Source organism: Sceloporus undulatus, chromosome 7 (genome assembly GCF_019175285.1).
Source record: "Sceloporus undulatus isolate JIND9_A2432 ecotype Alabama chromosome 7, SceUnd_v1.1, whole genome shotgun sequence".
Lineage (NCBI taxonomy): Eukaryota > Metazoa > Chordata > Lepidosauria > Squamata > Phrynosomatidae > Sceloporus > Sceloporus undulatus.
The window spans coordinates 5,259,178-5,378,485 of record NC_056528.1 but is presented as its reverse complement, the minus strand read 5'-3'; the positions used below and the strand labels follow the sequence as shown (position 1 = coordinate 5,378,485).

The following is a 119,308-nucleotide window of genomic DNA, read 5'->3' as shown; positions in this document are numbered from 1 at the left end:
TTGAAATTATCTAAATGTTTGTGGATTCAGTGGCTTCCCTGTGCATCCTGGCATGGTAGTTGTTGGCACAGTCCAGAAGATAAGTATTTTCGAACAGTGTTTTATGCCCAGGATGGTTTGTGGCATGTTCAGACCATCCTGGGCATAAAATACCGTTTGACAACACTGAAGTTCTGGACCTTGCCAACCACTGCCATGTCATGATGTGCAGGGAAACCATTGAGATCCAGAAACGCCTGGACAGTTTCAACTGGAAAGAAGAAACCCTTAAATGAACAACGTTTGGCTCCCAGTCCTGAGGAATAGCAAAATAAGGATTTGGCAAATGCAAATGGGAAACTTTAGCGTCAGGGGCTTTCCCAGCAGATAATGATGACCTATTAGCATACATTAATCCTTAGCCTGTTACAGACTGCCAATATAAAGCTGCTTGGGGTCTCTTTGGAGGCATGCTCTTTAAATGATGCATGCATCTGAAGAATCCGGAAGCTGCACCAAAGCTGCACTCCAGTACTTAGGAATGGAGTGTAGCTGTGGCACAACCTCTGGACTCTGAGGACCCATGCGTAATTTAAATATCATACTTCCAAAGAGACCCGAAGAAACTTTATTTTGGCAGTCTGTAAAAGGCCTTTGTTTGCCTTATCCTCCCAGGCTGAGACCAGCCATCAACACAACAAGAGACATGCAAAGCACTCCTGCATTCCCAGGCTCTCACTGTATATATACACCCCATTTTTCCACTCTCTGAAGACGCCAGCCACAGATGCCAGAACATGGCCACATAGCCCCAAGAACCCACAAAAAACTATCGATGCCTCAATTTTGAATCTTTCTCCTCACAATGTGGGGAAACCATTCTCCCTGGATCTCCTGTCCCTAACATTACACTAGTGATGCTCCTTTGTGCTGTGGGAGCAGAGTTGTGTCCAGATCGATTCCCGGATTCTGCGGAGTTGAGTTGCCTTGTGAAGCCGTTCCAAGTGTTCAAAGATTGCTTCCCCCCCAAAAAAGAGAACCTTGAAAGTGCAAACTCTACAGCATTGCTTGGTGCTAACAGCAGTCCTTGGTTTTTCTTTTGCAATGGACCTGATAGCATTGTATAACACACACTTTTTTAAAAGGATACATGCCTATATTAGGCAGTCTTTTTTGTGAATATGTATCTGGTATTGGAACAATTAAGAGCAAGGGAAGGCCTTAACCCTGCAATAGTGCAAAACATGTTTCTTTAAATCTGAGGGATGTATGTATGTAACCCGCATATTGACTATTTAAAATTCCTCCACAATTTCTTCTCTCGCCCCCAATTTTTGTTTTCTTTCTGTTGAAGAATTCTGGAAATGTGAAAATTATTTAGATTCCTTGTGTTGGAAGTGGCCTATTTTTTAAGAACGGTGGAATGCCTGGTGCCGGCCACCAGCTCAGGACTTGTGACGCTTTTCGTATAATACAACGTTTTAAGATATAAATTCTCTACTCAGGATCTTTAAAAAAAATGCTGAAGAACTGATAGTTTGGTCCATCCCTTGCTTGCTTAAGAGAAAGTGTTTCTATTCAGAGAGAATTGTATGCGGCACCGGAATATCCGTTTTAGTGGTATATCTGAGCTGTCTTCCTGTTCCCTGGTTTCATTAAAGTATTTGATTTTGTATTTAAACATTCTGCCTCAGTTCTCAAGCTGTTTTAGTCGGAAAGTGTTGGGACAGGACAAATTTAGGCTTAACCAAAGGGTTTCTCTTTTTCTAACTCCAAACCTTAGCCTGGAAAGCCACTTTTCAGGGTTACAACTCCGATTACCAGCAGGATCAGTGGTCCTGTGGCTTTGGGATTCTCAACATCTCAAGGGCAGAAATAGCTTCTTAATACTATCCATAATTCAGGATTCTCAAAGATAGTGCTCTCCAGGCATATAGGCCTGTTACAGAGTACCAAAATAAAGCTTCTTCGGGTCTCTTTGGAGGTATGCTGTTTAAATGATGCATGCATCCAAAAATCTGGAAGCTGCACCAAAGCTGCACTCCAGTGCTTAGGAATGGAGTGTGGCTTTGGCGCGCCCTCCGGACTCTTAGGACCCATGCATCATTTAAATAGCATGCCTCCAAAGAGACCCAAAGCAGCTTTATTTTGGCAGTCTGTAACGCCTTTATTTTCCTGTTTTTTAAAAATACAGTAACGTGTGTATAGGATGTCACATAGCTGCATAGGCAAAGCACTCTTTAGTTGAAGTTGCAGCTCAATATCTTTGGTTTTATCACATTGAATGTGGATGTGTAAAGTTAAAATCTTGCTCAAAGCTAGTTCATAAGGAGGAAAATTCATAACGTTCTGCCAGACTTTGTCTTTACCCCATGAAATCACATCTTAAAGCTCGGCTAGAGTTGTGTAGTAATGATTTTTGGGATGAGCCAATGATTTTTGGGATGAGCCAAAGTTCATACACAAGGCAGTGGGGGAAGGTGTATCCTATGGGTATTTTGAGGTCCTCAGAGAAATTGGTACAAAATGGCTTCCATGCTCCCAGTGGGTTGAGGAGGGACAATTTGGCCATGTTGGGGGGGGGGCTGTTTTAACCCCAGGAGAAGTCCTTTTAAAAAACATGAAAATGGACCATTGTGAAGCTATGGGGAAATTCGGGGTCTGTGGGAACACAGCAAGGTGTGCAGACCTCCAAGGCGTCCTGGAAAGCCAGTGCAGTCCAAACCCATACCAAGTGCCTCCTTCTGTCATGCATAAAAGATTGCTTGGCTCAATTTTACAGGAAAGATATCCATAGTTCATAGAAGGCAACAGGAGATAGTAGGTTTCAACAAGCAGATAGGAGCGGGATGAAGGCTGAAGAGGCAAGGGTAAGGAGAAGATGCTTCAAGATGTGCTCTCAAGCAATGATGGCCACTTGTTTCTTTCCACCTCAGTTTGGGTCACCAGGAAAAACATGGACTAAAAGGAAAAGCATGAACCTGCTTCCAAGAATATAGTAATTCTTGTATACAGTAGAGTCTCGATTATCCAACATAAACAGGCGGACTCATAGTCAGATAGCCAAAAATGTTGGGTCCAAGAAAAGCCTTGACATCACTGTGAATTGCAAAGGTATTGATTTATTGCAGTAACAGTAAAAGTAATGTTGCAGTAACATTATAGTGACATCTTTATGACTTAGATGACAGAATTGGGGGCATACTTATCAAATTTGCAGATAGCACCAAATTGGGAGGAGTAGCTAACACACCAGAGGACAGGATCACAATTCAAAATGACCTAAATAGACTAGAAAGCTGGGCCAAACCTAACAAAACGATATTCAACATGGAGAAATGTAAGGTACTGCAGTTAGGGCTGAAAAATGAAATGCACAGATATACACCTGGCTTAAGGAGACAACATGTGAAAGGGATCTGGGAGTCCAAGTAGACCACAAGTTGAACATGAGTCAACAGTGCAATGCAGCAGATAACAAGGCCAATGCGATTTTAGGCTGCATTAATAGAAGTACTGTATAGTGTATAGAGATCAAGGGAGGTAATAGTGCCACTCTATTCTGCTCTGGTCAGGACTCACCTGGAACTTAAGTTCGACAGTGGAACACACTCTTTCCTCGGAGTGTAGTGGAGTCTCCTTCCCTGGAGGTCTTTAAACAGAGGCTGGATGGCCATCTGTCAATGGGGATGCTTTGATTTGGATTTCCTGCATGGCAGAATGGGGTTGGACTGGATGGCCCTTGCAGTCTCTTCCAACTCTAGGATTCTACGATTCATATAGGGAGATGCGGTCTCTCAAAGAATGCCATTATACCTCAGTTACTGGAGAAAGAAAGCAATTGCAAGTGACAACTGATTTATAACCTAGTCACCACCAATGCAGGACTGTAAGCGAAGCTAGCAGTCATGAGGTCTATATATTGGTACCTTTGGTATTGGAGGCAGACGGCTGTGGGGTATGAGAGAGGGAGAGGATTGGGCTCATGTCTTGCTGGTAGTGATAGTACCTAAGCAAATGACTTCCACAACGGGTTTGGTCCTGCTGTGGGGTTCTCCAAAGGGAAAAGACGTAAGGCCTTTGCGCACTACACTATTGCAGCACAATTATTCCAACGTCAGTGCCATGACCGCATCCTGTGGGATCCTGGGATTTGTATTTTGGCGAGGCATTGGAGCAGTCTGGTCAAGGATGGTAAGTATCCTCACAGTGGGATCGCTAAGGAAGGTTTGGACCACACCAGGTGACTTCCTAAAAGGAGGTGACCCCACTGTTCCCCTGCAGAAACGGCTATGGCTGTGATATGACAGCCCTTTTTAAGCATTTGAAGGAGTGGCACATTGAGGATGGAGCAAGCTTGTTTTCTGCTGCTAGAATAGGACATGGAGCAATGGATGCAAGCTACAGGAAAAGAGATCCTACCTAAACCTGTCGGTGGTTAAAACAGAATAGGAAATAGAAAACCAAGGTTTGCCATTTGGAATTTATGCTTTGATTGACTATTTTCAAGCTCTGGATGCTTGAATCTGTGGATAAATGTATCAGTGGATAAGGAGGGCTGACTGTAGTAGTGATTCTATGGGGAGAGGTCATTGGGCGTGGACAGCAACCCCAGTGACCCCACTGCTTCCCTAAACTGCAAACCCCAGGATTCCTTGGGTTAGAACCATCTCCATCAAAGTAGGGTTTTTTTGAGCTGCCTCAGTGGTTCCCAAACTCTGGCCTTCCAGGGCTGTTGGACTTCAGCTCCCAGAATCCCAGGCCATTAGCTAAGAGGGCTGAGGCTTCAGGAGTTGAAGTCCAAAAACAGCTCAGTCTCCGCGGGTGCTGCTATTCCACGAGCCGCCGCCAGAGGGAGGCATCGCTCAAAGAAAAGATCGGGGGAACTTCCTGTCGGCGGAACCAAAGGAGGGGCCTCTCGTTGTCCGGAGGGACGCTGAGGCGGCGGACCATTGTGCTGAACCGGAAGTTGCGTCTTACTCATCACTTTGGCCTTCAGAGGAATGGTAAGTGGCTGCGTAAAAGGTACTTAAGCCAAAGTGAGTGTGGCATTTTCAAGGCAGTTGGTCTGGACTTTTGACTCCATTGAATGTTTGAGTGGGTTGTGGGTCCCAGTGATGCCTAGTTCCCAATGCTATAGAGGGGGAAGCAGCTTGGAAGGACTGGGAGTGGAGCCTTACTACAGCCCCTGTGTTTTTACACCTCTTTCCATCCATGTCTCATAGATCGGTCCAATATGCTGATATCACGGCTGGCGCTTCAGATCGCACGAGTTGCACGAGGTACAGGTAAGTGCAGGAATACATGGGACACAGGACACTGGCTTAGGATCATAGAGATGGAAGAGATTGCAAGGGCCCTGATCCAGCCCAACGCCATTCTGCCATGCAGGAACTCTCAATCGTAGAACCAGAGAGTTGGAAGAGACCCCAAGAAGACCACTAATCCAGTCAGACCCCCTTCTGCCATGCAGGAACTCTCCATCAAAGCATCCCCATTTTGACAGATGGCCATCCAGCCTCGGTTTAAAGACCTCCAAGGAAGGAGACTCCCCTACTCTCTGAGGGAGGATTGTGTTCCACTGTTAAACAGCCCTTACTATCACGATGCTCCTCCTAATATTGAGCTGGAATCTCTTTTCCTGGAGCTTGCATCCATTGTTCCTGGTCCTGTTCTCTGGAGCAGCAGAAAACAAGTTTGCTCCCTCCTCAATATGACATCCCTTCAAATACTTAAACAGGGCTGTCATATCACCTCTTAACCTTCTCTTCTCTAGGCTAAACATCCCCAGCTCCCTAAGGCATGGTTTCCAGACCCTTCACCATGTTAGTCTCCTTCCTTTGGACACATGGCTCCAGTTTCTCCACATCCTTTTTGAATTGTGGTGCCCAGAACTGGACACAGTATTCCAGGTGGGGCCTGACCAGAGCAGAATAGAGTGGGACTATTACTTCCCTTGAGCGAGACACTATACTCCTCTTAATGCAGATGCAACAGCTAACAAGGCCAATGTGACTTATGGTAGCTTAGGTGTGCTCTGACTGGTAGCAGTTCTCCAGGGTCTCTGGTGCAAATCTTCCCCATCACTTACCACCCAGTTCTTTTAATTGGAGATGCCAGGGATTGAACATGGGACTTTCTGCATGCAGAGCGAGCCTTTTGTCAGTGAACTACATCCTTCCCTAAATCCCAGGTACTATGAGGTTACTACAGTAGAAACAACGGTGTGATTGTATGTATAATACAGATTTTAACTGGCCTCATAGATCTTTAATAACAACATGATGTGCGGACAACCGTTAGCATTCGTGCTTGTTTCCATGGTATGAAACCTGTCACTGCTAACTTCCTCAGTTCAGACACAGCAAGTTTTTGTGGGTGGCAAGGTGTGTATATGTATATGTATTGATATTTGTATATGTCCTTGTGTATATACAAGTGGATGTACATATGTGTGTTGTGTCTCTGCATAGGTATAGATGTAATGGAGTTTTGTGGATCTCTCTGTACCCTTAGAGAACTTGCCTGTCATAATAATAACCTCTTTTTTTCTGTCCATGTGCCCTAATGGTGGTACAAATACCACTGGTGAGTATCAATACTACCGGTTGCTGCTGAGGCCATAAGCGGTAGAGAAGGTAACAATCAGACGCCATAGAATCATGGAGTTGGAAGAGACGGCAAGGGCCATGATCCAGTCCAACCCCATTTTGCCATGCAGGAACTCTCAGTCGAAGCATCCCCATTGACAGATGGCCATCCAGCCTCTGCTTAAAGACCTCCAAGGAGGGAGACTCCACTAACCCTAACCCTTTCATGTCTGGCTGCATTCCAAGCTATATTCCAACTATCTACAACTGTCCCTCCGTTATGTTTCAGTCTAGATTTGTGACCGGCTGAGCTACTGCGTGTCATGGAAATGTGAAGGGCTTTGGGGACCAGGCAGTTTAAACCAGGAGTGTGGAACTCTTGGCACAGTAAGAGTTATCCAATTTTGACACACAGACCCCATAGCCATGCTAGATGAAGCTGATTGGAGTTAAAGTCCAAAACCTTTGGAGGGCTGAAGGCTCTCTCCTTTCCGGCCGAACCCTAGCCAGAAAAAGGAAGGCATTTCAAATGCCCCTAAATTCAACTCAGCAGACTTGGGATATTATGCTGTTTGGGAGACAGATGCAGAACATCTGGCCCTCCAGATGGTTTGCTTTCCAACTCCCATTAGCACCAACCATAATCCTTCAGTAAGGGATTGATCGAGTTAATTCAAAGGTATCTAGGAGGCCAAACATTCTGAAGCTGTGATGTGGGTCAATGCAGTAGACATTCTGCAGAAGGAATGCATAGACATCTGCGGTTACTCTTTGTACTTCTTACAGTTGCTATTATTGTGATGATTTATGGGAGCCAGTGTGGTGTAATGTGCCATGAAAGCTTATGTAGTGACCTTAATAAGTCATACTATTTCACCCTTGGAAGAAAGGAATGGTAAATCTCCTCAGAATCAATATTGCCAAGAAAACCTGTATGATAGGGTCACCAGTTGATTGGCTTCACATAATGACAGCAGTAACAACAGCAATTATTTGGTTGAGTGGGTTGTGGATCCCAGTGATATATAGTTGAGGATCCTAGTGGGTTGTGGATCCCAGTGATGTATGTATACATCCCAGTGATGTATATTTGGTTGAGTGGGGTTGTGGATCCCAGTGATGTATGATTGTGGATCCTAGTGGGTTGTGGATCCCAGTGATGTATGTATACATCCCAAAGTGTTATAGGGGAAACCACCCATCTTTAAGGTACAGCAAGACTCTCTTGCTCTATTTTTTTGCCGCAAATCGATAAAGCGCCATGAATTCACAGACTTTAATCTCGCTTCTTCACAGAACGTTTGGTATCAAGATCAGTTGCTTCCTTTCCGATTCCTCGACCAGCGGTTTCTGCACATTATAGCACACATCCCTCCAGTAAAAATGGAGCTCACTCCCCACAGTGGTACACACTGGATCCTGAACTGGAAGAAATGCTAGTGCCCCGCAAGATGTCCATCTCCCCCTTGGAAAGCTGGCTTACGGTCCGGTATATACTCCCAAACAATGTGGGCTTCGTCAACGTGCACGAGAGGCTCGGTTACGAACCTGCGCAAGAGTACATCCTCCCGCCGTGTTCTCGGGGGACAGAGGAGGATGAAGAGGTGGCGGAGATTGGGGACGATGCACTAAAGTGGCACACAATGGAATGCAAGAAGATCCTGAAGATCAGGAGACGGAAAATGAATAGGCACAAGTACAAGAAGCTAATGAAACGGACAAAGTTTTTGCGGAAGAAGATTAAGGAAGGCAGACGGAAGAGAAAACAGGTGAGTCAGAAACAAGGTACCTAGTAAAGACTGAAAACTTTGGTTCGGTTTCTCTTAGACGAGGCAAATAGCAGAGACCACCTAAATAGGAACAAAAGGAGATCTGTCTTCAAGTGTACAGTGAATGGCTGTTTTTATTTGGGGGGAAACCCAAGGCTTTTTTGCCTGTGCATTTATTTCCATGGTCTTCTCTGGGGGATATAGGAAAACAAATATAAATATAAATGTAAAATTAAATATTAAGACAGCCCATAGTTATATAACAATATCTATATAAAATATGATACATTTTAATTTTTGTCTATTGCATAAAGCCTATACATACGAATATGAAACCTAACTGCAGACATTCCTGGAGCTGAAATTCTCCTTCCATTTGTGGGACTGAAAATGTACAAGAGAACTAGGCTCAACGTTTTTTAAACTTAGCAGATGGTCAGGAAAAAGTAGGGTGATGGTGAAGAAAGGGGAGAGAGATAGCTTCGATGTTGATATTTGTGTTTCCTTCTCTTTTTATAGAAGAGGTTTGAACGTGACCTGGAACGGATCTGGAGGAGAGCTGGACTGAGGAAGCCCCCAGAAGGATGGGTAGTTCCCAAGATATATCTCAAGAATGTAAAGTCTGATTGACGTTGTTTTGGGGGGGATTTGGTTGTTTATAATTAAAGAATATTTAAACAGAAGAACGGTTTCTTCCACCTTCTCTCCCCTGGCAATGGTAAAACACTTACATAATCCCTTTAAAGTGAATCTTGTTTGCTTGACAATCTTATCAGCAGTATTATAGAATCATAGAGTTGGGAGAGACCGCAAGGGCCATCCAGTCCAACCCCATTCTGCCATGCAGGAAATCTCAAACAAAGCATACACAACAGATGGCCATCCAGCCTTTGTTTAAAGATCTCCAAAGGAAAGAGACTCCACTACACTCCAAGGGAGTGTGTTCCACTGTCGAACAGCCCTTACTCTCAGGAAGTTCTTCCTAATGTTGAGGTGGAATCTCTTTTCCTGGAGCTTGCATCCATTGCTGTGTTTCCTATTCTCTGGAGCAGCAGAAAACAAGCTTGCTCCCTCCTCAATATGACACCCCTTCCAAGTATTTAAACAGGGCTATCATATCACCTCTTAACCTTCTCTTCTCCAGGCTAAACATCCCCAGCTCTCTAAGTCTTCTGCCTGGGCAGCTCTTTCAGAATTCACTGCCGAGGCACATGGGATGGTGCTTCTTTCAGGATCTTTCTAAGCCCTCGAAGGACCTTATCACATGTAGGTCCTATGTGCTTCCATCCCCAAAATGGTTAAAGTGGTGGCATCCCAGAAAAGCAATCCCATTTGCTATTGGTTATCACACACAGAGCGCAACCAGGGGTTAAAAGCACATTAAAGTGGGCCTAAAGCGAATTTGGCTATCAAAAGGAAAGAAATCCTCATTACCTGCTTAGAAATACCTTTTCTGAGCATGCTCAAAACTGTCATTTCAATAAGTGGGCGCGCACACACACACACTCCAGGGAGGGGAGGGGAGGGGATATGGGAGGGGGGGAATCCTCTTTGCTACAGAAGCCCCAAAAGGTGTTTCAGAGGCAGAATGAGGCTGCCCTTTGCAAACTCCTAAAACCACACACAAACACACACACACACACAAGAGAGAGAGAAAAGAGGAGGTTGGGTCCATAAACCTGCCTGCTTCCATACCCTCCTTTTCCAAGACATGTCCTCCATCCCCCCCCACTCTCCAGGAGTCTCTCCCAGGGACAGCAAGGCAGCTTGAGAAAGCAGGAATCCGGATGCATTTGGACCCTTGGTTTTTCACACAGCAGCCATTACATGAAAGGAGTCAATTTGCAAGCAAACTGGAAATGTGAATCCAGTAGTTTTGCGAATTTGCTTATTTCCTAATTGACTTCACATTCACCCTGGATTCTCTTCTGATTGCCTGCAGCGTCATGTGGAAAGCAGCTGCGAATTCGTCCCTGAGCCCTGGATGAGCCTGCATTGGCCCCGCTTTAAACGTCCAAGTCTTCCCCGTGTGATAACATCCAAAGTGCATTGATCCATAAATAAGTTGACCCATGAGTTTAGGGTCGATTTCTGGATGTAAATTGTTGGACTTATAGTGGAGTATATATGGTACCTCTATTGAGGTTGACTGATGCCTCTATAGGGGTTCGTTGGCTGCCCACATCCATGTCTCCCATGTTCTTGGGGCATAGGAAGGATCCTTGGTCTTGTGCCACAGGTCTCACTCTCCCCTTCCCCTGGCATTGCTGGAGGCCCAGGCTATCCATGCCATCAGTGTGGCCAGCAGGGCACTCTTTAAACAGAGGCTGGGTGGCACCATCTTGGGGTTCTTTGATTGTGAATTCCTGCATGGCAGGGGTTGGACTAGATAGCCCTTGGGGTCTTTTCCAGCTCTAGGATTCAATGATTCTATGAAATCATGAGCTCTCTTCCTCTGACGCCAGATGTGCCAGCAGGTCCCTTGTGTGCCTAATTCTGTTCCCTGAGGTGACTGACCACATCTGTGGCATCTCTCCACTATCACTCCATCCTCTTTCAGAGGTCTGCCAGGCAGACTGCTAGGGGAAGGGTGGCAGTATAGGTCTGCAGGGGGGATTGTAAGCAAGGCAGGGTTAAGGGTACAGATTTCTCACTAAATCACACACCCCTCCATGCACTGTCCCTGTTGCCCCAAACACGTGCCATTTTACAAACTGCTGATGAACCAGCAGGGGATGCTCAGCTGTCAAGAATCAATGTTTAAACTTATGTTACCATGAAGAGATCCAGCTGAAACTGAACTTGGAAGAAATTAGTTGGCATGGTGCAGACAGCCCCAAAAGGGCAGCCTGCAGCCATCTGTGTTTGCACTGGATTGGGCCAGGGCAACCTCACTGGCAGCCCATGCGGCCCCAATCCAGTGTTTTTCCAGGCCAAAGTGGCAAAATGCCACTTCTCTTTGGCCTGGAAAAGGGGTGCCCTGGCGCCTTAGGCATCCAGTGCACCCCTGCTTCATGCCTGCTCCCTAAGTGAGAGTGGTGGAGTCTCCTTCTTTGGAGGTCTTTAAAGAGAGGCTGGGTGGCCATCTCTCAGGGTTCTTTTGATTGTGAATTCCTGCATGGCAGAATGGGGTTGGACTGGATGGTCCTTGTAGTCTCTTCCAGCTCTAGGATACTATGAAATCTATAAGAGAATGGTTTGTTGAAGAAACATAATATGGGAGGAGAACTGCTAAATTGTAGACTGGTGCACTGGGAATGGATCAGATGGGACCGCTGGACCATGATTTGCCCTATTTTATTTAGGGATTTCTTAGAGGAAAAAACTCTTGACATGAGAAGCTGACTGTTAACATTATGCATATTTAATCCGTTTTGAGATGCATACATTCCATCTGGCGATTAAAATGACTAGCCTAACCTTCCTTCTTTTGTCTCCTCCTAATCCAGTTTTGCTTTTGTGTCATGTCTTTTAGTTTGTAAGCCTGAGGGCAGTGAGTGTCTCAATACTGATCTATGTAAAATGTTTAGGGAGCCCTTGATTCAGCACGGCTCTGCATAGCATCATACTTCTACCATGTACATACTCTGACATGGGCATGCTGTGCCTCATGCGGAGCCAGCAGAATCGAAGTGCTTGGCTGTGTCCCCTTAGCCAAATGTTGAATGGTTGCAACCATGCTGAGACTTCCAGGGGACTCTGGTGAATCTCAGTACTGATGTATCATAATAATTTTGCATCTGGCTGCATGGACATTGCTAGTTGCTTCTTCATTCCTGCCTGCTCCCTAAGAAACAGAACGGTTGTATGTGGAAGCTACAGAAGCTGTGGCAGGTCTGGGGAAAGCTTTGAATATTGCAGAGAGAGGAAGGGCACTAAAAAAGACATATGCCTATGTAAAGGAAACTTAGGCATGTGTATGTCATCAACAAGATACCATCATGCATGCATGCATGCGTGTGTGTGTGTGTGTGTATAAATCAACAGATAAAATCAACCAATTTTAAATATCAAGGTTTAATAGAAACAAGGTCTATCCTATGTCACGTTGTGTCGGTTGCACTGCTCAAGTGATAAATCCCATTGAACAGGGCACCAAGAGCAGAGCACACAAGCCTGTCTGTCTGCTGTATGTATACCTTGGCCAGCTCTTTCACTTATGATCTCATATGTGTTTGGATAGCAGGTTATTCCTAAACTGGTAAACGGAGCTGGAATAAAAGGAGCGACTACCTCCAACTTCTCTGTGTTGGCAGGTTTGCAGGTCTGGAAAGTTTTAGCAGGGGATGGTGGGCCAAAAAGTCAGGTGGAAGGGGTTAACATTGGGCATGTGGAATATATTTGGCTTCCTCTTTGTTAATGCCAGGCCTGGCTAGAGAAATGGTTATGTAGTGGGGTACTTTTCCCATTGCTCTTACCTGCTCTGGGTTTTCCAGCTTCCCTCACTTTCTGTCCTGCCACCCTTTTTACAGGCATCTTTTGAACAAAGCAGCTTTTCAACCGAATCAGACAGGTTAGCCCTCTTTCCATAGATCAGCCAGACCCTGCCTGCAAACTTGTGAGCTCCCCAGGAGTTTCATCTGCTGCCCGGTAATCTGGATGGGAACAAAAGGGGCCTTTACATTTGATATCTGAAAGAATTTACTCTTAAAACACATACACACGCCACTGCTTACCTGTCAGCAACTCAAGGTTTAACAGTGGGGCAATGAGTTTCTCTTATTTGACGTCAGTACTGTGCGGACTTTGGCTTGGTAGCCAGGGTTCCCTACCAGTCAAGCAGTTAGACCAAATTTATACATGGGCCTAAACAGACCGGTGATAAACGCTGGCATCTGGGCAGAGTGGGGGTGTGGTGACCGCACACGTTTTGGTGCAGTGCTTACATGCGCTGTGCCAAAGAGTCACAGAATACTCACAGCTAATGCACCATTTCCGTGGTGCAAAAACAAGCTTCTTTTTGCAGCGTCTTTATATCTCTATAGCAGCATCTACATGGCAAATATGTCAAAGGAGGCCTAGAGAAACACACATTTTGACAACTATTCACTTCTACCGCATGAACAAAAGTTAGGGGAATTATTCTTTGTGGACTTTAGCTCCCAAAATGTCCCCAACCAAACTGGTCAGTGGAATTCTGGAAGGGGTTGTCCAAAAAGTAACTTTCTCAAACTTTAGAAAGGGCTTTGGGCATGAGTTCCCATCTTTGCCTTAGCCAGCCCTATGTCTTGAGCCAGTCCTGATGAAAAACAGGTTGTGTTTGCAACTCCAAACTTGTCTAATCCCCTCCAAATCTTTCCCATCTCTCCAAGCCTGTGAGACAACTCCTCCAAACTCTTAATAGATATCTTTGCAGGAATGGAATGACCCAGTAGAATAAACAGCTTTGAGATCTCAGCAAGAGATCTCAGGGATGGGAGTAGTTTTTTGTATGTTTCTTTTAACTTTGGCCCAACTTTTGGACCTGGACAGCAGCCTCTTTCCAGCAAAGAGAGCTGAATAAAGAGGAAATAATCAGTTCAGTATGTCCATGTATTTGAGGATAGGGGCTTGGTGTGCAACAAGTCAAAAGCCAGTACACTCACTGATGATACAGATGTGGTTTCAAGGCCTCTTGCTTGCAATTTCCTTGAGCATCTCTGAGTCAAATCCCTTTCCTTTCCTGCCTGTGTGATTTCATCGCAGCAAAGCTGCAAGATGTGCCAACTCAGTGCTCAAGTGGGAATTCTTTCTTCAGAGCTACTTAGGTTAAAAAATAGGCCCAGTTGTACTTGTGTCTCTCTAGGAGCAAGGCTAGAAGACGGCTCTGCTGAGTTGAGCTTTGCAAGAACTGAACCCCAGAGTATTCGGGGACATGACTCAAACTTCAGAGCTGTCAGAGGCAGGTCTAGAATCAAAGCCAAGCCAGAGTAAGAATGGGTGAGAATTTGCTATGCTCCAATTACAAATGGTTTATTTTAGTTAGCAACTAGAACAGACAGGCCAAAATAAAGCTGCTTCAGGTCACTTTGGAAGTGTGCTGTTTAAATGACACATGCATCTTAAGAGGCCAGAAGTTGCACCAAAGCTGCACTCCATTCCTTACGACATGGCTTCTGACCTCTTAGGACACATGCATCATTTAAAGAGCATGCCATTACTGGACTGGAGCATGGCTATGGCACGGCTTCTGGCCTCTTAGGATGTATGCGTCATTTCTTCCAAAGCGACCCGAAGCAGCTTTACTTTGGCCTGTCCGTTCGGGCCCAATGTGTAGCAATTATGGATTACAACATTCCCTAAAATCTTGCTCAGTTATTTCTTGTCATGGCTGTTCCTGAATTCAGATACACTCCAGTACCTGAGAAAGTGAACACACTCCATCCCCACTTGTCTAAATTTGGCACTGGGGTTGTTTGACTGACAGAAGTATAAATAGACCTTTTTTTTTCCTTTACTCCAAAATTATGTTTTGTCAGCTCTCCTTCTTTTTATAAAGCAAAGTGGTTTGGAAAGCCCTGGCAAGTGTTAAAAAATGACACGTCTGGGGACATGGTGTGTCTGTGATCAGGAGAGATAATAATATGCAAGCTCTCTGTCATTGTGGTGTTTTCTGCTCTACTGGATCTGTGGTTTGGGGCGGTGATTAGTAATTCGGGAAGGGGATAAATGCCCTCCTTTGAAGAAGGTGGCACCCCACTGTGGTTTGTAGTTAAACTGGGCCGAGATGTTCAAAGTGTGAGGGCCTTTCGTTAGCAATGGCATTTTCCTACCAGAACCATGTGGCTTTTGAGAAGATTTTTCCAACTTGGCACCCTATGGATTTGCTGGACAGGATAAAACCTGTGGCCCAACGTATCTAGCGAGCATGAGGTTGGAGTGCCCTCTTAAAAAACCCCAAATTGAAGCTATTTTGCCACTCTGGGTTGAAATCCACTCTGTCACTTGGTTTTCAAATGTGACATAGTTCTAGGAGAGTTTATTCAAATCAAGCCACTACTAAGGAGTTTATCAGACAAGGGGAATTGGAAGTATAATCCGATGGCAATCTGAATGCAATCATGGGGTTTAACATTATTGCATGATAGACTGCCACATGCAAATTGCATGCTATTTTCAGGCAATCGGAAGCCAGTTCGAATGCAATGCGCATACATGTAATTGCACTAAGCTAGTGACTTTAAGTGAATGCGTTCTGGCCCCACTTTCTTTTCATTCAGATTTAAGAGAAATTCCTCCCATTTGATAAACTCCTAAGGCTCCTATTAAATCCCTGGAGAGCCAGACTAAGCACCTGCCTTTGTGTAAGCCTCTATGTCTTCTTTAAACCAGTCTTATTTAAAAACGTGAGGACAAGAACTTTGTTTTATTTTGAATGAAAGGGCCATAGTTCGTTGGCATAATACGGCATAATGCGACAATTGTGTTTATACTCTTCCTATTAGTCTGATTTGGTATACAGTAACTTCTGATGCTGATAAACCTTTCAAGGGAAAAGTCATCTCTCCTCCTCAAAAAACTAGAAGGAAATAACAAAGAGATTGAATCAGCATCACACGATGCTTTAACCATCCAACTTGATCTCAAAAATCAATATGACAGCCAGCAAGTGACATTCCATACTTTATTACTCATCTCTGTTGGTCAGCGAGAGAAAGAACACTCTGGTAGTTGAGAGGATTGCATTGCGTTGATTTATTTTAAAGGCACCCACCTTTTCCAACAATTGGAGCCTAAGTAGCATATTTAGCAAATAAGGGCCTGTCTACACTGACCCAAAAAAAAAAGGTACCGACTTTGCAGTTGCCACAAGCTGGGCACACAATGTTCCTGACAATTTGCAAGGAAGTCACTATGAATTTGTAAGAAATGCAGTTAAGAGGGTTTTAATTTGATTTCTATAGGATGGGTGCAACTGGTTGGGTCTGGCAAGTCTGCTGGGTATCGACATGTTTCTCTGCATCAGTAGATGCCCCTTGTGGTCTCTTCCAACTCTATGATTCTATGATCAGTGTATAGTCAGATCGAGCTACTCCTTTCCTAAGTGTCATGCTTGTTTTGACTCTATTCTTCACCCTCTGATCCTCCCCCCATTAGCCTTAATAAATAATAATAATTTAATAATAATTTGTTTTATTTATATACCACTATTCCAAAGATCATAGCGGTGAACAGCAAGTAAGCTAATTATTTTTTCTTTAACAAATGGAGTATGCGCAATTCTTCCCCACCATCCTCTATCATTTGCTGGCTCAGTCAAAGCTAACAAAATGAATTTCAACACAGAGAAATGCAAGGTACTGCACTTAGGGCGGAAAAATGAAATGCACAGATATAGGATGGGAGACCTGGCTGAATGAAACTACATGTGAAAGGGATTTAGGTGTCCAAGGAGACCACAAGTTGAACATGAGTCAACAGTGCGATGTGGCAGCTAAATAGGCCAATGCGATTTTAGGCTGCATCAATAGAAGTATAGTGTCTAGATCAAGGGAAATCATAGTGCCACTCTATTCTGCTCTGGTCAGGCCCCACCTGGAATATTGTGCCCAGTTCTGGGCATCACAATTCAAAAAGGACACTGAGAAACTGGAGCCATGTGTCCAAAGGAGGGTAACTAAAATGGTGAAGGGTTTTGAAACCATGACCTATGAGGATGACTTAGGGAGCTGGGGATGTTTACTCTAGCTAAGAGAAGGTTAAGAGGTGATATGATAGCCCTGTTTCAATATTTGAAGGGAGGTCATATTGAGGAGGGAGCAAGCTTGTTTTCTGATGCTCCAGAGACTAGGACCAGGAACAATGGATGCAAGTTATAGGAAAAGAGATTCCACCTCAACATTAGGAGGAACGTTCTGACAGTAAGGGCTGTTCGACAGTGGAACACACTCCTTCCTTGGAGTCTAGTGGAGTCTCCTTCCTTAGAGGTCTTTAAACAGAGGCTGGATGGCCATCTGTTGGGGATGCTTTGAGTGAGAGTTCCTGCATGGCAGAATGGGGTTGGACTGGATGGCCCTTGGGGTCTCTTCCAACTCTAGGATTCAATGAATGGTGCAGCTGCTTTTGACTGAACAGTTGTGAGAGAACTTCCTTTGTTTTTCTAGAATTTCGTCATCTTTCCCCAATGCTTTTCTAATTCACTGTGTGTTGTCTGTAGATTCATTTTACTTCGCTGTACCTTTGAACCTGGTCTGGCTAGGACTTGAGTGGATCAGTCCTCCTGAGCAACAACACAGGAGATGATCACCAGGGGGAAAAGGAACAGGATGTACCACACTTTCCTTATCCGTCTGCCCTTTCTCTCTAGCTAGTTGTGTGGATTATTACCAGAAACCTAGCAAGTAGATGACAGCAAGGAAAAGGAAGGAAGGCCAATAGAAGGAATCTTACTCAGGTGGTCCCCAAAACTTGCACACACACCCCCACAAAAAAAAACCTCTGCATTTCCTTGCAATGAGTTGCAACAGGAATCTAAAGCAAATAAGACCTCTCTTGCAACTTTCCTCCCTTCCTTGCTGATAGCTTGGAAATATTTTCACCCAAGAGGCATTTTTCTCTGAATCTTTAATTTTGTACAGACACACACCAGGAAAAAAAATGAGGGGTATGTAGGGAGAGAACACTTTCATGAACTAATCTGGATAGGTGGTTTTTATTTTAAACTTGTTTTCCTAGGCAAACCATCTGTTTTTCTAACCGGTTCCTATTAATGGTCTTGTGACGAAATCCAAGAATTCAGAAAAGAAAACTTGCCAAATGGGTAAAGCTCAAGTTGCATTTTGAATGCGCTCTTCCATCTTACAATGTGAAAAACGACTGCAGCCATAATTCTTCAGATGGGGGATAACAACCATAAATTAATAGGAATTCAAACATTGCAAAATGACCTTGGTCCCTTGGGATAGCCAGCCGCATGGGATATGCTTACACTACAAGTTTCAAACCTTCATCAACTGACTGCTTGTTTATGTCCAACAACATGTATTATAATATCACCGTGGAGTTTTTAAATGATTTCAAATGATGTCTTAATAATATAATTAACTTGATTGCTATTTTCACATGTATCATTGATTGTGTATTTATTTGAACATGTTTGAATTACATCCTGTTCCGGGGACAAAGACAACATAGACGTCACATCAAATTGTGTCACTCCTTTGGTCCATCCTAAACCAGAAGCCCTGGGAACCATTGGTCACTCAAAAGATGAGAAATCTCAATAGATTCACAAAACTACCTTTCTCAGACATTCGTTGGATAAAGCTAGGCAGTTGTGGAGTCAGGTGTGAATCATATCCAGAGGGATATCAAAGACAGTGAATGCAATGGTAATCTGAATTCAATATATGCCGTATGCGGAAAGGTGCGCCAAAAAGTGTCACCATGGTGGCAAGGGCACCTTTTTACCAGTCTTAAAAGGAGTGGTATTTTGCCGTTTCTTTTAGAGCCAGCATAGCGATGGTTCAGGGCTGCAGCGTGTTGTTGCTGCAGTCCTGGTTTGGCACTCAAAGGGTTGGCGGCAAGCACACAATCCCTCAATGGAGATTGTGGTGGAGTCTCCCTCCTTGGAGGTCTTTAAACAGAGGCTGGATGGCCATCTATTGGGGATGCTTTGATTGAGAGTTCCTGCATGGCAGAATGGGGTTGGACTGGATGGCCCTTGGGGTCCCTTCCAACTCTATGACTCTATGAAAGTGCTGAATGGCAGGCTTCAGATGATGGGGACCCTAAGATCGTGTTGAGTTGATGTGCCACATTTGGGTACAGTTGTGGGCCCCACAGGGAGGCAACTCTGGCTGCACTAAATGCTTAAAGCAGCCTGCCATAGTTATGGGACTGGACTTGCAGGTGCAGGGGTTGCCAACCCCCATAAAATTCACCCAGATGGATGGCACTTCACCGGGTAGCCAGTACCCACAGAGCCAAATGAAGCCCATCAGGTGCCAGTCTGCTAGAACCTCCTGTTAGTATCACAAGCTATTGAGAACATATCTACATTGAAAACGTCTAGCACAGCTGACACACAATCCACAACAGGCTTCTTGAGCCGAGAAGGCAGAAATGTAACCATAGCCACAATTACAGGCTTGCGAGACGTAACCTCCTATTATTCTCATGACTTCAGCAGTACCAGCATCTCTGGAGGACACCATGTTACAGCAGACTATGTTTTAATTACCGTCTACTACAACTCTCCACAAATTAAAATCTCAGGGCTCCATCTGCATGGATGCTTCACTACATGGACACGTTTCATAACAGAACTGACCCCCCAGATGTTTGTACATAGGGCTTAGAAGGAAATCTAGACTCAAAATCCCAGGGTCTAGGATAGTCCCATGTTCCAACCTAGCATGTTTGGTTTGTAACATGTTGCCTGATGAAGAAGCCAATGGAGCTTCAAAAGCTTGCAACAAGTATATTGTGCATTTCGGTTGGCCAATAAAGATATGTTTGGTGGATTAGTGTTCCATTCAGCCATGTAAGTAGTCTTTGGCAACGCTGGCCAGTAAAGGAGATGACCACTGCCCCTTACAGTTGGACATGACTTGACAGTCATGTCAAAGGGGAAACCTTTACCTTTTTATATCTATAACTGCAATGTTGTTTCCAGTTTAATCTTTGATGCATTGAAAAAGAAGGCCCTTTTAACCTTGCCATGTATCTGAGACCCTTCCCGAATAAGATTGCAATCCATGTCTGGACTTAAATCCAAAATGGTAGCCCCAAAACATCCAACAGCAGTGAAACAGTGTGCGGATTGGGTTCACAATGGAGCACTTATGGATTCCAGAGCTAGGCCTGGTGTTAATTCCACTTCTTCCTTTTATTCTCCTCCAGAGCCTTCTGGAAACCATAAGTGCTTGGTGCTATATTTCATATACCAGCTGCCTTTTCCTGGCTCTGTTGGACCTCTTGGTATCCAGGGCAGAGAGATGGAAGGGATGTCTTAGTAGAGAAATACTCAGTATGGAGAATGCGTCCCAGATATGGAACTGTTAATAGTGGGTTTGCAAACTTATTTCCGCCCCCCTATAACTTTCCCAAACGAGAGAATGAAACATGGCCAAGATAACACTTTTTGTCTTATCTGTCACTATTTTGGCCTGGATCTGATGGTTGAGAACAGAGAACCAGATACAGAAGACGGAACTAAATTCTCCGGTCTCTTCAATAAGCAAAAGATTGCAGTCCTGTAATTGGGCTGAATTGATGGTGGAACTAAATTAGTGCAGTAGTGCATTTATTTCAGGATTATGCCTTGCTTATGTGTGCAAATTATTCCTTTTCTGCCAGTAAAGTGGATCCAAGATTGGCAGCTGGCAGTACAATGATTTAATCTGGCACCTCTGGATGTAGTTGTTGCCGTTGTGTGCCTTACAAGTTGTTTGCTTCCCGAGTTGTTTCCAACTTGTGGCAACCCTAAGGTGAACCTATCACGGGGTTTTCTTGGCAAGGTTTGTTCAGGGATGCCTTTTCCTCCGAGGCTGGGAGAATGTGACTTGTTCAAGATCGTCCAGTCATGGGTTTCTATGGCTGAGCCATAGGGATTCAAACCCTAGTTTCCAGTGTCATAGTCCAGCTCTCAGCTACATCACACTGGCTCTCTTTCTGAATGTGGTAGTTTGCCCTCATTCCCACCCAGCAGCATTGCTTCATGGAGCTTCGAAAGCTTGCAACAAGTATGTTGTGCATTTCAGTTGGCCAATAAAGGTATCATTGGCCCCATACAAACTGCCAAAATAAAGCTGCTTCGGGTCACTTTGGAGGTATGCTGTTTAAGTGATGCATGCGTCCTAAGTGTCTGGAAGCTGCGCCAAAGCTGCGCTCCAGTCCTTAGGACTGGATTGTGGCTTTGGCATGGCTTCCATACTCTAAGGATGCATGCATCATTTAAACAGCATAGCTCCAAAGTGACCCGAAGCAGTTTTATTTTGGCCTGTCTGTATTGGGCCATTGATGGATTCTTGTCTGTATTTGTTAAATGGCCAACACATGTTCTCTAGAAAAGACAATAACATATTTTGCAATGATAGGTAATAGAAGGCAGTAGGCATCTATCCAGATGCATGGCCCTGAGTCAGGAAGACCTGAGGAGAACACTTGAGAACAGGGGGACTTTGCTGTCTCCCATTCAAGGGGTTGCTATAAACTGAAGTTGATTTGATCACACCTAACAACAACAAAGCATAGGTCGTTGGACTGCAACTCCCAGCATTCCTCATACTGTCTTTGTCAGCTAAGACCTCCTGGTTGTTGTGGTTCAACAACATTTGGAGGGCCACAGATTGCCATTTGTGATTTAGGGCAGGAATTCTAATTCTAGAGTTGGACTTCGGGGAGGCAAACATCATTGCCGACCCACAGCAAACCATCAAGAGATCCACCTATAGATATCGACAATGTGCTTTCTGGCCAGCCATGTTCTAAGCTGGGGATGCAGAAGATTGCAGATGTTATGGCAAAGCAGAGTGCAGAAGTGGAGGAGGAAAGCATGAGTGTGGGAGAAAACGAGAGCAAACACAGAAGGGCCCAGAGACAGAAAAACAGAACCCAGGCCAACATCTGGTGAAATGTCAGCACAAGGCAAAAACAGCTGGATTTTGTCAATGCCCCAGAAAACGAATACCATCCCCAGGATGGAGGTGGGTGGGGCGGAGGTTGTTTTTGGAACTCAAAGCTTTAGGAGGCCAGCAAATCCGACTAGCTGAAAAACACCCCTTCGCCTTACATCAAAAGAAACTTTGGGAGTGAATGGTCAGATCGGATTTATGTCCTGTAGGAGTTGAGCTGTGTAAGGAAGAAGGAGAGGGAGAGTGTGCGAGGAGTTAACCACTTGTAGCTGGAGGCAGGGTTGCTGCATGGCCCTGTTTTTTGGGCTGTAAACTGATGAGATCATAAGTATTTTCTCAAGCAAGGAAGGCGAGCGGAGGAGAAAAAGGCCTAAAGACAAGTTAACGTTGCAGGAGAAAAGCAAAAGGAGAAGAGACTGCCCAGGAGCCATGGAGCAAGCCACCAAGAGCCTCTTGGCCCTGCTATTGTTTCTGCAAGGTACCGTATATACACTACTATAAGTCAACCTCACGGATAAGTCGAGGGCAGGTTTGGGGGCCAAAATTATTTTTGATATGACCTAAGGATAAGTCAAGGATAAAGCGTAGGGGATAAAGCAGTGATTCCCAACCTGGGGGTCGAGACCCCTTTGGGGTTCGAACGACCCTTTTACAGAGCATTGAAAAACACATATTTGCAAGTAGCAATGAAAATAACGTTATGGCTGGGGTCACCGCAACATGGGGGACTGTATTAAAGGGTTGCGGCATTAGGAAAGTTGAGCACTACTGATCTAAAGGATGAAGCAAAGGAAAACAATGCCAAAGAACTTGAACAGTAAGCTTTTCTGCAAGGTAAGCTTAAGTGGAGGCAGAGGGTTACCTTTTCTCTCCCTAGTCCCCCTTTTCTCCTGCTATTTGGAGCAAAAAGCGGATGGGGAGCATTTGGAAGGAGCTGCATCAAATATAAGGCTGGTTTTCAGTATTCGGTCTTGCTTGAAATGTGGGGAATTCTTTTAAGAACTTCGAAGGGGCATTTCATTGGAACAAGAGCATGTTATGTAAGGTTTCCACTAGCAGACATTTTACATTTTTTAACCAAAAGTATGCAGCTTTGCTTGGAGAGATTTCTTCCTTTTGAGAGTTGGAAGAACCGGGAACCAGGAAAATGTGATGGACTGGTTTAGGTTTTGAGCAGTAGAGTCCAAATAATGTATGGCTTTGTAATGCATGGTAAGGAGAGCTTCACCATTGCCTTTCCAGGCTCCAGCATGTTCTTCTGATGGAACATCTGTTCTTCATGAGGCTTCCCAGAGCAGAGGCATTTTGTCAGGGGCGACTGAGTATATTATCACTAGGGATGTAGTAGGGTTTTACCCGGATTCTCTTTATTGTTTCCACCTCTTTATTAGCTGTACTTCTGCACCTTTAACAAAAATAAGTGCCAAAACATCCTAGTAGATCTAGACTTTCCCAGCATTGTAATAAATGGGGGGAAACGTTTATTGTTATAGACCGATGGTGTGTCAGCTCACTGTTAGAGCAGAGGACCAAGAGCCGTAAAAAAGTTGGTAACTTAATTTAGGTCTGATACAGACAGGCCAAAATAAAGCTGCTTCAAGTAACTTTGGAGGTATGCTGTTCAAATGATACATGCATCCTAAGAGTCCAGAAGCCGCACCAAAGCCACACTCCAATCCTAAGGACTGAGGAGTGCAGCTTTGGTGCAGCTTCCAGACTCTTAGGACACATGCATTACTGAAACACCATACCTCCAAAGTGACCTGAAGCAGCTTTATTTTGGCCTGTCTGTATAGGGCCTTACATAATGTTTCTGCATGTTAGAGCAAGAAGGAGAGCCCTCCCTCCAGTCCATCTGCCTTGGTCCAGGCCTCAGTGGGAGAGAAGAACCACCGGACATGATCCCCTTCCCCACCACCATTCCCTTCTCCTTTTGTGTCGTGTCTTTTGAGATTGTAAGCCTGAAGGCAGGGCAATCTCTAAGCCGCTCTGAGAGCCAGTGTTGCCAACAAGCCTTGAAGATATTCCCTGGAACGTTTTACCAAAAATCCCCAGAATTCCCCACTATTTATTATTATTATTCAGTCAAAATCCCGGGAAAGAAATTAATTAAGTCCCCCAGATTCCGGGGAAAGGAAAATTTATATCATACTGCCTAAATTTTCTACTAGTGATTCAGTTTGTTGTTGTTGTTGTGTGCCTTCAAGTTGTTTCTGACTTATGGCACTCCTAAAGCAAATATTAACATGGTAGTTTCTTGGGTCCAGAACGGATGGGCCTTTCGTGATGCCCTCATCATGTGCTAGGGTTGCTTCATGACAAGGGCGTAAAAATGGCGGCACCCTATATACATGGGCGCCGCAATTGTTACGTAAGCGCTGTGTGGCGTCTGCACGGCGCCGTGTGGCGCTTATATAACAAGTGCACTAGTGGCACACTTATGCTGCCACCGCGGCATAAAAAGACCCCACGGCTGCGGCTTCCCGCTGGTGGAAAAGCAGGCGCTGGGAGGCCTCCCTTGGCATGTTTTTTCAAAGGGTTTGCCTTTGCTGTCCTCAGAGGCTGAGAGAGTGTGAGTTGCCTAAGGTCAGCCAGTGGGTTTCCATGGTCGAGCTAGGATTCGAACCTTAGTCTCCAAGAGTTGTAGTTCAACATACAAACCACTACACCAGGGTGGCTTCTTTTAGCGATTCAGTAGGGAACTGTAAAACCCTACTGAATGACTGCTAGGTCAAAGATTAAGAACCACTTGATCCTGCAGCCTGAAGACTGTAATCCAGGTTGTGCTATAGTTCAGGGAGGACTTGGAGAACAAAAGAATTTGAATACATTTTTTGTGGCATGTGGCACTCCAGGTCCCGGTGGAGTTAATGCAGCCCCCTAATCTGTGGCAGTTGCCCATCACTGCACCATGCAAATGCCATCCTGGTGCCTCAGGACAGGGCTAGCTGCGCTAACAAAAGCTCGGGCGACCTTAAGGTTTTGGCAATGGCTTGGGACTTCCTCTTAAGATGCTAGAGCATTAGCTACTAGAGCACTTGCAATTGGAGGTCTTTAAACAGAGGCTGGATGGGCATCTGTCAGGGATGCTATGATTGAGAGTTCCTGCATGGCAGAATGGGGTTGGACTGGATGGCCCTTGCAGTCTCTTCCAACTCTAGGATTCTATGATTCTAATTACCTAATAAAAGTCTACCTGACTACGCTTCAATTAGACACAAATGCTGGCAATTATTACTATTTTAAGCCAACGGCATTTGCCTTCCAGGCACCAGAAATGCCAAGAGTTTTCTGGCATTGTGCATGTGAAGGCATGTATGTCATTTTTGGCCGTTGCACTTAATATAAAGAACATGATTTCCCTTTCAGATTTTTCACATTCAATTTCTGACAAATCTATTAAATATATAGGCTTGGCCATCTTCCACGCAGCAGGAAACTCACCAGATGTGCTGTTTGCTCAGAACCTCATGTTCCATGAGCTATGAATAGCATGAAACACACCACATTCCTGGTGCTGGTTTTACCTGGTAGCGTGATAATTAATCCAGTTTGAGACTGCTTTAACTGCCCAATGCTAGGGGATTCTGGGGACTGTAGTTTTGTGAGACATTTAGCTTTCTTTGTCAGAGAGCTCTGGTTTGCCACAACAAACTACACTTCCTAGAATTCCCTAGCACTGAGTCAGGGCTCTTAAATCGGTCCCAAACTGGATTATTTCTGCAGTGAGTTTTGAACCTTGGACTTCCATCCAAGTTATTCCCTCAAGGCAGCCAAATACACAGGCAGCCCAAGGCCAGGGCAAACTATTTCAGGTGCAGCAACAGCTGCTGCTTCTGGGCTGGTGGATGTGGGTGCGGTGGACCTTCCCTTCTCATCTTCTTCTCCAGAGCATCTGCCCTCTCAGCCGCCAAGCCAAACTGGATCAAGCGCATGTCCTCAATGCACATCCAACTTGTCTAGACAGATCCATTGAACTTTCCAGCAGATGTCAGTACCCACTCATCCTATTCCAATTGCTCTTTATGCAACAGAAGCTCCATTTTCAGAAGCAATGTGCCTCTAAACATCTGTTGCTGGTAAAACTCAGTTGACAAGGGAGCACTGTTGATTCTGGACCTTCCGAAAGCATCTCTCACTGCCCCTTGTTGGGTACAGGATAATCGGCCCCATACAGACAGGCCAAAATAAAGCTGCTTTGGGTCACTTTGGAGGTATGCTGTTTAAATGATGCATGCGTCCTAAGGGTACAGAAGCTGTACCAAAGCGGCGCTCCAGTCCTTAGGACTGGACCATGGCTTTGACACGGCTTCCGAACTCTTAGGATGCATGCATCATTTAAGCAGCATACCTCCAAAGTGACCCAAAGCAGCTTTATTTTGGCCTGTCTGTATGGGGCCGGATGTTAGGCTAGATTGAACCTCAGCAAGATCAATGCTTAAGAAAGTTACTTATTGGACTACAGCTCCTGGAATCCTTCATCAGTATGGCCCCTACCCATGTTGGCTGAGGAAATCCGGGAGTTACAACCCTACTTACATTCCTGTGATATGTTTATTCTTATTTCTAATAAAATCACTTGTACAAAGATGGAGTGCATCCAGCCCTCAGATGTGGCTGGACTGCCTCTTTCATCACTCATCGTCATTGACTATGCTGGTCATACCCTAATGCAGATCCTCCCCTCCTAACCATTAAAACCGACCCAGATTCTTTAAGTTGGTGAACAGTGTGCAAATGTGTGCTTAATGCTATCCTCCAATACTTCACAGGTTATAAATTAGGAAGAACACTTAAGATAGGAAAGTGCAGCAGTTTACATCTGCCTGAATCTAGTCGCTTCTATACCTCCTCGCCTCCTCTTCCTCTTGCTGAGTTAGTTGAGTGCAAACTACGTTTGTTGAACTACTCAGTGTTAAGACGGAGGAAAGTGGAAGGAGGAGAGAGAAACCAGGGCATTATAAAAGCAGCAACTGAAAAAGTGGGATGACAGAGGATTAATGATTAGGACGGTTGGGATATGTCCTTTGTTTGAATCTTGCTGAGAAGAATTGGTGGGATAGTCAGTGGCCATCACCTTCACATAATTGGTGGCAGTGATGGGATCAAAAAGACCCATTGGGCTGCCATCTGAGAAAGTAGTCGGGTGGATGAGTCGCATAGTGAGATATTGGTGGCAGCGGTGGCACACCTTTAAAAGGGGTTAAAGGTTTAGAGACATTGTGACGATGGGAAGCAAGCAAATACTTTCTTTAAGCGGCTCATTATATTGACATTTCAGGTATCTGGGAAGGATAGAAACTAATATTTTTACTTTGCTTTTTCTCTTTCAGAGTCTGTTGTTCATCCTTATTCAGGTAATTCATTATAACAAAAATATACCACATTTTAAGCATTCAGGGCATGTCACCTGTAATCCTACCACAGCCCTAAGTAGCAGGCCACTATCATTATCTGTCTTTTACTGTGCTCTGCTATTGTCAGTGGTGGTTTTACTTGTAGTTCTCCCATCCAGATTTTCCACAGGTGCTATCATATCACCTCTTAACCTTCTCTTCTCCAGCCTAAACATCCCCAGCTCCTAAGCCATTCCTCATAAGGCTTCATGGTTTCCAGACCCTTCGCCCTTTTAGTCACCCTCCTTTGGACATGCTTCAGTCTCTCTCAGCATCCTCAGCACTCTTCTACAGCATAATGTCTCAAATGAATTGATTTTCTTCCTATTCGTTTTGAAACCATACATGGTAATAGCAAAAGCAATAGCTTGTACGATTCTAACTTTCATGCTCAGTTCTGGAGACCAGGATTCAAATCTCCACTCAAGAGCATGAGTTGCCACATTGGGCTGACACTAGCCCTAGTGCTAGGGTCACCTTAAGTGTGCTGCAAATCAGAAATGACATGAAGGCACACAGCAACAGCGGCCTTTAAGTCATTTCCAACTTACTGTGACCCTATAATGACTCTGTCACAGGGTTTTCATGCCAACTTGCTTCAAGGGACATTTGCCATTGTCTTGCTCTGAGGCTCAGAGTAGGTGAGTTGCTACAGGATTTCAGTCTGGGGCATGTTTTCCAATGTCGTTTTTCTTTCTCCGTTGCCTTTCCTGTTGTAGTTCCAGCAGATGCCTCTAATCCTGAGAGCGTAGTGGTGTCTGTTCTGAACATCACAGCCAAGGCGGGTTCTCGAACAGTGCTCTCTTGTAAGAGCTACCGGATGGTGTGGACGCAGGACCGGCTGAATGACCGCCAGCGCGTGGTCCACTGGGACCTCTACCGAAGCCAACTGGGCGCTGAGAGACTATGCGACATGTATTCTGCTGGGGACCAGCGAGTCTACAGTGGCTATAACCAAGGGCGGATATTCATGCCTGAAAACGCATTTGTGGATGGCAACTTCTCATTGGTGGTCAAAGGTACAAGGAACTAGAGCGATCTCAGGAGCCAAGGCTGGGAAAAGTTACTTGGTTGGATTAGAGCACTCAAAAAGTCTAGCTAACACGAATGGACTATTTACTGAACCCCATTGTAGAACTAGTAAAGTCCTCCCACCAATGACCATTCATGCTGTAGGAGGCATGACAGGAACATCTGGTTATGTCCCTATGGCCTGCCATGAAGTGACTAAAGCCTATTGGGATCCTCTGGAGGTTTCAGTGGCTGCGATAATTGCTTCTAACCTGGATACAGAGACATGGCTGGATGCTTCTTGCTCCCTCTTCAATATGACATCCCTTCAAATATTTAAACAGGGCTATCATATCACCCCTTAACCTTCTCTTTTCCAGGCTAAACATACCCAGCTCCCTAAGGCGTTCCTCATAGGGCATGGTTTCCAGACCCTTCACCATTTTAGTCTCCCTCCTTTGGACACGCTACAGTTTCTCCACATCCTTTTTAAATTGTGGTGCCCAGAACTGGACATAACATTCCAGGTGGGACCAGAATAGAGTGGCACTATAACTTCCCTGGATCTAGACACTATACTTCTATTGATGCAGCCTAAAATCGCATTGGCCTTTTTAACTGCCGCATCACACTGTTGACTCATGTTCAACTTGTGGTCTACTTGGACTCCTAGATCCCTTTCACACATAGTCTTCTTAATCCAAGTGTCCTCAATCCTATATCTATCATTTTTTCCACCCTAAGCGCAGTACCTTACATTTCTCCGTGTTGAATTTCATTTTGTTAGCATTGGCCCAGCTTTCTAGTCTATTCAGGTCATTTTGAATAACCTCACAAGGTCCTGTTCCATCTCCAAAATTCTGTGAATGTATTATCTTGATGCCAGTGTTCTCTTTTCCCCTCCTTTTCCCTCTCTTGCTTTATTTCATTTCAATCCAGACGTCGCCGAGAGTGACCAAGGCATTTATTCTTGCAATCTCCACCACCATTATTGTCATCTCTATGAAACAGTGCAAATCCAGCTTGAAGTCACCAAAAGAGGTAAGTAAATCTTTTTTCCCCCCTTTGTGCCAAAGAATTTGTGGCAGAACAGGGACAGAAAAGGGGGAGGCATGCATGCATGCTTACATGCGTAGTATTTTGCAGTGTTTTTGGTTGTTTGTTTTTGCTCCTTTACATGTTTCTCTTTTGTCGACTCATATGAAGCAACCTTTGATATGGGCCTTTTCGTGTGCAGAACAGAGCAAATGAATGGCTAGGGAACTGTAATTAAAATGCTTGTGGGCAGAGGAGCATTTCCTGCCTTGAGACTGTAGAAAAGACTTAAGAGGAACAGCAGCCATTCTTGCATGGAAAATGAATATTTGAACTCCAGGCTTTTGCAAGAGAGCCTTTAGCCTTGACCATGAGGATGGACAAAGAGTCCGGGAAAGGTTACTTTTAAAGACTCCAGTTCCCAGAGTCTTTAAAGACTACAGTTAGGAGGGTAGGAAAATATAAATCCCAGTGAAAACTGCTGGTTTTGCTTTATACATTATACAATGTGAGTTAGTGATGAGAATGTTGATCTGGCACTTAGGAGATCCAGTTTCTGGCCTGCCACTGCAGCATGCAAGTCACTGGATGATAGGGCTTCCGGAGTGAGAACTGGAGAGAACTTGCGCATATTTAATGGTTGTGCAAAAGAGGGAATTTCAGCAGGTGTTACTTGTTACCTGGTTGCGTGGCAAGCAACTTCTGAAATTCCCTCTTTGGTAGTTGTTGTTAGCTACCCCTGAATGGACCTCAACTCATGGTGACCCTGTGCATAAGGTTGCAGATTGGGCTCAGGGATGGGAGTAATGCTGGCAAAGGGGTGGCCCCACTTGGGGAGATGGCCCACGAAGGGACCCTTGCTGAGGAGGCCACAGCTCCATCAGGCCAAGCCCAGAGACTGAAGAAGGGCCCTCCTTCCGGTCCATCTGCCATTGCCTCGGCCTCAAAGGGAGAGAAGAACCATTGGACTTGAACCCCTTCTCCACCGCCATTCCCTTCTCCTTTTGTGTCATGTCTTTTGAGATTGTAAGCCTGAGGGCAGGAAACTGTAAGTAACCATTTGTTCTGAGAGCATTTGTGGCTGAAGAGCAAGGTAGAAATACTCCAAATAAACCTCTTCTCTCCCAAAAAGTGAAAATGCATCATCAGCCAGTGAAGAATAGGGGTTCAGCTCACCAACAGAAGCAGAAAATAGAGCAAAAGAGAGGATGCATGCAGAGATTTAAGCGGAAATTTAACCATGCCGTATGAGGAACCATGCCTTATGAGGAATGACTTAGGGAGCTGGGGATGTTTAGCCTGGAAAAGAGGTATTTAAATACTTAAAGGGATGTCATATTGAGGAAGGAGCAAGCTTGTTTTCTGCTGCTCCAGAGACTAGGAGCTGGAACAATGGATGCAAGCTCCAGGAAAAGAGATTCCACCTCAACATCCTGACAGTAAGGGCCGTTCGACAGTGGAACAAACTTCTTCCTTGGAGTGTAGTGGAGTCTCCCTCCTTGGAGGTCTTTAAGCAGAGGCTGGATGGCCATCTGTCAAAGATGCTTTGATTGTGAGTTCCTGCATGGCAGAAAGTGGTTGGACTGGATGACCCTTGCGGTCTCTTCCAACTCTATGTTTCTATGAAAGTGTTTGTTCTAAGCTTCACATTTTTAGTGAGAAAGAAAGTTTAAAACATGAGAGGCTCTTTAGTTTTGGAGTAAGGCAGTGGTGGGAAAATGTGTTTAGGGAAGCCTTGCATACTTCATCTGCACAGCAGCTCTATTAGGTAGCTTAGGGTGAAAGGTAGAGCCAAGTGATGATCAGCCAGTGAGTTGGATGGATGAGGGGATTTTTGAATTTCGCTCTTTCCAGTCCAAGTCTGTCTGACACCATGTCTGTCCATGACACCACAAAGCCCTTGTTTGTGACTCATTGTGATTTGCTGCGCCAGGAAAGCTTTGATACACTTGGTACAGTCATGCCATTCTTCTCCTTTAAAGTGAATAAACCCATATTTTTGCCCAGCTACTTTTAAAATATGCCTTCAAACTGTTTCAATTTGGCAAGAACAGCCACAATCAGTCCTCTGCCGTGCCAATTTTTCAGCTACTTTTAAAATGAGACATTTTAAAATGTCTCAGTTTCTCTCTCCTCCCACTTTCCTCTTTGTTCCTTGCTTATTCAGTTGCTGCAAACAGTCCAAAATGCAAAAGCAGTTTGCACTTAATTGACTTAGCAGAGAGTAGGGGAAGGTGGTGCTCCTGCCTTGCTCTTCCTAGGAGGATCAGGCAAAAGAAGCTTCTCCTAGTTTGTGTGTTTTTCCTTATTAATAATGTTTGTGACCTTGATCACAATCGGATGTGGCTTGGCCACATGTGCCACATCATCTGTGAAATGTTGGAAGGTGTGGCTGCTCTGGATCTGGTACTGCCTGTGTATTTCTTCTGCAGCTTTTCTAACCCCTATTCAGCTGATACGCAAAGGCATACTGAAGAAGCTGTCAGATGTAGGGTGACAAGGTACAGTGGACCCTTGTTATATGCTGGGGTTTGGTTCCAAGATCCACAGTGGATAACAAAATCCGTGGATGCTCAAGTCCCATTAAATATAATGGCATAGCAAAATGGTGTCCCTTATAAAAAGTGGAAAATCAAGGTTTGATATTTGAAATTTATACTTTTAAAAACATTTTCAAACCATGGATGCTTGAATCCGTGTATAAAAAAATCAGTGTATAAGAAGGGCTGACTATTCTCTTTTATAGGGAACAATCCTCTGTGGCTGTCAAAGGACAGTCCTCTTTTAAAAAGTGCTCTCAAGTTTAGGAGTCGGTAACTTGCAGAGGCAGCCATTTCTCCCTTGCGCAGCTCCTTTTGTCTCCATTGTGCACCATTTTGGCCAATTTTCATCTGTTGTTGTTGCTGTTGTTTATTCAGAGTTAGGTGGCTGAGGCTCTGGAGTTGTGGAAAAAGTGATGCATTTTACTATATTTTGTGCAAAAAAATTGCTTGAAATATTGATGTGAATTTTTGTTTAAATGTGGCAGGGTTTGGAGCATTGCGGGCCATACTTTGGGGGTCGAAGAGCCACATGCAGCCTATGAGCAGTACTTTGCCCATGCCTGCTCTAGTCAAAGGGTTGTCCAGCCGATGTCTAAGCTCTGTAAAGAAGCATAAGGAAGGAGATCAGGGACCTCATAGCTTCCCATTCGCAGCCAGCACCTGAACAGCAGCTTCAGCAGGTGCATAGGTCATAGGATCATAGAATAGATCTTCACAGTCTCCTATAGTGTGGTGAGGTGTGGTATAAACTCTATGATTCCATATGAATCAACATGTGCAGTTTTATAGAAAATAGTGTCTTATTCTGCATGATTTCTTGGTGTTGTGTGCTTTCAAGTCGTTTCAAACCTATGGCGACCCTATTGCTTTTTGTTGATAGTCACCCTGACAGCACAGCTTTAGCACTTTCCTATCTAAAGAAAGTGATCCAGGAAAGGTTTGTGTTGTATCTCACAGTTTGACTGGTGCATATTGTGTGAAATGCTACCTAGGTTCTCTTGTGTGTCTGTGAATATTTTTTACAGCCAGAGAAGTGCACAGTTATTGGGACGGAGAGAAGCCTGTGGTTGTGGCCCTGAAAGGGAGCACCGTAGTACTCCCCTGTATCAACCGGAACCAAGTTTGGACTGAGCGGCATGATGAGGAGGATCAGCAAGTGGTCCACTGGGACTGGCAGCCCCCAGGAGTGCCTCATGACCGGGCGGATCGTCTCATTGACCTCTATGCCTCTGGAGAAGGGCGCTCTTACGGGCCTCTCTTCATACGTCAAAAGATGAACATCACTGAGAAGGCCTTTGCCCTGGGTGACTTTTCTCTGAGGATAGCCAGTTTGGAGATGGCAGATGAAGGCATCTACTCTTGCCATCTTCACCATCACTACTGCGGCCTTCATGAACGTAGACTTTTCCATGTCTCTGTTGTGGAGCCAGAACCAGAGAGGAAGGTGGTGGTGAATCTCACCCGCTCCAATCCACCGGTTGCAGGTAGGTAATTCATTCAGTCATACAATCACAGGAACTCAAAGGTCAGTCCATGGTTACTCAGAATGGTAGCTGGGTTGGTCCATAAGTTATTGGCTACTGGTCCATGGAAAGTTTCCAGGAAAGAAAGGTACAGTTGGAATTAGGAGGCACAAATACGGTACTGGTCCATGGTACATTGGGAAGAAATACTGCCAGTCTCCCAGGCCAAATACCTTAGGAAACACTGGTCTAGTCTAACCCACGGGTCTAGTCTAACCCACTTCATCCATCCTGGTTTCTTGAGACACCTCCCATTTTTCTTCCTCATTGGAACGGTTTTAAATTGTGCCTTCAGTATCTCCCTTTTGAGAAACTCCCATCCATCCCGAACTCCCTTTTCTTTTAGTATTTCTGACCACCGGATCACTCCAAGTATTTCCCAAGTTTACTGAAATCAGCTTTCCTAGAGAATAGAATGCGTGTCTGACTATGCCTGGCTTCTCCTTTCCACTGTATAACAAACTCCAGGAGAACATGGTCACTTCCACCTAAGGATCCCACCACTTGGGCACCCCATTAACCAAGTCATCCTTGTTGGTTAGGATCAGATCTAAAATAGCTGACCCCCTTGTTGCCTCTTCCACGTTTTGGACAATGAAATTGTCTTCCAGGCAAGTGAGGAATTTGCTAGGTTTTGGCTGAAAGACATAGCTCTTCATTTATTAATATTTTAAAATATTTTTCAAGGTTTTATTATTTACTGGATGCTTAATATCAAACCTAAAATGTTCCAATTTTTAAATAAAGGGTTGGTTGTCCTTCTACATTTACAGAGAACAGCCTGTTTTATGTTGCTAATGGCAGAATGACAGGTCCTTTATGGCAGCGTTCCTTAACCTAATGCCCTCTTACCTTAGATGTGTTGGATTGCAACCCCCAGCATCCCAAGTCAGCAGTAGCTCTACTGGGCAGCCCAGTACATCTGGAAGGTGCCAGGTTCATGCTCCCAAACATTTCTTAATTGAAGACTGGCACACATGCACCCAAGCAACATCAGACTGTGGTCAAGATGGGGAAGAATGTGTAAACTAGGTGAGGCTGCAGCAGGTTGCATTTACCTGAGTCTACAAGGAAAGGAAGATACTGCCAGCCTCCTCCTGCTGACGTTTGAGGGCAAATGACTTTTCTATTTGAACCCAGTTTGCAGCAATGGAAGTAAACTGAGGACAAAGGAGGAAAGAGGGGAGAGAAACTGGGACAGCTTAAAAGCAGCTGTAAAAATAGAAAAGCAGGGGATTAATTGAGACTGTCCCTAAGAAACTGGGACGGTTTTGGGGTACGCAGGTTGGAGAGCCCAACCTGATGACAACTGCAGTCCTAATAGGAGCAAGTTAAGGCCTGTTACAGACTGCCAAAATAAAGCTGCTTGGGGTCTCTTTGGAGGTATGCTGTTTAAATGATGCATGCATCCTAAGAATCCGGAAGCTGCACTCTTAGGACCCATGCGTCATTTAAACAGCATACTTCCAAAGAGGCCCGAAGCAGCTTTATTTTGGCAGTCTGTAACAGGCATTTCACAATTCCATCCCTGACCTAAAAGCAGAGAAAACTAAAGAGAAAGAAGGGCACACATACAGGAATTCATTTCAGTGGTAACCAGGAAAATGGACCAAATTCTCAAGGGAATCTGTTTCAAAGCAATGAAAAATATGGGTGGGGTGTGGCTATGGATTGCTATATATTTCCCACTGTGAGCTAAGGATGGAATTTGCTGCGCTGCAGAAACCAGCCCAGGGAGAACTTGCTGAATCGTTGGAATATTATTTGATATGCTTTTATCTTTTCCATTTTGGGATGGGGGCGAACCTCTCACTGATCTATTCCCCCCATCTCCAGGTCCCTATACGAAGCGTAATGGGAAATGGTTCCTTGTTTACTCAGTGAGATGTCTCCTCAATCCTTGCGATTTGGTATAAATTCCTGCAGGCGTAGGACTTGGAAAGAAGAACTTAAAGAGACACGGAGCTAGAAAGCTTCTCCCTAGGATCCGCTTAACCCTGGGCACAGCTCCAAGGCTGGAATGGTTTTCTAGACAGGAAATTTTATTCCGCTTACAGTATCAACAGAACCTAATTCTATTTTTGTTCACCCTGCCATCAGATTTGGAGTTAACTCTCTGCTTTTCGGTAGGAGGTTCTTGACACTGACAGCTATAAGCCATCTGTTCCTGGTTATGAATTATTTGTATTTTGAGATCTCTCTTTCCTAAGACGTGGAAAGGAACATTTACTGCAGATAGACGGAGTTACTGGTGTCACTGTTGTTGTTGTTGTTATACTATCCAAAGCCTATGTGGCATTTTGCTGGCTGGGTTTGCCTTGGAGTTCTCAGAACCCCAGCATCTCTTGAAACATGTGGATAGCAGGACTGTGGGTTATGTCCCTCCCCATCCTCCTTGGACCAGACTGCTGGTATCTCAAAGATAACATCTGTAACTGCTTTGCCTTGAGTGAGGGCTGATGCATAAAGAACATAAGAAGTGCTCTCTTGGATCAAACTTTAGTCTGGCATCCTGTTTCCTACAGAGCTTGGGGGCAGGGGGGTTGCATATTTGTTAAAGATCACTCCTAGAATTGCAGAACCTTCCACACTACACAATAATCACCCTATGATTTCACTTTAACTGCCATGGCTACATCCTCTGGAACTTGAGGTTTTTAGTTTGGGAGCTCTCTGTCTAATTCTCAGTTCCCAAAGTGCAAATCCCAGGATTCTGTAGGATGCAGCCATGATGGTTAAACTGGAATCATAGTGTGAAAGAGCATAACCTCCAACATTTTGGAGATGAAACTTGGCCATCTTGACCACACTCTGATGTTGCTTGGCCACTTGTTTCCTGGTATCATCTGTGAAATATTGAAGGGTACTGAGAGCCTTGAGAGAAGGACTACGACTCTGGAGATCAGGGTTCGATTCCCCACTCGGCCATAGAAACCTGAGGTTTGCCCTTATTTGTTTCAGCACATTATCCTATGCGCAATGTAAGAGCCAAATAATTCTAGTATAGTATAAATGCAACCAGGACTCATTTCTTCCTCTCCCTTATCCTAAGAAGACCTGCTAAGCAATTGTCTTGTTTTCTTTTTCCCACTTCTCACAATGCAGACCCAAATGCAGGACGCAGCCACAATGTCATCAATGTCATTATTCCCGATAGCCGTGCTCATTTCTTCCATCAGCTGAGCTACATTCTGCCAACGCTGTTGCTCTTCATCCTACTCCTGATCCTTGTGATCCTCATCACTCACAAACACCGGAGGAGAGGTGGGTCTTTGGACCATTTTTGGTAGTCTATTTCTTCTCTCTGTCCCTGTTGATTTGGTGGAACAGTACTTGGAGGTGCCAGGCTTTGCAGCTATCGGGTCTTTAATGTTGCAAGTGCTGCAAGGCTATTGACAAAAGTACAGAGCTATAACGCAGACACTTTCCCTCTCCTGTAGTGTAAACATAACTGTGAACCATATCAAACTCTCAGTTCCAGACCTACATCACCTCTTCCCTTCACTTCTGGGACTTTTCCTGAACTTTCCTACTCAATCTTCATATTCCTTCCATAGCTCTGGCCACAGGACCACCTGCCTACTCCTCCTTCAGATGTACTCTCCCCTTTTTCTGGGAACTAGGGACTCCTGTGCCTCTTCTGTATGCCTTACTAGTCCTCCTGGGACTCTGCCTCCTTTTGTTGGTTCTGCAACCTTCCCAGTCTCTCTCCATCCTGACCAACTCCTCTTCTCCTCCACTTGCTTCAGTCTCGTTCTCCTCTTACTTATTTGCTCCTAAACCCCAAGCTTCTCCCTGCCCTGCTTGTCTTCCCTCCTTTCTCCTCTCACCAGTTTCCCACCATCCGTCTTGCTCTGCTGTTGGCTCCTGTGATGTCTCACTTCCTCAGCCCATGGCCACCATCCCTTCCCCTTTCTATGGCCACCATCACTCCTTCATTCCTCCTTCCTCTCCTTACCCCATTCTCCTCTCCCTTTGCTTTGTCCATTTCCCTTTCTCTGCTTCTCCTGCTCACTGTCTGGGATGCTTGCCATTTTTCAATCTAGCAACCTTACTCTGCAGACTAGTGTTTGAGCAAAAGCTATTATGAAGACTCTGGTTTGTTGCAGCAGCTTCTTAACTTGTGCAAAAACTCTCCATGGACACTGAAGTCCCTGTGTTGATGCAACTGTCTATACCCTTCTTTTCTCTCCTTTATAGGTTCGGAGTACAACGTGAAGAAGTATGATGAGTAAGTAGGAACTCTGCATGCGTTAGACATACCATAGAATGACTTGGAAGACATCCTAAGGGCCATCCAGTCCAACCCTTTGCCATGCAAATCCAGTCAAAGCATTCCTGACAGATGGATCTGTTTAAAAACCTCAACCTCCACACTGGAACAATATGAATATGAAAGGATGTTTGATTTGATATTAAAAGCTGGAAATGCATCACACTAAGCTGACCATTTATATATATATATATATAAGTAAAGTATCTCCTCTTTTGCTTTTCCAGGAAAGATATCAATCTTAGAGAGTTCCCAGTTGATACAACAGATTTGTCCAACTATAAAAATGAAGACATTAGGCTGGGTGAGTAAGTGATAGAGTCCAGTTTTGAGGGCAGGTAGACTGCTATCAGTTGGCATGGTCAGTGACTTGAGATGATAGATACACTTGTCCCTCTGTATTTGCTAGGGTTAGGGGCACAAGACCCCCATGAATATGGAAAAACTGCAAATAATGAAAACATTGAGAGGACACCTCTCTAGGAATCTCTCGGTCTTCCAGTGCAACTCTGTGGCCAATATCTGCCAGACATTGACCATAGAGTTGCACTGGAGGAGCTACAAATGCCTAGTGGAGTATCCTCCCTAGGAATCTCTAGGTCTTTCAGTGCAACCTTTAGTTAAAGTTGACCATAGAGTTGTACCGGGGGACCTAGATATTCCTAGAGAGAACATATTAATCAAATCCGTGAATAATCAAAGCCGCAAATATCAAAGCTGCAAATATGGAAGGATGAGTCTATTGTCCAACCTTCGGAGATCACTTATGGATCTCCAAATTGGAAGAGATGCTTAGCATATATTTTGCAGAGGCCCTCCTGTAAGTGGTAAAAGGTGTGTATATGTGTGTGTGATTTGTGTGCAATTTAGTGTGCTTTGTTTTGTGATCCTGCTTTGAAATTTAACCAGACTTCATTGGCAAGACTGATCTGGCTAAATGTAATTTGGGGAGATAAAATGGGTTGATCATAGGGAATGCAAATTCATTTTGATTTCTAATTGGGAGAATCTCCCAAATCTTCATTTTGGGAGAAAGGTGGGGTATAAATCCAACAAAGAAAGAAACAAACCAACATCATGGCAAGTCAGAGAGCAGGTTTCTGATCAGAGTACCTTGTCTGTTACAGATTACAAGAACAATATTCTGAAGGAGAAGGCTGAACAAAACAGGGTCCTCCCAGCCAAAAACATTGATCTAGATAAAGGTGAGAAGTTGTTGGGGATGGAGGGTTGTGAGACGGGAAAGGGTGCATTATACTTTGGTTTCAGCAAAACCGACCACAGATAGAGGAGGACAGTTCAGATAGTTTAAGGCAAAGCAACATGCCTGCGAAGCTGGTTCCATCTCTAGTCTCTCATCACCCCACCACAACGTATTTCCAAAGGGTTTATTATGAGCTAGGATAGATTTTAGCTAGCTCTTGAGTCACTCTTTCCCTCTGGGTGGAATTCAATCTGCAGATTCCAAGATGCCAACAAAACCTTCACTGGCCACTCCACTTTTCCAGCTTAGCTTTAGGAGTTCTGGGCAAATTTACATTGCAAACTTAAAAATGCATACACCTTCTAGTAAGCTGGGCCACTGCCAATAGGCAGATAGGCAGTTGAGTTGTTACGCTTTGAATCACATAATCATAGAGTTGGAAGAGAACTCAAGGGCCATCAAGTCCAACCCCTTGCCATACATCATGAGAACACCAAGGATTACCATTTATTTACACAGGACCTACTTCCAGTTCTGAATGCTTTTCGCCCTGGATGCTCAGGGCCTGGGGTAGTTCTGGCTTGGGATAGATTAACCCAGATCTGATCCATACCTGTAATTCTGATCAAGACTACGTACCCTCCAATGTTTCACAGATGGAAACTAGGACATGTGTGGCCAAACAACATCACAGTGTGGTCAAGGTGGCAAAAGTTACCAACTAGAAAGAACCCACAAAGGAAGGGCAAGACACTGCACCCTTTCCTCTTCTCTCCCCACTTCTAGTTAACTGACTCAGGCATCCCTTGACTGAGGCCTGTTATAGACTGCCAAAATAAAGCTGCTTGGGGTCTCTTTGGAGGTATGCTCTTTAAATGATGCATGGATCCTAAGAGTCTGGAGGTCGCATCAAAGCCACACTCCATTCCTAAGCACTGGAGTGCAGCTTTGATGCAGCTTCCGGATTCTTAGGATGCATGCATCATTTAAACAGCGTATCTCCAAAGAGACCCCAAGCAGCTTTATTTTGGCAGTCTGTAACAGGCCGTAGTTTGCTTTTCTTTTAATTGAAGACTGGCACAGTCTTGAAGCTGCACCAAAGCTGCACTCCGGTGCTTAGGAATGGAGTGTGGCTTTGGCGCGACCTCCGGACTCTTAGGACCCATGCATCATTTAAACAGCATGCCTCCAAAGAGACCCGAAGCAGCTTTATTTTGGCAGTCTGTAACAGGCATAACTGTCCAAACAAAGTCTTCCCTTGGCATATACACCACTAAGGATTCCCACCAAGCCCCCACAAGTCCTAAATCGGGCCTGGCTCTTCTTCTTTGGCGCAGCTTCAGGCCGCATTCAGGACGTGCATCATGTACTGTAGCCTGAAACCATGTCATTTTGCCTGTGCGTTTCGAGCCTTTTGTGTTGAGCGAGGAGGGCTGAGAACATGGCAACCCTATACTCACAATATCTAACGTGTGTGTGTGTGTGTACATGATTCAGTGGGAAGTAGTTCCATCACAAACACAACTTTTATTCCAATAAACCTTTTCTCTCCTTTTTTGCTTTCAGAGTTCAGGAAAGAATACTGTAAGTGAAAATGGCAATTGCAAGCGACTGGCTGGACCAGAAGCTCCAACTGGAATTGAAAGAACAAGAGAAGGCTTTGTTCTTCCTTTTTAAAATGTACTACCTTCAGTTACTGAACCTTCTCTGTAGGCTTCCTTCCTGTCTTGTTGGGAGAACCAAAGGCATAGATGATGATACCTGCAATCCTATACGCCAACTCTCCCCCCAGCCTTGTTCTTTCCAGATGTGCTGCACTACAACTCATATCATCCCTAGACACTGCAACACCTCTGGAGAACACCAGGTTGGAAAACAATTACACATTTACATGGGAGTAAGTCCCATTGAGGTTGATAGGCCTTTCATCTGAGTAGACAGGTACAGGGTTGCATTGTTATACTTCCTCTTTATTATCCTATATAATGCTATTTTAAGGAGGGGGGTATCTTTTTTGTTTCTTGATGGGTTTGCTAAATCTCTTCCCTATCCCCATCCTTTTTGATTTTACTTTCTTTGTTCAACTAATTATTTGAACAAGTTAGGAATTATATTTTGAAGGGTTTTTTTTAATTAAAGAAAAGCTTTTTTTGTGTAATAAGCTGAAAATGTAGAGGCTTGGATGTCTGTTAAACCTAGAACAGATCATGTACTATTCCTCATCACGGCAATATTTCTCTCCCCAAAAGACAATTGCCTTGACCTGACTGTGTATATATTGGATCTCCTTGGCTTTTGTGTTGCACAGACCTCTTTGTCACAACCTTTGGGCAAAGAACTTGACTTGGTTCATATTTTAGTCTGCTCCAATCCAAGGCCATCCAATAGCACCAATTTATTTAAATCCTCAAATAACACAATGAAGCAAAAAAGGACATGGCTGCAATTTATATAACATACATCAGTGGCTCTCAAACATTTTACCCTTGTTGACCCCCTTTACATCTAAATGCACCCCCCACACTTCGCATAGTATATGAATAAAAAGATTTTGTTTGTTTAGTGTGTGTATTTTCATTCACACATTCATGTATATTCATTTATTATAAGAAAATAGCTCTCCTCCGTCTCCTTCGGTGCAGAGGCTCCAAGTGCCTTCCTTGCCTTTCTCTGTGCCTCCAGGATAGGAAAGGTTTGGGGGTCAACAAATTTATTGATCAGTCGGCTGACCATATCAATAGAATACTAAATATGGTTAGAAAATTACAACATATAAAATACAAGATAAAAAAAATATCAAAATGGAAAGGTTTGGGGGAAGGAAGAGGAGGAGGAGTGGGGGAACAGGGCCTCCAAGTCTCGCACTCGCTCCAGGGTCCCACCATTGGAGGAACCATTGCTTTGATTGTGATTTCCTGCATGGCAGGGGGTTGGACTGGATGGCCCTTGTGGTCTCTTCCAACTCTATGATTCTATGATTCTATGAAAACCACTGACCGACACCAGTGTAATTGCAGAAAGATGGCTGTAGAAAGAAAACAGTGACCTGGAAAGCAAGAATCTAAATCTGAGAATCTATGGCCTGTTACAGACTGCCAAAATAAAGCTGCTTTGGGTCTCTTTGGAGGTATGCTATTTAAGTGATGCATGGGTCCTAAGAGTCCAGAGGTTGCGCCAAAGCCACACTTCATTCCTAAGCACTGGAGGGCAGCTTTGGTGCAGCTTCTGGATTCTTAGGATGCATGCATCATTTAAACAGCATGCCTCCAAAGAGACATGAAACAGCTTTAGTTTGGCAGTCTGTATATCAGGATTAATAATGGATGGATAGAAGGGTGGTAACATGAAATATGATACAGGCATAAGGATTAATAATCAATGACGACTTCAAATCTTTTACTCCCAAGTCTCAAGTCGAGTCTCAGCTCCTTGCAAGATACTTTCAAGCCAAGTCTCAAATTCAAGTCTAAAGCCTTTCCTAAGAGCAGCAGGGAGGCAAGATTAGCTGCCATAGCATGGGGCAACAGGGCACATTTTTTAAAGGGGAGCAGCAAATGTGTTAGGCAGTGGGCTTGTGGCAGAAGGATCCATTAAAGCTTTTCAAAAGCTTTAGAAGGTTCCTCTCATCTGCCGTGGGGACAAGCTGCTGAACAGACCTTAATTGCTTCTTCAAGCCCATTGCCTAATGCAGTGATGGTGAACCTTTTCGAGGCCGAGTACCCAAACTGCAACCCAAAACCCACTTATTTATTGCAAAGTGCCATGTCCCTCTGGCTTTCTAGTAACAAACTCTGGCAAATTCTGTGCTGGGACGATGGCACATGTGCCCACAGAGAGGGCTCTGAGTGTCACCTCTGGCACCTGTGCCATAGGTTCGCCATCACTGGCCTAATGTGTTCGTTGTTCATGGATGCAGTTAGGCCAGCAAGTCATGTTGAGTCAAGTCAGGGCATCATTTATTCCCAAGTCGAGTCACTGAAGTCTACAACTTGAGTCTACATCACTGGTATTATAATGTTGAACCATACATGGACAACAAAGTAAAATCACCAGAAATCATAGAATCATAGAGCTGGAAGGGACCTCAAAGGCCATCCACTCCAACCTCCTGCCATGCAGGAACTCTCAATTAAAGCATCCCTGACAGATGTCCATCCTGCCTCTGCTTAAAGACCTCTAAAGAAGGAGACTCCATCACTTTCCGAAGGAGTGTGTCCCACTGTTGAACAGCCCTTACTCTCAGGAAGTTTCTCCTAATGTTGAGCTGGAACCTCTTTTCCTGTAGCTTGCATCCTTTGTTCCGGGTCCTGTTCTCTGGAGCAGCAGAAAACAAGGCTGGAAGAGGTGGCCCCTTCCTCCAAGCGCTGATGGAGGGCAGAACGGTCCATGATCTGGGCAGCAGATGGGCTCTTGAGGATCTGGAGAGGGAGGGAAGCAGCAGTGTGAGTGCATGCATGTGCGATTATGTATGGGGCTGGGGGGGGGGCATCAAAAGGGCCATGTTCAGGCAAGTGAAAGGGGTGTCACCGGGTGCTCAGCAGGAAGCTGGGAGCATCAGCGGATGATCACCTCCCAGTAGGACCCCCACCTGAAAACCCACAGCAGGAAGCTGAATGGGGCAGTTATCCTTGCCCTCCAGGAACAGACAAACAGGGGACAGTTCCTCTGGGGCTGGGGGAGAAATCTGTGCGAGTGGATGTGGGTGTAATCTCTGTGCCCATAACTAATCTTGTCAATGGCTGGCCATGTGGAACCCTGGATGAGGCCATTTCCTGCTCTCAAGCAGGTCCCTGCAGCAGTGAATCCCACCGTCCGAAATCCCTTCCTTCCCTCTCTGCCAGATGTCCCACCAGTCAGCCTCATTGGTGCTCCATGTGGCTGGATATTGCGCAGGGGGGAAAGAATGACTCCCACCCCCACATTCCTCATAGCTGGCCTTAACAACCCCCAAGTGTTGTGCCTCCTCTTTATCCTGTTTTGAAATCTTTTTGGGTTTTTACCTGGGGTCGCCTGGCCTCTCCTCTCACTCCAGAGACCCTCCAGAGCGAGAAGGACCCCTGAAGTCCCCCTCAGGTCCCCCTTCTGTGAGGGCTGGCCTTTGCCCAAGAGGGAGGCCATGCCAACCGCAGCCAAAGGAGATCTGTGGGGGACTCAGGGTGGCTAAGGCATTCTCTGGGGCCCATGGCTGCCTCAGACCCCCGAAGGGGTTCTTACCTCAACCATGAGGGCAAGGGTAGGGTTGCCATTTCACGGCTTCTGGAGGGACAGTCCTGGATTTTTGACCTATCCTGCCTTTGTATTATGTCCCAGGGACAGCCGGACTCCTGATCGTTGCCTCATAGACTCATAGCATCCTAGTTCTCCATTCCAAGCAGATCGCTCTGGCCAAAAAGCCTCAGAATTGGGTCACTTCCTCATCCAAGTCCTGCCACGTTTGAACATTTCTTTCGGCTCAAGGGCTGCAGAATTTGCCTGAAAGGGGAAGAAAAACAAGGGAATGAAGCCTTTGCTCCCAATTGGTTCTGGAGGCCTGGATGGGCGCATGCCTTCTGTTTCAAAAGGTGCCACACAATTCTCGCTGTTCTAGCGCAAAGGCCCCATGCGACAACCACATACATGTCCTTTTCAAATGTGTGTGGGTTTTTTGTTTGTTGTTATTGTTTGTTTGCTATGGTGTGTCCTGGAATTAAAAACAAAACAGACACCAGGCGCTAGGTAGAATTAAAATACGGTGGGAAAAGCGCGTGCGCTCAAACCCCATTGGCTGCAATGGGGGAGCGCTCTACGTTCGGCGCGGCATGCGCCCTCCCCGTTCTTTTTTCCTCACAGTATGACTGACATTAGCATTTGTTTTGTTTGGACAATTATAGCTATTGCATCTCTCTCTCTAGATATATCTATATTATATATATATATATATATATATATATATACACATACACACACACACACAATCAAAACAAACAAACACACATACATTATATCTTTTGCTGCAATGCTTTTGCTTCCCCCTAGTGGCCAGTTGGTTCATTACAAGGTATCTGAACTGAGAGCAAGGCTGTGGCGTTAACATCCCGCTGTATGGCCAGGGGCCGCTGTGGCACCGCCCAGATTTTGTTCCCGGATGGGCGGTGGCGGAGGAGGAGCCACCGGGAGGGGGCGTGGCGGGGCAGGCATCCCTCCCTCTTCCTCCGTCCGCCGCTAGGGGCCGCTGTGGCGCTGCCGATTTTGATCCTGGATGGGAGGGGGAGGAGGAGGCGGAGCCACTGGGGGGCGTGGCGTGGCTGCATCCCTTCCTAGTCCTCCGTCCGAATGGGAGGGGGAGGTGAATGAGTCAATGGGGGCGTGGCTTGTCAGGCGTCCCTCCCTCCTCCTCCGCTGGGATGGGAGGGGAAGAAGAAGGAGGCGGAGCCAGCGGGGGCCGTGGCCTGGCCGTGCGTGGCTGCGTCCCTTCCTCTTTCCTGTTCCTCCTTCCGCCGCCAGGGTCCGCTGTGGCGCCGCCGGCTCCCTCCTTCCTTCTCCGCCTTCCTGCCTGGGGAGTCTTCCTCGGGAGAGGCGCTGGAGGAGGCCGCTGAAGCGCCCCGGGCCCCTGCTCCTCCTCCTCCCGGGCCTCCTCCTCCTCTCGGCCGTGGCGCCTTGGGAGCCCCTCGATGGCGGAGACGAAGATCATCTACCACATCGACGAGGAGGAGACGCCGTACCTGGTGAAGCTGCCGGGCGTCTCCCCGGAGAGAGTCACGCTGGGCGACTTCAAGAATGTCCTCAGCAACCGCCCCGTCCATTGCTACAAGTTCTTCTTCAAGTCCATGGACCAGGACTTCGGGTGAGGAAGAGGCCTCGGGAGAAGGCGGCACAAAGGCGGCAGGAGGAGGAAGGAAGGCAGAGCCCTGGCCCTTCCTTCTCTGTGGGCGAAGGCAACAATGCCACGCTTAACACACTGCAGGAATAACCCGCTTTGAGACCGCTTCAGCTTCCCTGGCTCAGTGCTGATGGCAGTCTGGGAAGTGTAGTCCATTGTGGCCCCAGAGCGCTCTCTGGCAGAGGAGGCTCAGTGCTTCACAGAACTACATTTCCCACAATTCCCTCGCATCCAGCCAAAGCGCTCTCAAAGCGGATTATTTCCGCGGTGTGTTTCCAGGGCCTTAGGACTTCGAGTCAGAGCCTCCTTTGGGCTTCAGGGCTTTTCGGAGAGGGCCTCCTTCGTTCTTTGTGGGGGTTTAATAGAGAGGCTGGGCGCTTTGATAGGGAGTTCCTGCATGGCACAATGAGGTTGGACTAGAAAGTGTCTTGTTGCCTCCAAGCGAAGAGTCAGCATGGACTGCATTGTGAGGCTTATTCTGCCCAGTTGCAAAGGCAAAGATTGGCTCATGCCCATAAGACAAAGGAGGATGCTACACTGTGGAAATAATGCACTTTGACACCACTTTTGACTGCCATGGTTCCTTCCTCCAGGACCCTGGGACTTGTAGTTTTGTGAAGCGCCAGCACTCTTTGCCAGAGAAGGCTAAAGGCCTTGCAAGACTCCAGATCCCAGGATTATAACAGATGGGACCACAGCTCTTAAAATGGTGTCAAAGTGAATCATTTCTGGAGCATAGATGCACCCTTCGTCTATGATGGATGCAAAAGAGGAAGGGCAGCTCTTAGCTGTCGGTGTCCAAGGATGTGTTCCTGGCTCCACCAGGTTTTGCGGCTTTGACTTTTGCGGCTTTGGTTATTTGCGGATTCGATTAATGCGTTCTCTCTAGGAATCATTTCATTCTCCAGCGCAACTCTGCCAGAAGTTGACCATAGAGTTGTGCTGGAGAACCTAGAAGCTGATAGAGAAAACGCTTCTCTAGGCATTTGTAGGTCCCCCAGCATGACTATGTTGAGCATAGAGATGCACTGGAGGACCTGGAGATTGCTAGAGAGGTGTTCTCTTACGTTCAAAGCATAGTATTTTATTTGTGGTTTTTCCAAATTCATGGGGGCGACTAAAATGGTGAAGGGTCTGGAAACCATGAAGCCCTATGAGGAACAACTCAGGGAGCTGGGGGTGTTTAACCTGGAGAAGAGGAGGTTAAGAGGTGATATGATGGCCCTGTTTAAATACTTGAAGGGATGCCATATTGAGGAGGGAGCAAGCTTGTTTTCTGCTGCTCCAGAGAACAGGACCCAGAGCAATGGATGCAAGCTCCAGGAAAAGGGATTCTACCTCAACATTAGGAGAAACTTCATGACAGTAAAAGCTATTCAACACTGCCTTGGAGTGTAGTGGAGTCTCCTTCCTTGGAGGTCTTTAAAGAGAGGCTGAATGGCCATCTGTCAATGGGGATGCTTTGATGGAGAGTTCCTGCATGGCAAGATGGGGCTGGACTGGATCATGGCCCTTGGGCTCCTTTACAACTCTACAATTCTATGATTCTATTACTATGTACCTTGATTATTATTATTATTACTATTATTTCTTACCCATCTCTTTCCATTGATCAAGCAACAATAGATCAACTCATAATGCATGACAACAAACAAAAACATAACACCACTTAAAAACACATAAACATAAAACGCCTAACATCAATTTAAAAGAACAAATAGGACCAGGTATATCAAAACAACCAATCCACAATTTAAAAGTCACTTGGAGAGGCCTGCCGGAAGAGACTGGTCTTAAACGCTGCTGCATATTCATCAAATCACTTCCGGCAGGTCATTCCACATTTTGGGGCGGCTGAAGAAGTGACCATTGCTGACCTAGCCCCGACTGACTGGACCCAATGTCCCCCAAAGGACCTGAGTGTATGGGGTAGATTATAAAGAAGAGGCAATCGCATAGGTAATCCATATCCAAACCATTTAGGGCTTTAAAGGTGACAACCAACAGTTTGTACCTTACCCAGAAACTAAGTGGCAACCAGTGGGGTGACTTTAATATTGATGTAATGTGATTACTCCTAGATCAGTGATGGCACACCTATGGCATGCGTGGCAGAGGTGCCACTCAGAGCCCTCTCTGAGAGTGAAAATAATCCAGGATGAATCTGGGTTGAATCTCTATTGTTCACATGCATCCCAGATGCACTGGATTAAGTTGGAGGGGGCTGTCAGAAAACCCTCTTAATCTGGGATAATCGATACCTTTCCTTGCTCTTTATGCTGCAGGAGAGGAATTTAAGGAGCCCTTTGGCTCAGGTGAAAGTAAATAAGGAGCAGAATGGTGCATGTTTGTGTTTGGTGTATGTATGCATGCTTTTTTGTGACAGGTGCTGCCTCTCAGCTATGTCAAGGGAAGGGCAGTTGACCTCAGCGATTCCAGGTTGCAGACCCAACTTCGCATGACTGCAAGCTTCATAGGAAGACCACCTAGTTCTCCTTGCGCTCTGTTCAGGGCTGTCCCACATCTGACTGAAGCTGACAGACCCTGAAAGCCTTTGCACTAGCAGTGGACAAAGCATAGACCAGTGGTTCCCAACCTGTGGGTTGGGACCCCTTTGGGGGTCAAACAATCCTTTCACAGGGGTCGCCTAAGATCATTGGAAAACACATATTTGCACGTAGCAGTGAAAATAATTGTATGGTTGGGGGTCACCACAACATGAGGAACTGTATTAAAGGGTCGTGGCATTAGAAAGGTTGGGAACCACTGGCGTAGACCTCAAGATATTGTTGCACTGCAGCTTCCATCAGCCACTAGTGAGGAGTGCTGGGGGTATCTATCCAAAGACATTTGGAGTATCTCACTTTGCCCACCTGTCTAGAAAACGGGGCTAGAATGCATATGGTTTGATGTTAAGGGAATTTCTCTCATGCTCACTCACTCTTTGTCGCATGGAGGAGATGTCAGTTGCGTGAGAATCCATTTTTGCATCTGTTGTGGTATAACTTGAATACAGGTTGACTACCTTGGCGCATGCTGGGTTTCTATTTGTTTCTTGGTGGGATATTTCCTCTTATCTTACACTTTTCAATCTGGTGTTTGTAGTGAATGTCTCGTATCCCACTTTTCCTGCTTTCAGTTGGGTATAAATGAGGAATAGAAAAATCTCTGGAGGGTGGGAGGATTTTCCCCGTATCTCTTGTTCCGCCTGAGAGGTAAGAAGAGGCTTTGTGTTCCCATATCCATCCATCCACCTCCTTAAGCTAAACAGGGGTTTATTCTGTTGGGAGGTGCCCCAAGGATGTGGGTGAAAGTCTGCACCCATGTTGTTTTAAAGTACAAATTAGCATACAATGGCATTGCACAGAATTTTCCAAGTTCTGGGCATAGCGTCTTGGATTCTTGGGCTTAACGTATAATTAAACCATGGAACGCACCACAGGATGCAGCTATGATGGCCACAGGCTTTTAATGGAGGAGGGAAGAGTTTGGATGCATTTTGCAGAGGACAGATCCACCCAGGGATAGCAAAGTTACTTGATTAAAAGGATTTAAACATTTGTAATACTGTACATTAATAACAGGAGATCTCCCGCAATCAGAGGTAGCATGCTACACATGAAACTTGGAACATTAACTTCTTTGGACTATAATTGTGAGTATCTTTCAGGAAGGTACAGGCCTGTTACAGACTGCCAAAATAAAGCTGCTTCAGGTCTCTTTAGAGGTATGCTGTTTAAATGATGCATGCATCCTAAGAATCCGGAAGCTGCACCAAAGCTGCCCTCCAGTGCTTAGGAACGGAGTGTGGCTTTGGCGCGACCTCCGGACTCTTAGGACCCATGCATCATTTAAACAGCATGCCTCCAAAGAGACCCGAAGCAGCTTTATTTTGGCTGTCTGTACCAGGCCTATGATTTGTTGGCTTTTATATAAACGAAACAAACAAACCCGCCGCCACCTCCGGTTCTTTTTTATGCTTCAGTGAATCAGCTTTTGAAATGTAATAATCTCTTGGTAATAACATCTCCCCTCCCTTCTGAGTCGGGTTGCTTGTACCTGCATCTATTTTTGACACGATCAGCTTGGTGTGGTGTATCACTAGCGAAAGGTCAGGCCAAGCAGAGCAGAAGAGAAAAATGGACATGTCTTTGGAATATGACTTATTGTGTGTCCTCCGTGAGCAGGTGTTAAGATTTGACATCCTGATAGCTCCCCCTCCATAAAGATTCAAAGATGTGTTTGCCAATGATGCCAGCAATTCTGCTAGTCCAGAGAAGGGACTCAGTGACACTGATGCTCTACATGCAAAAGGTGATAGGTTCACTTCTTGGCATTGCTGGTTTGAAAGACTTAAGAAACAGGTGATGCAGATGGGAAATCATTGCATGGCATTTTGAAAATCCTCTCTCGGTCAAAGTAGAAAATTCTGGTCTGGATGAGTAACTTGGTTCAGTATAAAGCAATTTCCTATTTGATCACTGCTGTACTTTTTCCTCTGTAACATGTGTAGGAGCAAAAAGTAAAGTCGAAGGCTTTACTACAGGAGCAAAACTTTATATTTTACTTACAGGTAGACCTAAATACTCCAAAGACACCAGATTCTGGCTTATCTTGGCAGCTAACCAGGTTCAGCCCTGGTTAGTACTTGGATGGGAGTCTGCTAATGAAGACTAGGTGTTGTAGGCTGAATTTCAGAGGAAGAAGATGGCAAACCCACCTCTGAGTATTCTTACCTATTCTTTCTTCTATTAAATTCATGGGATCTCCATAAGTCAGCAGGTTAGTTGAAGGCATGCATGTGTCTGTGTGCGCATGTGCATACACACACACAGCTCAGAGTACAAAGTAGACTTGTCCCTGGGTACTTTTTATTGAGATAGTGTGGTGCAGTGGTTTGAGCGTTGAACTACGTCTCTAGAGACCAGAGTCTGAATCCTGTCTTGGCTATTGAAACCCATTGGATGGCATTGGGCGAGTCACTCTCAGCCTCAGAGGATGGCAATGGCAACTTGCCTTTGAAGAAGCATGCCAAGAAAGCCCCATGTTAGGTTCACCTTGGGGGTCATCGTAAGTTGGAGATGACTTGAAGGCACGCGACATCAACAACGCGTTTCTTTTTTAACAGAAAGTTTGATACCGGAGGTGGAATAACATGGGGGTGAAAAGAGATAAGAGCAAAAAGATGAGCCGTTCAACATATTTCAGCAGCCGTTTGATTCAAAATAAACAGTCTGCTCATGGGAAAAGAAACAACTAGGTCAGGTAAGCCTTACATAAATAAGCAAAATCATTTTGATCCTTCTGGAGACCACCTGAAAGATGATTCCAGGATATACCCAGGGATGATTTTATTCCCTTTCAACTAGCTAACTTTCCTTATGATTTCCATTTTGGTAGCCAAAGATATATACTTTTTTAAACATGCTTAGAGGAGCTGTTGAGATAAGCTTCCCTGCTTTCTCCGTGTCTTTCTTTCTTGTTTTGCTATTCATGGGTGCTCAATAAGAACTTCTGAAGACAGCTGCTGTTTCCCTTGGTTCTTGTAGGCAGGGTTCCATGTTTGTATAGGATCAGCTACAGTTGAGTCCCATTCTTTCCCAGCTTAAGCTTTATTGAATGATTTATTTCACATAGGCTGCATCAATACAAATATAGTGTGCCACTGTATTCTGCTTTGGTCAGGCCTCACCTGGAATCCTGCATCCAGTTCTGGGCACCACAATTCAAACAAGATGTTGACAAACTGAAGCAAGTCCAGAGGAGCGGGGGGCAAAATGGTGAAGGGTCTGGAAACCATGCCCTATGAGGAACGACTCAGGGAGCTGGGTATGTTTAACCTGGAGAAGAGAAGGTTAAGAGATGATACGATAGCCCTATTTAAATATCTGAAAGGGGGCCATTAGTTTACAGTCGTAAACCGCTTAGACACTGCTAGTTCGGTATGAAGCGGTATATAAATGAGTATTCCTGCATAGCAGGGGGTTGGACTGGATGGCCCTTCTGGTCTCTTCCGACCCTATGATGCTATGATTTCTCCAGCTCTTCTTCACCATCCTCCTGGCGTTGATGGTGTGAAAGTACTTTCAGCTAGTCAGGGGACAAGGAGGAAATGTGGGACTGGGATATTGGGGGGAAACCCCACTTTGTAAAAAGTATCTTGTTTTTTAATTACAAGCATAGTCAAAACTCTACTCCATATAAAATCCCCCTTTTTTCAAGCTTAAAAGCTAAAACATATCCTAACTACTGTGAACAGCAGACACCAAAGGAATTACAAACCAAGAAAAGGAAATGTTGCTGCCATGATATATATGGGCTACAGGACTAGTATGTCCTTGGTGAAGATCTTTTCTTTGGAACAGGAGGTTCTTTGGGATGGAGATGAAGAATGCCCTATACTAAACAGTGTTTGCCAAGTGGTGTAGTGGGGCCCATGCTCATGGGAGGATAGTGAAGGAGGGCTAGAGAAACACAGGCTTTCACTGTCAGGATGCTGCTGTGTGTCTTCAGTAAACAGTGCAATAAAGCTTGAGCTGGGCAAGAATGGGATTCTACTCAGGCGTTCCTATTGTAGTTGTGTGTGCCTGTCTACAGCAGGCAAAGTAAGCAGCAGCTACTCCAGAATCTTACTCTATGAGTGAGCAGGAAAACAGGAAAGAAAAGGAAGCAAGCAGATATGCCTGCCTGACCATATATCTTCAGCGTATTTTAAAAACATAGACCTATAAGTCTGGCCACCAAAATAGAAATCATAAGAAAAAGGGAGGCTTATGAAAGCCGCTTTGGAACAAGCTTTCAAATGGTTTCCACAAAGGAGGCTCGGTATGTTTTTGTTTACTTCTACAAGGCTTATCTGACGTAGTGGTTTCATTCCGCATTGACATATTGCTCATTTTGAGTTTTCTGAAACACGTGGAGGGCATGCAGGAACCTATCCCTCTCCTTTCCATGCTATTTCGGCCTCTGGTACCAACGTGATATCCAGGTACACATCTATTTCTACTAACCTGAAGTATGCCTGTATATACTAGTGACCTATCTTGGTTGTAATGGTGTGGCTTACCCTGGAATGGGGAATCAGGATCCATTCACTATGCAAAAGACTTGATTCTAGTCAAGAAGAAAGCTATTGGTACTGGTTTGTTGCTTGTATTTTGATTTCTGTGGGTTGCAGCCCTTTCCAAGTTGAGCCGTTGATATCTCCTTGGATGCTTGTTTTAATTTTGGGGCTACTGCATCCAGAGGTGATAGGTAGCTCTTCAGTATTTGCCCAGAAGTGACTTGTCTTTATTTCACTCTTTGTCTTTAGCAGACTCTTTCATCCTGGCAACATGGGGCACCCCAGAGGTGTGTGCCATGGTGGGGAAGTTAGCCTGCAGCAAGGAAATGGTTGCCTTTTAGATCGTCTCATGAGACAGCTGGGGGGGGGGGGCTTTGCAGCTTGCTCTTTCACCCCATTTGGCTTAATATCTGCAATTTGAATGTGGGTTGATCAAAGTCACCCTGTGAGAGCTGGGAACTCACACATCTGAAGTGAGAATTGTACCTCTACATCACCTATCTCCAACTCCAGCACTCTCTGGGTATGTTGGGCTGCAGTTCTGATCCTTCCAGCCAACCTGACTGTAGTCCAGCACTTCTGAAGGGTGCAAGGCTGGGGACAGCAACCTTAGATACATAAAGTCCCATAAGATAAACCCGCTTTAACAAGATGGAAAGCTTGTGAGCACAGCTTGATCGGAGCTTGTCTTCTTGTACAGTGTGGCAGCTGTGCCACCTCCTCCCTCGCTCCCCTTCTCTTTATCTGCAAGTAGAAGCTTGGAAAGACAGATTCTCTTCAATTCCTAATTAGCTGCCAGATTATAGACTTGTATTTTACTACCAACTTGAGGGCTGCTGTAAAAAATTGGATTTGCTGTGGAGCAGACGCAGCCAGTAGTGCTGGGTTTGCTGATGACCTCCGACTGGCTGCACCAAGACAGAAGGGATGAGTAAGCAAAGCATCATTATCTTCTTGGAACAGGACTCTTGTTTTGTGTCTCCCTGATGGGATTTCGGGGGATAGCTCTGCCGCTGTTGGAAAGATATTCTGTGTTCCCGTTGGCCTCTGGCGATGGTTGCGAGTGTGGTGCCCTTGAATCTGGTTTGGGTTGTTCTTGGCCAGATTGACTGGTGTTTCTTCTTCTGCTAGCTCCTTACATCTTTAAGATTTAGCCGTGCATTACATTTACACAGTGTACCTCAGTTAACAAAGCTTCTGATAGTGAAGTCCCCCCACTTTTACTCCTTTGTCTGGCTTGAAGTTTTTTTTAAGCAGCAGTAGCATTGGAAAGATAGAGAGACAGACTTTTGGTGCTGGATTGCTGCAGTGTGTTAGCCAACAAATTGAATAGAATTAGTACTTTGCAAAAGAGTACAGCTACTGGCACCTTGTGCAAAGTCCCATGCTGCCATGTTTTGCTGCAGACCTATCTTGTTGTCTGAAACATTTTATGGCTTAAGACACCAAAAGAAAACAAATGAAGACATTGTGCTGTCAGGAATCGTGGCCGGAAAGTGAGGATCCATGTATCAAATCCGAGTGGGAACGAGTTTGGAGTGCTTTCAGTGACTGTGCGCTTGCAAACTCTTTTCAAGCAGCTCTCTTTTCCTCCTGAGCCACAGCAGAGCCACAGAAACAATTCGGAAGCACTCTGGGTGGGGCAAGTTTTTTATTACACGCCAGTGCTATGAAAACATAGCAAAGGGATGCAGAAGGCTAGGCCTTTTCCTGTGGCATGGCCTCTCAAAGGGAAGGCAACTTAGAAAAACAGATTAATGATGGTGCTTCAGTCTGTAATGCTACACCTCCAAATAAGGCTGCAACTAGCTTTTTGCAGAAGTGGAATCTAAGCAAATGATCTGGGCTAGCATAACTTCCAGCATTTCACAGAGTAACACTGGGACGTGTGGCCAAGCAACATCAGAGTGTGACCGTGGCAAAGGTTTTAATGAGGAAGAACACACACGTTGAATAATGGCTAATAATTAATACAGATATACTTTTGTTGTTGTTGTTGTTAGCTGCTCTTGAGTTGCTCCCAACTCATGGTGACCCTGTGGATGAGACTTCTCCAAGACCTTCTGTCCTCCACTACTTTGCTCATGTCCTGCAAATTCATGCCCGTGAATTCCCTGTTTGAGTCTATCCATCTAGTGCAGTGATTCCCAAACTTTGGTCCTCAAGGTGTTTTGGGCTTCAGCTCCCAGAAGTCCCAACCAGCTTGGCCAACAGTCAGGGATGCTGGGAGTTGAAGTCCAAAGCATTTGGAGGACCAACGTTTTGGGAACCACTGATCTAGTGTGTGGCCTTCCTCTCTTTCTCAGCCCATTGGGCGACTTTGGCCCAAGACAGTCACCATAAGTTAGAAATGACTTGAACCACAAATGATGACAACAATTTTTTTTATCATGGTTATTATTTTCCAAATGGCTTTTCAGTTAGTTTTTTAATATGGTTTTTTAATTGCTTTTTTAACTTTTGTACGGTCCGTTGGTTTAACTGGTATTTTGTTTTTACTCAGATTGTGAGCCCCATATTAGGAGAAGGATGAGGTATACATTAAATAAATAACAATAAAATAAATGTTATACCTGTTCATTGGCAATGCTAGCTGGGCCTTTTTGCAAATGTAGCCTAAAGATCTGGAGTTTAAAAGTTGCATTTTTGGACTGCAGCTTCCAGAATTGGCCATGCTACAGGCCATGCTGCCTTGGGGAATCTGGGAGTTGCAATCCACAAATATTTTTGAGCCCTGCCTTAGGAGAAGCAGAATGATCATAGAAGTGGACAACCTGTGGATGAACTCTTTCTCTAGCCTCCAGTGCGCTTCAGGCCAAGGGTGCGGATGGGACCACCTAGCAAGTTGGTCAGTTTTTGTTGTCTTTCACAACGTAATCTAGCACAAAGAAAAGGGGGAGAAGCATCTGTTTTGATTGTTCATGCTTGAAACATTTGCCTTTGGGGAACTGACAGATCTCCCTATAACTTGTCCATGAACAAAACTAGGAGGGGAAAAATCCCACCTTTTCCTTCTCCTTAGAGCTCTCCCTTATTACTTGGCCCTAGCACTTGTGGTCCCATTTGACGGAGAGGGCGGGAGGAGGAAGGGGTCAGGTAGACCAGAATCCACACCCTGCTCTCTCTGCATTGAGGTAATATCATTTCCCCCCAGTCACATCCTTTTTGAATTTCAGATGGAGTAGATGTTGGCAGTCTTCCAGTTGGTGCTTCTGAAGCTACCTGATGTTGGAGGACTGGCAGCCCACTGTGCCCACTGTCTACCACCCTTTCTTTCTAGGAAATTCTCTGCAAACTGACAGCAAAAGTCTTAGGGATGTGCACTTGTCCTTGGACCAACCCTTTGAGTAGTGCTCTTCTAATCCCCCTTCATCCCAGCTCAAAGTGAGATGTAGCTACAGATGCCCCACACGGGTCCTGGCGTTGGCCTGTGAAATGTGGGAGGGAAACAGGTGTTGATAGCTCTGTTCTCTTATCAACGCTACTCCAACAGATGCGCATTGTGCAGACAAACTTTGTAAAGGTATTTGTTTTAGCACCATCATTTTAGTAAGTTGGAGGAACGTCTTTCCAGACTTATCAAGCCAACGGATGCTGACTCTGTAGCATGTCTTGACAAGCACTGAGGACTGGCCAGCTTGCATGCTCTTGAACTTGGGAGCTTTCAAGAGGGTGAGAGGCAAATAAAAATGCTGGCTGTGCTGTGTAAACAAAGCTGGAAAGTTGTGTGTGTGTGTTTCTTTTTTAGAAAGAGTCTTGAAATCCCTGCATTCCCTGCTACTGCCTCCTTTCCTCTTGGGCAACAACCCTAGCATCTCACTATACCTAATTCGTCATATTAGATGTACTGTTCTGCAAATTTGAAGCAACAAACTCAGGCTCAGAAGTAAAAACAGAAGCCTTTATTAAGAAACTATAAGTCCAGTCTGGTGGCTTTTCATTGCCAGACCTGACCAGCAAACGTTACAACTACATAATTAAACTACACATAATTCACACTTTGGGTGGGCTTAATTCTTATTTGTTAAATAAAATTAATAAACTTGATAAATTATTAATACAATTAATAAATTGTCTCTCATTTCCCAGACTGCCCTTTGTCTTAGTTGTTACCGGCAGATGCTTTTTTACAAATGTGTTGGCCTCCTTTCCTGGCTTATTTCAGCACTTTCCTAAAACTTAGTATCACTACTACATATCCCATTATTACATTATGGGAAGACAAAAGCATATACAACTCCTGACACTTGTGTACTATCCAAGAACAGGGAAAGCTGACTTGGCAAAGCATGTAAACACATTACTAAGGATTCTGTACTGATATGCGAGGAAGTCCATGGGGCTGACGTTATGGGTTAACACACTCTGTGATACCAACCCTAGTCTGAAAATTTCAGCTGAAAGGAACTGCTTGGTTTGTCGATGAAGGCGAATATATTTGATGTCTTTAAATATTCATGTGGCACATGAATGCTTCTCTGGGCTCTTGGTCCCTGATTACACTGATCTGAGGCCTGCTGCAAGGTTTGTTATTGCAGCCCAGGTGCCTGGAGGTAGTTCTGTTGTGGAAATGATATGATGGAGGCTGGGTTTGCAATTAAAAGGCATTCTATAGGGCCTGCTTCCAAATCATTGCACCATAACAATGCAGGGCTTTCAATTAGGGCTTACTGCAGCTATGAATTTGAGGTGCCATTTGTCACCTTTTCTTTGTACTCCTTTTGACCTTTGGATTGCATCTTGTAAAGGAGAGGCAGGAATCTTGTAGCCCATAGAATCAGCACTGGAAGGTACCACAAGGGGTATCTAGTCCAACTCCTTACCTAAAGGAGGTCACACACCCTCTAAGCCAGTCTATGGTACTGTCAAAGCACTGCTTACCAAGGAATGGCATGTGCTTATCAAGAAATTCTTCCTGATGTTTACATGGGATCTTTTTTCTTGTAATTTGAATCCATCGGTTCATGTTCTAGCAAGCAGCAGAAAACATGCTCACTCCATCTTCTGCATGACACCCCTTCAGCTTTTTAAAGACAGTTGTCTTTAAAATTAATTCCTTGTGACATGCATAATACAGCCCTCTTACAACATACAAGTGTACCCCTGTTGAAAGATTTTGATTTGGGAATGGCCGGTCTAGAAGGGGATGGCCCAATATCAGAGCCAGATTTAAAGGCACGTCATGGATCAGATGGGGCACAGAAACTAATACATACTTTGCATTTAAAATAGGCTCATTTTGAAGGCCTGTTACCTCTGTAGCCATTCTTATATATCCCATTGTCGCATCTGCAGCAACATTTAATTCAAATACCAGTCCTTTGCCCTTCGGAAACATTCCCTCCCTGGGGGTCTTGCAGCTTTCAGATTTGCTTCCTATTACGCCTGCTGCTTGAAGAGCTAATAATGACCCTGTCCCTTCCGGCCCCTCACCCAAAATTGCTCTAGCTGCTTAACATGGATCTATGCATGCAAACACAACTCCAAAGATAGCATCCGGCTTCAGGCAAACCATGTTCCCATTCACCGTTTAGTATATTTGAATAATAACAATCACCATCATCATCATTAGACCTCCTGCTTATTAATTTTGCTTGGGACTGAAGATTGGCTTGAAGAGTTCTCTGTCTTCTGAGTGACTCTTTCAGATCCTTCTCCTGCTAACTGGACATGGAAGAAATGGGAATAAAACCGATAGAGAGGAGACGGCAGGAGTACTGTGCCTCTTTAGTATAGTGGGACCTCTGCATTTGCTGGGGTTAGTGGCACAGGACCCTTGTGAAAGTGAAAAACACACACAAAACCCTTGTCTTTTTACCCAAGAGAACACCTCTCTGGGAATCTCTAGGTCCTTCAGCACACCTCTAGTCAATATCTGCCAGATGTTGACCATAGAATCCCACTGAAAATGGCTAGAGAAGCATTCTTTATAGGCACCTCTACTCCTTCAGCATGACGTCTGGTGGATGCTGGAGGACTTAAAGATTCCTAGAGAGAACATATGAATCAAATCGGTGAACATTCAAAAGCCTAAACATGGTGGAAATGCCCTCCGCAAACCCTAAAGTGCATTTGGTGACGTCTTGGGGCATTTCCTAAATGTTCATTTGTATACAAAAATTTTAACCACCAAATCTGTGACTTTCATAAAAACAGTTCTCTGGGCAGCATGTAACCTGTCCCTGGGCTATGTTTAAGTCCAGCTTATCTGGAAGGCACCAGCTTGATGAAAATTGCAGTAAACACTATATAAGGCAATTTCATATGTCTTCCTTGAGAACTTCAGCTACATCTCAGCCTACTGACCGACCCATATGCAGCTGGACAGCCACATTTAGATTTTTCAGACTTTCAGCATGGCATAATGGTTAGAACAGGGTGAGCAATGGGATTTGAGGGCTACATAATGAGGGGTTTGTAATTTCAAAAGCCCATCTGTTCAGATGTATCATGTCATAGAATCATAGAATAATAGAGTTGGAAGAGACTCCAAGGGCCATTCAGTCCAACCCCATTCTGCCATGCAGGAACTCTCAATCACAGCATCCCCAACAGATGGCCATCAAGCCTCTGTTTAAAGACCTCCAAGGAAGGAGACTACACCACAATCTCAGAGGAAGGAGTGTGTTACACTGTCGAACTGCCCTTACTGTCAGGAAGTTCCTCCTAATGTTGAGGTGGAATCTTTTCCTGGAGCTTGCATCCATTGCTCTGGGTCCTGTTCTCTGGAGCAGCAGAAAACAAGCTTCCTCCCTTCTCAATATGGCATCCCTTTAAGTATTTAAACAGGGCTATCATATCACCTCTTAACCTTCTCTTCTCCAGGCTAAACACCCCCAGCTTCCTCAGTCGTTCCTCATAGGACATGGTTTTCAGACCCTTCACCAATAGTCGCCCTCCTTTGGACATGCTCCAGTTTCTCAACATCCTTTTAAAATTGTGGTGCCCAGAACTGGACACAGTGTTCCAGGTGGGGCCTGACCAGAGTAGAATAGAGTAGCACTATTACTTCCCTTCCCATATCATGGGGACCTTGTCAAAAGCCTTACTGAAATCAAAATATGCTACATAGATACATGTCTATTTAAACCTCTCTCTCTCTGAATCTGAGGAAGTGAATTGTATTCCGTGAATGTTCATGCTACAATCAGTCTGTTAGTCTTAAAGGTGATACATACACCTCTTTTGTTGTTTTGCAGCTGCAGGAGATTAGCAGGGTTGCTACTCCTTTGAGAACAGCCTGTATTATACATTTTCAGAGCGATGAAAATCCATTGAACAATTCAGAAAATGATGGAGTTGCATTTTGATGAACCTTGTAAAACCTGAATTGTGGCTGAGGACAACTGGGAGCAATTAGCAGTTTCCTTCAAGCTGTGTGTTTGGGACAAATCCTCAGTGAGACAGCCTCTGGATCCGCAAAAGAATTACAGATGTCAACTTCTCAGGGATGGTCTTAGACACGGGTTGTTTTTACAGCTGCTAGCTGTAGGCTGTGGAAAGTTGCTGCTGCTTACATCATATGTGAATATTTTGTTGAAAGGCGCTTGATCGTTTCAAACTCACTTGCTTTCACAAAACCTATCCAGCTTTTAAAAGATCAGAGCTCCTATAGTGTTATTTATTACATTAATGACCTGCTTTCTTCCCTATGGGTTTATCACAGGATACCTGGCTGTCTTCGGGGCAGTACAGATGGCCGGCTGGAAGCTGCCCCTTCCTTCCCTGGATTGGTGCCACAGCAGCCACATTCTGTGGCAACAACCCACTCCCTAAAAGAAGCTGCTCTGAGCAGCTTTCTGGAAGGGCCGTCATAGGTGTGCTTGGCCAGTACAGTTTGGGCACTGCACAACACGGACGTCACAACGATGTGCGCTGTGTGAACGGGCATGCAATATGATGGAGGCGGGGTGGCGAAACAAGTGCTTAGAACATGTGGATGCTCCGTCCTAGTTCAGCCCTGGTACATGGTCAGGCCAGCACAAAGTGCCAGTCTGTATTACCTCTTCCTTACTCTGTCCTCACAACAACCCTTTGAAGTAGGGCAGAATAAAAAAGTGTGACTGCCCCAAGATGAGCCAGTGTGTTTCATGGCTCCCATGTTCCAGTCCACCACTCTAGCTGCTTTTTCTCCTTTGGCCATCTGTCAGGGATGCTTTGATTGTGCGTATGGTGAAAGCCGCATATGGTGCATCCGTGTATGACGCGGGCGCACAGTATCTGCAAATTTGATAAGCAAATAGGTGAGAACACCAATAACCTGCATCAAATGTTTGTGCTTTTGATCTGTTTTATCTACTGTACTTAAATTTCCTATAGTTGATACAAATTCCTGATGTGTTCCCCTTCTTCTTCCCTCCCAGGGTGGTAAAGGAAGAGATCTCCGATGACAATGCAAAGCTGCCATGCTTCAATGGACGTGTTGTGTCCTGGGTATGTTGCATCATTTCTTTTCATTTGGGCTGCATATAGTCAGAGATGCTCTGAGGCTGGGCACAAGATGTTGCCTGGCATCATATGGTTCAGTGTCTTGTTTTGATCCCTGAGCAGTTCAGTCAATGTAACCTCTCCTACCACTGGCTTCAGCTGCCTCCCTGCTTCTCACACACAGTGAGATATAGCTTTCTTTTCCATATTTAGTGAACACCCATTGAAATGAAGAGCTCAAGTTTGCATTAGAAATTTTATTCCTAGCGTTCAGCTTCTGAAACCTAAAGCTTTAATCTAGACATTTCCATAGTAGACTACATGCCTTGCATGTGAATGGTTCATTCCTTGATATCTCTAGGTACAACTGAGGAAGACATTTGTATGACATTTTAAAAATCACCTAGTAGATGAGTAGAATGGGGAATCTTTCCTAGGGTTAAGTTTGAACCTCCAATGATTTACTCAAGGTGCCGAACTTATTTTGGAGATAAGGATCAGACCCAAAAAGACACAAAAAGAGAAGGGAATGGCAGTGGGGAAGGGGACCAACTGCAGCACATACTGCTGGTTCTTCTCTTGTCTCCAAGATCATGATGGAATGGAGGGAACACCTTTCGTATGTTTCTGGGGCTGGGCATGGTGCAGCAGTGCCTACCTATCCCTCTGTCTCTAAGCCCAGGATGGTAGCAGCCAAGATGCAGGCAGTGCTTAGATGCAGTGCTTAGATGCAGTGCTACCATACCAAAGTCCTGTCTCTGCATGTTTCAAATCTGATCAGATACTTTGCAGCCTGCTGATGTTCACACATGCACACTTGTATGTTTATCTGTGGTGGATGGTAGGGATGAGGGTGCGGAAGGTAATTGAAGACAGAGAGGATTCAGGCCTTGGGAAAGTCTAGGCTCTAGAACTTGGAATCAGTACTTGTAAAGACTGCAACCTGCCAGAAACATCAAGCCAGTATAACCAGTGACTGGTTGGGGAATTGTGGGAGCTGCCACCCCAAAAAGTAACTTTTCCAAATGTTGCTAGGCCCAAGCATGATCCCTGAGATCCTCCCCCTCCTGTCTTCTACCTCGGGCTCCCTTTGGAACGCTCCCAAGAGGTTTGTAGAAACACCATGCAAGATTTTATGGTGCTTGGGGATGACTCACCAAGTAAGGTTCCTAAGCCAAGCGGGGCTGTATTTATGGTGGTTTAAACTCTTTCTCTCTCTCTCAGTAACCTCTATGTGTGTGTGCGCACATGTGTGTGCCACTTTCATAAATGATCCTTTTAGTTCAGGTATGGGAATCATGTGACTTTCCAGGTGTTGTTGGATTCCAAGTCCCAATCCACCTAGGCACCATATTCAACTATGAGGAATGCTTGGAATTGCAATCCAGCAATGCTCAAAAGGCTGTATGATTCCTGTCCCGTTTTAGTTGGCAGGGCCAACTCGGGATTTTTGCATGCAAAGTAGGTGCTCTAACCACTGATGTATGCACCTTCCTGCCATTTATATCAAACATTTCTTTGCAATGCTTAGGGTCACACTGTAGTGCAGGAGGGAAGGACCTGTGACCCTTCAGATTTTCAACTCTTAACTCCCATCAGCTTCAGTCAGTATGGCCAACAGTCAGGAATGGGGAGATGTATTTCAGCAACAGATCAAGAGCTACCAGTCTCACATTCTGGCTCTGGTGTGGACATAAAGCAGACTATCTTTGAGAGACAGCTGGGAGTCAGGAAGGACAGGTGGGAGCCTGGAGAAGCCGGCATGGGCCGTTTCTCTGCCCCTCCTCACGGTTCCAGACCCATAGCTGTGTAGCCAGGTGTCTGGGAGGGCGAAATGGCATCATGTGCCACTTCCGGCACGTGTGCCATAGGCTTGCCATCATGGCACTACGCCATGCTCACTTGGCATACTGGTTAATCCAGTCACTAGCTTAGCTACTCTGGAACCCACAGTCCAAGCCAGAATTCCTCATGTGTATGAAGGGTCAGCATCATTTTTCGTGACTCATCAGTTGTGCAATTAAAAGTCCTGTTGGTTTTGGAGTTTTGCCTTAGGCAAGAAACTGTGGACGACATTTGCTAAATCATTTTGCAAATTGAACTCTCTGCCTTCAGTTGACTTTCCTTCTGTGTCTATTTTGGCAACCAAGATGTTTGCCAGAGGTTGGACAGAGGGTCATAGTGTGTGTGTGTATTTTAAAAGGAAAATGAGGAAATTAAAGCACATAGGACCTTTAAAAAGGCTGGACAAATTGCTACAAGGCTTCTTAAAAAGTGGAGGCTGGCCTCTGAAGAGATGCAATTATATGTTAGGATCAGCATGCCTTAAACTGTTACTAAAATGCTGGGCGATTAATTGATCAAGCAAATTTTCTTTGCTGAACAGAGGTTGGAAAAGTAACTCGTTCCTATTATTTTTTTCTTTTTTCTTTTGCAGTAACAACTATCTTAATATTTTGGCATCATATAAAGATATAATAAATCAAATAAGAAATTGTGGAAGAATACACAAAGCTGAGAAATGACCAAGCAAAGGTGGCATGTGAGATCCAGAAGCATTGCTCTTACTCCTAATGGATCACATTAGCTACACGATATTGTAATATCAACACATTTAAGTAGCAATTCTTCCAAATGCTAAGGATTACCTACATGGCCATTCCTTACAGAGTGCATATACTATAAAATAAGATTTTTTTAAAGAAAGAAAAGGCTGAAATGGCTATTCTTATGTTAAATAGTTGAAATGCTTCTACGAAGGCTTAGTTACTGGCACAAAAAGGTTTATGCCATGGTAGGCATCTGCATGTGTTCTAGGGGCAATTTCCCCATTTTCCGCCTTCCATAGGCCTGCACCTCACTTGACAATGCTCTCAAACACATCTGCCTTTGTTGCAGTCCTTCCCAAAATGGCAACCAAAAGTGATGTTGTGTCACTTCCCGTTGCCATTGTGAGAAAACACCCTATGAAAATAGAAGTATTTGGGGGGAGGTAACTACTGGGTGGGGTTCATGGGGGCTTTTGCATGGGGCTGGCAAAGGGCATCAGGGATTGCAAAAGTGGGGTCTCTGAATCATGCGTTGCACTTTGCTTACCCCTGGTTTGTTGATATATTTGGTTCCACCTTGTAACAGCCTTTTGCATTATAACAACCTCCTCCCAGTGACTTTGACTCCCATAAAAATGTCTCTGAAACTGAATCTGGTCCTTGTGCTAGAAAAGAGGGTCCCTAGCTTTGTTACGGTCTGTCTCTGGTGTATTTAAGAAATAACTGGGATAGCTGGGTCACCTCTCCTTTGAATTCTCTTTAACCTTAAAGTTGGCTGTTCTGCACCTTTTCCTTCACTTGGTGCTGCATATGTGTGCGCATGTCTGTGTGTGCACACGGGTGCATTCGCTCACAAAGGATGCTCCGGAGTCTGATTGCTCTTCCATGCTCTGATAAGACTCCCTCATTTTCCTCCGATAATCCAGCTTCAGCCACCCTGCTGAGGTCAGCTTTTTTGCTGAAAGAATAAACTCGCAGTACATGCTGGTTTTCAAACTAGCCGAGTACTGACTGGTGACAGGTTGCGCACAGTGGGTTGGCCATTGTCTCTTTCTTTCTTTCTTTCTTTCTTTCTTTCTTTCTTTCTTTCTTTCTGTCCAATAGGTGGGTTGCAATAATGGAAGCTCTTTTTTATTTCTATTTCTTAAAATCCAACTTGTCGCTTTGGGACTGGCGCGGTTTCCCGGTTGGCTCATGGTGATGTCATGCTTCTTTTATCCAACCACAATGTCTCAGTATCGGGGCGGAGAAAAAGCGGCCATGATATCTACTTATTCTCCTTTTGTGTGTTTGCGTGTATGTGCTTTCCTGGCACAGTGTTTTCCACTTTCCATATTTTGATCAAGACCTATTCATCCCTGCCCCAGATTGAGAGGCACCACATGGGGACAAAAGGCACCACTGATGGTAGGGGCCATTGTGGAATCCCTTCTCCCCACCATTTATATGAAAGGGATCAGATTATGGAATTGCCAAATATGGACTCAAATCATTGGTCTGTCCAGCCCCTTCCTCACTGCCATTCCCTTATCCTTTTCTGTCACGTCTTTTTAGATTGTAAGAGGGCTGAGATGTGAGTCCATCACATAGTCTTTCCTGCACCCTCTAAATGAGCCTGCTGCCCTCAAGCGCATTGTGCATGGAGATGAAAGCTTGTTTTCCCTGTATATTGCCAAAGACCTGTGCAACCCTAGTGAAGGATGCTATTCTAGTACCATCTTTTGAGCAAGATTTAGCTGCCAGCCCAGCTGGTTTCTGTTCCTCAAATGGGGGCAAAGAATTGTTCTTTGCTTTGAACAGTGAAAAAGAGGATGTTATGCTAGATCAGTGATGGTGAACCTTTTCGAGGCTGAGTGCCCAAACTGCAACCCAGAACCCACTTATTTATTGCAAAGTGCCATGTCCCTCTGGCTTTCTAGTAGCAAATACTGGCAAACTCTGTGCTGGGACAATGGCACATGTGCCCACAGAGAGAGCTCTGAGTGCCACTTCTGACACGCGTACCATAGATTCGCCATCACTGTGCTAGATGGACCTTCAGTCTCATTGAGCTGGATTCTTCTTATATTTATACTACTTCTATGCTGAGGTCAAAAGCCAGCATACTAACTACCATCTACTCAGGCAAAACCCATGCTGTCTGACCTGGAATTCTTTATAGTCTTTTCAGGTCAGATGGAGACAATGAGTGTTTTTTTACTCCAAATCTTTGCTGGAAACACAGGCCCCATACAGACAGGTCAAAATAAAACTGCTTCGAGTCACTTAGGGGCTATGCTGTTTAAATGATGCATGCATTATTTGAACAGCATACCTCCAAAGTGACCTGAAGCAGCTTTATTTTGGCTTGTCTGTATTGGGACCACAGTCACCTATTTATTTCTATTTTAGCTCTCTTCCTGACCATTTTTGTAGGATTTCAGCACACTACAAGCTGGCATTCTATTAGTGAATTAGGCATGCATCACTTGTGCTCTGCATGGAGGTGTGAATTATTTGCAGTAATGCAACAAATGTAGTCCGCCAATAATGGTGGAAGTTGAGTTGCTCATAAAGCATGCTGCACATTGCAGTTTTGCACTGTGCATTGTATATTGTGGTTGTTCAGTGCAGTTGTGCCTTGAGGTTGGGCACTGGGGATTGCCTATCATCCAGTCATTGGCATGTGTTGCACAGTGTTGCTGTCCTGCATGGGGGTTGTGCAGTGCTGGCGCAACGTATTTCCATGTGCAGATATTTTGGCTATGCTGAGAAGATGTTACTTTGCAGCTGCAGAGAGCTTGGATATTCCCAATTCTGATATCAGTGGGTGCGGTAAATACACTCCAAGTTTCAATTCAGACTTTAAAGGAGCTATCCAGGCTGATGAACTATCCCTCAAATAGGTTCTATAGCTTCAACCATTCCTTTAAAGCTCAGGCTAAATTCTGGAGCAGATTCATGGTGCTGCTGGCATGGATGCCACCTCCTACCACTCGTTCGGGAACTGAAGAAGATATCAGGCTTGAGAGAATTAATGTCATGGAGTTTTGGTGAATCCAAATCATGGATCTAGAGAACCAGCAACAGTCTGCTTTATTCAACGTTAAGCAAAATGCTTTTTTCCAGTATTAAATAAGTTTGATGCTAGTCACAAGATGTGCTACTTTTAACCTATGCCTTGTACCTCTGGTAGGATGAAAGCTGCCAACGACCGCATCACCTTGACTGAGCTGAGAAATAACACTGATTTCTTTCTTCACAACTAGAAAGAAGTCTGTTTATTTCTGATCCAATCTGATCCAAATTCCATTATTAAAATCAAAATGAGAAAGAGATTGGTGGCTCTGTTGATTTCAACCTAGAAATATGCTCTCTCTTTAACGGTTTGATTGGCAATGTTGTCAGCCATGCCATTTTTCCAATTACAAGTCCTATTTGGCTGGTTTCTGACATGTTGAGCAAGGCATTCTCACTTGCATTTGAACTGTCTTCATGGCAGCAAGGACTTATTAAAAAATCCCGAAAATGTCAGATGGCTGTATGACAAACTCCTGCCATGCAAGCATCTCAGATCCAAGTTAAGAAATGAGTTTGACATCTAGAGGTCAGAAGAGAATGTCCTCGTCTGAAAACTCTTGTCACCATTGCTACTTTTCTCTCTCTTTCCTATCTCATCAGCCTGTGCTTAATGCAGGCAGGTGCTGCTGTCAGCAGAAACAGCATGCCTCAATCTCTCTCTGAAAAAACACCACTCACTGTTTTCCAACAGAAGCCTAACAAGGAGGAGAACATACAAAATGCTTGTATCCTTTCCTCAATTTCTCCTTCCTCAATACCCTTGCACTAATAGTCATAGACCCCATACAGACAGGCCAAAATAAAACTGCTTTGAGTCACTTTGGAGGTATGCTGTTTAAATGATGCATGAGTACTAAGAGTCCGGAAGCCGCACCAAAGCCACGATCCAGTCCTGAGGAGTGGTGCGCAGCTTTGGCGCACCTTCCAGATTCTTAGTATGCATGCATCATTTAAACAGCATACCTCCAAATTGACCCGAAGCAGCTTTATTTTGGCCTGTCTGTATGGGGCCATAGTCTTTCTCTTTTGGTCTCTTTGCCTGTGATGTTTTCCCAGACACACAACACACATATACCCACCTACAGTATTTTGCTGCAGCTCTTACACTTTGGAAAAGTTCCTGTTGCAGCTCCCAAGAGTAACTTTTCCAAATGCTGCTACAGCCTCCTACCTTTTACAGTCTGCATTGGTAATCCAGCTGGCTGACGTTTGAAGAAATTGAAATTGCAGTGTGTGAGCATCACACTCTCCACTTTGTTCTGGTGCAGAGGAGAGGCGTCTTTGTTAAAAGAGCTCTTAATTATACAGTATTGTCTTAAAAACAAGGGTGACAAACAGCACTGGGGGCACTGGGTGCACTGGGCCGATTCCTCCTGCTGTACTTCTGCCAGGAGGCAACCATTGTTTGAGCCTTTTTGTTCTGTTGTGTTTCGCTTTGCTTTTGAAGTGTTGGGGGAGTAAATTGTTGTGGCACCCTTTTGGAGTGAAAGATAATCCAAACAATTTGGGGGAGCCTGGGTGCTTGAGAGCCAGCTTGGTCTGACAGTTTGGGTGCTGGGTTAGAATACTAGGAGACCAGGGTTTGAATACATCCTCAGTTATAGAAGCCCAGTAGGTAAGGACAAGTCACATTCTCACATCCTTAAAAGGAAGACAAGGGCAAGCCCACTGCCAAGAAATCTCTGTGATAGGTTCACCTTAGTTTCATCATAAGTCAGAAAAGAACTGAAGAGCCACTGATTATTATAATCAGAGATCTTCTTCTCTGAAGATCCATCTTCAGAGAAGATGCCAGCCACAGACGCTGGTGAAACGTCAAGAAGAAACTCTTCTAGAACATGGCCACAGAGCCCGAAAAACCCACAAAAAACTATGGATGCCGGCCATGAAAGCCTTCGACTTCACACTTCGAGTGAGTTAGTGTAACTGTGAGGTGGGCAATTTTCAGATGCACATTCACTCCATCAGTATTTCAGAGAACCCCTAGATGCACCTCTTTTGTTCCTGATATCTTCTCCCAAATTGGGTTCTGGGTGGCTACAAATAGTTGGCCATGCTATTGAGACAGAACGGTTGGCTACTACCCTATTTCAACACATCCATGAAGCACCTGATGTGGCCACAGGTCCCCTGAGGTAGGATGCAGTAGCTGTCCTCATAGCTGATGGAAGAGGGTACATCAAGGAACAGTGTTTCTGCGGCTGTGCGATTGTGCACATGTGTCAGAGAGGTGTCAATAACAAAATGAATGGAGCATTGCAGCTCTAAGCTACATTCACTCTGAGAGGTACAGTTGCCCTTGTTCAGCCTTCCTTGGCAGCGGGTTGATTCAGCACTGAGCTCAGAGGACCAGGTCTTGGTGCTACCGAGGAGTGCATTTGCACAGTTAAAGCTAGTGTGCCTGCTGCCTCTGTTCCTGAAGATGTGAGATCTGGCTACAGTAGCACATGTCTTGATTCAATGCTATTTTAATTACTCTAATGCCTCTACTACATGGGTCTGCCTTTGGAAACTTTTTGGAAACTGCAACTGACCCAAAATACTGCAACCAAAATGCTCACTGGGATTGCTTATAGAAAATGTAAAGCTCCTAAAGCGAAACAGCTTCACTGGATACGGGTCCATTTTTGGGCCCAATTCAAAGTGTTGCTTGTGACCTACAAAGCCTCATGTGACTTAGGACAAGCCTATCTGAAAAACTGAGCCTACCTGAGTTATAAGATCCTTTGTATTTATTTAGGCCTTTGACTGTTAACTGGCCATTGTGGAAGGTGTTTTAATTGGGGTGTGCAATATTTTTTTATCATTATTGTGATGTTTTAGCTGCCTTTTTAACTGATTTAAATTAAAGTTTTCAGTGTGGTTATTGAATTGCTGCTGCCTGTCTTCTGTGTCTAACTCCCTACCTGCTTTGACTCTTGCAGTTGGTCCTGGCGGAGAGCTCTCATTCGGACACCGGTTCCCAGTGCACTGAAAGCCACACAGACCTTCCTCCTCCCCTCGAGAGAACTGGAGGCATTGGAGACTCCCGGCCCCCCTCCTTTCAGTAATGCTCTTTTAAATCTATAACTAAACAAGTTATTGTATGCTATTAGGAGATCCTAAGCAGCTTATGATTGGTGATCCCCCAAGTGCCTAACCACAAGCTTTCTGTGAAATGTTTTTCCTGTTGCCCCAAGAAGCACATAGGAGCAGGTACTGTTTCTTTCACTTACTCCCAACTTTTTAATTTAATCAAGAGATGGCACACATTTCCCAGATCTAAAACTACATCTGCCCTTTGCCTTCCTATCCAAGGAGGCTAACTGTTAGAGAAGGGATGGATGGGGAATTTGTGGCTCTCCAGGTGTCCCAGTCAGCATGAGAAGTGATCAGGGATGATGAGGGCTGGAGTTCTCCGACATCGCCAGACCCTTGTGTTGGCACATGTACATGCAAGAACCTCTTTCTGCTAGAGAGACGCTAACACCCTGGAGGTGTTGTATTATTACAAGGTGTATGGCAGTGATGGAGAACCTATGGCACGCGTGCCAGAGGTGGCACTCAAAGCCCTCTCCGTGGGCACATGTGCCATCGCCCCAGCACAGTTTGCCAGAGTTTGTTACTAGAAAGCCAGAGGGACACGGCACTTTGCAATAAATAAGTGGTTTTTGGGTTGCAGTTTGGGCACTCGGCCTCAAAAAGGTTCGCCATCACTGGTGTATGGTTTTTAAGTGCTTTTATCTTTTTAAATTGTATTCTGTTTTAAACAACTGATCTGTTTTAATATTGTAATAGTTTAATTCCATTTTAATTGGCACTTCTATAAGTTTTTAATTGCACTGTGTTTTTAGACTGCAAGGCTCTTTGAGTCCCAATCCAGTGTAGAAACTATTATTATTATTGAGCCATAAGCACCTCCTTGTTGCTTGCTTGACTGTATCTCCCAGTTTGTCATTCATTGTATATATTTTCCACCTGGGGAGGAAAAAAAGCCAGGGAGAACTTGCGCTTTCAGGGCCTTGCCTCTGGACTCTAATTTCTGGCCAAGGTTCTGCTGCCCTCTTGCGGTTCTTCCATTGCAGAAGTGCATGAGGACTGCTGTCACATCCCTGTGAGGCTAACGCATTCTTTGTCTCTTATGTGCTTAGAAAGTCACATAACCTGCCTAGCTCTGCTTTCTTTATCCTTACTGACAGTGACTCTTCTGGGTCATGGGCAGAGCAAAAAACCTTTTCCATCACATGTTTACTTATTTCTCTCTCCTCTCCTTTGTCAGTCTGCCCATCCATCTTTTGTCTTTGTGATATTTGAATGACTTGTGAATCACGTGGGAAACATTTATATTCCGTCCTCTTGACAAGCTCCTTTAAATAAATATTTAATGCACTTTAGGGTTTTAAATCTTAACTTAAGCCTTGATGCAGCAACAAAAGATATTTAAAGGGGCTCCATGGTAGAGAAATAGCTAAGAACCACTGCCCTAAGTTTTTTTGAGGGATCCTAGTCTTTCTGGATCTGCAGTTTGAAGCTAGATGCATTGAAGATGCAGGATAGCTTTGGGGATTTCTACCTAAGCAGTTCAAGTGTGTTTGGAATGCTAACTCCCTGTCTCTTTTCCCGACAGCCCAAATGCTGCAAGCAGTCGAGATGGACTGGATAATGAAACGGGAACAGAGTCAGTTGTCAGCCATAGGCGGGACAGACATCGGCGAAGGAATCGGGAAGGGCATGAAGATGGTAAGCTGACTTCTATTGCTTTGCTTCCCTTCCAAGGACCTTCTGTGTTATTGTTTTTTTCCTGCACAGAAATTAGCCTCAGAAATTGGTCTGAGGTTTATGTCAAATGCAATAATGGTATCCAGTGTTCATGAGTCCTTTTAGAGAGCACTTCAGTGCTTATATTTTGTGGTTTGTCTGTCTGCAAGATGTGGTTATGCGCCTTTTGTGGAAACTTCATCTGTTTTCAGCTACTTTGGGTTTTTGGTCCTTCATTGGTCCACAACATCTGGTAGGCACTATGATGGAGGTTGGAAAAAATTACGTTCTTGGACTGCATCTCCCAGAATCACCCAGCCAGTGTGGTCATACTTGCTTTTGGGAATTGTAGTTCAAAAAAGTGATTTTTCCAGTTTCTCAAGTTGTGTAAATCTGAACTAGAATCTCTTTGCCCAAATCTTCCACAGCTAGTCTTGTCTTATCCTTAGAGAAACACCATGTGGGTCTGAAGGTTCCCAAACTGAATCCAGTCGTGGCATTACACCAAGGCAGTGGAGCCATTTCCCTTTGTGTAAATGTCGAGAATAGCTTGCAAAAATAGTGTGTGTGGCTGTGACTTCACCATTCTGCTGTCTTCCAAAATTTACCTAGGCCAGTCAAGTTATCAAAAGCACCACAACTTTCTCGCTGGACTAACACTCAGTTCAGAAAATCAGGCTTCAGTAGTAAAACCTCAGAACAAGCTTCATTCAGCAACCTGAAGTGTGTTGCTCCCTGGTGGAAGCACAAGATAGGCCTTCTTGGTGGCTGTCCCCAGACTCTGCAGTTCCCTTCCTAGAGAGGTTAGACTGCCACCTTCTTTGCTATCTGTCCATAGGCAGGTGAAGACCTTTTTGTTTTGGTAGGCCTTATGAGCTAACTACTTGTGGGAAAAAGCATCTTTCATGCACTGTGTTTTGTGTGTGTGTGTGTGTATCTGTTTTTACTGCTTTTAATTTTATTAATACTGTAGATTTTGTTTAATTAAGGGCCATCCAGTCCACTCCCCTGCCATGCAGGAACACACAGTCAAAGCATTGTGTGTTTTCACTTTTGTATGATGAACACTTTCAGCTGTATCTGCTAAAACTTTTGTAAGCTACCTTGAGTCCAGATTGGGCGGAAAGTGAGATATAAACATAATGACAGTGATGTCCGTGCCATCCTTTTCTATTTGTTCCAACCACCCATCCCCAGTGCGTGAGACCCAGCAACTGTTAAGCTGTTAGCCAAAAAAGGAATTTTGTAAGGTTGGTCTGAAAGGAATTCTCTTGCGCTGCCGAATTCTCAAACGGTGCAGGTGGGCTGAGACTTGTGCAGATGACAAGTAATGACACAGCGTGAAGGGGAGCGACGGAAGCAAGCAAGCGAGCTTTTTGTGGTGTCTGTGTGTGTGTTTCAATAAACCTTAAAATCTGCCCTTCTCCCTTTATCTGATCAGACCTTGGGTCTAACTAGACGATGTTCTGTCTGTGGGTCTGGCAGTTTCTGAAACGGTGAATAAGATGCACATTGTCACAGTCAATAGGGATAAGAGGATCTGCCTCCTTCCTCCCTTTGAAAACAACAGATCATTGTGATGGTTGGGAAAGTTGATCAGGCCCCATTAAAAGGAAAACCGCAGTATGACAGTGAATTAGGACCATGGGAATTCTGTTCCCAGGACCCCTTAACACAGTGATGGTGAACCTTTTAGAGACCGGGTGCCCAAACTACAATCCAAAACCCACTTATTTATTGCAAAGTGCCGTGTCCCTCTGGCGTTCTAGTGACAAAATCTAGTGAACTCTGTGTTGGGACAATGGTGCATGTGCCTACAGAGAGGGCTCCAAGTGCCACCTCTGGCACACGTGCCATAGGTTCGCCACCACTGCCTTAACAGCTAGGTTTTTAAAGTCACTTCCACCTCCCTTCTGTTTCCCAAGGATGAGAAAAGAAAAGAAGGTTCTAATTAGGAAGGTCATTAAGAGATAAGTGTGTATTATTGGCTCGGTTGGACAGTTGTTGCTTTTATTCCTACAGATGTCGAGTGTCAACAATAATTGTTTTGTTGGTTAGTTTTAAGGAGGGAGAGGATAGTAGGATTTATTTTATTGTACTGTATGGATTTTACTGTTGTAAGCCGCCTCGATCTTATTATTAATTGTTTCTCTACTTGTGAAAGGAACTATTCTGTTGCTTATACAAAATCTGGGGAGAGGGCAGGGCGCGAGTGAGCAAAGAAGGGGAACTGAATTTACAGTCCAGAAAAGAAAGCCAGGGGTGTTTAGTTCTCTGCTGGCTTGTGACCATGCCAGGCTAAAGGTGGCTATTCAATGTTTTCTCTAGCAGCAAACTAGGAAAGCATAGGGGACATGGCCACTTGAATAATATTTGCATAGCTCCTCTCTCATTGGTTTAGCCCCAGGGTGGGTGTGCCAGAGGCAAACCCGCTGATGCTGGCATGGGTAGTTTAAGGAGCAGAATGAGTCTGGCCGGGCGTCTGGTTCAACAGGACAACCCCCTCCCCAAATCCAGGAAGATCGAAGTTGGACTGCAGCTTTGAGGAGCAGGTATGCTTGACCAGGAGGGTATGGGGTAAGTCCCCATCCTCTGCACAGACCACTGCTTCTGTGTCTGTGTGAGTTACAAATGTAGTACTGATGGGGAAATTTGGGATGTGTGGCTAGAAGATGCTCTTTGGGTGGATTGAGAAACCTTGGGGACTTCTCGGGAGTTGTTCAGTTAGGAATATGCTCATTCTTTGTTGTTCTGCAAATATGCAAGATCCTTGAGAGCTAAAATCCTCAGATTTAACCCTGCCTAATCCCACAGAAGCTTACAGAGTGATATTTACTTAAAGCCAAGCGATTTAGCTTGAATTGGGGCTGTGGATTAAGCCATTCTGTTCGGATTTTAAAAACAAAACAAAACAGTTCACACAAATCTTTAGGTTTTTTTTTAAAGTCTGCTTTTGTTCATTGGCATACACTTATAAATTACATTTGAAAACAGTTTCCTGTTAAAGAGATACAACATGGGCAGCTCAAACACTGTGCTGCTTTTTGCTGAGAATCATAGACTCATAATTTGGAAGGGATCACAAGTCCAGACCCCTGCCATGCAGGAATACAACTGCAGCACTCCTCAGAGATGGCCATTCAACCTCCGTTTGAGGATCTCCGAAGAGGTCTACCACTTACTCTTGCAGGACAAGATGCTCCACATCCCAGCTGAATTATTGGCGATGAAATAATATCTTTGTATTATCCTTGAGGCCAGGAGGCTAGTGCAAGGAAAGCTAGTGTAAGGAAGACTGTGTGGCACACAGAGAGATCTGCTCCCTGAGAGAGGAGAATAGACAAGGGACTAGTAACAAAGTCCAGAGATGGCCTTTCCTGCCCCATCAGCAGCTGCCACCTGAAGTAGTTGCCTAGCATTTCTTAATGGCAGGGCTGACCTAAACCATGCATCATGAAGAGGAGATTACATTTGTATGCAGAGGACTTCAAAGTGTGGGCTGGATGGATATTCAGAGACGGAGCAGCACTGCTAATAGTGGCCACACGTGCTGGTGTGTGCTACCAAATGTACATGGCCTCCATTACCATGCACACAAAAGCGCACTTGAAGCCTACTGACGTGGTTCGCACGTATGTGAAAAGGACTAAAGTGACCAGCCCCTTCCAAAGACCAAAGTTTCAAATCATTTCTCTGCCAGTGGGAGCCCACTATCTGGTTACCAACCTCAGTTTCTTCCTCTGAAAAATGGGAAGAAAACAGTGTGAAGAGCCCTAATTTAGCATTTGGCATGCCCCCCAAATTGGAAAGCTGTTATAAAACAGTGAAATGGGCCGGTCTGTTATGTGGGAATAGCAAAAGCAGAAATCCCCACACCTTTTTAAAGAGGGGCTATCTCACCACCTTTTGAACGTATGGAATTTGGTCCATCTCACTCATTGCTGTCTATGTGGTTATGCAGCAGAACTCTATTGGTTGAGAGAGATTATCTACTTTAGCTCTTACTAAACCAGCCCTACCATTAGAGCACAGCTGCCATCTTCAGCAGCTGCTATAGCAGGGTGGGCAATGGCTGATTTTAAGGCACATCTAAGCATTAGTCTGGGCTCTTTTATCCCGCAATTAATGGTGAGAATATGCACATTTAACTAAATTCTCTCCACTGCTTTCCTTGATCCCCTCCCATCCCTATAAGCTACTACTGTGGCCAAAAGTAATCATGTAAATTTGAAATGGCTTATGGGTGAAGAGGGTTTATCTTGTACATTCAAGGATCCCACTTCTCCCCCCTCTTTAAGTCTTTAAAAGGATTTAGGGGTTCTTAAATACTATTTTGAAATAAAAAGTGATTTTTTTTTCTTTCTTAATGCTATCTTCATGAACTGGGTGCAAAATGTTAGCAGAATAGATCTGTCCATGTTTGGGGCGAGGGAGAGGTGGTTACCACAAACAGCATGCCAATTATTCCTGTTTTATATTCTGCAGCTTTGTTTTATTTTATTTTGCAAGGTCCAATGCTTCATTGTAGACTTTATCCCTCAAGGAAAACAACTTCATAGGATTCTGCCGTGGAGGAAGCTGCCTACCATCCTCTCCGTCTACTTTACACAATTCCCAAGCATTCAGGCATGGGGCTTTGCTCAGCGCCACATCCAGAGAGATGAATTTTTTGCATCGTGGTTTCTTTTCTTCTTCTTTCCTTGTCCCGCCAATTGCATCTTGTCAGACTCCTGTGTGGGTATCTGCATTTTCTCTTTTGAAAACTCACATGGCCATGAAGTGAGAGGGTGACACCTGGCCCGCTGCCTGCCATAGCTTTGACGGTTTGCCTTTGCCTCAGCCTGGCGAGGGTGGCTTACGCAAAATGGCTGCCTCTTCCCTGCTGGCATGTTTGGGTCGCGGACGGCTGCAGTCGGGGGGAGAACGCGGGGAGTCCCAGCGGCTGCCCACATGCTCCCCATGGATAGCTGGCAGCACCAGGAAGCCCTGCAGATCCTGGAGGCGTCATCTTTTGAGGCCGCTGGAACCAGTCAAGTGCTACCCAGAAGCTCCGCCTCCTGTGTATCTCTGTGGGTTTGTTGTTGTCGACATTGTTGTGGTTGTGCATTCAAGTCATTTCCGACTTATGGCAACCCTATGGCAAACCTATCTGTGTGTAGAGAGATCTTGTAGCACCTTTGAGACTAACTGCAAGAAAGAAGTTGACAGCAAGGTCTCTCTACATACTGATTCTAACACGGCTATATCTTTGAATTCTATCTCTGTATGTACTGGGTATCATTTGCATTAGGATTTTTTAAAAAGTATTTTAGATTGTATCTGTAATTTCACCTTGTTTTCATCTTTGATTTTGTTGTGTATTTTAATTGTGTTTTTTGTTCAATATTACTGAATCCCATTTGGGGAGAAAGGATAGGCTATAAAGCCTTGGATGGTACTGAAGTGGCAGTGCTGGAGTGAAGGGCTCCTGGTTGCGGGGTGGGTTGGGGGGGCTGTGGAGGAATGGGGCACTCAACTGGACTGATGTACATTATCCTCATATATGCAGCTGTTCAGCAACTCATCCACAGAGACAAGGAGAACTACTATAATCATCAGTGCATAGAAATAGACAGTGGCAACGATGTACTTCAAAAAGGTCCTTTGTGCGCTCCTTTGTGCGCCGCTGCCAAGGTGCCATTAATGCCCTGGAGCAATGCTGCTCTGTCCCTCATACGTCACGCTGTTCAGAGGTGGCGCACAAGTTGTATCATGTGTGCCGTCTAAATACATGTGCACCAAAAATGGCGCCGGGAGACTGTAGTGCGTGTGAACACTCCGGGCTCCCCAGCCCTAATTTCAGCCCCAGGACAGCGCTTTATGTCCTTCTGTATCAGGCCATAGTGTCTAGATCAAAGGAAGTGATAGTACTACTCTGTTTTGCTTTGGTCAGGCCTCACTTGGAATACTGTATCCAGTTCTGGGCATCACAGTTCAAATAGGATGTTGAGAAGCTGGAGCGTGACCAGAGGAAGAAATGGGGAAGGGTCTGGAAACCATGCCTTATGAGGAGAGGCTTAGGAAAGTGGGAATGTTTAGCCCGGAGAAGAGAAGGTTAAGAGGTGATATAATAGCCCTGTTTAAATATTTGAAGGGATGTCATATTGAGGAGGGAGCAAGCTTGTTTTCTCCAGCTCCAGAGACTGGGACACGGAATAGTAGATGTAAGCTACAGGAAAACAGATTCCATTTAAACATTAGGAAGAACTTCCTGAGAGTAAGAGCTGTTTGACAGTGGAACACACTCCCATGGAGAGTGGTGGAGTCTCCTTCCTTGGAGGTTTTTAAATAGAGGCTGGATGGCCATCTGTCGAGGGTGCTTTCCTGCATGGTAGGAGTTGGACTGGATGGCCTTTGCAGTCTCTTCCAACTCTATATTTCCCAAATCTGGTGCCCACCAGATGTATTGACCACAATTCCCAGCATAGTTGACCTTTTGTGAAGCTTGCATGAACTGATCTAAAACATCTGAGCAGCATGAGGTTAGGAGGATTGCTCTATCCAGTATACCACACTGCCTCTCAGTTTAGGAGCTTAGCCAGTAAATAATCAGAGGGAAGCTTTGGGAGAACCTCCACTCCATCCCTTTGTATGGTCTGTCCACTAGCCCCTTTGACATAGCTACTTCTCTTCCAGAAGATCCACCTCATTTGACAGCAACAAGAGGAAGCCAATTTCTTCTTTCTGCGTTGCCGTTTGTGATGCTAGAGGACAGTGTGGGACAAGCAGGAACCACACTGAATTCAGGTTGTAGATTGGAAGGGGTGGCTAAAAGAGGACATTGCGCCACCTTACACTCCAAGCGTCTTCTGTTGCCACAATACAGCTGGCATCTTTTTTATTATTTCCAACTAGAGATGACCCATTCATTCACTTGGTGAGTGGTGAGTCATCACATAGGTAAATACCATTGATTCAGTGGGTCTACTCTAGTCAGGAGTAACAGTGGGATTTAAGCCTAAGTGTGTTTCCCTCACCAAGGTCTAGGCACTCTACCAGTATGCTGGCATCCTGTCTCTCTTGGCACATTATAGTTTAACCACCACAGCCCTATAAGGTATTTTAGGCTGAGAAATAGTATCAGTCCAAGATCATCAAGTTGGCTTCAGGGCAGTCTCTCTCTGGCCAGAGTCCTGCAATGAAACCACAAAACCAGTTTGGCTCCCAGTTGTCCAGTTTGCAGCCTCTGGGCTATCACTCCATTTAATCCTCAAGTTTTCCCTTTCTCCCTGCAGTCTCCCGCATCAATGGACATTCAAAGCTTGATAGACACCGAGAGCATCCGCCTGGCTTTGACAGCTCCTCTACGGTGATGAGCAGCGAGCTGGAGTCCAGCAGCTTTGTCGACTCCGATGATGATGAAAACACAAGCAGGTATGGGGAAACTGCTGGGCAATTCATAAGGTGGGGCTTGGCTGTGGTTGTGAGTGTGGGCCATTTGTAAGGTGTGGGCTTGGGTCTGCAAATGAAGGCTTGCCTTATCCAACCCAGCACTTTCCCGAGGCGTTAATTCATAGTTCTTGTTATTCTCAGCCAACACAACCAGTGGAAGAGTTGGGGATGATGGTGTTTGCAGGTCAGCACGTCTGGGAGCTATTGTTTTTGCAAAGGCTTTTGCAGGGATGAGCAGTGCATAGCCTAAGAGAATGCATACAAGTCAACAACTAATTTTGCAGCCCCTGAAGCACCTAGGAACCCCCTCAAATAATTATTCATGTTATAGAAAGGAGAATTGGACCCCTGGTGCCTCCAGGAATTATGATTCTTCTTCAGAACAAAGCACAACCCCTTTGGTCTTGTTTTACGAAATAGGGAGACATTTTAGGAAACTATGGAAAGCTTTCTTGCCACTTCCTAATTTTATTATGGAGTCCATATGTGGATCCCAGCAGTGGCAGGAAGCAATGGGTTTCCAATTGGCTGCAATTTGGTAACCTCTGCAATAGGGATAAATCCATGACTGACAGACAAGTGGTGATCCAGGGACTGGTACCAGTCCATGGCCCATCAGCTGCTGGTTCCTAGAGAGTTTCCAGCAAAGAAAGGAATAATTGCAGCCAGTGGGTACAAAGATTGTACCAGTCCTTGAAAGACTGGAAATGTTTAAATGCTGGTTCCCACATCAGCTAGATTAAGAAGAGCTGATTTAAAGAACCCATTATGTTCAGGAAAGTTGTTCTAGATAAGGACCAAGGGGCCAAAATTGTTGGACTCAGCCCATCAGCAGTGGCATTGAGGTTAAACCCAGCTTTATAATACCAAAAGTGGACTGCTTTTTGGGGGGAGACTTTCCATGCAATCTCTGGGGGAGCTGTCCAAGGAGCAGAAAATTAGCCCCAGATCTGCTACAGTTTACTACCTGTTCAGAAAGAACTGTCTGTGCATGGACCACATAAAAACCACCTCTACTCAACGTTCATCTTCCCTCCCCAACTCTCATTCATTCATTCATTCATTCAATCAGTCAAACATTCATTCAATCCATTGTTTCATGGCCGGCATCCATAGTTTTTTGTGGGGTTTTTGGGCTATGTGGCCATGTTCTAGAAGAGTTTATTCCTGACGTTTCGCTGGCATCTGTGGCTGGCATCTTCAATCCATTGTTCACTCCGTCAGTGCAGACTGTGCTTTTTTTCCAGCGTGGGTCTCAAAATATAATAATAATATATAAATAATAAAAAATGTATTTATATCCCGCCCCTTTGAGGTCAATCGGGGCGGCTAACAATAATAAAATACAATACAATATATACAAAAACTTCCCTCTCCCCCCCCCCTTAAAAAGTTATTAAATCACTTATAATTAAAACCAACAAATTAAACAACGTAACACATACACACCATTACAAAACAGACAAAAACAAAACAGCAAACTGTGGCAGCAATCCACTCAAATTTCCAGAGAGGACCTTAGGGACTCTCATGAGAAGAGGGTTCTTGAGGGTGGGATTATCTATCCAGGAAAGGCCTGCCGGAAGAGATCCATCTTGACAGCCTTTTTAAAGCTGTCTAAAGATGTCAATTGACGGATCTCGTCTGGCAGGTCGTTCCACAATCTGGGGGCAACAACAGAAAATGCCCCTGGGAGGTAGCCGAAAGCCTAGATCTTTGAGGCTGCAGCAAATTCCTCCCAGAGGACCGGAGTGTGCAGGGAGGATTATATGGGAGGAGGCGGTCCCTGAGATAGTTTGGACCCAAGCCATTTGGTATCAAATGCATGATTAAAAAACAGTTTAAAATACATTTAAAACTTAATTGAAAAGATAAAAAGATGACAGCACAGCATTCCACATTCAAAACATCCTTCTGCCCCATAATGTAAGCATCAAAGGTGTGCCTAAGTAGAAAGGCCCTTTGCCGGTCAGTGGAAAAAGAGCAAGGAGGGGGCTAAGCAGACTTTCCGTGGGAGGGAGGTCCATGGCCTGCATGCAGCCACCAAGAAGGCTCTCTTCTGTGTCCTCACCAAATGTGAACGTGGTGGTGATAGGATGGAGATTCTCCTGAAGATCTTAAAACTCAAACTGGCTCATATTTCCCATCCTCTCTTGCCTTCCATAAAGAACTGAACATCTCTGTTCCTCCCATTCCTTTTCTTTTCCCCTCTACATTTTGGGGGTAAATACCAGTAAGTGAAATATGTCCATAGCAGCAAGATATGTATTCAGGTTGGATTAGAAGCAGCCAGAGTGGTTTACTAGAGTCAGAACAAGGGGGCCCACTAAATCCTGGTGAATGTCTTAATAAGACTACTGCCTCCCCCCTGTGCCTGATCTTATCCCTCCCACTAGAGAAAATGAATCAAATGCAAGCCCCTTAGAGGCAGCAGGGGCTGCCCCCACCTTCCTTCTGATCTGGGTCAGGCTCTCTTGGCACAAGGAGTGACTGGCTGGTGGGGCAGCTGGCCAGAGCAACAGAGAGGAATGTGCCAAGGTATGTTGTTTAATATTACAAAGATGATGTTCATAAGCGGATGAGACATTCCATCGGCAGGGGGCTTGCTAGTGAGGGGGGAGGGAGATGGTAGATGGAGAAATGGAAGGGGCTGGGTTTCTGCACAAACAGCAAATAGCAAGCGAGAGAAGAAGCAAAATAACAAAGCGGTTGTCTGGCCCTGCAGAAAGTGGGACCCAAAGCCAGGACTTGTATTTGGAAATCAGGATAAGGGGTTCTGGTGGAAGGAAGGCAGAGCCCAACTGGGAACTTTCAAAGTGTGCAAAAAAAAAGACACCATTCCATGCGCCGCATGTATGTGAGTACTCATGTTTTTGTTTCTTGAGAGAGAGAGATTGATTTCATTGTGAGTGCATATATTACACAGGGAGGACCAGTGTGGTGTAATGGTGTAAGTGTTGAACAAGAACTGTGGCAGACCAGGGTTCGAATCCCTGCTCAGCTGTAGAGATCCACACTGGGTGACCTTGTGAGAAACTCACACCCAGAGGAAGGCAATGGAAACCCTCTGGGAAGGAATCTTGCCAAGAAAACACTAGGATAGGGCTCCTATATGTTAGAGCTGATTTAAAGGCAGAGGCAAATAGTTATAAGGAACAGTTGGTTTGGAACTGCTGCTGCGGTGTTGCAAAAAGGGGGAGCGATCTTCATTTACACACACACACACACACACACACACAACATCAGGCATGCACAGAGTGCCACCGAGAAGTCATAAGCAGCCTTCCTTCCTTCTGGTTTTAGGCTACTCAGATCAGAGAAGGCTTCCTCTGGGGAAAAGTATCCTCTTTCTTCTCTCATAGTAATAGAATGCAGTGATGGTGGAGGAAGGGAGAGTCATTGAATGAATGCATCATTAGCTAGGGATTCAGTAGATAGTTAGAGCAGGGCATGATTAGTCTGTGGAACTCACTGCCACAAGTTGTAGTAATGGCTGTTTGCTTAGATGTCTTTCAAAGGAAATTCAATACATTTATGGAAGAGGAGAGGAATAACAGAACTGCTTAGTTGCAAAGCGTGGGAATGTTACTTTTCAGACTCAGATTCCCAGAATATCCCAGTCAGCATTTGTCACAGAAAGGTAATTTGGTTGAACATCTTGACAGTAAGACTGGCTTGGCAATGGAATCAATTGCCTAGAGATGTGGGAGCAGGGCCTCCTTCTCTCGACTTTCCATTGTGTATCTGTTTTGTCTATTATTTTAAGTTACGTTTTAAACTGTAAGCTGTTTAATCGTATTTTAGGGGGCGTGGAATTGTGGGATATGGGAATGTATGTTTTAATCTTGTAAGCCGCCCCAGTTGTGATGCACAGAGGGGCAGGATAAAATTATTATTATTATTATTATTATTATTAAAAAGATGCCGGACAGGTACCTGCTGCAGATGCCTTAGCTGGACAGTCTGGACTAGAGGGCCCATGATTCTATGAACTCTATGATTCTATGTGACTAGGACATTTTTACTCCAGAGATGGAACTAGATATGTTTAGCCCCTTAAGCGATGCTTCCAAATGTGGTGAGGGAATGCTTGTTTGCTAGAACACATGGTATTCCCATGCCTACATGTGTTACATGAAGCATGCTTTGTTTTGTGGGTTGGCTGTGGCTCACTAGAAGGCTTTATTTCCAAATCTGATTATTGGTAACATGTATCTCAAAGGAAATCCCATGTTGGAATATTGTTGTTGTTAACTGCTCTTGAGTTGACTCTTTAGAATCATGCCTAGTTCTTTCATAGCTGCTCTTCCCATCCCTAGTCTTCTTTGTCTTATTGAAGCTTCCATCTTGCTTTTTAGAATTTGAATTCATGTGCATATAGTGACATTCACTTTTTCATCTCTTTTGTATAACTTTTCTGTATATTGCATCCAGCGTCTTTTTATTTCTTCATGATCTTGTAGTATGTTCTTCTTTCTTTCATAGAGCAACCCGGCCCTTGATTTGAACTTCCCTTTGAGTTCCCAGATCTTGTGGAAGAGGTCTCACGTTCTACCTTTTTTATTGTTGTCTTCTGTTTCTTTGCATCAGTAGTTGTAATAGTTCTCTTTCTCCTTGCGCACTAGTTGTATTAATGTCTAGCTTGACCAGTTGAATATCATGGAGGGTGGGGAACTGAGTTTAAAGGCAGCAAAGTGCATGCTCATTTTGCTGTCACTTGGCATTTGCTGCCTAAAGCAAGAAGCTCAGATAGCCTTGTGGTAGAGCTGGCCCTGGAAGGAGGAGGTAATAAGTTTGCTTGGATTCTGTTTGAAACAACCGAAGGCCAGGTGCTCATGTATTCAAACACCCCTCTTTCATCCCCAGAGGAGGCTGCTTCATGGTTTTGAAAGGCAATAGGCACGACAGTTCTGAAAAAAATTGTTGCTTTCCTTTACAGGCTGAGTAGCTCCACGGAACAAAGCACTTCCTCCCGTCTCATCCGGAAGCACAAACGGCGGAGGAGAAAACAGAAGATGCGACAGATTGACAGGGTGAGCCTCTGTAGTGCTGAATTTGAGATCTTATTTTAGAATCGTTGCCGGTCCTATATAATGCTAAAGAAGGGAGAGCACATTCCTTCTGCTCACAATGGCCTGTTACAGACTGCCAAAATAAAGCTGCTTGGGGTCTCTTTGGAGGTATGCTGTTTAAATGATGCATGCATCCTAAGAATCCGGAAGCTGCACCAAAGCTGCACTCCGGTGCTTAGGAATGGAGTGTGGCTTTGGCGCAACCTCCAGACTCTTAGAACCCATGCGTCATTTAAATAGCATACCTCCAAACAGACCCGAAGCAGCTTTATTTTGGCAGTCTGTAACAGGCCAATTTTATGCAAGCTAACCTGTTACGAACCTACCTGAACCCATACCCGAATGAGATTGCAGTTTCCTTCCTATATGTGTACTGCCCAACATTTTGTGATGCAGCTATTTTAAAATAATGTAGAGAAAAATGTGTATTAGGGGAGTGTGGTCCTCAAAATGTGTGTATCGTTGAAAATAAAGTGCAAAAAGGCATTTGGGTAAATTGATTGCAGTATATATAACAGGTTAGGCAACAAAATTTCATTCAGTTTGATTTATATTCCTCTTTTTTCCTAAACGATATGATTCCTGTATTAGAAGAAACATGCCCCCAGACATGGAATATTGTGGGTTTTTTTCTGTGTGTGTTTGAAAATGCAAACTGATGCTAAAATGGAATGGAACTTTAAACTTCAAAAAGAAGAAGCTGAAATTGATAGTTTTTTCCAACCAAAGGTCAGGATAATATCTGCATATTCAATTCACACTGCAGAGATAATCCAGTTTGACACCACCTTAACTGCCTTGGCTCAGTAGTAGGAAACCTGGGAATTGTGATTTATTGTGGCACCAGAACTCTCTGTCACAGAAGGCTAAATGTCTCACAAAACTACAGTTCCCAAAATTCCAAAGCATTGAACCAGGGCAGTTAAAGCGGTCTCAGACTGGGTTATTTCTGCAGTGTGGATTGGACCATAGACAGGCAATATAGAACATGTTGTTCCACTAGATATTGTTGTGCTCCAGCTCCCATCATCTACACCATTGGCTGTGCTACCTAAGGCTGATGGGAAGTGAAGTCCAACAACCTCTGCAGGGCTACAAGTATGTGTAGGCTAGCAACTGAATATGTATTACGGGCTTCTCAGTGAAATTGCTAAAAATGTGCTGTAGCCCATCTCTTTTTTTCTTTCAACAAGGTTGACAGTTTGACTCTTCCAACAGTGGTGTCCTGAACCATTGCACCTGTGGAGTCTTAAAGGCCTCTCCTTTTCTGTTTGTGTTTTGCAGTCATCCTCCTTCAGCAGTATCACAGACTCTACTATGTCCCTAAACATCATCACTGTCACCCTCAACATGGGTAAGTAAGCTCCACTGGCTGAGTAGCTGTTGTGTCATGGCATGTTTATGACCATTCTGAACATTGGAGGGGGCATGGGAAGTGGAAAGGTTTTTAGAGGGGGAAGCTGTTATGTGTGGGATGGGAGATAACCAGTACACTGGTTTTTGGAAGGGGAGGACACTTGAGATTTGAACAGTGGCTAGGAAAAGAGGAAGGAAGCAAGGAAGGAAGGAAGGAAGGAAAGAGGCAGACAGACAGACAGACAGGTACTCAAGCACAGTATATTCAGAGGTGGGGAACCTCAGGCTTTGGTGTTGAATCAGGCCACCCTGGGATCCCAGTCTGGCCCTGTAGTTCCCTAGGGTTAATACTCCCTTTCCCATGACACCTTCATTTGATGATTTCTTAGCTTTTGTGCTGGGTTTTCTCCCCTTCTAAAAAACTGAAATGTCTCCACTAAATCCAGTTCAAGGCCAGGGCTAAGGCAGCATCAGTTGGGCATTAGGCATCAACTGTGGCCTAATTGTTGGAACATGGACATACACCCTAAACAGAATTTGGAATCCATGCCTTTCCTGGGGATCAAGTCCTTTAGGGAGTGATTGCAACCTATCTGTCAGAATGAGTAATTTAGACCCAGGACAATCAATCAGTCAGACTTGTTGAAAGGAACAGAACTTTATTGATAGATTGTGATGATCCCTGGGGTCCAAGCGGCCACACAGCCACCCTGTTCTTGGCCCTTGGCCCAGGGGATCCCTTTTGATTCCCTTTAGAGTCTCCTAGGTCTCCATTCCCACTCCCAGTTGAGCTGAATGAGACCCCTTGAGATCCTCTAGTCACGCTGCTACCAGCCAGTGAATCTCCAATGAACTCCCCTTTAGCACACACTGGGACTTGCTAAGGACTCCTAGTTTCCTTTCCTTGCTAACTTAAGCAATCGGTAACTGAGCCAAGGCCCATGTACAGGAGCAGAGACAGCAGATACTGTAAAGAAAGGTATTTAGTCTAAATAGACAGAATAGAGTAAAAAGATATCACTCATGCAAGGTCTCCTTGCCTTGCAGGTACAGAATGCATAGTTCCAAGATGTTCATTTCAGGCAAGCTGTCAGATAACATAACAAAAGCCTAAAAGCACTTGCTAACACATTTCCTAAGCTACTCACACAGTGATGGGATTTGCAGTCCTTGTTGAGTTTCGGATGCAAGGAGCTGGCCCTCCGCGCCTAGCTCAACTTGCATCCTTTAAGCCTGCCCTCCACAGGCTCACAGCTGGTTCCCAAAACAAAGGCAAAGATGGAGACCAAAGAACACATGGCTCCCCAAAAGATGGAGAAGGGAGAGAAAGGACCACATGGTCCCCAAGGGCCTTTTAAAGGTTTTGCATGGAATGTTCTTGAAACTCGCGGTTCTGCTCTCTGATTGGCCAGTTGGGCCTTACATCAGCTATGATGTAGCTGCTCATTAGCATGTGATGTAAGCTCTCATTAGCATGTACCTCCCCCCAGATTAACCCTTTGTGGTTTGAGAGGAATTCCCAAATGACTGGCGGCCCAGTCATTACATAGATCCAAAGTCAGCAATTCTCCATTTCAGCGTTTAAGCTGAGACTGGCAAACCCAGTAAAAATCAGTATATTAAAACCCCATCATCCACTGTCCCGCTCCTAGCAAAGCATGCAAACTATATTCTTCACTTCTTTCCCACAGACTGATCTCCCCCTTTGCCCCCCTTATCTTCTTCTACCAGTCTTCACCTCTCTGTTTTCCAAGCCGCTGAAGACAGCAGCTGCCTCAGATCATCTAAACCTATCTCAGCATTTGCAAATCATACTAATACCCAATATCCCCACCATATACATATATATATTTCTGATAGAATCACTAGATTCTAACACTATCCTAGTAGAGAAGAAGGGTGAGAAAAAGGCACTAGTCCCTGGTAGGAAGAGGAAAGACAAGAGGCATAATAGGCAGGGTCACTCTTCCTTTTGTCCTCCCAGACTTCATTTCACCCTTGCTTTCAGTTCCACCTTTCAGTCCAGAGACCAGGGGTTTCAGGGCATAATGGGGCAAATCTAGCTTCCATCCCAAGCACCACTCTTCCCCAGCAGCTGGCCACCCCAAAGAGCAACGGAATGGCCAGCTGTCCTGATGCCATTCCCCAGAAGGGGCAGACTGGGAGTTTCTATGGGAGACATCCACCACAGATCGCTGGGTAATGGACATCCTAAGGAAGGGATACAAAATATATCTTCCTGATGAAGTGGTTCATCCCTCTGAGGTTCAGGATGGCTTTCCATTTGCCATTTTTCTTGGGCACTAGAAAGAATATGGAGTAGCAGCTTCTGCACCTCTGAAAAGGCGACTGAGAAGGCTCTATTGCCCCAATATAGCAGTGGTTATCAACCTGTTCATTTCCATGTTAATCTGTGTAGATTAACTGAAGATGCCAGCCACAGATGCTGTGAAATGTCAGAAGCAAATTCTTCTAGAACATGGCCACATAGCCCCCCCCCCCCCAAAAAAAACCATGGATGCCAGCCATGAAACACTTTGACTTCACACTCAAGAAGAGTCTTCTCACCCTATCACAGACGATCCACCATATCAGGGTTACCAGCACCATGTCAGGGATGGTCTCTCTCTCTTTCCCTCCAGACAGGATCCGGGCCATTGAAAGGTCTATGACCAGGGTTAGGAACAATGATTTTTTGAACATCTCCATCTTGTCATATCTTTGGGGATTGATGATTTCTGCAATAGACTACGTCCTCTGGGTGTACTTCCATGCTAGGCTTCTGCTGTGGCTTCTACTGTTGCACCAGGGTGCTGTCTTATGAAGCGCATGATCATGGTCCTTCAATCAGTGCACTTTTCCCTTGCCTGGTGGACATTCTTGCCTGGTGGACATCCATATACACTACAAGGGCAAGCCCATCTGGGAAAATAATAATAATAATAATAGTAATAATAATAATAATTTATTTCTACCCCACCTCTCCAATAAGATCAAGAGGAGTAGATGCAGATAACCATGGATGGATTGGGGAGACCATTGCGGCCCACACCTACCACAGGGCAAATGGGATCAGGAAAAAGTGAGCCACGGCATCAATTGGTTTGTGAGACCTTTAGCTTTCTCTGTCAGAGAACTCTGGTACCACAAACTACAATTCCCAGAATTTCATATCATTGAGTCGTGGTAGTTAAAGTAGTGTCAAACTGCATTATTTAATCAGTGTGAGTTCACCCTGTATGAGCATGCCCACACTCTGAGGTCCTCAAGAAATGCTTTTACTCTCAGGCCAACATCTTCACAGGCTGGTGGAGATGTGAGACAGGGCCTTCTTGGTGGCTGCTCCTAGGTTCTCAAACTCCCTGAATGTCCTTCCTTTTGCTGTCCTTCTATCAACAGGCAAAGAAAGTGATGTGTTGTTTTAAACTGGACTGTTTTAGTTGGTTTTATATTTTAACATCGATGTTTCAAATTATTTCAATATGCAAATAATTTAATCTGATTTAATGTTCATCCTTTATATGCTTTTGCTTAATTGTATTTCTTTTAAATTATAAACTGGATTGAGTTCAAAATGTGGGGGGGGGGAAGGTGGGATATGTGTGTGTGTGTGTGTGTGTGTGTGTGTAATAATAGCCACTGTGTATTACTATCCGTTCTTTCTTCCTTCTTCTCCTTATTTCAGAAAAATACAATTTCCTGGGAATCAGCATCGTAGGCCAGAGCAACGACAGAGGAGATGGAGGTATTTACATTGGCTCCATCATGAAAGGTGGTGCTGTGGCAGCTGATGGACGGATTGAACCAGGGGACATGCTGTTACAGGTCAGTAAGTAGTTACTTGCTTTTAGTCCAGAAAAAACAGCAACTGTTATGGGCTCTGGCTTCTTAATGGCAAATGCACAGCCCTTCACAGCAGGCCATACAGCAGGTGATTTTGAGAAGCAATCCTGGATCTCCAGGATCCAAGACACTTCTCACCCTATCACAGAGGATCCATCATATCAGGAGTGTTACCCAGCACCATATTAGGGATGGTCTCTCCCTCCAGACAGGATCCAGTCCATTGAAAGGTCCATGACCAGGGTTAGGAACAATGATTCTTCGAACATCTCCATCCTGTCATATCTTATCATATCAAATATCTTATCATAGCATATCTTACCATATCTTATCAAAACTCTTATATGCTACATTCCAGGTGAATGAGGTCAACTTCGAGAACATGAGCAACGATGATGCAGTGCGGGTGTTGCGAGAAATTGTTTCGAAGCCGGGGTGAGTGATTGCTTCAGAGGGCTTGCTTTTGTGGTTGGAGAGTTACTAGTGCTGAAAAACACATTCTGATTTTGACTTTGGTTAAGACTGGGAGAATGCACAGGCCCACCCTACTGTTAAGGCATGTGAGAAAGCTGTTTTGGGTGGCAGTGTATTAAACAATATATTAAAACCATGATTAAAATGGTTAAAAATGCATTTAATAAGCAGAAGTAACAGATGAAATATAAAATAAAATACAAAACACCACTCCACCTATATAGCTGTTGTATAATATACAACTCAAAGCCCTGTCCCAATAAAAAGAACTTCATCTGCTGATGGAAAGAGAATAAGGAGGGGGCCAACCAAGCTTCCCGTGGAAGCCTGAAAGCAGCCATGGAGAAGGCTGGCTCCTAAGTCATCACCAGATGTGCCTGAGAACCTTCTGAAAGAAGGTGAGACTTAAAGAAAACCCTTCCCTATAGTTCTTAAAGCTTGTATAAGGAGATATGGTCTCTCAGATAGTCTGGACCTAAACAGCATTTTCCACTGTGCCTGGAGATGAACTGGTAACCAGTTAAGTTGTTTCAACAGGGCGGGGGGCACATGATAACCAAATCCAGCCCAACCATAGCATTTTGGACCAACCGACATTTTCAGACAGTTTCCAAAGGCAGCTCCACACAGAGCGCATTGCAGTATTTCAAATGGGATGTAATCGGCATGTATCACTGCAGCCAAGTGTGACCTCTCAAATAATGGGCACAGCTTGCGTACTAGTTTAAAGTATGCAAACATACTCCTGGCCATTACTGAAACCTGGGCATCCAGGCTCATTTCTAAAGTCCAGGAGCACACCCAAACTGTGAAGCTGAGATTTCAAGGGGAGTGTAACCCGTTCAGCACAGGCTCAATCCTTATTCCCTCATCTGCTTTACGACTGACCAGAAGTACTTCTTTCTTGTCTTGAAAAAGTTTCAGTGTGTTCAGCCTCATCCAGTCCATTACTGACAGCAGACACTAGTCTAGTGAAGAAATAGCTTTCGTGGAGTCAGATGGAAAGGAGAGATGGGGTTGTGTGTCATCAGCCTATTGATGAGACTGAACCCCTAAATTTCAGATTACCTCTCCCAGTGGTTTCAGACCAGTGGCCAGAGTAACCAATAGGCATCCCTCAGCACCATTTTCTGAGTCTGCCCCTCCAGGAAGGACTGGAATCAAGGTAAATGCTGCTGAGAGGTCCAGCAGAACCAACAGGACCACACTCCCTTGCTTAGTTCCTTGCATAGGTCATCCATCAAGGTGACCAGAGCCAACTGTATCCCATAACCATGCATGAAACCAGATTGACCTAGATCTCGATAATCCATCTCTTCCAGGAACCCCTGGAGCTGGGAAGCCACAGCACATTTCAGAACTTTGCCCCAAAAATGGGTCTGGCTGATATTTCTCCAGTATGATGGGGTCACGGGAAGATTTTTCCATAATGGCCTCACCACAGCTTCTTTTAGACAAGGTGGCAACCTGCATTGCTGTAGTGAGGCTTTCACTGCTCCCCTAACACATTCACCCAGACCTCCTTAGGCTGCTTTTATGAGACAAGAGGCATAAGACACACATGGTGGCTCTTGCCTCTCCAAGGATCCTTATGTTCTCTCCATTCACTAACCAGGTAACCATGGCCATTCCTCCCTGTGAGCAGGTGTAGTAGGTTTGCAAGTGGATAGCTATGGCAGAATTCTGTTCCCACTTAAATTTTCCTTCAGTCCCTAAATTTCTGTCATTGCAATAACTTACAACTTCAACAGCATTCAGAAATCCGGTTTAGGGCTCCAAAGAAAAGGGGCAGGCAAAGGGACCAAGCAAATGTAAACACAGCAAGTTCTAGGTGTGAATTGGTTTCAGTGTCTCACTCTTTGCAATGCTAGAAATTTGGGTCTAAAGGACAATTTTATTTGGAGAAAGAATTCTTATTTAGGGGCTCATTGCCCTCATTCCCCATATCCTCAGTAGCTACAAGACTGGAGATTTTCTTCCTGAAGGAGACAGAGTGGACTTTTGAGACAGGGATGGGCTTTGGAGAGAAACCTTCTGGGGCCTCTGCCTTATTTGAGCTATTTACAAACTGGATTAGGCCCATGGAGTAAAGCTTCCCTGCTCTTATTTTATATGCTTGGTTTCATGTGGTTTGAAGTGTGGCGCGTGGCAGCCATGTAAAAGGTTTATTATTTTTCCCCCTTCCTTTTTTCTCCCAGCCCCATCAGTCTAACAGTGGCCAAATGTTGGGACCCGACACCCAGGAGTTATTTCACCATCCCCAGGGGTGAGTGATCAGCCACTATAATTGCTTTTGGCATTAAAGAACACCAAACTCACAGCATCAGCCGTCACAAGGCTTCAAACAGGAGGACGTGGGGAAACGGAACTAGCGCTAATGGAGCCAGGATTGTGAGCGAAACAAACACTCATTCAACTTAATTCACTTCTGCAATATGTGATCGTTTTCAACACAGAATAAGATAAAATTGGGAAGTGAATTATGGAACACCTGCAGAGTGTGTACTCTTTATATATATGTATATGTAAGATACAAATAATGTGTAGCTTGGCCCTTAGATAACCTTGTCAAAGCTGTATGTTAATAATGATGGACAATGAGAGTGAAACGAATCATAGAATTATAGAATCATAGAGTTGGAAAAGAGCACAAGGGCCCTGATCCAGTCCAACCCCATTCTGCCATGCAGGAAATCACAATCAAAGCATCCCCGACAGACGGCCATCCAGCTTCTGTTTAAAAGCCTCCAAAGAAGGAGAGTCCACCATCCTCTGAGGGAGTGTATTCCACTGTCAAACAGCTCTCACTGTATGGAAGTTCTTTACCAGTTTTGGTCACCATCCTCTGAAAACCTTCTTGAATTATGGTGACCAGAGCTGGACATAATATTCCAAGTGAGGTCTGACCAAAGCAGAATAGAGTGTTACTATTACTTCCCTCACTCTAGACACTGTACTACTATTGATGCAGCCCAGAAATGCACTGGCTTTCTTCACTGCTGCATCACGCTGTTGACTCATGTCTTGAATCAGTCTTAGGCCCCATACAGACAGGCCAAAATAAAGCTGCTTCGGGTCACTTTGGAGGTATGCTGTTTAAATAATGCATGTGTCCTAAGAGTCCAGAAGCTGCGCTAAATCTGCGCTCCAGTTCTTAGGACAGGACTGTGGATTTGGTGAGGTTTCCAGACGCTTAGGACACATGCATCATTTAAACAGCATTCCTCCAAAGTGACCTGAAGCAGCTTTATTTTGGCCTGTCTGTATGGAGCGTTTGTTACCAAATGTAAGAGCCTGAAGCTAAAACATGTCAATATATTTTGGTCCCAGCCCCTTTGCCTTTGACATGTCACCCTCAAGATCTTCTCTGAAAGTGGGCTGAAGGAAAGTTCCTCACTCCTGCATTCCAGGCTAGTAGACATTATTGCAGGCTAGTAAGGTGTGTGGCTCTTTGCTTTTGTAAGGCTGAAATAAACTCCCAATGTTTGGCTAACACTGTTCTGTTTTTTCTCCCTCTTTTCTCTCTCTCTGTCTCTTTCTCCCTCTCCTCTCATGATTCAGCTGAACCCGTGCGACCGATCGACCCCGCAGCTTGGATCTCTCATACCACGGCCCTGACGGGAGCATACCCCCGTTACGGTATGAGCCCCTCCATGAGCACCATCACCTCTACCAGCTCCTCACTAACAAGCTCAATTCCTGATTTGGAAAGTAAGTCACACTGCCACCAGGACCAGGCAGGTTTTCCTCCTGCACAGGGCTGGCAGTGTAGAGCTAAACAATCAAACAAAAATACACAACCAAAACCAAAAACAATTCAATTTTTTAAAAATAACAGCAACAAAATGGTTGTTTTCTTACTTTGTGGGGAGCATAAAACTTGTTCGTTCCTCTGCTGCCTCTCCTCCGTCTCCCTTTCTACCAAAGATGATGCAAAAATTCTAAAAGAACCCCACATACCTCCTATCCCTTTAAGCTGAGCCACCACTCAGTCTTATTGAACAGCCATGTCGCCCGTTAATAAGGAGCCAATAATCATTTTTCATACTCTTGAGTATCTTTCAAACCCAGGACATTTTGTTTGCTCATCATGTACTCTGCCATTGAGTAATGGCCCCTCTGTCCAAGGGTCTTAAATATGAGGCCAAGATCCTATTGTTTAATTGCAATGGTGAAAGTATGTCCACATAGGCAGCAGCAGCAGGAGAGGAAAGATTGGAGGGAAAGCAGCCAAAATCACTGTTGTCAGCAGGGAAAATTTCTCCAATGCCTGTCTTAGATGGAAGGGAATTTTGAACATTAGGTGTTTGGGCAAAGATGTATTGGACAACTGTCTCTCCCATTGGAACATATGATTGTCAAGCCAGCCTTTTCAGAGCACTAAGCTTCAGGGGGATTCATTTCTCCCAGAAGGCAGGCACTGAAGAAACTGTTTGGAGCTGTCTGTCACCAACCTTCCCCTTTCATTGGTGATGGGTTTGCCTGCTTTCCTTCACTGTCATTGTACACTCCTAGAAAAAATGCAGTTAACATAACAAACTGTTATGCTCATGTGGTATACCAACAAGATCTAGCCAAAATTAGGGTCTCACCATACAGTGGGCAGGATTACAACCATACTCACCCAACTGTGTGTATTCCCAGATAAGAGCCCCTGAAGTCAGGTGTCAAAGCTGAAGGTTTGAACCTGGAACACAGGCTAGGGCAGTGATGGCGAATCTATGGCATGCGTGCCAGAGGTGGCACTCGGAGCCTTCTCTGTGGGCACATGTGCCGTCGCCCCAGCACAGAGTTTGCCAGAGTTTATTACTAGAAAGCCAGAGGGACATGGCATTATGAAATTAATAAGTGGGTTTTGGGTTGCAGTTTGGGCACTCGGCCTCTAAAAGGTTCACCATCACTGGGCAAGGGCTTTGGCTGGACCTTGAAGAACAGTGGGCAAAAGAGGCTGCTGTGTTGTCCAGACCAGACTCTTAGTCTATGGCCTGTTACAGACTGCCAAAATAAAGCTGCTTCGGGTCTCTTTGGAGGTACTGTATGTTGTTTAAACGATGCATGGGTCCTAAGAGTCCAGAGGTCGTGCCAAAGCCACACTCCATTCCTAAGCACTGGAGTGCAGCTTTGATGCAGCTTCCGGATTCTTAGGATGCATGCATCATTTAAACAGCATACCTCCAAAGAGACCCAAAGCAGCTTTATTTTGGCAATCTGTAACAGGCCTATGTGTGCCAAGGACTACCACACAATCCAAAAAGTTCATAGTTCCTAACAATCGTAAAGATCTCTGTTCCCTTCAGCGCATGGGTTCATACGTTCCAGCTTTGCCCAGAAAGTTAAGACATGATTTTGAGTAATGGACAGCATTCTCAAAACATCTGCTAAGCCCTACATTCCGCTAGGGATCCTATTCTAACACCTGAGTGTTGCTGCAACCTGTTACCAGCCGAGGAAGAAAGGAGGCACAGGAGCAGTAATTTGAGGATGCTAATCTCTTAGCATTGCCAAGCAAATGGGCATCGGTGAGGAGCTGAGTGTACTTAGGAAGAAGAGGATACTGAGGCTCTCTTCCATCCCCTTAACAGGAAAACCTGGAATTGGCATTTCTTGAATCCTTAGAATCCAGCATTGATATACTTCTGTATCAGTTCTGTGCAAGGAGAGAAGTTTTTTCCCTTACTAAATTCTGCCATTATGATCTCGATCCTCTGTTGGTGGTCATTAGTCTTCTCATAGCCCTACCTTGGAAATCTGAAAAGAAGGAGCGATTGCATCTCATTATTCCGTCCATTTTCTTTTGCAGACTTGATCAGGTTCATCATTATCTTTAATATGAGTGACACAGCCTCTAGTATTGATTTTAGCAAGAAAACCTTTGTTGCTGACTTCATTTTATCTAAACAATCCATCCTAGAACCACAATATAGTTTTGTGCAGACTTGGAGATTACTATAATCTAATGCTGTCTGGCAATTTTGCTGTTGGCAGTAACTGTGACATTGTTTGAATTCCTTTGAAGATGCCCAGCCTGTTACCTATCTTGATGCATGAGCTGGGAATGCAACACAGAGGCCCCTTCTTAATCATGCTGCTGAAATTAAAACTACCTGGGAAAATACAAATAAAGAAATATGTGTAGCAGAAATGACAGCTGATCAGATTTCATAAAGGGAAACTAGTAAAATGTCTGAGCAAAGGGAGATGTTTTATATCAAGCCAATGTTGCTTAGACTTTATATTTGAGACACAGAGGTCTGTGGTCCCTTTTTAATACATTAAAATTGGAAGGGCACCATACTCTTGTGGGCCTTTCCCCCCAGTTTGCTCTGAAGCAAGTGGGCAAAATAGTCTTGCACATACATGTGGGTGTAGCCCATGGGCTGCACTTTACTCACCCCTGCTCCAAGCAAAGCAAGTCAAAACAACTCTGATCCCTTGATCCATCTCTGGTAGTGCTCATATCTTACCCTGTGGGAAACGACGACAAGCTTTCCAGTTTATTGCTCCCCACATCTTCAAATTAGAACATTGTTTGAACCAAAACCACATGTTGCTTTTCTTACTACTAACCAAACTAACTTCCAGCCAGTGCCATACATTTGTTGCAGAGCGCTGATGGCGATAAATTGGTTGCATATGGAACCCAGGAGCCTTTGTGGGTAAATGGCATGCGGTGGATGAGGATGGTTCTGGTGTGTGTGGAGTTGCATGGCCTGAATATGAATGCTATCGAATCTGTTTTTGCCTCACGCATATTCCTTTTCGACAGATGACATAGCACTGAAAAGGTTTTTTTTTTAATTCTGAGGTTTTCATGAGTAGTGGGGTGGGTTTTTTAGTCTGCATTGTTTCTTTGACTTCAAAGACAGAGTGTTCCCTTTGGTGAAGGAATGTATAACATACAACATGTTTTTATTTGCTAGTATCAAATCAGTTGCCACATAATGGTAAAACCTCAGTAGATTCCTTTAAATCAAGGTGTGTGGAGGACATTTGCCTTGTTTTTTAAACCAAATTGCTTTCCCAGAAGCTCCCTGGAAAGCTCCTAAACATGGTAGAAAAACAAGACCCTTGCTCCCTGCGGATGAAATTGGGAGAGGAGGGTTTGGCAGACTTAGAGGCCCAGCAATTGAGGTTTGGGCATACCTCTCTGCACAGCTCATCCCTTAGAACCAGGAGCAATGTGTCCTGTTCCAACATAAAGAACCAAAGAGTTTCAGTTTGCAGACTTGCCAAGGCTGGGATGTGATGCTGTCCTGGTTTCTAGATCCACCCAGGCAGCTCCTGGTTTCTCCCTGGCCTTGCTTCCTTAGCTGCTGTCTTTGAGACATTTCCCCGTGGCTTGCCTGCTTCTCCTGTCCCAGTTTCTTTGTGCCAAAACAAAACTAAAAGATTAAAATTCCATTCTTATGGCAGGGGAGAAAATTTCTGAGACTTAACAGGATGCTCAGGTTATGATTTCTCTCTCATAGGCCATTTTGAAATGAACAGAAGCAGCATGAAGTTTCCACCACCTTTCCCCCCCCAAGTTAGCCTAAGGCATTTTGCTGTTTGAGATGGAAAATCAAAATGGGACAGCTGCTTATCTACATGGCTCACTGTCAGGCTGGGATGAAATCCTCCCATTGAAACCTTCAGCTGGAATTTTGGGAGGTTGTAGGGATAGGGTTGTGTCATTTTGACGGGGTTTCTCGGAGAAGACAATGGGTTTTGAAAGCCATTGTTTCCCCCTCAAAATTCCTTCAGACAAATATTACATCCTGAGAGCAACACTATATCATGGTGATGATTGTGTGGAGGAAAGATGCCAGTAGCCTCAAGAGTTGCAGTGCTGGCACAGTTGCTGCCAACAATATATAAGCAAACTGTAGCTGCCTTAGTTTTTGCCACCTCCATGAGGAGTAGGTATTCTTACAGTCCTCTTGTGCAGGTCACTTTCATTTTAACTTGGGTTTTACAGGGGAACCTACTGGCAGGATTTTACGTCACAGGCCAGCTAAAATTGTCTACCACACTGCTACCCTTGAAGATACCTACAATCTGAAGTGTTTGCCTAGCTTTCCTCCCAATATTGCTACCTCTGTGTGAAGCGCTTATCTGCCTGTCTCTCTCTCATTCTCGCTCAATCTCTCTTTCTCTCTTTCCATCTGTTTTCATTCACTGTGTCATTGAAAGCGGTATCTCCAACCTTTTGTACTTTTTCAGAGCTAGATGAATCCCCCTTGACGGTTAAAAGTGACATGGCTACCATTGTCAAGGTTATGCAGTTAGCAGATTCAGGGCTTGAAATTCGAGACAGGATGTGGTTAAAAATTACTATCTCCAGTGCAGTAATAGGTGAGTATTTCACACCTCTGCAAAGAGTTGCCCCATAGGCATGATTTGTTGTTGTTGTTGTTGTTGTTGTTTTTTCTTGCATTTGTTTGCTATGAATAGAAGCATCCTTGCTACAACAGTAGAATGCCATCTAGACATTAGGACGAACTCAACATTAGGAGGGTTACAAACAGGAAGTGTTCTTCTGACATATCCAATGAACGTATTAATTTCAGTTAACGAACCCATGTATTTAAGCAGAGGCTGGATGCCCATCTGTCGGGGATGCTTTGATTGAGAGTTCCTGCATGACAGAATGGGGTTGGACTGGATGGTCCTTGCAGTCTCTTCCAGCTCTATAATTCTATGATTCTATTATTGTAAGAGCTTCCTGACACTAAGAGCTGTTCTATAGTGGAATATGGTTCCTTGGAGAGTGATGGAGTCTCCCTCTCTGCAGACTTTTAAATAAGAGGCTGGATGGATATCTGTCGGGGGTACTTTGATTGTGTATTCCTGCATGGCAGGGGGTTAGGCTGGAAGGCCTATGATTGAGGTCTATGATTCTAGTCAACTCCCAGAATCCCCAGACTCAAGAATTGGTACGGCTTATTTTATCTGCATCTTTGACCTCGGCGTCCCTTGACCATTTTAGATGCAGACTGGATGAATAAAGACATTGTGAAGTCGAAGGCTTTCCTAGTTTTTTGTGGGGTTATGTTCTAGAAGAGTTTATTCCTGGTGTTTTGCCAGCAGCTGATCCATTAAGGATCCGTTCTAGATTCTACCCCCAATGAATAAGTAAATAAATTATGCATTCAGATGTTACCTTCTTCCCATTTGCAGGAGCAGATGTGGTTGACTGGCTTTATACACACGTGGAGGGCTTTAAAGACCGAAGGGAGGCTCGGAAGTATGCCAGCAGCATGTTAAAACATGGATACCTCAGGCACACAGTGAACAAAATCACTTTCTCAGAGCAGTGCTACTACGTCTTTGGCGATCTTTGTGGCAGTAAGCCCCACTTATTTTATGCTGTTCATGCTTCCTAGCCCTGAAACGGAAACCCTGGGAACCTTTTGCATGCATCTTCGTGGTGGTAGTTTTGCCTGTGCCAATCTGAAAGTTCTTTCCCTCTTTTCTCCAGATCTGGCTGCACTAAACCTTAACAACGGTTCCAGTGGGGCTTCGGACCAAGACACCCTGGGTCCACTCCCACACACAGCTGCACCGTGGCCCCTGGGGCAAGGCTACCCATACCAGTATCCTCTTGCCCCTTCGTGTTTTCCACCGGCTTACCAGGACCCAGGCTTCAGCTATGGGAGCGGCAGTGCAGGGAGCCAGCAGAGTGAAGGTAGGTCTTGGGCATGAGCCTATGTCTTCCCGTTCTTTCCATTTGCAATGGCTATTGGCTTAGTTCTGTTCCATCCACCATTTTTTGTTTGCCTTTTCTCTTCTTGTGGGTCCTTGTGTGCCTCATGCATGGAACTGATTTGTTTCTTCTGCAAAATGAAGGCTAGTTATTGATTATTTTAACAGAGTTGCCTGCATGGGTTGACTGTAGTGTCTCAGCTCTCCTGGAAGAAGGTGTAGGGCCATGCCTTTAATCCAGAGTTTTGCAAAGTTACTGTTTGGACTATGCCTGGGGAATTCTCTGAGTTATAGTCCAAAAAGTAACTTATCTAAATAGCCGTTTACTGTACGTTTTTCTGCGTTTTTAAAAAATTAAATCTAATGTATGGATGGTGTCAAGAAGTTCTGCAATCTGCTGCCTGTTCATCTGCACTGTGAGATCCTGGTTGTTGTTGTTTTACCAAACATGCCTCTACTGCAGCATGATCAGTTTTTTACCCAGTGCAGCGATTAAAATAATTAGCAAGTTTGTTGGCTGGGTGAATCAGGTATGCATTGTGTGCAATAGGACAAAAAAAGTAACCCCACACCCATCATCACACTCCTCAATCTACAGTACAAGTTTGCTGTACCACCACCACTACTACTGTTACTACTAATATTAATATCCTATCTTTTTCCCAGTCTGCAACCCACATATTTTACAAAAGTTAAAATCAATGCAGGTTTTTAGAAAATCACCAGAGTCCCCTCATCCAATCTTCTATTGGTATTTTGGTTGGTTTCAGCCAAAATTGGCTCAGTCTTATTCCCACTAAAATCAGTGGAAATCAAAGACCCCCTCTGGTTTTAATGAGACTTAAATTCAGTTTCCTTGATCCTGCGTGTGCTGATCCATAAGCAACATTAGTGCACTTTACTACCTGAAACCACAAGGTGTGCTGATGACACCCAGCTCTGCCTCTCCTTTTCAGAGGAGGGTTTGGGCATCCTAAAGCTTTGTCTGCATAAAGACTATGTAGGATATGAACTAACAAGATGAGACTCAGCCCTAATGAGACAGTTAATCAATGATCACGTCCAAGATTAGGAGTACATCCTGTTCTAGACAAGGCTACACTCATATTGAACTATCAGGCCCACATCTTCTGCTTTTGCTCCTTTGTGCTCAGGCTGTGGCTATAGCCAGGGTCACCTTTGCCCAGCTTCAGCTGTACCTTTCCTGGAAAAAACAGACTTGGACATATGCCTGGCAATTTTACCATATACATTACCACAACAGACTTTAGTGTGTGACTTCTCATGGAGAGTGTTCAGAAAGTGTAGCTGTTGCCAAATGTTCACATAGGCCTGTTACAGTCTGCCAAAACAAAGCTGCTTCGGGTCTCTTTGGAGGTATGCTGTTTAGATGATGCATGGGTCCTAAGAATCTGGAAGCTGCACCAAAGCTGCACTCCAGTGCTTAGGAATGGAGTGTGGCTTTGGCGCGACCTCCGGACTCAAAGGACCCATGCATCCTTTCAATAGCATACCTCCAAAGAGACCCGAAGCAGCTTTATTTTGGCAGTCTGTAACAGGCCTTAGGTTGCTTTCTGGGGTGTTCTTTACAAATTACAGCACCAGTTTTATAGCTGATTTCAGTTCAGGAGGATAGTTCTTTCTTTGAGATGACTAAAGGGCTTTATTCCATTTGAAAAACCTGTTGCGTTCCATCTGCCCATCATTTACAATATTTATCAGAGGCCCGGAATAAGTTACATTAGAGGGAACGTGGAACAGGGCCTTTTCTGGAGTAGCACCCCAATTCTGCTTCACCCATCTTATGGAAGATAGATTTAAATAGAGCAGTGCCAGGAATACAGTGTAATGAATCCCCAACACATACGAACTGTAAGCACCAGGTAGGGGCATGTCTGGGAATCATGAGGCTAACAGCATGATGCATTGTTTTGCCCTTCACCTCTTACTGGCTCAAGTGTTGCTGCTGTGGTTGCTGCTACTGCTGCTGCGTTGTCGTTTCTCTTTAGGGGGAGCTTTATGTAACTGTTGTTATTCCCTTGTTTTGTCCTGAGCAAGCCCTAGACTGAAGGAGTCATAAAGGAATGGCTGGGATTGGTAAGCGTTTCACATCTCCATTCAAATTTAGCATTACTGGTCCATAGCATGATCATCTAGATTCAAGACTTCCTTTCGCCTCAACACCCATATGTCTAGCTTGTTTCTCTCCATGTTTATATCCATTTATTTTGATTTGAATTATTGTGGGTACCGTAGTGTCTGGACAAGCTGCCAAGGAAGGCTTGGTTGCGTCTCAGCTGGCGCTGGTCTTGCCTACCACCAGCTGGCAGGTAATAGTCACCAACCTTCAGCTCTCATAGGGCCAGATTCAGAAGGAAACACTCATGCTTTGTTCTCATTGGGCACCTTCTGGAAGTAGTTTTTGTCTTCTCTTTATGGGAGATCTGTAGATAGCCAATTCTTCTGTTGAGGAATCCAAACTCATCCTCCCATGATAGAAATATAAGGCTGCCGTATACCAAGCTTCTGAGTTCTAACCTGGTAAAGTCTATTGCAGGCAGCAGTTTCTGGAGCATTGCTAGCTAATGGGAGGTGCAACAAACTGAACAATCAACAGAGCATTTCCTTTAACGCAGGAACTTATATTGCCACATTTTGTTAAAATTAAATTAGCACAATGTCTCCGGGGTCTTTAGGGTAAAATGTGAAGCACTTTTTCTGTAGTTGGATTTTGAGAGTGTTGCTTTTGACCTTTGCTTTCATGCTTTATCAATCTTGCCAAATTTCAGGCATGGGGGGAGCTGTTTGCTTTGTTTGTGTGTTTGTTTGAGCTGCTACATTGCTGCTATATTGCTTCTCCAAGCCTTCTGAGTTGGTTCCAAGCATCCATGCATGATAGAACCTCATCCATGTTTGTCCCAGTATTTATGCACACACAGATCCCGTAGCCATTCATAGCATGCAAATGTCAGCATTGAGTAGGAGAACCATGCCATTGCCGTTCTGTACGAAGGAAACACAAGTGAACGAACCCACTTCTTTTTAACAGACGACTATATTCCCTTTCCCTCTCTTCCCAACCCCACTCCCCCATGCAGGAAGCAAAAGCAGTGGTTCTAACCGAAGCAACAGCGAGAACAGCCGGAGGGCTCTGAACTGGGAGAAGGATCGCAAGTCAGCCGGGAGTGGCAGTGAATCGGATCATGCCACCCGGAGCACGGGAGGGGGCAGCCTTGCGCGGCGGGAGCGGCCTGCCAGCCAGCTCAGCCATCGCAGCCACGTCTCTGCCGCCACCACCACCAGCGAGAGGAGCCCTCACAGCCACCACTCCTACGGGCCTCCAGGCGTGCCCCCGCTCTATAACTTCCCGAAACTGGGCTCCAAAGTCTACGGGACCAGCGGCCCCCCCGGGGGACCCCCCGTGCGAGAACTCGGCTCCATCCCTCCTGAGCTGACGGGGAGCCGCCAGTCGTTCCAGAAGGCCATGGGCAACCCTTGCGAGTTCTTCGTCGACATTATGTGAACAGAAGTGCCTTCAGATAGTCGTCTGTGCCGTTTTGTCGGGGTTCCTTTTTCAATTGTGAATCAACATTTGGACAATTTCAAAAGAAAATTAGGGGCAAAAGAGTGTGTGCTTTTTTAAACAAAAATTGTGAGAGAATAACTGCATCGACTGCCCTTTGCATGTCACACCTTCCTGACTCTCGAATTATGTTTTTGCAAGCAAACAGTGAAAAGAAAATCTGGGATGTTCGATATCTGCAAATCACAGAATCACTCCTCTACCCTTTCCTTCCTTCCTTTTTGCCTGCCTCCCCCCTTCCCAAATTCCCTTTATTTTCTGAATGTGATCGGTTGGTGTTCTCTTCACAAACCTTATTGTGCTTCGTTATATGTGGCACCTTTTCCCAGTGCAATGATACTGTGTCCTCCTTGGTTTATTCAAGGGATGGTTTTCTATGTAGTACTTTAAAAAGAGTGTGTGTAAGAGAGAAGAAAAACAGAAAAGAAAAGAAAAAAGCAACAACACACAATTCTCCAGTCCTGCATATTTGCACCTTTAAAAATATTCTGGTTTGTATCTTTCTGGCCAGGGAAAAACGTGTTTTTGCTTTGAGTTGTTTCTCCTCCTCCTCATCTATGATAAGGACAATGCTGTCTAGCAGCTGTAAAAATCGAATGGCATATCTTTGCAGGTGCATTTTGGGAGCCCCTTCCTCACCATCTAGTTTGCTCCCTTTTCTTGCTTTTACTATCAAGCTCCTGGTTGCATAAGCCAAGCGTGTCTCTTATGTGTTGTGCTGCATATTTTCCATGGTTCCCTCTCTTCCATGACTCTGGCCCCATACAGACAGGCCAAAATAAAGCTGCTTCGGGACACTTTGGAGGTATGTTGTTTAAATGATGCATGCATCCTAAGAATCCAGAAGCCACACCAAAGCCACAATCCAGTTCTAAGGACTGGAGCACAGCTTTGGCGCAGCTACCAGACTTTAGGACGCATGCAACATTTAAACAGCATACCTCCAAAGTGTCCCGAAGCAGCTTTATTTTGGCAGTCTGTATGGGGCCAATCTTTCATTTCTGTTCAGCATATCCTTGTACATTAAGCTGGTGCTCACAAATTATTGGCTTATTTGCCTATCAGCTGTGCTTTAGCTCTCTGTACATAATGTATAGCTGAGCTACACAATCTGGAGTATGATTGTTATGCACATTAATAATTGTGCAATTTTAGGTGTTAGTTTTTCTGGGACTTGGCCGTTTTTGTAAAGTTTCCAGATGGTGGACTTTAAAACAAAGACATGAGATTGATAGGAGGAGAGAGATATGAGTTGTTTTTTAGCACTTCAGACAAAGGAGTCATTTAATTATTGAATCTAGGAGAAAATCACTGCATTATTGAAACCAGAGGTTGACACTATTACACTAAAGTTTGCACAAACCTGTATAGCCAGTGGTCAGGGATGATGGGAATTGTACTCCAGCATCTAAAGATGCACAGTTTCAACACACATCACTTAAACCATGTAATTGCTACCCCCTCGGGCAGAAATATTAAAGCGTAGCTATAAGTAATTCAGTATGAACATCTAAACAAGTGAATTCCCCCTCCCAATTTGGCATCCTTTCAAAGGGAGGGTTTCTTTCTGCCATGCAGGTTTGCTTATAGTTGTGTGTCCCTGGGGTATGATTCCCAATTCCTTGCCAAGGCAAAATGCCGCCGTTCTGCATATATTGGATAAAGGTTATTGGAAATGTCTATATATTTTCATGGTTTGTTTGTCTCTGGCTAGCCATGAAGAGAAAGGGGAAAGAGGAAGAAAAGGCTAGGAAGAATGAAAAGAGGCAGAGCCTCAGGTTAGTGGTTGAAAACCATTATTGTTGTTGATATTGTTTATTATTATTATTATTATTATTATTATTATTATTTTCAAGGTTGTGCAATGTGTTTCTAAAGTGATACTCTGAAACAGGGTTTAAGCCCTAGCCAGATAGCCAAGGGTGAAAAGTTAAGGGTGAAAAGTTATAGGTGTTGCAATCCAACAGCATCTGGAGGACTGTGTATTCTCCATCCAGAGACGTAGCCAAGGTGGGGGTTTCTTGGGGTCCGGACCCTCCCCCTTCCATTAGAAAAATGAATGGTGTGTGTTGCTGTGCCGCCGCACTCAAGCCCCATTATAATGGTGGCACTTAGTCTGGACACCCCCCCCCTTCCCAAAATCCTAGCTACGTCCCTGCTCCATCTCTTCTTCTTATTTGCTTTCATTGCCTTGGATGGATGGTGACCTTATGAATGAGAGACTTCCAAGAGCCCTGCATCAACTGCCCTGCTCAGGTTCCGCAAACTCAGGGCAGCCATGGTTTCTTTGATTGAATCAGTTTACTAGTAACATGGTCTTCCTCTTTTCCTACCGTTTTTCTGTCCATTGTAGGCGTGTTACAGACTGCCAAAATAAAGCTGCTTTGGGTCTCTTTGGAGGCATGCTATTTAAGTGATGCATGGGTCCTAAGAGTCCAGAGGTTGCGCCAAAGCCACACTCCATTCCTAAGCACTGGAGTGCAGCTTAGGGGCAGCTTCCGGATTCTTAGGATGCATGCATCACTTAAACAGCATACCTCCAAAGAGACCCGAAGCAGCTTTATTTTGGCAGTCTGGAACAGGCCGTAGTTTGCTTTTCTTTTGCATTCTCTTTCCTAGAGGTAAGAGAAATTGCTACCATGAAACCTGGAATCACCTCCTTTAATAGCTGATGCAGAAAAGCTTATCGCTGCTGTAGATGTGGTGTAAATGACTGAGTTGCACTCAAGTCAGACATGTGCTCCTACATGTTGAAGCTAGGGATGGGTGAGAACTTGGATGGTTTGAGGTTTAAGATGAGAACCTTTAGCAATGTTTGCACATTTCTTCACAACAAGACAAATCATTTGATGTTCAGAACAGAAATCTCAAGTGAGAGAACATGAAACAGTTGTTGGTCTGGGCAAAGGGCTTTCTGTACTTAGGCATCTGGGTCTGAATCCCTCTGTAATTCAAAATTTCTGGCACTGCTGAAAATTGTGTTGCCGGCTAATTTCTTTCTTACAGATTCTTCAACACCAGCAACTACATGCCAGGCAGGTACAGCTGGGTTTTTCTGGGCTGCAAATATCTGTCCCTTTTGTTTCAAAGGAATATCATGTCTCCAATGCATCTGGCAGTCTTACAATTTAAAATGGATTGTTATTTTTAAGCACCAGCTCCAAAAGGGCAAGGAACTGAAAACATGGAGGCCTCCCTCGCTCTTCCTTCTAGAAGCACTTAGAGCTTTTCATGCTCACCAGTTCACCAACACATGCTTTCATGCTTAGCTCTATAAACATGAGAACTAGAAACGTACCTTTTCAACCAACAACTAAGAGAATACAGAAGTCTATGCTTGGTAAAACATGCTAACCTTGTGTGGCACAACCATGAATATGTGAATATACACTCCTGTGCTTTTAATCTGGGGGGAAAAAGTTGCAGATTCTATTTTATTTATATTATATTATTATTATTATTATTATTATTAGGGGGAAATTGCAGCTGGATAAAAAAAGCAAGCAAGGTAACTTCTGGACTCTAGTTTGGAGCACGCTCGCATGCTTTGAGAGAATGACTACCTGCGTGTGGTGAGAAATAAATACATTTGAAATACTAAAAGATGTTCATGCAGCATGTGGTGTCTATAGGAAATGTGAGCATGCATGGAGAATCGGGAACAGCTCCCAAAAGAGTTCAGTGGACCCAACAGAAGAGGAGGGTACCTATTATATCTCTGTGTGAGACCCTATACTTGGCATCTTCCTTCTCATGAGTCTCCTCCAGATGCAGCTAGTCCCAACGGTCCATGGACCAACCTGATATTTCCAATGCAGAAAAGATTGTCCCTGTCCAAGGAGTTTTAGGGCAGTAGGAGATAGTCAGTGGATTGGATTGAGATTTATCATTGCTTTCACACTGCAAAATTACAGCACTTTGATGCCCCTAGCAACATCCCATGGGGTCCTGAGCATTCCCTTCTCAATCTGATGTTAAAACCTCTCCCCATCTTCCTTCTCCTCTGGATCTCTCTGGCCACTGGACACCCCATTTCCCTCCCTTCTCAATCCAGTGTTAAAACCACCGTTCCCCATCCTCCTGACCACCAAACCCCAGTTCCTTTCCTTTTCAGTCTGATGCTCAAACCTCCTCCTCTGGCACCAGAGAAATAGTGCTAGGTGGCTGGGACAAGTCCAGAGATGGAGAAGAAGGGAGGGAAGTGTGTTTCCCCCTTTAGATCCTGTGTTAAATGACCCTGAATGTTACCCTCAACTTATCCATGGGTTAAGTAAATCTACTTATACACGAGGTTGACTTGTATATGAGTACATACAATAGTTAAAGTAGTATCAACGTACTATACTTGTGCAATATAAAATTGTGCAGGGGGAGTGTTTTAAATGTGACTCAATCCAGATTCAGTGCAACCTTTTTGGGTTTGGTTTCCATGCAGCTGCTGAAAAGAGTAGGGTGCTGTGCCGCATATCTGCGTAGATGGAGTAGGCAACCCAGGGCCTTACAGATGCTTTGGTTTAAATGACTATATCTCTCAGAGTTTTGGCTGTGTTGGCGAATCCTTTTGGGAATTGAAATCCGTCCCGTCTGATGGGCACTGTATTTTCTGCCCCGGCATTTTTGCATACCTGGTTCTGTTAAATCTCAAGGCAGTGTCTAGACTGGTATCTGCTGAGTGAAATTGGGAATCCTACTTGCAGCATTGTAAAGAAATGTGAACAAGTGGAGTCCTCACAAAGCTTTTAGTGACTGGTCTCTGATTTCTGCTTCTCCCAGCTTAGGATGTTGTTACATCGGTGTGCGTTCAAGTCATTTCTGACTTACGGTGACCATATAACCATAGATATGCCAAAATTTGTTCAGAGGAAGTTTGCCTTTGCCTCCTTCTGACAGAGTATGACTTTCCCAGTAGGTTTCAATGGCTGAGCAGGGATTTGAACCCAGGGCTCCAGAGTCCTAGTAAAACACCCAAACCACTACATCACACAGGCTCTTGATGTGACATGGCTGCGCTCTAGCCTTCCTTAGCATAGTCCTATGGGACTTGTAAACTTGCACAACTTCAGGGCCAGATGAACTACATCCAAGGGTACTAAAAGAACTGGCAAAGGTAATCTGATATTTCTGGAGAAATGTAAGATACTCCTATATCTAGATGGGGGACCCCTGGCTTAACAAGACTACATGTCTGTGAGTCCTAGTTGACCACAAGTTGAACATGAGTCAACAGTGCGATGCGGCAGCTAACAAGGCCAATGCGATTCTAGGCTGCATCAATAGAAGTATAGTGTCTAGATCAAGGGAAGTAATAGCCCCACTCTATTCTGCTTTGGTCAGGCCTCACCTGGAATGTTGTGTCCAGTTCTGGGCACCACAATTCATTAAGGATAAGAAGCTGGAGCATGACCAGGCGACTGGTTGTTAGGCTTTAACCGGGTGTGTATGTGGCTCCTAAGGAGGTATAGGGAGACCTAGGTCCTCTGAATTAAATTAGTGGAGTTTACGCCATGTTGAAGATTGCAGGACTAGATAGATGGCAAATGAAAGATGACATAGGTGAGCACATGTGTTAACACTCCAAGGATTGCTTCTATCTTCACTCTGAATATGCAACACACTTCTTCACTTTCCAGCATTGCCTATGTTCACTCCATCTCTTTCAAAGCAATCTCATCCTGAACGTTTCATCCAAATGCGGTTGGGCGAGTCCACCCCATTGCTTAAGAGTTTACCTTCCACGTACCTTCTTTTTCTCTCTCCTCCATTTTCTTCTCAACTAAGTCCCATCTTGCGCCTGACAAAATGCTGAAGGGGTCCGGTAGGGTTTTGGGGTGTGGGGTTCATTTTGAAAATCGTTAACTGGATCGTAAGGAGTCACCGAAAAAGAATGATTAATTCTAATCTGCGATTAGAGGAATGTGTAAAGGATTTTATGTACAGTAGAGAAAAGGGTTTTAAGTACTGATGGTAGCAGAGGTCTGGAGTGTTCCCTCCTTTGGGATCCCTGGAACTGGTTCCGCTCCAAGACTTGAGTTCCTAGTGGCCTGAACCGTACTGTTCCTCCTTTTAATAGATGTGTATTGTACAATTTGCATTCTTTTATTGGTGTAGATAATGTATTTAAAAAAAACCAAGTTGTCTGTATAGTTAATATATAACTGCTTATGTGTAAATGCTATTTTAAACAATAAAAAAGCTTTTAATTTTATGTGACAAATGCACTTCCAGATCTTTCCTTCACTTGTGGTTATGCTTTCTTTTGAGACCTCAGTGTGTGGGGGTGTGTGGGTGTCCTATCCCAAGTATGCGCATACGATATCTTGTGGCCTTCTAGATTGTGTTGGACTGCAGTTCCCATCAGCCCTACCCAGGAGAGTGAATGGTAAAGGGTGATGGGAGTTGCAGTCTGAATGGAAGGTCACAAGTTGACCAAGCCTGCTCCAATTCTTGTCCTCAATAGGCCTGATCAGGCAGGGACACAATCCATCTTATCGCCATTTACGCCACTGCAATGAGATGCCCTCCATTTACGAGTTAGAGTATTTCTGCCTGGCTCTTCAGTCACAAAGGCTCTCAGAGCAAATGGTTACTTTTAGACAGTTTCCTGCTCTTAAGTATTTGAAGGGATGCCATATTGAGGAGGGAGCAAGCTTGTTTTCTGCTGCTCCAGAGAATTGGACCCAGAGCAATGGATTCAAACTCCAGGGAAAGAGATTCCAGCTCAACATTAGGAAGAACTTTCTGACAGTAAGAGCTGTTCAAAGGATTGGACAGCAGTTTTAACAAGATCACCTAAAATAGCATCAAATCACAAACCAAACTTTCTAAAAACCCGCTTTGCTCGCCGCTGTGCAATGTTTTCTTTGGTCTTTCAAAGCTCGTCCCTTCCTTGTTTTTCCTTTTCAGATGTGGCTGGATGAGCCATTTGCAGCCATCTGTATCATCCCTTTTGCACAGCCACAGAGGCTTCAAGACCAGTTTTGGTTTTGACTTGGAATGAGAACTATATTTGCATGAGAACCTGGAGCTTCCATCTCTTCCTGTCCTCATTTTAATCTCCTTTGCAAAGACTGAGGACTAAATCAGTGCATTCAAATCTCAGTGAAAAAGAAGTCCCTTGTATCATACCTTGCATTCCCTTTAAGATGGAAAAACAGATCTGATTTCAAGCACAATGGTGACACAACAAAAGGGGCAAGATATTGAAATGCCAGATAGGTACTTCCTCTCACCCACATTTGATAGTCTCAGGATTAAACCTGAGATTGCCTTCTTGCAAAGCAGGGACTCCAACACTGACATGGAGATGCTCCTGGTATTCATTATAGATGTCTTACACCAAATTATACAGTTGGTTCCTCTTAATTCTTTATTGTCTGCACTGACTGGCAGTAGCTCTCCTAAGTTTTGGCCTGGGACTTTCTGGGTGCAATATGTGTGACGAGACAGTGTTTGCAACAGCCTCTTCTTTAGCAACATCCCTTTTATTTTACAGAGCCTGAAAGGGGCACATCGCAAATCCAACCTGTCTATTCGGGGACTTAGATCAGAGACCATTATTGTCCCCATCACAGCGCTGAAACGGAGGGCCTGAACAGACAGGGCAAAATAAAGCTGCTTCGGGTCACTTTGGAGGTATGCTGTTTAAATGATGCATGTGTCCTAAGAGTCCGGAATCCATGCTAAAACCATGCTCCAGTCCTAAAGACTGGAGCGCAGCTTTGGTGCAGCTTCTGGCTTCTTAGGACACATACATTATTTAAACAGCATACCTCCAAAGTGACCCAAAGCAGCTTTATTTTGGCCTGTCTGTATGGGCCCAATATCAGCTCAGCCATCCATCCATTTAGTTCTGTATCATCTACACCAGTGATTCCTTCTCTGAATTTGAATTTAAAAACAAAGATTTTCTTAAAGCAAACACATTTAAAGCAGGCTCTTAAGACAAATGGTGCTATTTCTCCACTTTCCTGAGCAGTGGTCAAATGTCCCTTCCTGTCTCAAAGGAGCTAATTTTGGGTATCTTTCTCCTGGGTATAATCTTGAAAATAGTCCTGCGTGTTCCATTCCGGCTTAAACTGAAGGATGTAGCATTTCGGGAGGTAATAAGACGCAAGTATCCCAAGGGTACACTGTAACATGGCACTGATCTGTATGGCTGGTTGGGTCACTTGCTTAACAGTGGCATAGACGGGTATAAAGATGATCAAGGAGATGAAGTAAGTGATCATGGCAAAGGTGATGCTCCGGGCAATATTGTACTTCTTGGGAGACGACTGCACCATGAAAGTGGAAAGGAAAGAGATGAATGCCAAGATGCTGTTTTGCCCATGGATTATGGCAAAGTTGCCCCAATACTGGACCTGGCATTGGAGGAGGACTTCGGTGGGCAAGAGCTTATAGTTCTTGATCAGGACAGACGGGGTGCCATAGAAGTACACTAAGCAGAGCGAGAGCTCCACCAGGAAGGACCCAGCCACAAAGGCCCAGGAACGTCTCCTGATGAAGGCGTGGAGGCAGTTCGGCCGGCTGTCAGCAAAGTCATGCGCCAACATGATCTGAAGGGCTTTGGCCGAGATGGTGGAGAAGCAAAGGTTGAGGCACAGGGCGAATGACGGTTGCTGCATTTGGCAGATGATGGGGGTGGGCTTGCCAATGTAGAGGATGGTACTAACGCACATCATGGCCAGGCCGAAGAGGCCCAAGGGGCCCTGGCCGCCTCCAGCTGCTTGCACTACCGGTGTCTGGATGTTCTTTAGGAACAGCACCCCTGAAAGGCAGATGAGCGCCAAGATAACAAGCAACAAGCCCAATAAGCAGATGGCCATCGGGTCGGACCAGAAGATGTATTTCTCACTTCGGTCGTAACACCGAGTGCTGCGTTGCGGAGACCACTGGTGCTCAGGGCATGGGGTGCAAGTTGAGTCGCCTGGAAGAAAGGACCAGAAATAGGCAAACGCTCTGCTATTGTTCTGGTGGTCAATTTAAAAAACAACAGGGCAAATTTTAGTTTTAGCAGGGGAAAAAACTCCTTTGTGTTGCTGTCATGGGTTCAAGTCGTTTCTGACTTATGGTGACCCTAAGTCAAAGTTATCACAAGGTTTCCAGAAGGGCCTTCATCCTCTCAGGATGAAACAGAGAGAGCTACCCAACATCCACTCAATGGGTTTCCATGGCTGAACAGGGATCCCAATCCTGGTCTCCAGAGTCATGCTCCAAGGCTCAAACCACACCTTGGAAACCCTGGTAGGTCAAGCATTGCCTTAGATAGACAGATGTAGATCAGGAAGGGATCACTCTTATAACAGGTGATATGATAGCCCAGTTTAAATATTTGAAGGGATGTCATATTGAGGAGGGAGCAAGCTTGGTTTTCTGCTGCTCCACAGAACAGGACCCAATGGAGCAATGGATGCAAGCTCCAGGAAAAGAGACTCCAGCTCAATATTAGTAGGAACTTACTGATAGCAAGGGCTGTTCGACAGTGAAACACACTCCCTCAAAATGTGGTGGAGTCTCCTTCCTTGGAGGTCTTTAAACAGAGGCTGGATGGCCATCTGTTAGGGATGCTTTGATGGAGAGTTCCTGCATGGCAGAATGGGGTTGGACTGGATGGCCCTTGGGGTCTCCTCCAACTCTATGGTTCTATGGGAATCCAGCCTTTTCTCCTGTCCCCAAAAACTGCTGTCCCTGAATGCAGAGACAGTGGTGCAAGGATGCTCTTCTCACCTGAGGAACTGTAGAAAGTGCCGCTCTCACAGTCAATGCAGTCGTAACAGCAGAGGTGGAACCCCTTCATCCGACGGATCTGCCCCGGTGAACATGTAGTCCGACACTCTGACAGCGGTGCCTAAATAGAACAGGGGACTGAAACTGGTTCTTGTTTGTTTACAATGGCCTGTTACAGACTGCCAAAATAAAGCTGCTTCGGGTCTCTTTGGAGGTATGCTGTTTAAATGATGCATGCACCCTAAGAATTCGGAAGCTGCACCAAAGCTGCACTCCAGTGCTTAGGAATGGGGTGTGGCTTTGGCGCGACCTCCGGACTCTTAGGACCCATGCGTCATTTAAATAGCATACCTCCAAAGAGACCCAAAACAGCTTTATTTTGGCAGTCTGTAACAGGCCAACAACTTGCATTTCTATCCCACCTTTTTCTCCAGTGAGTTCGGGGCTCTCTTCCTAGAAGTCATTCAGATGTCATTATGTTTAGCAGAGCAATGAGAATAACCTCATTCGCCCATTCCAATGCAGGCCTAGGACTAACATCTTCCATTTCTTTCTCCCGTTCGCCTGATGATGAAGAAGCCAGCGTGACTTTGAAAGTTTGCAACATGTAATTGTGCATTTTGGTTGGCAGGATAAAGATATTGTTGTTTGGATGTTATTGGGCATTCCAGGTTTGTTAGTCACACTATGGAACGGCATCTGTGTGCATCTCCAGGAGTTGGGCTGCTCACACACCTGCTAGCACTCAAACAAACATGCCGCCGGCGATGTGCATGTATTCAAAGCATGCTCAAGGCATATAGAGTTTAACCCTAGGTCTGTTCACTTTGGTTATTCGCACTGCCAATGATGCAAATCTTGGGGGAAAACCTGGTATCAATTATCCTACATTGATTTCCCCATTGAATTCAATTTGTGGGTGCTCTCCCAAGACCCTAGTTTGTTTGTCTGTTTGTTTTGTAATGCTACAACTCCCAGAATGCCCCAGCCACCCTGTTGCAACATATAGCTTTCTAAGTTCTTAGTAGCACTTGGTTGTTCTCACCTTTTGATCTCCAGTATGAAAATGGACCTTGGATTTGTCGATGCTCAGCTTTCCATGGAAGTCTCCGATGCTGACGTGCTTAATGCGCTTATTGGGCCAGCTCCACCACATGACTTCGTAGCCCATGTTGATGCTGTGATGCTCATCGAAATGGAAAGACTGGTTGTGGATACTGAAATGGATGCCGTTCAGCTTCTCCAGCAGCTGCACAGACAGAACATACCGTTCTAAAAGCATTTGACCATTGATCATCCCAGGTCCTCGGGTTTCCTGACCAAAACTTGAGACCTAGGGATGATCTCTGGTTGTGTCATTATGCATTATGCAATGTTTCATTTCATTGAAACATACACAGAGGGAACATATTCTCCTGTTTCAAAGTTAAGGGAGAAATCTTAGCTAACGGGATTATTCCCAGATCAAGCTGATATGAGGGGATCGCTCCTTCTTGCTTCCTTAGGAAGACGAGATGAAGAAGCTTGAACTGAGCCTCCTTTCTTGTAGGTAGAAGGTGGATGCAGGGCAGAATGGAGGGTGAGTCCTGTGGCCACAAGGGCTGGGAAGCAAAGGGGAAGCTAATGCGTTGACCAGAGAGTCCTTGCAAGTTGCCCCCAAAACTGAATTAAGTGTTGGAAATTGTATGCAGCATCTTGTTGAAGTGCATTTTGTTAGTTTTGGCCCAGCTTTCTAATCTATTCAGGTCAGTTTGAATCTTGATCCTGTCCTCTGGGGTATTAGCTAATGCAAATTTGATAAGTATGCCCCAAATTTTGTCCTCCAAGCCATTGATAAAGATGTTGAATAGCACTGGGCCCAGGACAGAGCCCCACTGGACACCCCACTGGTCACTTCTCTCCAGGATGAAGAAGAGACAATGCTGAGCGCACTTTGGAAGCCACTCCCAGCCTCATTGCCCCAAGAAGACCACTGTCAGGGTCCCAAATGGACCATGGAAAGAAGCAGATAGCATCTGCTCCTTTGGAGGCTGCCTAAGGCAGCCCTGGGACAGCGTCACCATGATTTGGGGGTGTGCATCATCTAATCTCTGCTCCCCCAAACAGCACGGAAGGTGCCTGTTTTGCCTGTCTGTTTTGGGCCCATGTGGCAGTTCCAAGTGACCTTCGTCTTTTTGACATGACAAGGGCATTACCCCCATTTTCTCAGATGGCTTTGGGTCTGACATCTCAGGGAGAAGCATCCTGCTGCCCAGGAAATGCCTATGGCCATTCCAATCTGAGTCTTCCCAGACCTGGTTGAACACTTAGCTTGAGAGCTATTGCCCCCCGTCTCCCCCAGATAGCCAGCTCTGGGTCCTGCGTTGTTGTTGGGATTTCAATTTCTGGATGCTCCCAACTTGCATGGCCAATAATTGGGGATACTGGGAGCTGCAGTCTAGCAACACAGCCCAGAACTTGCATGGTCTCCTTAGGGGGCTGATGCAGCCCCTGGCACCTGCCAGATCCCTCTAACACCAGCCAGATCGCCCTGAAGATGCCTCCCACATACCTGCCAAGGCTTGACGCCGAGTTTCTGACACTGCCCACGTTGGCAGCGCAACGTCTTGTGGAGGGCATGAGCCACTCCGTACACTGCAGTGTACACGGCAAAGGTCTGCCGATGCTGCAGGACTTCGGTGACTTTGTCGCGGGAAATGTTGCTGCATTGCTGGCACTGTGGCCCCAGGACGTCAGGACCCAACTGTTTTGCTTGCTCCCTGGACGCCTGGCAGAAGGCGTCTTGTTGGGTCAGTTCCAAGAGATTGGAGACATAATCCTCAAACTCAGGGACCGTCCCTGCCTTGATGACAAAGCCAATGACCGTTCCGATGTCCTTGACGCGGTCTAAGGAGATGACCACATCAGACATCACCCAAGCTTCAGTGGCTAGCCATACCTTCTTATTCAATCCTAATTTGAACCACATTTTGAAGAACTCTCGGACCGGTCGGTCTTTGGAGAACAGGATGATGACGTTGACATTGGTCTCGTTGATGGAGTGGATGGTTTGGGTCATCTTCTCTTGGAGGTTGGCGTGCGACATGTCTGCAGGGATGAGTCCCTCGTAGGCGATGCAAATGCTTTGGTTGATGACTATGGAGGACAAGAGGCTCAGGCCTTCGCGGCCGTATTCGTCGTCACTGGCCACGATCGCAACCCAGTTCCACTGGAAAGCAAGCAAGAGTTCGGAGATGGCTTCGATCTGGATCTTGTCGCTGGGCACCGTGCGGAAGAAGGAAGGGTAGAGTTCTGCATTGTTGAGCTTTTCTGACGTGGCTCCATAGCTCACCTTAGGATGAATAATATTATTTATTGCATCAAATGTTCAGCTGTATGTATATCTACTCAGAAGAAAGGCGTGCTTTCAAACATCATACTCCTGATCAGGTCTGATCCAAGATACTGTGCTGCCTGAAGCAAAGGATAAGCTGGCCCTAAATGCTGCAGGCAGACTGCAAGAGAAAGGGCTTTTAAGAGGATGCTGTACTTTAACTAACTGCTTTTTGTCATTTTAAGTGTACTAGATTCATAGAATCTTAGAATCATAGAGTTAGAGGAACCGCAAGGGCCATCCAGTCAACCCCATTCAGCCATGCAGGAACTCTCAATTAAAGCATCCTTCACTGTTTTAGTCGCCCTCCTTTGGACACATGGCTCCAGTTTCTCAACATCCTTTTTGAATTGTGGTGCCCAGAACTGGACACAACATTCCAGGTGGGGCCTGACCCATTCATTCCAAAGATGATACTTTACCTGTGGGATCAGGAAGAAGCTAAAGAGCTTTGCCGTCACCATGCAGAGCTCAGAGTTGTGGGGACCAATGACGGCCACCACTTGGGTCTGGTAGTTGGTGTAGTTGCAAGAGACCCGGATGCGGCTGGTGTGCATTTTGGAGAGGAAGAGCAGGCTGGGCTGGAGGACCACCATGGGCTCCATGCAGCTGTCAAAGAGCTCATAGCCCAGTTCGATGCCCGGCAGCAGTGTGGTCGAGTTGTTGATCTCCTCCACGGCAAACTTCATGCCCAGCGCCCAGATGAGCCCAGCCGCATAAAGCCTGCGCATGAGAGAGCACCAAAGACAAAGATTAAGGTGGATGCGTGATCTAAGATCTTTTCTTAGATCCTCAGAGGTGGTGTTTCTCTTATAAATGGCTTTAGGACTATTTATCGGTATTTAAGGGCCCAAACAGACATGCCATAATAAAGCATGATAAACCGGATTCCTTGTGATTGGGTGGGCTATAAATATATTATTATCGTCGTCATAAATAAATATTTTATTTACAATATAAAATATATATACTAAATACTAAATATATATAAATATATATAAATACTAAGATAATATTATTTCAATAAAAATAAAATAAAATAATAAATATCTTACTTGTAATCAATATTTTATATTAAAATAATATTTCAATAAAATATAATAAATATTTTATTTATAATAAATATTTAATAAATATTAAAATAATATTTTAATAAAAATAATAACAGTAATAATAATAATATATATATATATATTTAAACATGGTTGACAAATATTTATAAACTATAGAAGATGAAAACAAGCAAACAAAAAAACCCACCAGGCTGTTAGGCAAGCAAACTCTTATTGGAAGAAAATAGATGGTATTAGGCATTTTTGCCGCAACCTCACATCGCTAGCTTGCATTTTATTCCACCTTACCTGTCACAGCTGTAAAAATCAGGCAGGATCCGATTTGTTACATTGAGGGTGAGAACCGTAAAAGGGAACAAGCCGCCCAGTATGTAATCGCCAGGCTTTCTAAACTGGGAAGAGACGCAGCGAAGGTCCTGGGCCAAAGCCCAGTCCAAACTGATGCTGAGCAAAAAGAGCACAGACATGTCTCCCTCTCAGCTCAAGACCAGTTCTTCTGTGGACAGTTGAAAAACAAACACAGGAGATGAAGTGATGATGATGATGATGATGGAAAGCCACTTAGAATGCCAAATGTGATCGATGGAACAGGCGGGAAATGGACCAAGGGGATTTGCTTAGCAAAGTGCGCATGGCATGCATGCATGTCCTGCACAAGCTTGTATGGAAGTGGAAGGGAACTGAGTTAACCACCTGCTCCTAATCAAATGTTCCCTGGTGCGTCACTGAGTTGGGCTCCTTTGCAAACCACTTGCCCAGATCTCCATTTCCTTTGTGGAGGAGAGAGTTTATTCAAGGTGCCAGAGGTGGTTCTCGAGCATGAAACATGTGCAGGAGCATCATGTACAACAGTTGCCAAGTTCTTTGCAGCTGCAATTATCTGCCGTAAAAAAACCCTTTTATTACAGATGAAGTAATAATACTTTAGAGTTTGGCCATCATCAACTCAGGGCACTGCAGGCCCTTCGGGAGAGATCGATCCAATGAGACAGATCAGTGTGTGTGTATATATATATATATATACATATATATATATATAAATTTTATGTGTATAACTGTTTATTATATATGTGTGTGTATATTATATATGTGTGTGTATAATAAATAGAAATATATATATATATAAAACGAGGTATATATAATGATATATGTTACTGTGTGTATACCAAGGTCCCATATTAATACTAATACTAATAATATCCATGGATTTCGGGATCTGTGGAAAGTCCCGGAACCAAACCCCAGTGAATACCACGGTCTAATACTAATACTAATACTAATACTATCCCATTGCATCCATGGATTTGGGGATCCAGGGGGTCCTTCTGTGACTTGGCCTCATGGAAAGAAAAGCAAGGCTTGGGGCCACAAGGAGTGGAACCCACCTCCCATCCTGAAGGGTAACCCTTCTGGATGCCAAGGACCAAAGCCTTTGGCTCCCCTGCCTCATTATTGTTGTTGTTGTTGTTGTTGTTGTTGTTGTAAATATGGACCCAAAGATGGAAGTCCTGAGCCTCCCAAACCCAGAATCCAGGAATAAAGAGCCACTTGGAGAAGAATGAGCCAGCAACGCTCCCTTTCCGCCACCAGAGGGCGCCCCAGGACAGGGAAGAATCAGAATTATTGTTATAAGCGTCAAGGGGCCGAAGCGCGCCGTTTGAGCCACAGGAGGGAGCCCGAGAGAGAGCCAGGAAGGAGAACGCAAACGCGCCTGAGAGCGGAATTGCGAGACATCACACTATGCTCTTAAAGAGGTACTATTCCAGTGTGACTCCTCTAGCAGCCTCCTGTTGCATGCTGGGATTGGCAGTTTTAAGGAGCTGAACTTCTCTGCCTGAGAATTCTAAATACCCCTCCTTAAAACTGCCAATCCCAGCATGCAACAGGAGGCAGCTAGAGGAGTCACACTGGAAGAGTACCTCTTTAAGAGCATAGTGTGATAAACATAGAGAGCGTAAAAGCGGAATTGCGATAAGACCTTTGCGATGATGCGCTCCCCACTAGCCGGTGGCTTCCACAAGAGGGCGCCCGAGAGAAGCCTCGCAGCCCTTAGCTCTGAATCCTGCAGTGCGCAAAGGGCGCCACCGGAGGGCGGCCGAGAGCAAGGCAGCAGGTGGCG

General features: G+C 44.8%; 3 protein-coding genes across 6 annotated transcripts; 2 read left to right on the top strand and 1 right to left on the bottom strand.

The window, feature by feature from the left end:
- The first annotated feature begins 4,867 nt into the window (after positions 1–4,867).
- MXRA8 (matrix remodeling associated 8) lies at positions 4,868–41,412 on the top strand. 2 transcript variants are annotated; one of them, XM_042479638.1, is made up of 11 exons: positions 4,868–4,985; positions 5,205–5,267; positions 27,228–27,251; positions 28,010–28,309; positions 29,241–29,342; positions 32,905–33,363; positions 36,508–36,666; positions 37,603–37,633; positions 37,903–37,979; positions 38,803–38,880; positions 40,446–41,412. In XM_042479638.1, exons 2-11 carry the CDS (start codon positions 5,216–5,218, stop codon positions 40,469–40,471), a joined length of 1,308 nt encoding a protein of 435 aa, XP_042335572.1. In that variant the 5' UTR covers positions 4,868–4,985; positions 5,205–5,215; the 3' UTR covers positions 40,472–41,412. The 2 variants fall into 2 exon arrangements, with proteins under 2 accessions (XP_042335572.1, XP_042335573.1); XM_042479639.1 differs by lacking the exons at positions 4,868–4,985; positions 5,205–5,267 and adding an exon at positions 21,323–22,372.
- Positions 41,413–45,369: 3,957 nt separating this feature from the next.
- On the top strand, positions 45,370–103,860 carry DVL1 (dishevelled segment polarity protein 1). 3 transcript variants are annotated; one of them, XM_042479520.1, is made up of 16 exons: positions 45,370–45,702; positions 61,165–61,234; positions 69,762–69,883; positions 71,444–71,556; positions 78,849–78,987; positions 83,945–84,038; positions 85,362–85,431; positions 89,119–89,258; positions 89,635–89,711; positions 91,949–92,016; positions 93,312–93,461; positions 97,953–98,084; positions 98,910–99,077; positions 99,211–99,417; positions 101,493–101,531; positions 102,533–102,620. In XM_042479520.1, exons 1-15 carry the CDS (start codon positions 45,530–45,532, stop codon positions 101,501–101,503), a joined length of 1,734 nt encoding a protein of 577 aa, XP_042335454.1. In that variant the 5' UTR covers positions 45,370–45,529; the 3' UTR covers positions 101,504–101,531; positions 102,533–102,620. The 3 variants fall into 3 exon arrangements, with proteins under 3 accessions (XP_042335454.1, XP_042335452.1, XP_042335453.1); XM_042479518.1 differs by lacking the exon at positions 101,493–101,531 and having other exon boundaries at positions 102,533–103,860; XM_042479519.1 differs by lacking the exon at positions 101,493–101,531 and having other exon boundaries at positions 93,312–93,389; positions 102,533–103,859.
- A 6,964-nt stretch (positions 103,861–110,824) lies between these two features.
- Positions 110,825–116,820, bottom strand: TAS1R3 (taste 1 receptor member 3). Its single transcript, XM_042480502.1, has 5 exons — positions 116,539–116,820; positions 115,295–116,074; positions 113,789–113,992; positions 112,744–112,864; positions 110,825–111,943 (listed from the first exon to the last, which is right to left on the bottom strand). Exons 1-5 carry the CDS (start codon positions 116,803–116,805, stop codon positions 111,024–111,026), a joined length of 2,292 nt encoding a protein of 763 aa, XP_042336436.1. The 5' UTR covers positions 116,806–116,820; the 3' UTR covers positions 110,825–111,023.
- Positions 116,821–119,308: the final 2,488 nt, after the last annotated feature.

Excerpts from the sequence above, each read along its gene's own strand:
- MXRA8 (XM_042479638.1), top strand. The coding sequence starts at position 5,216 with ATGCTGATATCACGGCTGGCGCTTCAGATCGCACGAGTTGCACGAGGT. Across the intron at positions 27,252-28,009 it reads TGTTGTTCATCCTTATTCAG|TTCCAGCAGATGCCTCTAAT; the intron begins GTAATTCATTAT and ends TTCCTGTTGTAG. Across the intron at positions 37,980-38,802 it reads AAATGAAGACATTAGGCTGG|ATTACAAGAACAATATTCTG; the intron begins GTGAGTAAGTGA and ends TGTCTGTTACAG.
- DVL1 (XM_042479518.1), top strand. The coding sequence starts at position 45,530 with ATGGCGGAGACGAAGATCATCTACCACATCGACGAGGAGGAGACGCCG. Across the intron at positions 98,085-98,909 it reads TATCTCCAGTGCAGTAATAG|GAGCAGATGTGGTTGACTGG; the intron begins GTGAGTATTTCA and ends TCCCATTTGCAG. Across the intron at positions 99,418-102,532 it reads AGGGAGCCAGCAGAGTGAAG|GAAGCAAAAGCAGTGGTTCT; the intron begins GTAGGTCTTGGG and ends TCCCCCATGCAG.
- TAS1R3 (XM_042480502.1), bottom strand. The coding sequence starts at position 116,805 with ATGAAGTTTGCCGTGGAGGAGATCAACAACTCGACCACACTGCTGCCG. Across the intron at positions 113,993-115,294 it reads TCGGCGTCAAGCCTTGGCAG|CTGCTGGAGAAGCTGAACGG; the intron begins GTATGTGGGAGG and ends CTGTCTGTGCAG. Across the intron at positions 111,944-112,743 it reads CACTTTCTACAGTTCCTCAG|GCGACTCAACTTGCACCCCA; the intron begins GTGAGAAGAGCA and ends CCTTTCTTCCAG.